A 138,211-nucleotide genomic window follows, 5' to 3' on the forward strand; every position below is an offset into this window, starting at 1 on the left:
CTTCCACCTGGATATCCATACCATCTGCTCACCATTCAAACACCCTAACCCCGCTTTGCAATTATCAATTTCGGCTTAGGCTAATTAAAGATTTTTCAATACTTAATTCTGTGTTTTGGTGTCTGAATGTGCCCTGGTGTGTAAACAAAGCTAAAATCAAATCGTAACAGTTCCCAAACACTACAGTAATCTTATGTCCAGCTCTCTAAACCCATGGACCTTACCTGTGATAACATCACTGTAGTCATGCCAGGGTTGGACACAAACTGTTTTATTTCATTTAAGGGAAGGGAGAATACAATTGTAATGCATTGTGGATTGTATATCTGTAACCTGATGTAAATGCAATATTAAGTCCATTTGATTTTTGTGTATCACCACAACTGACTGCATGTTTGAACCTATGCATTGATGCACTGTGTCATATAATCAAAGAAATTGGAAAAAAATGGGGACCTACAGTGCTCAGCATAAGTGAATGCACCCATGCTAAAGTTGACTAAAAAGAGGAATAATCTTTTGGAAATTGATCTTAATGCCTTAAGGACACCAATTTTCTTTGTGAATGAATAATGTATGTTTTTATTTCAATTGGCCTAATAGCTGGTTTGATTTGCATTGAGAGATGATCTTATGGAAAGTACCCCATGCCAATCTCTAGGTATGGTGAAGGGTATGTGATGATGTGGGGCTATTTTAATTCCAAAGGCCAAGGGAACTTTATCAGGATGCATAGTATCCTGAATCCATGAAATAACTGGCCTTTAAACATAAAAATCGGCCTGCCTCTATGGGCACTTACTTGCCCCCTGTATTTTAAGGAAGAACATTTATTTATTTACGATGCATTATTCATTCACAAAGAAAATTGGTGTCCTTAAAGGTTGGATTTTTCTTCTTTTTTTTTTTTTAATTAAGGCATTAAGATCAATTTCCTAAAGATGATTGTTTTATTCCTCTTTTTAGTCAACTTTAGCATGGGTGTATTCACTTATGCTGAGCACTGTAATTAGCAATTCAGTTGAAATCCTGCTCAGCATGTTGCATTGCCTTGAACGTGCTAATATGAAGTGAGGATATTCTGAGGACTGAGAATGTGATTCAGTGTTTTGAACTTTGTACGTAAGACTGCATTTTGTGTTCAAAGGCAAGAATTTAGTTCAGTCAGTTCTTTGCATCAGAGGTTTTGCATATTGAAACTTTGCTAATCGGAAAATGCAGCATGAGAAAGAATGTAATTTCTTTAAACAAAAGGAACAAGAAAGGAGAAGGCAAATATCTCCAATAATTCCCCACATTTATTTTTTGCATTTTAACCTGCATGTGCATGAGTGTACTGTCTTCAATTTGTAGCTGTTATAATATTTGCAAAACATCTCACATACAGAAACGAGGTGCTTGAAAAAAGTACAGCGACCATCTGTTAATGTCCTATGAAAACAGGTTACCCAATGAGCTTAATAATAATGGCAAAACTTTCCAAAGAAATCGAGATTTCAAAGAAGCCAGGCTTCCGTTGTGCCTCGCTGGCATTCTGTTAGTGGAGATGACCTTTGACAAGCTGTTTACACCTGTCAGAATGTCATCCAGCACGTTACTGGGCTTCCCCCCGCTTACTGCTCTTAATGTTTCCTCTTCAAAAATGTATTAGTCTACCATTTGAGGTTGTTGATACTGAACATGACTGAGTTGATGAGTTTACACAGAACAATCATTCTGACAGCAGGAAATAATATTTCTGCTGAGTTTCTGACAAAGAAAAGACATTCATTATTCTATTCATCATCTAGTCTAAAACAAATACTTTATAGAACGCTTCAAAACAGGTATTTCATTGAAGTTTCATTCAAGCCCCAAAAGCACTAATAACAAAAGACTGTTTTCAGTTTTTGAGTGAATCACAAACACTATAAAGAAATCGGAACCACTCAAGCAGTCAGATGATCAAGCTGGTTTTAAAGAAAACGATAGTTTACTCCAATCTTTTTAATAACTTCCAGTAGTCTTATTGAGGATCAATGGGGACCTGATTACAGCAGGAGAAATAAGAGATAAGACACATTAAACCACAGCCATATATATATATATATATATATATATATATATATATATATATATAAACTTCAGAAACAATCACACACATCTCTAAACATGTTCCAAATAATAAGTTTACATTCATCTAATGAGATGAGACTTTCGAGTTTTAATATCCTTATAATTCATTGCATTCATATGGTGCAATGTACTGTAAGGCTGTCCAATGTTAGTATTTACTGGTGGGGTATCAAGAGTCAGTCCTGTGAACTGTAGTTTAAAATGTGAGAAAGTAGTTCTCCTCTAGGTTATACTATGCTCTTATATAGTACACATTAATGTGTACGATATTTAGCCATTCTTCTGCAATATAACGCAGGGTTAAGGTTATTCTAATGTCTGGAACGCACTTGTATACAATGACATTCTGTGCCAGTTGTTCCAAATGAGATTTAATTGAAGCTATCTAGCATAATTTCAGGAGCCTCTTCCGGGATTCCTGTAAATACCCACTCTCCTCTCATTGGCTCCTGCATTCTGCACCAGACTGAGAGCACACAAACACCAGTTTGACCGCTTCAAGTAAAGAAAACGACTAGCAGTCCATCTTGTATCAGTACCAACTTATTCATCTAACGTTATCACCTCACCATCTCCCGAATTTCATTCCTCAGAACGGACGATAAAGCAAAACGCTTCAATGCTTTCGTGTCAAACTTGCAAACCGTACCCATTGCTCAGTTAACACAAGCTTTCTTAAAGATGACGTCATCACGCTCACTCCCGCAACACATCACCATGTCAGAGCCCCATTAAAGAGACAGTTCATTCACATTCTGCTGCTCAGTACAGTGGGCTTCAGCATGAACTCTCCTCAGACTTGGTAAAGGATATGAAGTGTATTCTATCCTTCATGTATAAATGGAGAATATAGTGCCTTGAAGATCTGTCAAGGGTTAATAAGTATTTTATAGTAGCAGTGTGAAACCCCCCCCCCAGAGTTGTTCTTCAAGCTAGCAAACTTTCCCAGAGTTTACAAGTTTAATAACGGTAATACCTCACTTGATTAGTTCCATTTTGTTGAATGTACACCCAATATTTTAAGGGAAATAGTGTATGATGTTTTACTCCACTACATTGATCTAGCAGCTCTAGTCACTTACACTGCAGATACATACCAAACAGAAGACTCATAAAATACCATGCTCATCATCACATGTTCTATAAGCGTGTCCTGAATGCACACCCCAAGGACGCCAGACAGCTCGCACATGCACAGCAAGAAGATGCAATTTCACTGGGAAAGTCCCATTATCAACTGCTGTGGGTACAGCGCGTACATTTCACTGGTATATTACAGTAAACACACAAAAAACCCATAAAGCTTTAAAGGTCTTTGTGAAAAATAAGATAAGACGCTGATTGGTTAATTATTGGACAATAAGGTTGCAAAGAAAAGCTTATCTTAAGTTTTACCGTACTTTTGGAGGTATGTTTTGGTTGTGAAGCAGCATTAGATCAGCAAGGTGTTACTTTGTCTATCCTCACTGATATAAAAGGGTGGACAAAATAATAGAAACTGTCAGAATAAGTCAGTATAGGTCAACAGCACCACAAACGGCTGCTTCCAAATGATCGTAGAGTTGAATCAAAACCTCTCTAAAACCATTTCAACACAAACTGTATGTCATAACCATCATAAAGGGAGGATTATTGCAGGATGGCTGTATTAGACTGCATTTGTTGTAGCTAGGTGGACCTAATACACTGGCTAATGAGTGTAAATGTAGAGTGGCACAGCGATGTCTTATAAATGCCAAACTCAGATAAGACACAGACAGAGTTGTCACGAGGGTTCTTAAAAGAAATTCTGCATTTGGAAAACGAGTGAGTTAGACTTTATATTCACACACTGTTTTTTTTACCATATTTAATCTATAGATGAATAAATATAAAGATAAGACTAACAAAAAGCCTGTTTCCTTCGAAAGTCTGATTTCAGGAGTTTCACTATAGGTCACAGAGGCATGAATCAGCTGAGTAAGCCCTCACATCCAAAACCTTTTTGTCAGGGAAGGAGTGAATCATTGGCATATCGACAATATGATTTTCACTCTGAATCACGCACGCTGAGAGGGTTACATTGGAACATCGTCAGCAAGACTCAAAACACAATCTTGTCATCATATGCTCAGGCATGTTGCACGATCAGAATGTATAGTCATCAAAGCTTTTTTCACACTGTTGATATTCACACGAGAACACAATTCACACGGTGAAATGCACTGTTGTGCTACTCGGAGCTGCACGCACAAAAATGAGGCACAGTTTCCAGCACACATCTGCATCACTTATGTTTGACAATTTAGCAGAACCTGAACCAAAACTAATGAAAAACCTACGTAGTTCAAACTGAATAAATGAATGAGCCCTTACATTGCCTTCTACAGTATATTTTATCTGTATCTTTCATGCTGGCTCACTGTCACACTGTCATGGCTTACTGCGACACCTAGCAGCCTAACACCTGGGCTTCTCTTGCAACAACACGTCCAAATGTTTGCTGGAGAAGGCCTTGGGCTGGTCTGATGCTTTCAGTTCTACTGTAGTTCAGTTGGTTCAGAGGAAGGGATCTGCTGACAACAACTGTGAAAGGACAACTGTTGGACACACTCACACCAATGCAAATATGAGAGAAGTCAACAAAGGAAGCACGGACAGTATGTCATGCATATTTAGACAACCTATACCATCCCAGGAGAGCAAACATATCTCCTAGAAACCACTTTGTTTCTTTAAAACATTAGTAAAGGACACAGCCATAACAACAGGGACATAACAACATCCAACTCTACACAACACAGGACCTAGTTTAAATGATTGACAGAATGTAAAGATAAGAACATGACATGATTCAATGATGGGAAGACCCATCTAAAACATACAGAAACAAACACCCTTAGTAAGTTAAATATTAGCACATGCAGAGAACTGCTCAGCTAGGAGATGTTTCTTGAAGTCATAATTTGAGTAGATTTTTGCTATTTTCTTGAATGATATAACTAGGCGTGATGCGCCATTTACTCATAGCTCTGAAGTATATACTACAGTACTTTTGCCTCCCGTGGCATGCCTGGTGCTATAGTCATAATCCTTGATCCTAAACCTTAGTACCTAGTACACCTGGTATGTGTACTATGTTATATGTATCTAGATCCACAGTAATTATCTAATCTGCATTTGAATCTAAATGCTAATTTTAAACTATAAATAACTACAACAAACTTGAAAAGCAGCAGAGGAGTCATTTTCCTTCATGTTTCAAAGAAATCCCATTTGACCAGAAAGAGTATAAAAAAATAATCAACCCGTTTACTGAACGCTCTGCATTGTTGCTGATTAAAGAACATTTGGACCGAAGCAGGTTCAAATGTGTGGAAAAAGCTGTTATTTTGCTCGCACAAAGACGGCTTCTTTGTTCTATTTTCTCAGGGTGAAAACAGCTTACTTTACAACAAACACATTCGTTGAGTTTGTCAGAGCGCCGTTTGGAAAGTGTCAAAGATTTCGTTGCGGTTTCTTGTGATTTTGCTGAGACACACGGCTTTAACTGCCCTCCTCCTGCTCTGAATATAAATGTTGAGTGGCTATGTCGCAGCGTTCTGTGCCCTCTGAGACTGTCCACAGGTGAGTCAAGATGATAACATATTTTGAAATTCAAATTTTAATAAGTGTTTCTTTCAAGCAGCAGACCGGCAATTTAAACTATAATTGCAAACTTTGTGACGAAAGTGATGTATTGGTTTAAATTTTATACAGCTCCTTTTTTGTTCTTTGTTGTTTTTTTGGGGGGGTTTTTTGTAGCTTTTTTTGTGATTCCAACCTATATCACTCAAGTGTGCAGCCCTGTTCACACCAAGGTATGTCTGTTTTACCCTTTCTTAAGGTTAGAGTTGCTGAAAACCATATTTCCTGTGGAATAACTCCCCCTCTGAATGGTTTCAAAGTATCTCCCTCGAAGAACCTGAGAAAAGGAAGACGGAGGCAAAGAGGAGGTTCTGCGCGGAGGTGATACGGTAAGCACAAATCTTACCGTTTTACACTAAAGCTTCAAATCATCTGAGTGGGATCATCACAAAGTGACAAAAGGGAAAATACTTTGACTATGTGTTTGATTAGAGCAGTGTTGAGTGAGAGCTTACCATGTGGATGTGGTCTAAGTGCAGTCGATACATGTCCAAAATATTGAAATCATGAATATACCAACAACACGCACAAACGTAGTGTCGTGCACAAAAGCTGCGCTTCACCAAATAGTGATAGAGGACTCTTGCTGAATAGTTTCACACACAAGGTAACAGTTTTTTTTTAAAAAAGAAGTGTTTTGTGGGGTTTTACACATCTTGATAAATATCACACATTTCCCCAAAATGATCACGTAACGCTCTTCTTAAACCAGTTGGCAATTAGGGAGTTGATCTATATTTTCAGTACAGTGAAATTAAAAAAATTGCATTGTTTTAAATTCACCTGCAAAATATCTTTTGAGACTCTCTGAATGAACATTAAACATTCAGAGAGGTGTACGTATATGAGTTCTTCAGCCGTACATTAACAGACAAGGAAACACGCAGGAAACAGTCAAAGGACGCCACTTTGTCAGATTATATGAGGACACTCAAAAAAGCTTGTTCATTTCAAATATATAATAAAAAAAAATATATTTTATAAATCACAAAATATGTTAATATGTTTAACATATTTCAATGCATGTACATTTGGATTGTCTGGATTGATTTAGACCATCTTCAGGCCTGTGTGAAAGAACACAAATGGAAAATGGAGAAGTTCGTGTCTCGGTGTACCTGCAGCGGGACCGTTTGAGTGGAACATGTGCTTCTGCTGCCTGAAACAAGTTTAAAAAAAATATATCTTAAGATTTATTTTGTCAAACTAACTCCTGCAATGCTCGGAACATCACGGAGGAAAATGGTATGAATAGTAGAGGGGAATCTAGTGAAGATGTTTTTTTTCTTTAAAAGATACAGGCCAGTCAGCATGCAAATACTACAGATGTTGATAACAGCTGCGGTTCTCACTGATTTAGCTCCATTACCTGAAGATCACTACATCTTTTGTATCCAGCTAACCAATGGCGTTGCTGCGGTGTTCTGTTTCTCTTTGTATGATCTCTAAAAAGGTGTTAGGGTGATTCTCCATTCTGTGTAGGCCTACTGCTTTTTCTTTGGGCTCTGATAGACATAACATACAATCAATCAATCAATCGATCACTTTGATTCCTAACCAAAAAAAGCCAGTGGAATGTAATCCCATCAGCTCCTTCAAGTTGTGCCTGGTTCACCACAAAGCAGAATGTGGCCATCAGTTCGGCACTCAAAAACCTGCTGTCCAGCAATTTGACCACGTTCGCTTTTCAAAATCAGGTGTTGACATAGAGCATATAAATACATATATGGAAATAAGATTAATTGGATTATATTTACAGGAAGTATCAAACATGTTACCAGTGTCCTGTATAAATTAAGAAATCCTAAGTTGTGAGGGGAATTACTTTATTCTTTGATTTCGGGTTGCAGGAAAACAAATCCTGACAATGATTGAATTACAATTTAGGACAACTCAGACATAAAGACTAAAATATCAAGCTTTTAGTTTTAATGGATCAATTTGGAGATGTGCCAAAGCTCCCACATTTGTGCACCTTGGAATAGCTACATTTTTTAGCTCCATCATTTCATTATTATTACAATAGCTGATATATTTGAGTTCAGGACATCTCTGACTATATACAGGCTCAAAATCAGGCATTTCTACAGTTTCAAAATTAAGCCCCCACATAATAAAGTCCCACGTGTACCTTGGAATAACTACATTTGTAAAAACCTGAGGCGCTGTAAACATTGGTAAGTTCAGTCTTTTTTTTTTTAGTAGCTGAGACTGCCTACTTGTCGATTTTGTGTTTTGACCACTGCGTTAAACTCCATCTAGTTTAGCATCCTTTATGTGTGTGACACCCCCCCCCCCAGCGCTGTATCCAGGTCTTACAGTATACAGTATTACATCCATGGGTCCACACGTGTTTTACAGGCCTGCAGGACTCTGATAAAACAAGTCTTCATGCTCTAGGTTCCTGAATAAACCGAAAAAGGAAAAAATAAGATGTAACACTGAATTCTTTTATGCCATTTCAATGCACTTTCTAACAATTTTATTTTGCGAGAACACTGTGAAAACATGAAAAAATTAAGGCAACATTTACAACAATTTCAGTGAAGTTTAGTATTCAGTATTAGTTTGGTATTTTGAGTAGGGAAAACTCAATAATGTACCGTAATTGTCAGAATAAAAATTGATTCGAGCCGACATGAAAAAGCCAATAAAATGAGTTCAACCAACTGCATTAAAATCAGCATATGAATTACCCCATTGAACTGAGTAAAATTCTAAAGAATTGTTGTAAATATTGAATTACGTCAACTGTAATAGACCATTTTTACCATGTACCAACTCTTTCATGTGTATTGCATCAATTCTAAGTGGCATTTCAACAAAGTATCTCTTGAATTGTAGTCCTTCCAGAAGCTTCGTAGTCCAGCTGGCACTGCAGTGTCTTTTTGGATCCTCAGAATGCAGTGTTGACCAATCAGAGGCTGTCTAACTGACGATAGATCTCAGAATGCACTAGCAGAAATGTCTATGTGGTATTTACATCATCATTTCCTGGCAGGTCTATGTCTACTATTATATACGGTAGCACCCGAAATGTGTTAGTTCAGTGCTACATACAGGCTACTAAATGTGGAACGAAGGAGCCGAAACAATGACATTAAATGTAAAATGAATGAGTAGATTGTCATTTGCTCATTGGGATAGTATTGTAAGACGTACGCCCAGGGCGCATTGAACATGGATGTATAGTTTCATTGGGTTCTTACATATTTCATGAACCCACCGCCACAAACAAATGGATTGGCACAGCGGACTCTTCAATATATACGTATGTTAGGGTTTATTTGGGAAAACGTGCAGATATTAACTGCCACTTGCATGACATAAGCCCTTGCGCGCCCACTCAACAACCGAGAGTTATACAGGCAGCTGCGAGAGAACAACAAAACACAGGGAAAAGGAAAGAATGTCACCTGCATGTCTTAAACTATTCAGCAAGCGCACAAAGCAGCCGCCACGCTCGACAGAGCATCTGCTTGGCGAGCGCTGGAGGACATACATAAGGCAAATATGATGTGACAACAATGTCTATTTTTATTTCAATAATTAACCCTTGAATCCTTGGGGTTATATTAGATCAAAGCTCTGAAAACATGAGTCTCCCACTCATTTATTTCAGAGTATCAATGAGATTGGGATGTGTGATTGTATGGGAGTATGTGAGTAATAAACCCACACATTCATAGTAGTAGCAGTATGAGGCATCTGCAACTTTCCACACTGTAATGTGGCTGATTGCAATATCCAAACAGGAAATACTTATACATAGAAATACAGACACAGATGTTGACTCACAGAAATACCAACCAAATATTAACCATCACATCAAATCACATAGTGTGTAGTGTTGTGACTAAAGCTCTCATCACTTTGACAAAACAGACAGAGAGGATTGTTCTTGGGGAGATAAAGTTGAGAAGGAAAGCCAGAATGAGAGATGACAGTGAGAAGCCACAAACATGTTGAGTGCTCTCACTTTCTACTGAATTCCTGTTTCTGTGGGTGTGCATTTGCATAACACAGATGCTGTCGGTTGTTTGGTTGATTGTAAAGATGCACGCTTTTCCACAGCCTTGAAGAAATCTCTGATGTCAGAAAAAGAAAGGACCCTGCAACACTTTACAACACATGGCAATAAGTATTGCTTGCTTTATAAAGAGATATGTCACGTCGTCAGCTTTCATATGAGCTTCTGAGGGCCTTCATGACTAAACAAGATGAAGCCTCATGGTTGCATGCTTTCAGATCAAGCCAAAGACATGTGAGTAGACATCATGAAGTATCCAGAGGCTGGTTGGAAACTAGGACATAGGTCATTGTCACTGGAGAGTGAAAATAGCTAATGCAGTCATCAAAGGTTAGCCAAGTGAAAATGTAGAATGATAAATGGAAGGTAAAGACTGCTGTAAGATGCTATATATTTATTTCATTGCTACACACATTGCTTAATTTTCCCAATGAGATGTCCATGTAGCCTAACTGTCAATGGTGGAAGAAGAATTCAGATCCTTCATTAGTTCAATAGTTGAGTATTCTTTCTTAGAGTGAGATGTTCAGATGGATATGAGTGTCATGCCTTAGATGTGAAACACAGAGCCGAAGTCAGGACGTGGCTAGCCTAGCTTAGCATAACGACTTGAAACAGGAAATAGCTAGCCTGGCTCCGTCCAGAGTTCCACCAAAACACCGCTAAAACTCACATGTTCTGTTTATCAAGTAGCGCCCCTAGCGGTGGCAAAGAATACGACCCACAGAAGCGTTTTCCTTCCTCATACCTAAATTACAACAATAATAATAATAATAATAATAATGTAAAACTTATGCCTCACTCTTGGGGAAATTCAATTTGTCCACTACGTTTTTTTTCTTCCATTACACACATTCAGGAAGTGCACACACATGCACATGCATTGGAGAGATGTCAGGGCCATGGACACGCCATGAGCAGTTGAGGGTTTGGTGCCTTGCTCAAGACTAAGCTGCTGTCGCCCCCTGAATGTTTAAAACGTTAACGTTGTGAAACGGCACAAAAACTACTTGGTTAAGTTTAGAAAAAAGATAGTGGTTTGGGTTAATATCAGTACATTATTTCACTTCCGTTCGTACGTAGATGATGTAATTATGTACGGGACGCAAAATGTGACATATGGAGGAAATCCAGGGACATGGAAATTAAAATCGAGCATTTCTTTATTTAATATGTAATTGTACATTAAAAACAGGAATTAATAAGGACTGTATTGATCCGCCATGCTCTTCTATAGTGGAGGTTACAGAAGAACTACAGCATCATTGCCGACGGTAATGTTATTAGTGTTATAAGTTAGCAGCAGCACATTAAACCAGCTGACCCAGGGTGAGTCTGAGTGAGACCGAGAGCTCTTTTTGCCCGTCAGCTCTGAGATGACGTTATCTTCTGTTTGTTTAGAAACTCAAAGCAACTTAATATCATATAGTGTCTGGCTTTTGTTTGATATCTAGTGTCAGCAAAAATGCCTTTTTAATGAAATGCTCTGAGTGAATTTAAGTTGGACTTTTATTGTGAAGGATCGACAAGGAATAAAAGTCCAACTTAAATTCACTCAGAGCATTTCGCTAAGATGTTATGGCAGCACGTTTGTTTCCTCAACCTTTATTGTGCGGTCATTTAGTTTTATTCACAGTTTATTAATATACAATATCCAATGCTGTCCAAACTGCTCCAAATCCCAAGTTCATTGGGTACCAGGAAAACAAGTGTGAAGCAGATTGGATGAACTGTTCACGAGATAATTGAAAGACAACGGACACACACACACACACACACACACACACACACACACACATATATACAGGTTCCTCGATTTATACATAAGATTTTACCGTACTGCGTTTATCCATCGATATCGATCACCCTTAATTCGAGAGGTGAATGAAGATGCTTGATGTTCAAAAGATGGAGCATCATATTTAGAATGAAGCTAAAAAAACAAAAACTGAGTATCACATAGCGAAGTACAAAGTAAGATCTGGAAATACCATTCAGGCATCTTTGACAAACACACGCCCCAGTGATTGCAGCTGACATCTTACTGTGCTGCACTAAAGTGGAGCAGCTTCATCGCTCACTCATTCTGTGGTGATGCTATCAGTGTGTGTGTGTGTGTGTGTGTGTGTGTGTGTGTGTGTGTGTGTGTCCCTGCACCTGTGAACAACCGCAGCCTCTCTATCAGAAGGTCTGCTACAGGAAATGTTTTGAACCACTAAAGACTTTAATCTGTAGATGGCTGCAGTGAATGCTGGATGCTGATTGGCTGGAGCATTATTTTCAGATAACCACCTAGTTTTATATACAGTCTATGTTTTTTACAAAATGTGCACACATTTCTGAATTGTACTTGACTTACCTAATTAATAATGAGTACATATGAATTCACAAAATTAATGAATATGTCTTTAATGAATAGTTGTAGCTAACTGCTGGGTGCTTTAACCTGAGTGACTGCTGCAGAATCCACACACACACACACACACACACACACACACACACACACACACATTGTTTAGACTGTCTAGAATCAAACCTAAATGAGGGACTAGGATTTAATACAGTTTTCATTTAATTTTGGACAATACAGATACACGTATTCAGTTGTAGCCTGTTAATCAACACTGTCTTAAACATTAGACTAGACATGTTAATATATTGTTTAATATAGTATTATATTATATAACATATAGCATTATCAAAATCAAACTTTTGCACCAAATGGCACACACTTCATTCACATTACCAGATTTTTGTCTAACCAACTACACACTGTTAATGTTTACGCATAATGAAAAGCATCATCATCATCATCATCATTAGTATGATTTGCCATAATACTAAAATAGTTCAAATTGTAGAAAATTCTTCAGATTGTTCACATGCACAGAAATATTTGCAGATACACAAACGTGCTGTTGAAACATTTATTTTTTTAATTTTTCACCAAACAAGTCAGTGCAACATATGCAAATGCAAAAAATACTAGGCAGCATCTTGCCGCATAGCTGGGTCTGGCCACAACGCCTCGTCTGGACTGGGGCTGCACGATGAAAGCTCACGTTGTCCCATGCTACAGCGTACCGGTTTCTTTGATGGTCTGCATCATTCACTCGCTCTGGTGGTATGAGAATGTTGTGGAGTCTGTCCAGAAATGTGAGCTTATGGGTTGTGTTGTATGGTCCAAGGTTGGCATGACGGTGGAGGACACCATGCGTATTGGAGATGGCAGCGCACATTGTGATGTTCCCACCACGTTGGCCAGGAACTTCTAAAATGGCTCTGTGGCCAATGACGTTTCTCCCCCCTTCTTCTGGTCTTTGCTAGGTTGAACCCAGCCTCATCTATAAAGATGAACTCGTGTGGGATTGCATGAGAATCGATTTCCAGTACTCTCCTGAAAACAAAGAACAAAAATCAGTCAACATGGTGTTATCCAGTACACTGGGAAACAATATTGTACTTACATCCACATATGCTCGTCTGAGCTCTTTGTTTCTCTCAAACGGCACCTTATAAAGTTGCTTCATTCTGATTTGGTTTCGCTTGAGAATGCAGATTTGAAATCCATGAACTCCACGAACTCCTCTACCAGCTCTACCCCTACCTTTCACTCTTCCTCCCCCTCTCATTCTCACCCTCCCTCTTCCTCTTCCTCTCTCTGCAACGTCTTCCATTGTTGTTGTAAAACAAAAAAGGGGCTCACCTGTAGTCTGTTCATAGTGCTTACTTCCTGATTGAAGTGGTAACAATTAACCATTGAGGTGGCACATATATTGGCCAATTAGCTCATGTAGTGTCATTTTGAATGGCAGTGTTTTGAAATGGCAAACATGTGACTTTGTGTCAGATTGTTGTCTTGTTCAGAGAACCATGTTCAGTGCATTTAAAAAGTGCAATTTTGAATTGCCAAATGTGTGTCAGTTTAAATAATTGTGCTATGCATGTCATTTTCGTGTGTTAGCAATTGGAAAAAAAAACAAAAAAAAACGGTATTATTAATTCAAGAGCACAAATGAAGTAATGCACATGAATTAGTCATATTTTCTCCATGACACCTGTGGGTTTCATATGTAAAATATGATTTAAAAAAAAAAACTCCCATTTGAGTGCGTGTGGGAGTTTGGTATTTACACACATGATTCTTTTTCCAATTCACCGTCACCCAAAACTTTGTCCTATGCAATGCTTTGAAGAATTACACTGTAGTTTGGACGATCGACTTAATAACATGATTCATTTTCTTTGTTGCTCTTGTTTTCACATGCATTGCTTCAGTACCTGTTATTGTGGCTGCTTCTATAGATCTTATACAGTCGTTTTGTTTGAACTATGAGGAGCAGTGAGAAGAATTCAAAGCAATGTTCTCTTCAAAAAAACCTTTGTATTTTTAGTTGTAAATGTGAATAACAACCTGCAGGTTTCAAAACTGTAGCTCTCTTAACGGTGCTTAATTTGTAAAGTGGGAGGTCCCGGAGCGCAGAGGGGGGGTGGATCTGGCGACTCAAAACGGGGGTTGGAGGTAACGGAACAAAGAGACACTGCCTACGTAGCTTCTCTGACTAAAACAACCTAAACAACGCTGTGTGTACATCAGGGCAATGTTTATTTTAATTTCAGAACATGCACTGCATCGGTGCGAAACGTAAAAAAAATAAAATATATATATATATATATATACACTGCAACAATCGTTTTCACAAGCAGCAATTATCCATCGGACTATTAAATTAACCAAAAAAAACACCGTGGTCTCCACATTCTTCATCGGCAGAAACTTTTTTTGCTTGTTTGGGATCCGACTGGCCAGCGTATTTGAAAAAGTTAAGCAAACATTGTTGTCTTTTTGACATTTTTTTTTTTTGACAACGAGGCTATAACAGCAATCTCAAGTGCAGTGCCGCGCTGTTGAAGTGCCTCCCCTCCGTCCGTCCCTCTCCCCCCTCCGTCTTACCCTGAAAATTCAAACCGCATTGAAAATGCAAACACAAGATTTTTCTGGAACTTCAATGGGGAATAACAAGACCGATAACAACATTGAACACTACACAAACAGTCATAATTTTTTTTCAATTAGGCGATTCATTTTTCACAGTGACACAGGAGGTGCTGGATCCAACAAAAAAGGTTCCGGATCCAACGTCGGAGGTGCCGGAACATGTTCCGGCGTGTTCCGGCGTGTTCCGGCTCAAATTAAGCCCTGCTCTCTGAAGCTTTACTATGAGGTGAGCCAGCTGCCTCCAAACTGCAGGGCTCCCTTGATAAAAGTGTAACGTGAGGGTTCCATATCTGGTGGTTGTATCACTCTAAATAAGAAGAGACAGCTGGATGGAGACTTGGGACTTTAGCTTATTCACCGTATCCCAGCAGAGTTAGATAAGTCCATACATGCCCTTCTCATCTCTGTGCGTGTCGTAACGCTATCTGACGCCCCCACCGCTAGCTTAGCACAGATCCTGGAGGTTCATCTGGCCTACTGCTCCCAATAAGTGACAAAATAACGCCAACATTTTACTATTTACATGTTTTGTATAGTCACAGCGTGTACAAATAACAAGGTCACATGAGACACAGCCATCTTCTAACCATATACTGTAGATACTGGGAACTATATTCTCAGAAAGGTGAAGCACTGCTACTTCTGCTACTTGGGCCCCCGTGGTGAAGAGCAGAGTGTTCGCTCAGAGTTGGAGTAATAATCACTCTGCCCAAGTAGCAGTGCTTTGCCTTCTGAAAATAGTTCCCAGCATGTAAACGGCAAATAGGAAAATATTGGCATTATTTTGTCACTTATTGGGAGCAGTAGGCTAGTTGGAGCCGGTTACCTCCAGGATCTGTGCTAAGCTAGGCTAGCGGTGGGTGCGTCAGACAGAGATGAGAAGGGTATGTATCTAACTCTGGGGGATACGGTGAATAAGCTAAAGTCCCAATAAGTTGGCGTGTTCCTTTAAGCAGCACTTTACTGTTCTTCACAATTTATCAGCTCCACAACAACACCACTTCCTCGTTTTACTCAATCACATGTGGCTGAACTAACCAATCAGACGCTAGCAGAACTTAGACTCAGGTAAATGTCAGGAAATCTACAGAGGTAGATTCTTAACTGCTGATAAGTAAATAATTAAACATGTAAATATGCAAGTACTGACTGTTTAAAGAAATATGTAAATAGTAAACTGTATAGACATTGTAAATACATTTTTGTAGATTAACTTAAATATATCTATAATTTGTAAATCGTACAAAGGCTTTATAAGTTACAACTAATGGCTTATCATTATTAGTGGTTAATAAATCATTAATTAATGCTTGATTTAGCAGTTACAAGCCATTATCAGAACAACCCTTGGGTTGCCTTTGGAGGTAGAGAATTAAAAAAAAAAAAATCTGGCTCTACGCAGCTGCATGAGAAGGCCAAATGCACTGACAACAAGTCCATCTGGATTGAACTGGCTTCACCCTCAGGGAGTATTGGCTTAATTAAAGGGGACATTTCAACCTTAAAGGATGCTGTAGAAGATATAAATCAAAGACTGTAGTAGACCACGAGGCAACTTTCCAGAGCGGACATAGAGAAAAGGGGCCGGCGATGCAACATTTGCATTATTGGCTTGAAAGAGGGGGCCGAGGGCTTGAACACTGTACAGTACTTAACACGAGCACTCCCTGAGGGGCTCCCGTCCCTCCAGACCCAGCAGCTGGAGATCATGCGGGCTCACTGGATTTACAGTGGCCGTTCAACCTGGGACAGACCCTGTACTCTCATTTGGACTCGTCAGGCTGTTCTCCGAGCAAAGACTTCACTGGTTTGTGTTTGATGGTTGCGGGTAATTCACTCAAATGTTATTTGACGCTCAGGTTTGGGACCAACAGTCTAACTTATGTCAGAAGTTAACATTGTGAGTTGGAACTCGGCGGGGGAGGGGCTAGAAGAGGGGCATGGGGTGGCACCGGCCCCCCTGAAAGATTATTGCGATTTGTTTAAAATGAAAACAAGTGAAGCCAATAATGAATGTGATCAGAATTACATTGTGTTGGTCTATCCTATCCGATATTCTCTATATTTCTAAGCAGATTTTCTATGCTGTATTCTGATAAAATGTTTTTGATTCCTTAAATTGATTTTATAAGCAGTGGCGAAGCATTGATGTCTCTCGTGTCCTACTGCAGAGATGCCAGAGACGTGCGGTGAGAGTGTGAGACGTGGACAGGCTCAACCCCAACGGGATAGGATGAAAGCACAGGAGGAGCCACGCCCTAACCCTCCTGCTCAGACTGGGGACGCGGCAGGAACTCAGGTATGCAACGTGACAAACGACAAAATAGAACCCTGCAACAAACTTCAGCCCTTTCTAATCACACAATACATACATAAGTGTTTTCCTGGGTTGAAGGCAATGGGTTCATATTATATATTAAAAAGGACTACATTGTTTCTAGCTTTGTTGTTCTAGCTGGTCTCTGTAGAGCTACAGTCATTCTAACGCTAATGCTTTATACACTGTAACCATGTATCATATTTTATCACATAAAATGAAATATTTGACTTACTAATTATCCTATACAAGTTATCAAATATCCAAGATCCACACAAATCATTTGTTTACGGACGCTGTCGAAGCTAGAATTCTCTTTGTTTTTTTTAAAGATTATTTTTGGGGCATTGATTGCCTTTATTTGATAGGACAGCTGAAGACAGGAAAGGATGGGGGGTGATATCATGCAGCAAAGGGCCATGGGTTGGACTCGAACCCGGACCGCTGCGGTAAGGACTGCGCCTTGGTACATGGGGTGCTTGCTCAACCAGGTGAGCTACTAGGGCACCCCCTAGAATTCTAAATAATGAAAGGAAGAATAAGGAGGTACTAGCATAAGGACACTTTTTAGACACATTGTTGTATTGGAACCAAACGATATTGACGAATGGTTCAGACCTGTTGCACGGGTCAAGCACAGATAGTCTGCCTCCGTCTCTCCAGGGGGGGAGACACATTCGTTTGATATAAAATCATAATGCCTTATTCTGAATGATTTGGGTCTAAGTATGATAGTAAAATGAACTAAAACAAAATATATAACTAAGAAACACCTCACTTCATTACTTTTCAACCTGGACCCTATTATCCTATGTTTTTGTGTCTAAGTGACTGATGGGAACAACAATCTTTGACATTGGTCCACGCAAACCTCCTCTCCCCACCACTCAGGACCAAGCACCATACCTGGGGTGACAGAGCTTTCACCATTGCAGCCCCCCTCCCTCTGGAACTCCCTACCCATATACATCCGTGACTGTACTGACCTGGACACATTCCAAACACTCATCAAAACACGCCTCTTCAGATTAGCTTTCCACATACAATTGTCTTACATTTCTCACTTGATAGTTACTGGTTTTATTGTTTTCAATGCTTTTAATATGCTTGTTTTATGTGTTGGTTGTATTGCTTATCTGTTTTTAATGTGCTGGTTTTACTGTAAAATGTCTTTGAGTACCATGTAAAGCGTTATATAAATAAAATGTATTATTATGATTATTATTATTATTATTATTAAGTGAGATCGCTGCAGTCAGCAGCGGTGAAACAAGCTGTAATGTAACCCTACAGGACAGATGTTTAGCGTCAGTTAGCGTCCACTAAAAGTTCAGTCTTTGCCGCTGACAGGCTTCGATTATTATGTTATATATTATTAAGTGTCTGACAACATTATGGAAAGGATCCCTACAGAGATGGACCTTTTTGTTAAAGAGTAAGATCCTTTTAGTTTAACATGAAATAGCCCCGAAATCACCATCACCAAACCCACTCAAAGAAACACAAAACTAATGTGGCCACATCACATAACCCTAACCCATGGACTGCTTTGCTTTAGAAATACGTTCATGTCAAATCATACCCCCTTTATTTCTGCCACAGTACAGCTGTGTGAAACTGGTGGAACAGGCAGCCTTATGGCACTTTTAGGGGCGTTGATTAGCCAATGCTGAAACCTCCTCATGACCATCAGGTGGTGTTCATTAGGCTGAAATTAGCCACTCATGACAAGTTGGTCAAGTTTAGAGAGCTTGTTAACAATAAAAAGAAAAATATGTTCTTGCATCAGGCCCAAATAATTATTTCTTTTGTCACATAATCCACATGTTGCCATTGGTGTTTTCTCCTTGCAGTGTGTGAGCAGTATGGCAGACGTCAGGCAGAAGCAGCAGAGAGCATCAGTGCTGCGGCAGGTTCCCCACACAGCTTCCATACAACAGCACGGTACCAAACCAGCCTCTGCATCGTTGTACATGACAAGCAATTTTATGTGTGCTAATATTTTTAGCTATCCTCTCCAGTCTGCACAAACAGTGTCAGCCTTGATATAAAGTATGGCGCTGGACTTTAGAGACAAAGTCACTCTTGTATCCGTGCTTGATGTTCTTTCTGTTTTCTTAACTGAATAAATCAACTGAAGAAGGAGTTTCACAGCATTCTTAGCATCGGCAGTGGCAGTATTGATGACAGATCAATGCTGTCTTCCCCAGTGCATCCAGGCAAGAGTGCTGCTGTCTCCATGTGCAAGGAAGAGGTGGATGCCGGCTGTCTTCTCCAGGCGTCTTCGCCACCCAGCCGAAGTGATCACTTCCTCCCCTCGAGGAGAGCCGGTCCAAAGCAGAGCTCCATCGAGGCCAGGCTTCATCATGATGGGTGACTTTCTCACATTAACATTGAATCCCAAATTATGCAAATGACTCAAAGCATCATAATTAATGGGTTGGAGAAAAATACGCTTATATAATTGAAGTTCCCTTATTTGGCAAGGTTAAAGGAATGCGGATTCCGTGGAGCAGCTGAAGTGGTCATGGGAGTTGTGGACTTGGAAAAAGCATACGATCATGTCCGCTAGGGTATCTGGCAAGGGAGTGGGTATGGTGGGAGAATGAGAACAGGGTAGCCAATAACGTGGCGTGTTGGACGTGGTGCAGTTTGGACAGGCGACGGGTTCCATGTTGATAAACTGTGAATAACAGCGGGGGCTGGGCTTCAGGGCTCTGCGGACTGACTTCAGCACGTCTTCACCTTGCCATCTTCTGCGGTTTTAACTTTGCTGCATGGGAGCAGGCGGTCAAAAAGTAAGAATAAACTGATGGAGTTAACAAATGAAGTTGATAAGAAGGTAAGAGAAGGTCATGAACCACTCGCTCACTGTATAGTCTATACCTCTATATATCTCTATATCAGCAGAACTCCGTTCACAAAAACAGAGACACATCTAGAAGGAAAATAACAGTTCAGCTCTTATTAGTGACCAGATGTACCGAACCAAAATCCGGATTTCCTGTAATTCAGCAAAGACATACATGTAGGTATTCACCCCTCTTCTCAGCAGACGCACCTGATCCTCTTCCTGATGTTAGCAGCGTCTACCATCAACTTTTCAAATAACTTGATCTCGATAGATAGATAGATAGATAGATAGATAGATAGATACATACATACATACATACATACATACATACATACATACATAGATAGATAGATTACGGTAATTACGGTGTTGCAGCAACAAAATATCAGCCACAGCACACATACAGAATATACATTAAATAATAGGATACAATATACATGAAATAATAATAGAATACAAAAACAAATATAAAAAATGTTGGGAATAAAAAATGTACAACTGTTTCACTAGTATTGATAAAGATATAGATAAACCTATTGTGCAAGGTGCATTTAGTGAGTCATCAGTGATGAAGTGTTAAAAAGTTGAATTGCCTGTGGTAGGAATGATTTCCTGTAGCGGTCCGTGCGACATCGAAGCTGTCGGAGCCTCTTAGAGAAGGTGCTCCTCTGTTGGACCAGTGTGGGGTGGAGATGGGTGGTCGGGATTATCCATGATAGATAACCGTTTGTTCAGTGACCTCCTCTCCACCACAGCTTCAAAAGTGTCTACAGGTTGTCTCATTGGAACTACGGTCCCGTGAGCTGTAGTTCCAATGAGACAACCTGTAGGGGGCCCGAAGAGGGAAAAGTTACATAGTATGCCTTTAAACAGAAAGCGGACAGAAGCCTGGGCCAAGTTCACAAGTATTACCACAAGTTTACATACGTCTCTGCTGATATATCATATGGATATCATATGTGACACACCCACCAAACTACCCGGAAACCGGCGCCAACCGTTTTGAGATTGAACGTGCCCCTGAGTACTGAGTACACTACTACTACTGTATCTACATCACTGACAATTTACTGATCAATAGAATGTATTTCAAAAGAGAAATATCACACTTCATAACATTTTGTATTAATGACACTATTGTATTACTGTACAAATTACCTACAACAGTAATAGCAGTTAACTTATGTAAGTCATTCCTAATTTTTTTAATTTAGGAGCATGTTACCGTTAAGCCCTGTTCATATTATTAAACCAACTGAACTTTGGGGTCAAGTGTAGTCGGGTCCTGGCCCAGGTCCGTGGTGGTGGGTGATCGCTGTCCCTGGTTCTGAAGTGTGTGTTGCTGATGACATGTTGTTGGTTTTGTGTGGTAGGAGGGGGTCGCTGTGTCATGTGTGTAGCACCGCAGCCGGTTGTCACCATATTCTGCTGAAGTGCACACGCACAGCCTGTGTGATGACGTTCTTATTTGTAAGGTGGATTTGCATTTCACTTTAGAAATCAGCTGGTTTTTGTTTTGGTGATAATACTCACTCTCTCCGTTTGCTTGTTGCATTGTTAAGGCTGGACTAGCTTCTTCATTTTTGTTTCAAAGCATGACTTTTCATACATAATGTTTGCAGTACTATAAGAGAGGACAAAATAAGCTAGGCTGGTAGTTGCTAGGCTGCTTTTTTCCAGACAAGGGAAGGGGGGAGGGGGGTGGTCAGAGGGCCAAGGGTTAAGAGTCACGGTTTACTACTGTTCTGTGGTGACGAAGATTAGTGCCAGCAACTGTACTCTGCTGGAAAATGTTTTGTCAATGCTCCAAATAAAGCAGTTCCAGTATCTTGGGTTCACACCAGTTCTCTATTTTCTGGACTCGTGACTTGACTTGGACTCGCGGACTGATGACTTATACTTGGACTCGGACTCGAGGATATATAAAATCGGACTTGATCATTCAGACGTTGGATGAAGTTTCTGACTAAATAGGTTATAAAAATTTGATATAAGATGTTCCACTTTTCCTGTTTCGGGCACCAAGACCGGCCGGGAAGCAGCTGGGGAGACGTTCCATCCAGGGCTGATGTTCTTTTGGGGGTAACACCCTTTAATTCACCGACAGTATTAACAAAAGATGAAGCCACCGTGCCTTGAGCAGCTTCTTATTTATTGTTAACTCACTTTACATCATCTTTGGGATCTCTTTTTCCCACAGCCACACATAGACTTCTCAGTCAGACACCGCTACCGCTCGCTCTCCTTGCTTGACAACACACTCACTGACATCACACACTTAACACTGCATTCTCGCTTTTACTTTAACTACTCTCGTAACAAAGGAATTGATATTGATATATGCAACTGTAGTGCATGATTCGCGGGCTCCCTACTACATGTTCACATTTGGAAAATGCAGAGAGATGCGCCCCGGATCGTGATTCGCCTACACGGATTTTACATCCAATCCTGGAAAGAGCTAGCCTCGTGAGACCGTCCTGATTTCGCGAGCTCCAGTTTTCCACTTGCAGATCAGTCTGGCATCTTGAGATAGAGAACATTTGGAGGCGTTCGCCAAACGACCGACCGATCAGTGTTTGTTTTGAGGCGGGTTTAGGTGTGACGCAACAGTTGTTTAGACTGAGATGAGCGTAGCTATCGCACAAGATTTATCCAAATTAGACAGTATTCCTTCATTGAAAGAAGAGCAAAAAATGGCACTGGAGGCTTTTCTCGGAGGAAAAGATTTTTTTGCTCTTCTTCAGAAGTGCACCGTGAAAACCTGGTGGGGATTGTCGTTGATGAGGTTGTATGTTAAATGACGGCATTAGAAGAACCGCAAGGTCCTTGAAGCCAAACTAACGCTAGTTACACTAACTTAGCTAGCTTCGTTGATCTGATTGGTTGATTTGGCCCGTCTATCACCAACATAGGTGGTGATAGACTGATGGTTTATCAAATCAGCTAACCAGTATTTTCCCCCCTTCCCAAAGGTTCTCCAAGGGAAAGTTCCCAGATGGATATGCCGAGCAAATGCGAAGCAATCCATCTGGCGGAGTCAGGTTAGGAAAGAGCAGCGCTAAATGTTGTTTAGAAAAAAGTAAAAGGGTAAATAAACTCCCTTTGCAATCATGACAGTGGTGTCATTTTTATTTATTGTAGACCCTCTTTTATTAGTATATAAGCTATTTAAATGTACCAGAGTGGAGAAATGTAAGCAGTCTTGGAATTCAACACAGACTCAACCTTGACAACTTGACTTGGACTCGAACACTGGGGACTCAAGACTCGACTCGGACTCGAACTCAGGTAATGGTGACTCGACTCAGACTCGACTCAGACTCTTCTTTGGTGACTCTGACTTGGAATTGGACTCGAACACTGGGGACTCGAGACTGGACTCGGACTCAAACTCAGGTAATGGTGACTCGACTCAGACTCGACTCAGACTCTTCTTTGGTGACTCTGACTTGGAATTGGACTCGAACACTGGGGACTCGAGACTGGACTCGGACTCAAACTCAGGTAATGGTGACTCGGACTCGACTCGGACTCTTCTTTGGTGACTCGGACTTGGAATTGGACTCGACAGTTGGTGACTCGACTACAACACTATGGTTTATTACAACTTGTGTCATATTTCTGTAAGTCTGGCCATTGGTACGTTCAGTTATGATAACACTGTACTCACAAAAGTAATGGCTGAATTCTAGGAATGTGGAGACATCACTAAAAATAGGTCTAATGTGGGAAACAAGAGTTTGGTCCTGAGACAGAAACAGGTCTGGAACAAAGTAAATTTACTCCCGATGTGTCCGTTTGAAAAATGCCATTTTAGTGTCAGAATGTTCTGGAGATATGTGGCCTGTGAAAAATGACTCCAATATTTACTTTGGTGACTATGGGGTGAAAGAATCGCTTATAATCTGTGTTCACTTCCGTTTCAGTTCAGTTTCAGTTTATTCACACGTCATCATCGTATCATTAAAACACAATTTCAGACTGTACAATGATCATATGTAGGACGCGTGAAATAGGATACCCTAAATTAGCTACTAAAAGCTTTTCGGAGGGGGCCCAATAACATTAAATATACAACACAATATATAAAGACACTAAAAAACTCAATTCACAATGACACAACACAGACAAATACCACAGAAATATAGACAATCCCAGTACAAATATAACACTTTATAAATAATCAGCAATCATATGTTATAAGCAATTTTTCCTTCAGATTTTTTGAAGATGGAGACAGAATGTGACAATTTCAAGCTTTCATCAAGCTCGTTCCAAATCTGCGGTCTGCTACACTATCCACTACATTCAGCCTTCGTTTTTTCCCAGTGATCAGATGTTTTTCCCTTATGTCATAAGTGTGCTGGGGACGACAGATTGGAACAAGCTCATACAATCTGTAATTTAACCTGTGAATGACCTGAAATATGCAGGCATTTTGAAAGACATTATATTTGCCTTAGCGTAACGTAACAAAGGATGAGTGGGAGTGCTGGGTTCAGACCACGTTAATGCCTGTATGATTTTTATTCTGTAAGGTCTGTAGTTTTTTTCAAAAGGATGGGGAAAGTGCTACATATAGTAATAATAGTTTAAATGGGGCTTAGACTAAGTTATATAAGGTGAGAAGTGCTGAGTGTGGGAGAAAATGTTTTAATTTAGAAAATAGTCCAACGTATTTAGATAACCTTTTTGTTAAGTGATCAATATGGCATTTGAGATTTAAACATTCATCAACATGGACCCCCTAGGAATTTAGTGGTATTTACCCTTTCAATATTTTTTTCATTTATTTGTCAATAAGACAAAGACAAACATGCTTGTTTTGAGTTTTGTTGAAATGAAACACACTGTAGTTTGTCTTGTTGATGTTGAGAGATAGTTCGTTACATCAAAACTGTTTACTATTTATTACTTCTTTCAGTGCAATTGGACTCTTATGTGACATAAATAAGTTTGTGTCATCAGCAAATACAACTTTGTGTAAGACCATGGAGGAAGTCATTAATATATAATATAAAGAGGAGAGCCCCTAAAATGGAGCATTGGGGGACTCCAAATTTGATGGGTTGCTTGTGGAAATTTGTTCATTTATTACATATTGCTGTCTGCCAAATAAATAACTTGTGAACCAGCTAAGCGGTAGTCCTCTGATTCCATAATGATGCAATTTATTCAATAAGATGTCAAAATCAATAGCGTCAAATGCCTTGTATTTCCTGAAGCCATACAGGGATGAAGCAATACTATTTAGATTATCAAGGTAGCCATTCAGCCTATTGTACACTACTCTCTCTAATACCTTAGAGATTGTAGGCAAGATTGATACGTGGCGATAATGGCTCATATCATGTTTATCCCCAGATTTAAATACTGGTATAGTTCTCGCAATTTTTGCCCTTTCCGGCACAATTCCAGAGAGCAGAGAGAGATTGATACAATAAGTGGCTCCATGATTACAAGTGCAATGGCTTTCAGAATATTTAATATTTTCAGAACATGAGGATTTTATAGACTTCATTGCAGTTGGTTGGCTTTATAAAAAAGGAGTTGACATAGTTATCTGGTAAATAATGGTTAAAAGAGACACCCTGGGGTTGGTTTATTTTGTTAGAGAGATTTCCCCCGATGGAGACAAAGTAATTATTTGCTAGATCAATGTCATTACTGACATTACTACTTAAATGTAAATGTATACCTACGGTATCAGGGAGCACGGTGTTCTTATGGCTGTTGTTTAGGACTTCATTTAGCACTTTCCAAGATAGAAAATTAAAATTAAAAAAGTTTTTTTTTTAGCAATGGTTAGGTTTATCTCAATAAAAAGGGAGTCAGAATGATCATCATCTAGGACAATATCATCGCAAACACTCATATGATGTCTGGAGTGCACACATAAACACCCCCGCCAGTGCGGCCGGGCCTATTTTTGATAAATAGCTTATAGCCATCAAGTTTAAGAATATCAGTTAAGGTCCTATCATTAAGCCAGGTTTCACTGCAACCAATAACATCAAAGCTACAGTCAGAGTTGGAAAGTAAAGTAACTAAATCATCATGATGATAACACAAGCTTCTAATGTTTAGGTGCAAAAATGAGTAGTTTTCTTTAGGGCTGTCAGCATTAACGCGTTCATTTTTTTTAAAAATCGCATTAAACGCATGCCGCCATTTATTAATTTATTTTACACTTCACTCGGCTAACAGCGCCCCTTAGCTGTTCTAAAATCACTAGAATCTAGCTAGGCTACTATTTTGACCCTTTGTTGCACCTTTATTTATCATCAAGCTGCCATACTTCGTCGTAACACATCCTGCTGCTGCAGGCATGATGGAGAAAGACAGCTGCAACACAATTCTGAATGGCGCTTTTTATTTTCCAAAACTCCCGGACGGCTCAGTAGACAAGTCGAAAGCCATATGCACATTGTGTAAAGCTGAATTAAAATATCACAGAAGCACGTCAAGCTTGAGCTACCACCTACGAGTTAAGCATAGTAGTACATTTAAAGTGACTCAGGTTGATGCTAGCGGGCTCAGGCAAAGCACTATTTCGGAGAGTGCTACTTGCCGACCTGTGGATGAAACCAAATCCCAAAAAATTACTAGGCTACAGCTCTTGCACAATGGTTGGCAACAAACTGCAGACCTGTCAGCATCGTAGAAGACTCGGGTCTTAAAGACGTACTTTGGTTGGCATGTTCTGAATTGTGCAATAATGACAGATTCACACATTTTTCTTTTGTAAATAAATAATAAACAAATACAAATCTTAAAGTCAAGTTCATAAAGCAACTTTATTTGCATTCATTTGATTCCCAATCAAGATAAACTGGTAAGAATTGCTTTCCATTGTTAATATTTACTTAAAAACAGTTCTGAAATAAAAAAGAATAACATTTTAATCATGTGATAAAACATGGGATTAATTGCGATTAACTATAGAAATTCAGCAAAGAGTTTGCTGGGATCATACAACAACAACATATACATACAGAACACATACATACATACATATATACATACATACATACATACATACAACCACGCAAATGCCTACACAGATAGTCTGCTACTATTGTCAGCAGAAACTAGCTCCCTGTTTAATTTGCTCTCTACCCACAACATTATGTTGAGAGCTTTATAAGGAAAATAAATTTAAAAAAACCCAATCATTTTAAAATTTGAGAAATTTAACTTTAGATGCTATACTTCAGATGAAAAACAGAACATTCTCCCCTTTTTTCATAAAAAAAAAATTAAGTGAATAAATAAAGATAACAGAGACGTATAATGAGGGCAGAGTGAGTCAAGTGAACTCAGCAAATACATGCCTCTGTAGTAGAAAGTCCCTAGTTTTAGAAAATCATAATTCATGCCCATAGTTATCAGTTCAACTTGTTCCGTTAAACAGCATTTTAAATAAATAGGGGGGAGAGCTTTTCGAAATTGTTCACACACTCCGCAAGCAGCAGAAGAAAGAAAAAAAGGCTTACCAAGGCAGCCTGTTATCCTAGTTAGTAAGCTAACCGTTAGGCAGCCGTACACGATGTTTGGTGAGTAACGTTAATCTAACGTATAGACCCTAGATTTTTACCTCACGGTACTGTGTGTAATGTTGATGCTCCAAAACCTCCAGTGCGCAGTCCTCGTAGATGGAGATCAGCACTTCTCCATCGTCAGGGCTAGTAGCTCCCTGATCAGTTTTGCTTTTTGCAACTTTAGTTTCATTATTTCTTTTTATTGAGCTAATTTACAGACAGTGAATTAGTCAAGTCAGTGCTCATTAATTTTCCTTTTTTTTTTTAGAACGGTGAAACTAAAATTACAACTATTAATCTGTATACATAAAACATTGGTTAGAGAAAAACACAATTAAAGCATACAATGTAAAACCGGAGCAGAACTACTAAAGAAAGAAGGTAGAGATAAAATGCATAGTGCATATAAGAGAGTTTCATTCCTCTGTACCTAATCCCAGTCTGTCATTTCTATTCATCTAACTCACTCGGAAGGTATAGTAAAACAGTGCGTATATGTATTTTATAACTTTCATTGTGACAGGTAAGAAACCAAGGGTTGCCAGGTCTTAATGTATTGTGCTAAGTTGTCCTTCATTACATATCTTATCCTTTCCAGATGTAGTGTATTAGACAGATCTTGGAGCCACATCTTATGCGTAGGGACTACTGTCCCTTTCCATGACATCAAAATCAATTTTTTTTCGCTGTGATGAGACAGTAGGAGAGGAATTGCTGTTGGAACTTGGTACATTTTCTCAATGTTTCAGATGTTCCAAGGACAATCAGTAGAGGCTCTGGTTCTAATGGAGTGTTGATGATTTCTGAGAAGGTTTTAAAGATATGAGTCCAGAAGGGAATTATTTTGGGACATGATACAAAACTGTAAAACAGGGTTGCTTCTGAGGTCAGACATTTATCGCACATGTTAAACTGTATAAGGCAATGTCTGGCATTATTTGAACATTTATGTATATGTTTAAGACTCTCTTCCCAAATATTGTCTGGAATTTGAATACCCATTTCATTTTCCCATTTAAGTTTGAAGCTTTCAGAGGACGGAAGGGTTATCGATAGTAAAGAGTTACATATACAGGACATAAAATTATCGTTAAATGGTGACGTAGACAGGCACCTGTCTAGGGATGAAAGCTCCTGTGTCTCAAATCTTGGAAGAGATTTCCGTACAGTCTTTGATTTGTAAGTATCTGAAAAAGTTGTTGTTTGGGAGGTTAAACTTATGTTGTAATTGTGCAAAAGTGGCAAACGTACCCTTAATGTATACATCGTGGATAGTATGAATTCCCAAACTGTTCCAGGTGGCGAAGGTCTTGTCTAGACTGGGTGGGATAATTGTGGGGTTTTTGTCAATCGGCAAGTTAAGTGATAAAGGTTTAAGACCAAAATGAGACTTAATTTGTTTCCACGTACGTATTAAGTCAAATATGACAGGGTTGTGGTTGTACACCGGTCTAGGGATTATAGTGGGGGCTAGGAGTACAGCACCTATAGAGTAGGGGTGGCAATCTTCCTGTTGAAACTTTAACCAGTCGGGTGGAGAGATTGAGGTATCTAACCAAAAGGTAAAGGATTGAATGGCAGAAGCCCAGTGATATAGCACAAAATTAGGGAGAGCTTGGCCCGCATAATGTTTTGGTTTGGAAAGATGTTTCCTATTTATCCTATGAGCTTTATAATTCCATAGAAAGGGTAATATTATTGAGTCCAATCTTCTAAAAAAAGCTTTCTGCAGAAAAATTGGAATACTTTGTATTAGGTAAAGCAATTGAGGGAGGGAGATCATCTTAATGATTTTTTCTGAGGATATCTTAAATGGAAAGGCGATGTGGGAGCTGAATGGATGGGCATTATCATACTTTTACTCCAGTTAATCCTGTATCCAGCAAATGTACCGAATAGTTCAATTTTTCCTAAGATTGTTGGGATGGTTATTTGTGGGTTTGTTATATATAGAAGAATATCATCTGCATATAGCGAAATTTTATTTATTGTGTTGTGTTGTAGCCATGGATTTGGGGGTCTAGTCTTATACTTTGGTCAAGTGATTCTATGGCCATTGCAAATATTAATGCAGACAGAGGGCAACCTTGCCTTGTACCTCTGAGTAACTTGAAAGAGGGGGATAATGTTTGGTTGGTAAGGATTTGCGCTGTGGGGTATTTATAAAGAAGCTTAATCCAAGTTAGGAATCTGCCTCCAATATTAAACCCTCGTAGGACCTCAAAGAGATATGGCCATTCAATCTGGTCGAATGCTTTTTCAGCATCGAGGGAGAGTATAACCAGATCTTCATTTCCTCGTCTTTTGGTGTAAATAATATTGAAGAGTCGTTTCAGATTAAAAGTTGAGTTTCTATTTGGTATGAAGCCTGTTCGATCTACGTGAATTAGTTTGGTTATTAATGGATTGAGCCTATTAGCTAAGATTTTGGCAAATAATTTTCCATCTAAATTTAAAAGGGAGATTGGGCGATATGAACCTACTTCTTGTGAATCTTTTCCTTTCTTGTAGATTACTGTGATTATCGCTTCTGTTAGGGTTGGGGGTAGAGTACCGTCGAGTTGGGCCTGTGTGTACATTCTGTGTATATATGGGGAAAGAATATCATTGAATTTCTTGTAAAGTTCAGCTGGTAGGCCGTCTGGGCCTGGAGTTTTCCCGCTTTTAAGAGATTTAATCGCCTTCTGAATTTCTACAACACTGATTTCCGAATTTAGATTGTTACATTCTGCTTCGCTAATCTTCGGAAGGTTGCATTTTACGAGAAAATCTTCCATGATCAACGTTTCCGCGGTGTATTTAGAAGTGTATAGTTCAGAGTAAAATTGTAGGAACGTGTCGTTGATATCTTTGGGTTTTGTTAATTCTTCTCCATTGTTTGTCTTAAGTGTATGTATTGTTCGGTAGCTCTCCATTTTTCGAAGTTGACGTGCTAGGAGTGTGTGCGGTTTGTCCCAGAATTCAAAATATTTTTGTTTGGTGTATAAAAATGCTGTACTTATTTTTGATGACAGTATTTGATTGTATTCATATTTCAAGTTCATTATTTTCCTATGTAGGATAACGGAGGGAGATAGGGCATTTTCCCTTTCGAGTTGTTTGATGTGTTTCTCTAAGTCTTCTGTTCTTTTTTTTCTTTGCCGTTTCGAAAAATATTACACAGCCTCTTAGGAAGGCTTTGAAGGCCTCCCATAATATGTTGGATGAGGTTTCCGGGACGTCATTCACTTCAAAATATAGGTCAATCTGAGACTTCAGATATTCACAGAAGTCTTTTTCAGTCAACAATTGTGGGTTTAGTCTCCATGTCTTAAATGGTTTGTCGATGTCATCCAGATAAAGCGAAAAGGTCAAGGGGCTATGATCTGAGATCCCAATGCAATGATATTTGACGTTGGTGATAAAGGGTGTACATTTTGCATCCACTAGGAAATAGTCAATTCTACTGTACGAGTTATGCACAGAAGAATAGAGTGAGTAGTATCTGCCAGAGTTGAGTGGTGTGGGTCTGAGCGGAGAAAAAAATATAGCACGTCAGCAAGAGCAAGAGATAATAGCAAGAAGACAAAAACCGAGTAAGCTAACTGCAACTTGGGAGCCTAGTTACTGCACTGATAGGTGCAACGATCTGGCGCCGATGGAGAGCCATGCCCAGGAATAAATACTGCCAGGTTGATGGTGGAATTAGAGGCAGATGCGCAGGTAAGAATCAGTGGAAGCGCCCGCAGCTGTACGGAGAGGTAGATCTTCCAGCCACGCCCCTTGACCTAAACACGCCTACACACAGGCAGACACCACAAACACAGTGGGGACACACACACATACAGACACCACCAACAAAGTGGGGACAAAACAGGAAAGGGACACAGAATGGGGAGAGAACAGCTGCCCACGTAACAGGAGGTGTTCTGTATATCTCCAATTACAATTAAATTTTTTTATGAACGAAAGGTACTCCTTTTCTTATTAAAATTGCTGCACCTCTTGCTCTCGTGTTAAAGGTTGAGTGATATACAGTATGTCCTGTATCCACCTTGTTCTAAGTCTGTTGTGGGAGTCATTTTTCAGATGTGTTTCTTGGAGGAACATTACATCTGAGTTTAATGATTTCAAGTGGGTAAAGATTTTTCCTTGCTTAATTGGATTATTCATTCCCCTAACGTTCCAAGTTGTGAATATCAGACCTTTCCTGTCATCTCTAGTTTGATTAATTATGGTCATCGTCTGGAGTATGTGCTGAGTGTCCCGTGGGTTCTTACACCGTTCTGGGTCCTGTCAGTGAATTTCTGAGTGAGTAGTCCCCCATCTCTTGAAAGTAACCCTCCCTCCCCCAGCTTACCTCTTCTTAAGGAACTCTCTACACCTTGCATTACTATTAACAACAAAGAAAAACAGCAAAATATCTCTAGCCAATACCACTAGAACACGTACCGCACAAGTCAAAAAAGAACAAATGGAGGGATTAGTTTCTCTTCAGAGTAGCTGTTAACCTCGTAGAACTGTTACTTCTGTCTTCAAAGTAGCTCCAGTGTATGGATATGAACCAGATATATCCTTACAACATTAAACTATACCAGCCAAAGCCATTTTAAACATTTAGAGAACAAGGTAAAGATAGTAAGGTAAACGTAAGGCTAGTTCTTACCATATTTTACTCGATCTATGCTACCAGCTCGTAGTGGAATGAGGGAGAGGAACGTAATGGGTGGAGTATACAGTGCGCTACATTTAATTTGTGGAGAGATGGATATAATATTAGTAGAGAGGAGAACTAAATAGTAGTGAGTAGATACTCAGGTTGTAATATTAAAAATAAATAATTTAAGTTACTCCACTTTGGGTAGTAAATGTGAACGGTCATTCTAGATCTCAAGTATCAATATTACTCCATTATAAAAGTGCAAATATTCCACTCCGGGCCGGTAGGTGGTGATAGTGCGTTCGAGGGCCGATTGTCATCGTTTAATGCAGCATAGATAGATAGGTTGTAGCCTTCAGTGAGTCCGGCAGTCTGTTTTGAGACTTAGCATGAGTAACACAAGCACCCACATATCATCTTTGCGTCTTTAAGTTATTCAGAATGGATCGAGTGGACAGTGGTAGATGTGCATCCAGTCTGTAACATTGTAGGCAACGTTCACATTGTCCGTGGCTTAAGTTAGCCAGCGCTGCTAATGAAGTTAGCTTCGTGTTGACCTTCCCGAGATTTTTAAAGTGTAGTGTTAATGCCTTACCGCACTGTATAGCCACTATTTGGTAGGCATTGGTGAGTGATCCGACCGTGTCCCGAAGAGTTGTTCCGCGTATGTCTGGGCTTTCTGTGGGTCAGGGAATGAAGTCTGAACTCCTTTATAGGTCACCAAGAGCCTCGCAGGATAGAGAAGTCTGTATTTGACACCGGGTTGGTTTCGTAAAAATTTCCCTGGTTCTGGTGAAGAGGGCTCTCTTGGTTGGTGGGTAGTCTGGAAAGATGTGGATTTTCTTTCCTTGGTACTCAAGGTTTTTGCCATCTCTGGTTGTTGTCGCAGCTTTGTTTAGAATGTATTCTGTGGTGTGGTAGTAGTGTAGCCTTATGACGAAGGGACCAGGTCCCGGCCGTTGTTGCAGGGTCCTATGGGCTCTGTCGATAAGTGGCGGTTCGTCTAGCGACAGTACATCCTTTAGAAGTTTGGCAATAAAGTTTCTTGATTTGGGCCCTTCTTCCCCTTCGGCTATTCCCACTATCCACACGTTATTCCGCCGTGAGCGGGCTTCTATGTCCTCACATTTTTGAGCGCACTTCTCCATTTCTGATTTGAGATAGGTCACCTGCCGTTGAAGTGTAGTAACGCTATCTGAATGATCTGTGGTGGATCTTTCTATCTCCTGTTCTTCAAGTTTCATAATGGACGTTTGTAGACTCGATGTGGCCGATATTATTTCTTCTTTTAATACATTGTACGTGTCTTTAATATGAGTGTCTATTATGGCACATACATCAGTCTTAATTTGGGCTACCTCGTCTCGTAGTGTCATGATAGCGTCTATACCGCTCTGTTGGGTGGGTCTTTTTCTTCGGTCGCTTTGGCAGGGTGTCCGTGTTCAGACGAGGCCGAGGGTTTTCCGAGGCCTTGTCCGTCGTTGCTTTTCTTATCGTTTCTTGCCTACGCCTGCCTCGATGCCATAGTTACTCTTTTGGAGTCGGATTGATTGATTTCAAAATGCAATGCAGATGTACTTTGGCGGGGAGTTTTGATAGATTTTTGAGTATTTATTGTATAAATTTGTCAGAGTTACTCCTCCATTGCTCAACAGCGCCCCCCTTTTTGCAACTTTAAGAGGCATGATTTAGCTGGATGTCAATAGAAGTTGCAGTTTCCTCTGTTTTGAGTGAAGTTATGGTAGAATTACTTGGTTAAGTTAAGACAACATAAGTTGTTCAACTGGGAACAGCCAGTGCTGCCACCCTTTGTCCCTGAATTGATGGACCAGTTCCTGTTACTTGGTGGCTTTCCTCTCCGAGGCCTCTTCGCACCGTTCTTTTCACGGGACCTTTAGTTCAATCAAATGACCATGTCAGGCCTCAGGGATGCTATGCCCTGCTACGCCCTGAACTGCTAGAAACTATTATATCTAGTCATAGTTCCATTATCTTTATTATTACTTTAGTTGCCACTGTTCATCAGAACCAACTGCTATAATTATTATGAAGCATATTTCTCTATATCTGTATCAGTGTCTCCGTGTCCCAACTGCAATTTTTTTTCTACAATGGCCACACCAAGACCCGCCCTTCAATCGCATTCACACACTACTATTGGCCAGGCGTCCATGCTTATGCAAGGTAAAGTAACCCGATTTGTACGATCGGCTATCCTAACCCCAACCAATCGAGCTGCTATTGAAGGGCGGGTCTTGGCGTGGCCTTAGTAGGAAAAACAATCTGGCGTCTCTACTCTATCTGTAAATTGCCTTGAGATAATACTACAAACAAAATGTAATTGAATTTGTTTGGCAGTTGGCTTACTGTACCTTAAGTCTGAAAATACTTTGTTACATCCCTGGTACATGACTGAGCTCTTTGTATTCACGCAGCCCCCCTGAGGAGACCAGTGCTTTGTTTGTGAGGGGCCTCTGCCGCTGGCCTGGCTGTGATGTGCTGTCTGAGGATTTCCCTAGTTTCTTGAAGTAAGTCAACTTCTGAGTACTACAGTCATGGAATCACATGTCTTTGAAGTGGTGTGGCATTTTTGGGAATGGTTATTTTTAACCTTTAGGAGGTACAGATTACCGAAGAATCATTTTTAAAGGGGCTGTACTCAATATTCAGAAAGAAAGTGGGCTGGGATTGCCTCCACATGGCTCTCACAGACCGTTCCCCAATTCGTCAAAATACTGATGCTTTGTCACAGCCCGCGGGCGTCTGATAATGACGCTGATAAACCCGTAGAAACCCTGCGGCCACACCGCTGTGAAAGTGCCCTGAACGCCATTTATCAGAGTCTGGTTGTGCACTCTCTCCGCAGCAGTGTGTTCCGCTTGAGGCAATCTGTATTTGGAGTTACCTGGAGCTAACCGCTAACCGGAGCTAATCGTTGCTAACCGAGTCTTCAGTTCTCGGTCTCTCCGTGCCCGTACCCATTAACTGTATGCGTTTATTTATGCACTTGAGCCCGAATAAAAAACAGCATTTTATTGTTTGCTGTAAAAGTTTTAAACTACAATCCAGAGTTCTTTGAATGACAGAAATCTGCTCAGATGAGATCTTGTGTGCAACACGGACATGTATAGTACAAAACAACGTGTTACAGGGTGTCTTGTTTAACGTTATTAGGATCCTCAAAACAGGGATTAAAACACTTTAAAAAATGAACATTGATCTATAACAAACAAAATGAACAGAATTAACTTTGGATAGCCTTAAGTGTAATATGATTTAATTAGGAGTTAGGAGGAGACCTGATGTGCACATAGTGTTGAGATTTATAATAACATGTAACTTTCTGTACGAATCATAGTATGGTTGTAAGGTTTACTGAACCATGAAATGTATTTGACAAACCAACCAGATTTAATTGACAAGGCACAGCTACATTTCATTTGTATCATCTTCTAGTCTGGGTTGTCTAATAGGCTATGTAAATAGTTCTTTCTTTCTAAATTATATTGTTATGTAGTCATTGTTTTCAATAAATAGTTCATAAAACTTTGTTTGGATAGTTTATTACTGAACCCAGCCATCACACGCCACCGCCACAAGTTAATTATCAACCTGTTGGAAACACTGCTATCTGAGTAAATAATGGAGCTAGGCCAGCACTTCCCCCAGCTCCAGGTGTTTGTGCTAAGCTTGCCTTCATTGAAAATGTCTGGAATGATGTAATTGAGTCGATGTGAGGGCCCAGTCACTGCACAAAGCATCTCAGAAGTCCTGTCTTCATCGTGAGGTTGCCAAGTTTGAGCTCTGTCATACTCTACGATGAATAAGACCAAAGTGATTCTTGCAGTACAGACATCAAATATAACCACACAAAAAGAAATATATATCATTCAATCAAAATGTATTTATATAGCACTTTACAGAACCAGCAGGTATCCAAAGTGCAACATTAGAAACCAAGAGTAAAACCACATATCATACAATAGAAAGAATGAACATAGAAAACAGTAAAATCAGAAAAGGTTACAAAGAAACAGAAGAATGAAATTGTCACACCACTGCTACGTATTACAGTTTTTGCCCGTTACTTGAACACGTTTTACAAAACTTGGCTCACTGTGTCAAAACAACGCAAACAAAACTACTGGGAAATAAACCATTCACATCTATGTCAAATTGAAACTCTGCTATCAAACTCTGCTATCAAAACCTAACAATCCTTTGTCAAAATGTCACTCTGACTAACTAACGTTATCCCAAACAACAAACCTGGGCTGCTCTGGTCCAGCATCTAGTGCATCTAGAAATGAGATTATGTGTTGCGCATTATAGGGACCCAGTTTGGCATGATGGTGCAGTAGCCCTCGAAGACTTATGGCAGCACACGATGTGATATTTCCCCCCGCGCTGCCCCGAGACGTGCACAATTGCCCTTTGGCCAATTATATTACGTCCCCGTCGTCTGTTTTGCTAAGGTTGAATCCACACTCGTCAATGTAAATACATTCATGCGGCTGGGCAGCTCCATCCATGTCCAAGATTCTCTGTAACAAAAAATACATATTGTGGATGGCTTTACTCAAAGCACACACCTACACTGCTACACATACAGAACCGACCCACGCCACCACACAGTACTCAGTACTACTTGTGTAGCTTTCTGAATGTATCTATGTGGTACTAATCCAGTGGTACATATTCATCTGTTACTGGACTGCACCCATTCTTTATTGTAAATGTAAAGGACTGAAACACTTACCGGTACATATTCATGTTGAAGTTCTTTGACCCTGACACTGTTCCTCTCAAATGGGACCCTGTACAATTGCTTCATGGTCATGTTGTGCTTTACCAAGATGCGTCTGATAGTTGTAATGCTTACTCAATTTATGTTGTTGAATACTTGCCTAGCTGCAAGTATTTGTTGCTGTAGCTGGTGGAGACGGATTGCATTGTTTGCTTTGACTAGGTTCACTATGGCAAGTTCCGGCTGTTGGGTGAACAGGCGATGGCGTCCACCCACAGTAGGTCTTCTAGCCATTCTGTAGAAAAATGCAACCACAAATTGTTCTCGTTTGCTTCTTTTTTACAGTACTGTGTATACTGAACTTTACTGTATTTACCATATACAGTACTGAAACATTTCAACGCGTTATCACAGTATGTTTCACAAAACTACCACTTTTGTTGGAAAAGGAGCATTAGCCACCCTGGAATACAATACATGTGATACAGTAACGTCATATGGTACAGTACTGTAAATACTCTAGATACAGTCTGATTAGAGCAGAGAGTTGACGACATACCTGTTTTCCAGTCGGAATGTCCTTATTATGGATGAAACTGTGAAACGGCTTAGATTAGGATGGACTCTCTGCCCAGCTTCCCTCATAGTCAGGCCATGGTTTATGACATGGTCCACCAAAGTTGCTCTTATATAATCCGAAATAATGGTCCTTGCGTGGCCTCTTCGACCACGTCCTCCTCTCTCTCTCTGTCTGTCTGTCTTCCTCTTCCTCTGCCTCTAGCTCTCCCTGCCTCCATGCAAGTTCTCAAAATGGCTTAACTGAGGCCTTTTTGTAGCTGGCTGATTGGTGTTCAGTTTTGTAAGTAAGTATTTTCAGGTGTGTGTCTACGTCTTTTCAATTAACCAATGTGTGTTGTATTTTGAATAGATGTGTTTTCCCAATGGTACCCTGAGATTTCATTTTTGAACTAAGCGTCTTATGTATGAAATAGTGTGTAGTGTCCAACATAAAGAGCATTACAGTAATCCAACCTTATAAAAGCATGAATCGCTGTACTGCGAATGCGTGAGTCTCACGCATGCGCTGTATAGCAGCGGGGGCGGGGAGTCGCTACATCCCTAGACAGCTGATTGGTTTACGGCCCTGCTACTAGAGTTTAGATTCTCTGCCCGAGCCCGAGCCCGGCCAATATTTTCCGCCGCTATCCTCGGGCCAGGCCGGGCCGGGCCGGGCCCTTGATCAAGCATTTGTGGTTTTTTAATCATTACTTTATTAGCCTTATTCGGTGGGGAGAAAGCTCTGCCTCGCCAGCTTCTCCCGTAGATCTGGGTGTATGTCCTGACCTGACTTGAGTGTGAGGTAAACTGTGCTACATTGTGTCTCCCCCATCTGCAGCACCGTTGTCGGCCAGTGCGTCGGCATGCAGACCCTGGCGAAGGACAGTATGAATTAGGTGATCGAGACAAGAAAGTCTCCTGTATGGTTCCAGGGCTTTGATTATGTTGCTGCCTTGATCTGTTACCCTCACTATTCGGCTGAGGGAGCAGCTATAGGGTCGAGTTTAGGTTAGAGGTTGTTTTTTTTGTTTTTTTTACGTTTCTTCATTCGGATCCATTTGTGATCCATTCCAGTCTGAATAAACAAACAGCGCAGTTTACATGCTTCGTCCTTGTTGCATTACCTGTATTTATTAAGATAATTCTAAACAGATGTCCTGTAGTTCAAACAACTCGGAATTGTAGTTGAGGACGTCAGTTATAACGGCACACGTATTAAAAAAAACTTTGGGTTTAGATCGGGCTCGGGCTCATAATTACAGTTAATGTGCCGGGCCGGGCTCGGACACAACGTGCACGGGCTCGGGTTGGGTCAGGCTTGATTTTTTGGGCCCGATCTAAGCTCTACCTGCTACCAATAGAGAGCCTACGAGCCTCTGTACAGAAGCGGGGGGTGGGTTCGAAAAAGCACCAAGAGACAAATCTAGATCTTTCTCTCTGTGTGATATTTTTATGAGCGATTACAGCCGAACTCACAGCACAGCGGTTGTCTTTAACTTTGTTTGGTGACGTCACGGTTATGAAATCATGATTTCAGCAGTGTAAAAGTGCTGCCTTTTGTGGTGAGTTATTGTCCTCAAGGGGGTAATTGTGTTTCACAGTGTGTGAATTACGTGTGCCTCCAAAACATAGATACATTGAAGAGTCCATGACTCACATATGTATATAAATCCAGTTCTATAACTACAGACATAAATGCAGATAAGAGTTAAGCATTCTGAGCCTCAATTGCAGAGAGGACTAAACTTTTGCACCAAGTGTGTTGTATCTGCAACCCGATGGGAGTATAGGGGAAAAGGTTATGACTTTAGAATTTAAGTTGACATCAGGTTAGGTTTAGGCATGGCAGGGATGACTATATTTGGCTGGGCTACGCTTGGCTTCTGGTAGGGGAAGTAGACACATATCTGTAGGGGAAAGGACTTGAACAGAACATCAGGACTGTCTCTGTACTGGACACAAAGAGATCAGGGCTTCTCATCCGATTTAGGGTGTCATGGCAAACGAGTGTATTTCCTAAATACACCGGACCATTAACCATGTTCTATTTGGTGTTCTAGGCATCTCCATTCTGAACACAGTCGTGGTGACAGAAGCATTGCTCAGTGGAAGGTCCAGCAAGACATTGTGCAGTGCATGGAGAGTCAGGTAAGAACTAAAGAAACCTGAAATTGTCAAAAACACGTACTAGACTATCTTCCCCCACACTACCTATTTTTCTGTGACTAATCCAAGAAGATGACGAGACAGCCGACGTCATTGAACGCTAACTGTGATGATAAACATGCAATGCAATGCAAACATCGCTGATGATATTGCAGGTCGGTTTCGGGTGTTTGATTAACGCATTTTTTTGCATGTTAAGCATTGCGGATTGGCTCTCATAACGGGCCGGGTGGGTGCCACTAATGAGCACAGTCGGGAGGACTAAAAGTAACTTTGAGTTTGCCTATAATAATGGCCATAAAAAATAGAATGTTTCATTTCATTATGAATGTAGTTTATATTGTTTTAAACAGAACATGCTAAGATTCTGTCCACACACAATGATGTGTTACGCGATGTGCTGTTCTGTGTAATGTGGTCACGACGCTGTGAAATGTTGATGTAATATATTAGTATACAATGTATTTGCTGCATGATTGTGTAACTCACAATATGTAGTTCTTTTTAAAAATTATATTTGGATTATTTTTCTAGAAAGGCTTGACCAGGGACTGGGGTTGCAAATTAGCCAATTAGGCTAGAAACCTTTTATGCAACACATTTACACATATTGTTATGGCTTTGACTATGATAATTATGTATGTAATAATGTGCGCTGCATTGTCCCTGACAAATAAACTACTAATGTAGGCATTTTAGGCCTTTATTTATATAAAAAAGAGGGCGAAAGACATGCAACAAAGGGTCAGAGTCTGACCCGCGGCTGGAAACAAAGTAAGTTGAGTAAAATATCAATATTTATATAAATTGTTAATCTGAGGCTAGTACAACAGACACTACTGCTAACTTTCGCTAAAGACTAACAAAGTCTGCAGGTCTCGCGTCTTGAAATCACTTATTTAATCACAGTTCGATGTGAATTTAACTATGGGCATTGTCTGTTTTCAGCTCATCCTGGAAAAACAGAAACTCCTTGCGATGCAACTTCATCTGCGCCTCTCTGAACACAAATACACTGATCTGGTATGTTGGTTCTAATGGCTCTTAGCTTCACTGTTACTTTCTTCTTTATTCAATTCAATTCAGTTTATTTAAGAAGGGGACAGTGCAAATTAATAAAACACATGATTTTACATGGGTTAAAAATGCCAGAATTAGCCAAAAGGCTTATTTCTCATCCGTAGTCCCCTGGCCTCGATGTCAAAAAAGATGTGCTGACGTGATTAAAAGATTTTAAAGGATTTGAATATTTAGCTACAATTCTTGAATGATTTTCTGTCTGTTCATGTCCACCATTGCCTGCTGAAGGCAGCGTCTGAGTGGCCGTACAGCCTTCCTGTGTTCCTGGCCCAGCCCCAGCCTCAGGTAACGGATGGAGACAGAGTGCAACAATGGGACATTAAACACCTGCAGGAGTTGTCCCAGCATGGCTACAGAGCTGCTGGTTCCGCCCACCTTCTGCCAGGTAACCGTCTGTGGAAGGTTATTAATGACAAAACGGTAGAGCAAGAAGAAAATCAATACCTGCTCTCAAAGACTTTGTATGTCACATTCAGCTGTGGCATGTGTGATGGGGCCGACTCACTGGTGTTCCCTAACAATTCCACAGACACAGATTCATGTTTATTACTCCTTCACCATTGTAGTCTTTTAGATGGAGGAAAAATTAGATTAGATTAGATTGGAGTTTGCATAGTCAGATCTATGTCATAATTCTATATTTATATGTAATACTGGAGTTCTTTCTACCAAACTCCCCGCAGTCACAGGAGATCATTTTTCTATCTTGTGCACACAATAATAACAATAGATGTGCGCAAATTCATATATTGTGCAGACGAGATAAAACTATGGGATTAGATATGTCGCATTGAATGTGCGTGAACAGATTGATAATTTGTGGAAACGTGTAATGAAATATAAAACACATTCCACAAATACAAAAAAAAAACTCATTTGCAAATATAAAACGGATTTGCAAATACACAAACAAGTCCATTACACTCATGTATTAATAAATGAAAAGCATGTGTGTACATCTTAACATCTGCAACTGTCAAATGGACATTTGTGAATCCAGTTTGTATCTGTGAATCTCAAAGGCAATTGTGGATCTCTGTTGTACGCGTGTGGATCAGCATTTTACACACACAGAGATTTCAGACAAACATTCTGCCAGTCTGAACGAAAATCGACTCGTGTCACTCGGCTATTTTCGGAAAGCTTGCAATTGTCTGATGATGACGTCATTTCCGGTTTTCTAAGTAAGAGCACGGTCTTTCTATGAGCTGATTTTTTTATAAACAGCAATAAGTTTTGTTTTTATGTTAATGACAGTGAGTATTCGTGTGTGTATTTGTTCTATGTATATTTCCTACCACACACTTTCATATACATTTCTGTTTGAGTACGAAAGGCACTTAGATGCTTGTGAATGACCCAACTGGGATGTGTTGGCAGGTTAATGCACTCTGGGTTACCGTCCTTCATCTAAGCCAGTACAAGTGACTGGACTTTTTTATGTTTTAGGTTTTTGTAAACTTGTGACACTGTTTTTTGAACTCTTTTAGATTACTTCATCATATTAGGCAATCGTATTAATTGCCAAACCTTTCAGCTTTTCATTTAAATAAGGTCACACTCCCCACTGTGTCCGTACATGCTCTCAGAATGTATGGCTAAAAGATCATGTGTGTTTGATGTTGTACAGATTTGGTCCCCAGTATCGAATGTTACAAATACAACAACATCAGGCCTCCATACACCTACGCCTACTTGATCAGATGGGTGAGTTTCTAATAGAAGATGTTCTAGTATTTGTGCAGCTGGTCTTTTTTATGATTGATGTGCTTTGACGGTTACTGATTTCACCAGAGAGTACACTTCTGTACACTGTGTGCATGTGTGTGTCTGTGTGTGTCGTGTGTGTGTCTGTCTCTGTGTGTGTGTGTGTGTGTGTGTGTGTTGTGTGTCTGTGCGTGTGTGTGTGTGTGTGTGTGTGTGTGTGTGTGGGCTTGTTTAACTATTTTCGTGGGGTCCAAATACCGAGAGTCCAGTTTACTTGTGGGGTCCCGACAGCTTTGTGGGGCCAAAATGCTGGACCCCACAAGTTTAAAGGGCTGTTTGAGGGTTAAGACTTGGTTTTAGGATTAGGGTTAGAATTAGGTTATGGTTAGGGTGAGGGTAAGGGTTAAGGTTAGGCATTTAGTTGTGATGGTTAAGGTTAGGGTAAGGAGCTAGGGAATGCATTATGTCAATGGCGGGTCCCCACAAAGATAGTGCCAGAAACCTGTGTGTGTGTGTGTGTGTGTGCGCGCTGCAGACTGTTCTAGCGGCGGCTGGATGTCCCTGTGTGTCTCACTGTGTCTGACTGTTTGCAGGCGATCCTGGAGTCCTCCGACAAACAGCGCACTCTGAATGAGATTTACAACTGGTTCACCACCATGTTCTTCTACTTCAGACACAACACTGCCACCTGGAAGGTTTGAACGTTCACTCTGACGCCTGCCGAAAGCAAATTGCTCACGCTGATGGAGCGTTACAGCTACCGTCACTCGCTTAATCATCCATGTACATTACAATGCAACTGCAGTGGTTTCTCTTGTAGGGCCCCACCCTAGCCATCTCACAAGCCCACTCCTGATTGACGGCACCCCTTCATTTTCCTCCATCTTCTTGAAATAATCTATCGGGCTATCATTAAACTAGTCTGGACCCAGCTTCTTATGTGTTTATCTGTTCCATTTAGGACCGTAGGACATGAAGTAATTGGCCATCCTCTGATTCTCAGTCATAATTAAGACTTTGCTGTTTAAAGGACCAAGCTGGTACTCCTATAAAGACATGAACACTGCATTATGGGTAACCTGGCAGGAAGCAATGGGGTTTACAGGAAATGTGCTCTTAACTTTGCTACACGGTTAAAAGCCATAGTTGTTCTGCCTTGTGCTTTAGTAATGTGTTTCAGGAATATGTTACATCTATTAAGAACACGTTTTACGGTTTCTATGACAACACAATGTTCCTGTTCCAACCAGAATGCCGTGCGGCACAACCTCAGCCTACACAAGTGTTTTGTGCGAGTGGAGGGAGGAAAAGGAGCGGTGTGGACAGTGGATGAGAGCGAGTACCAGCGGAGGAAGGGGCCGAAGTATCACAGGTACAAACTCCCCCTCAGAACTAATGCACCTGTTCTCCATCCAGGATCCCGTATGGTCACCTGCTGCTGATGGGCTGCTCCTCAGCCACAGCAAGAGGAAGGCACTCTAATGAAAGAACAGGACGAGGTAGGGAAGGCAAGGAAGGGGTGGGAAGGAGAAGAGGAAGAACAGGAAAGGAGGGAATGGATGAGGAAATGAGGACGTAGGGAAGGAATGGTGGAGGTAAAGAAGACATGGGAAATTAAATTCCATTTCAGATTCAGCCGATTCTCATTCACAATCAAATGTCAGCCCATAACTGATAGAGATAAAAAAAAGTGTGTCTCTGTGTGTGTGTCTGTGTGTGTGTGTGTGTGTGTGTGTGTTGTGTGTGTCTGTCGTGTGTGTGTCTGTCTCTGTGTGTGTGTGTGTGTGTGTGTGTGTTGTGTGTGTCTGTGCGTGTGTGTGTGTCTGTGTGTGTGTGTCGTATGTGTGTGTGTGGTGTGTGTGTCTGTCTCTGTGTGTGTGTGTGTGTGTGTGTGTTGTGTGTGTCTGTGCGTGTGTGTGTGTCTGTCTGTGTGTGTGTCGTGTGTGTGTGTGTGTGTGTGTGTGTGTGTTTCCAGGGACTGTCCTGTGAAGTGGCTCACGTCCTACCCCCATTACTGTCCAGAGGAGGCCTGACTGCCAGCAGATGGCAGCACTGAGCTGGAGATGGACATCCATGTGTAGTGCTATACAGAACTGCATGAAGAAGTGAAGAATCTATTGAAAATGCCTCTCCGTATTTTGTATTATTTTCAAATGACTTGTTAAACATGGCTGTATTTGTTATATCAAGATGTTACATACCTGAGATCTATGGTGGCCCTGAGAGCTCAAAACACTGCAAATTAAGAAACCATGTGCAAATAAAGAAACATCTGACAACATTTAGAAAAAGCACCGCAAATAGAGAACTACTCACAACACAATGGAAACTGTTAAACTGTTTCCATAGGACAATAAAAAAGTGATGGACACGGCTGGGACACACTTATTGTTGCCATGGTTTGTGGCTTATGCTTTCCGTCATTGTGATACGGAAGATGATTAGGGCCACGTGAAAAAAATTATTTGAGTTCTGACTTTTTTTTAAGTCTAAATTTTTGTTACCGTTTTTTTCAACCTGGACCCTATTTTCCTGTGTTTTTGTGTCTAAGTGACTGATGGGAACAACAATCTTTGACATTGGTCCAGTATTAAGCAAGATCGCTGCAGTTGGCAGCGGCGAAACAAGCTCCAATGTAAGTTAATAGGGCAATTGTGCAGCTTGTATTTACCTTCACAAAAGTGCTTGTTTTGCCGCTGACAGGCTCAGATTAATATTCTAAGTGTCTGACAACATTATGGACATGATTTCTAAGGAGGTCGACTTTTCTGTTAAAGAGTAAGATCCTTTTTGTAAACATAAAAACATCCACAAAATTTCATTCGCTAAACCCATCAGACTCCATGTAAATAAACAGTAATTTTAGCATCGTAAAATACACTTCATTCAAAGTCGACAGAAACAAAACTATGACCCATCACAACTCTGACATAGTTTTACCAATGTACATGTGTAAATATGTTGGCTCTGTACACACTCTATACACACTCTATAAGTATTGTTTTTTTTAAATGGAGTCTGATGGGTATAGCGCTAGCAACTTCAGAGCTGTTTCTGGTTAAACAGAAAGGTCTTAAAGAGGTTTTAAAGGTCTATCTCTGAAGGGATCCTTTCCATAATGTTGTCAGACACTTAGAATAAGTGAGCACTTTTGTGAAGGTAAATACAAGCTGGACAATTGCTCTATAAACTTACATTGTACCTTGTTTCACTGCTGCCCACTGCAGCGATCTTGCTTAATACTAGACCAATGTCAAAGATTTTTGTTCTCATCAGTCACTTAGACACAAATACATAGGAAAATAGGGTTGAAAAAACAGTAGTTACCCTTTAAAGAACAAACAATAGGCCCTCCAAACTTATTTTTTTATTATTTATTTTTTATTTTTTATTTTGCAAAAACAGTGTAAAGATATTTCATACATAAATCTTGTTATTCATATTTCAGATCCTTCACATTAGGACAAAACAGACAACAAATGCCAGAAACATAAATAAAAATAAAACAAAATATATAAAGACACAAAACAAACAATTCAAACAACATAATAAATGCACTCAGGTAACACTTTTGTTATAATCCCTAACATTAATGAAAAAAATCATAAAATCAAATTCTCTATGAGACTGCCATATCTTCAAAAAGTCGGATGTTCTGTCTTTACTTCTTACTAATTAATGCTGTCCATAACAAAGTAGCTTCAGAGTTCCACCAGTGGACTATCGCTGGGGGTTTGAAAGCCTTCCATTTTAATGGTATGCATTTCCTAGCTGCCATCAAAGCAAGATCTACTGTATGTACATACTTTCATATTTATTCCACTTGTCAGACATATTATTTCCCAAAAGACGTAAACAAGGTGAAAGGGGAACAGATACATTTAAACACAGAGATATCCGCTTGGTAACATATTTCCAAAATAACGAAAGTTGTTCACATGACCAAAGCACATGAAAAAAAGTACCTTTATATTTCTTACAACGCCAACAGAGGAATTATATCTCACTGTTCATTTTATTTAATTTCTCTGGGGTACATTATCTTAACTAGAGCATTTATGTACTTTCCTGCAAATAAAAGACCAATCATTTTGCTGTATTTCCATATGAAGATCTTGTTCCCACTTTTGTCTTAAATAGTCTGTATTTACCATTGAGCTTGCAATAAGAGCACTATAAATCTTTGAGATGAGTTTATCCTTGTTCTTCTCCATATTGTTCATTATAAAAAATATTTTTGATGGTTTGAGTTGGGAAGAAGGAACTCCATGTTTCTGCTGAAGCTCAATAAATGAAAGAAAAATCCCCCTTTCAAACAAATGTGAAATTTCTCTTATACCTTTATCATACCAAAGTTTAAAAGTATCATCCCCACAACAAGAAATACCTGGATTTCTCCAAATTGGGGAAAAAACGGGAGAGAGTATTTTTGTATCCTAACAATTTATGAGACCATTTCCAACTATGGAGGGTATTCAGTATAACAGGATTTCTAGTGATTTTAACCACTTCTTTAAGATCAATGTATGGTAAATGTTCCAAGTTATATGGACCAATGTGCAAGGATTCTATTCTTTTCCACGAACATGTTGTTTTTAAAAACCATGATTTTATCTGTTTGAGCTGAGATAACAAAAAATAATAATAAAAATTGGGAAGCGTCAGGCCACCAGAGTCATATGTTAAGTGCAAAACAGACACCCGGACACGTGGGGATTTGTTATTCCAAATAAAGGAAGAGATAAGACTTTGTAATCTTTTAAAAAAAATGTTGTGGTGGAGTAATCGGGAGATTTTGAAATGAATATAAAAATTTAGGCAAAACAGACATTTCAACTATATTTACTCTCCCCATAAGTGAAATGGGTCATTGGCCAATTCTTTTTAACTCCTCTGATACTTTATTAATTACTGGAAGGTAATTCAAACTAAACGTATCTTCCATTCTTCTAGGGATGAACGAACCCAAGTATTTAATAAAATGTTTAGACCAATTCCAATTGAATTGATTCTTAAATAAAGTACAATCAAAATTGGAAATTGGCATTATCTCAGTTTTATCCCAGTTAACTTTGTAGCCTGACAACTTTCCAAAGTTTTAAGAGATAACAAAAATGGAATTGAATTCACTGGGTCGTGAATATATGAAAAATATAAAAATATCGTCTGCATACCATGATATGAGGTGCTCCTCCATCCCAATTTCCACACCATTGATATGATCATGAGCTCTAATTGATGCAAAAAGGTTTGATAACAATAGCGAACAATGCAGGTGACAGTGGGCAACCTTGTCTCGTGCCCCTTTTAGAGTAGTTGGCATTAGTTTTAACCACTGCCATAGGGTCACTGTAAATAATGTGTATCCAATAACAGAACTTAAAACCAAAATTAAATCTTCTGAGAACAGACTTAAGGTATTCCCATTCAACCCTGTTGAATGCTTTCTCCGCATCGACAGAGAGTATTACATTCGGAGAATTAATACCGTTAGTATGATAAAGAATATAAAAGTACCTGCGTAAATTATCAATAGAAGTGCGACCAAGAACAAAACCAGTTTGGTCTAAGTGAATAAGACTAGGTAAAACTTTTTCAAGGCGCAGTGCTAGTAATTTGGCAATCATTTTGTAATCAGCATTTAGAATTGAGATTGGCCTATAAGAAGAACATTGGAGAGGATCTTTTTTTTTGGAGTAAGATTATGGAGGCCAAGTATGAGGACTGCGGAAAGTGACCTTTACTAAATCAAGCATTAATCATAGCAAGAAACAGCGGCAATAGATAACTTGAAAACTGTCTATAAAACTTGATTGGCAGTCCATCCAAACCCAGAGCTTTACCACTTTTAAGTGTGGTCATGGCAGACTGCAACTCCTCCAAAGACACATCCCTATCTAATAAAAATCTATTTTCTCATGCTAAGGTAGGTAATAAAATGTTATCTAAAAAAGATGTATATAGTTCACTGTAGTATGATTTCAAAGCATCGATGATCTGAAGAATTGTTCTATCTTCCGACTCTTTGATCTGCCTAGCTAATAGTTTGCCTGCCATTTCACCCTGTTCTACATAGGATAATTTGGATTTCACAAATCAGAGCAGAGTGGTCTGAAAGAATCCTAGCATAGTAAGAGCAGTTTATTATTTTTGAAAGATAATTAGCTGGGATAAATAAAGAATCTAATTGTGAATATGAATCATGCACATGGGAGTAGAAAGAGAACGCTTTCTCCTCTTGGTGAAGCGTTCTCCATACTTCATAGAGTCCTAAATTTCGTGTATTATTTACCAAAGCTCTTGACGTATTAGATAATGCATATTTATTTTGGGATGATCTATCCAATTTTGCGTCCAGTACACAATTAAAATCTCCACCCCAAAACATTGGAATGTCATACTGGAGTAACATAAGATAAAGATCATTAATGAATTTGGGATCATCATAATTAGGACTATATGAATTCAATAGAATAACCTCTTCATGGGCTAAAAAGCCTCTAACAAATATGTATCTACCACATGGGTCCGATTTAACTTCTTCTAGGGAGAAAGGTACATTTTTACAGATAAGAATAGCCACCCCTCTTGAATTAGATGTAAAGGATGAATGGTACACTTTCCCAAACAACCTGGAATTAAGATGATCATGAGCAGATGATATGAGGTGAGTCTCTTGTAAATAATCTGTCTATTTTATTTTCTTCTTGGTGCAACACGACTTTACCTTTTTTTAGCAGAACTCCCCAACCCTTTTACATTCCAACTCAGACATGTATATTCTGGCATTGCATAGAAACAACATGATATGAATACTAAAACCGAGATGCATTACAAAAAACACACAAAAAGGAAAAGAAACACATGCTTTACAAACAACACCCCCTATACCTAACTCCCACCCCCCTAACGTTATATACTCCCTGTACATGTCCCCCTCTATATAATGAAAGAGGTGCTGCATAGTATACAGTCAGCTAACCCTAACCCCCTAACCCTAACCCTCAATTACATGAAACTTAAATATCCATATTGAAGTTTGAACGTATGCTTTAACTATTGTCCATTAAGAGTCAAAACTAAACAAAAACACTGTCCATACTCCATAGAAGTTACTCGTTTAAATCCTTTACGCCATCTGGCCAAAAATTTGGATGATGAGAAAAAAGAAAGAGCAGGCATAGAAATGGTAATGATAATAGAGAATCAAACTACCATAAAGACTACCTGGAACGCTTATCTAACAAAACATTAGTATACTCAATATCAGAAGGTGAGCCCAAAAAAACATCCAGCAAAAATTTAAATAAAAAAAAGAAGAAGAAAGAAAGCTGGCGGTGCTTACAGTAATCTGAACACGAGAAAGAGATCCATATACGGACATTTCACACTTGTGGATCCCAGAGGGATGGTTTGATTACCTGCTCAGAATAAGTCATTGCCTCTTTAGCGTCAGTAAATGGCACTGTGGTCTATTGATGAGTAATTATCAGCTTGCATGGATGCAGGGGGCCGTATTTCACTCTCTCAATCGAACTTTTATGCCCTTGAATGCGGCTCTCCTCTTCAACAGGTCAGGGGAAAGATCGGGGAAGATATGTATTTTTTTCCCCTGAAACTTCAGATTTCCAGCTGCTTCCCCGGCAAGTTTCATAATGATACTTTTAGTTTCCCAGTTAAACAGCCGGGCAATCATTGTGTGCGCCTGCAATATTCACACATGGCTGCGGCCCAAGTTTGTCCGCACCAAACATTTCCCTCAGAAAGTTGTTCATGAAGGCAGTCGGTTGTCCTCCTTCTGCACCACAAGTACAACAACTTGAACACGAACATCGACGAACATTAAATTTACGGCTGTGATCTTCGACTTGTTGGATCTTTTCTCTCAATGAGATGTTTTCTACGTGTAGAATGGCATATTTCTTCTCCATTTCAGTCAGCCGATGGTCATTATCTGAAACTGCTTCCTCTACCTCGCGCAATTTGGAGGATGTATCCTTTATAACTTCTTGTAAAGAGTCTAGTGATTGCTTTAAATCACATACATGTACTCCATTAATGCAAAGGGGGGGGGGGGGGCGGTTCTGTGTCACACCAACACCACTTTGACAGCCTCTGTACCTCATCCCTATACGCAGACTCATCTCCCCTTGAGATAAGCCCGATGATGGTTGTGTCATCCACGTATTTAACGATGGTATTGGACGAGTGGGCTGGTGTGCCCTGAGGAATTCTTTAATCCAGGAGCAGATGGAGAGGGAGAGACCTAAGTCCAGCAGTTTACCAACCAGGATGTCCGGTATGATTGTATTAAAGGCTGAGCTGAAGTCAGTAAAGAGCGTCCTCACATAGCTCTTTTGGTGTTGCAGGTGACTCAGCGCTGTGTGGACAGCGATGGCTATAGTGTCCTCGATTGACCTGTTTGCTCTAAATGCGAACTGATGTGGGAGGGAGGGAGGCTGGTTTTGATGTGGTGGAGGACCAGTTTCTCAAAACTCTTCATTATAACAGGAGTAATAATCGGTCTACTGTATAGTCATTCAGGTCCTCCGAGGCTGCTTTTTTGGGGACCGGGATGATTGTTGCTGACCTCAAGCAGGATGGTATGACGGCTTGTGCTGGGGAGATGTTAAAGATCTTTGTAAAGACCCCAGCGAGCTGGTCAGCACATGCCTGGAGTACTTTGCTGGGTACTCCATCCGGTCCAGCAGCCTTCCTTGGATTGACCGAACTCAGCACACGCCTCACCTCCGGTTCCCTCAGTACTAGTTGGGGGGTGTCAGCGTTGGGTAGAGGCCAAAGTGGTGTGGTAGTTGTTATGTTGACCTCAAACCTGGCAAAGAAGCAGTTTAGCTCCTCAGCCAGTGCACCATTAGTGGATGCAGTGTTGTTATTCCTTCCTTTGTAGTTTATTTGCTGCGGGACCTTGCCATACCTTCTGTGGATCATTGTGTGTTAGGCGATCCTCAATTTTTTTCTTATAGGCCTCCTTTGATTCCTTGATGCCCCCTCTTTAGTTCAGCTCTAGCTGCATTTCATGTAAAACAACACAGTCTCTGTAAATTCCTCCAGATCTCCCTGATTAAACAGTTCCCATTCACGCCGGGGCGGCTGTGGCTCAGTGGTAGTGTATGAATGTGTGTGGTTCCTGTACTATGTAAAAGCGCTTTGAGTAGTCGTTAAGACTAGAAAATACAGTCCATTTACATTCAGTGTTTTCAAAACAATCCTGTAATTGGGATAGTGCACCCTCGGGCCAAGTTGGTATAGTTGTGGTGGTTGGCTTTGTTGGTCTTCTGAGGGGAGTGTATGCAGGAAGCAGGAGCAATGACAGGTGGGGATGACTGGCCCAGGTGGGGGAGAGAAACAGTCCTGTACGCATGCAGAATGTTATACACGGTCTAGGGTATTTTCCGTTTTTAGAAATGCTTGGTTTAAATCCCCTGCTATATATAATGTGTGCACCGTCGGGATGGGCTCTCTTCTGTTTGTTTATGATGGCTATTAAGTGGCTGAGGGCGATGCTAACATTAGCATCGGGAGCGATGTAAACTGCAGTGACGGTTACAACACTCAACTCCCGTGGTAAATAGAAGGTTCTGCATGCTATCAAGAGGGATTCAAGATGAGGGCAGCAGTGTCGGGCCACAGTCCTGCTGTCAGAACACCAATCATTGTGAATATAGATACAGAGCCCCCCCTCCTTTGCTATTACCCGACTCGCTGCCTCTGTCCTGTCGGAAGGTAGTGCGGCCCTCTAGCTGTACGTCAGCGTCGGGGATGAACGGATGACTCAGCTTTCCGTTATGATCATCACGCAGCAGGTCTGAATGAAGCAGTTGGAAGCGATGTTCCATTTCATCCATTTTGTTGATAATGGATCTGGCGTTTGCGAGGAAGATACTTGGGATCGAAGGTCTGAATGGTTGCTTCCTTAGCCTAGCCTGTAGGCATCCTCGCTTCTGCCTCCGCTCCCTTCTTCGCCTCCGTTGCTTGCTAGGCCAGCTGATAATCCACGGTGAATTCGGTGGTCTAGCGATGTTGAGCAGTATGCTGTTAGTCCTCTGATAATCTGTTGATATGCACATATTGTAACGAGACCCAATGTTGATCAACTCTCGTCATTGGACTCATTTCTAGTGAGGATGATTCCGCCTACAGGTGGGAGATTGACCACCTGAGATGGTTTCTTCTAAGTGTGAGAAAATAATAAAAGTATGTGTGGCTGGATCTGACTGGGGGGCTGATAGAGATTCAATGATGATGATGTACAGAGGTATTATAAGATCAGCTACTGATTATGGATGGATGGTCTATGGATCAGCAGCCCCTTCAGTGATCATAACCCCGACCACCCATCTCCACCCCACACTGGTCCAACAGAGGAGCACCTTCTCGATGTCGCACGGACCGCTACAGGAAATCATTCCTACCACAGGCAATTCAACTTTTTAACACTTCATCACTGAGTGTGAGATAAGACTCATATACATCACAACTGCACTGAATGCACCTTGCACAGTAGGCTTATCTACATCCTATCATTACTAGTCAAACAGTTGTACATTTTTACTCCCCAACTTGCACATTAAGTTTATCTATCTATTGAAACAGTTGTACATTTTATTTCCAAATTGTATATATTTTAAATATTGCTCGTGTTGTATTCTATTATTATTTCATGTATATTGTTTCGTATTATTTAATGTTTACTCTGTATGTGTGCTGTGTGTCTGATATTTTGCTGCTGCAACACCGTTATTTCCCATTTTTTGGGATCAATAAAAATCTATCTATCTATCTATCTAAACACTATCCTCATCCAATGTAAGAACTATTCTGTACAGAGGAGGAAGCTTTCAAGAGACCTGAAGCAGCTGGGCTCTGTTCTTTACAATCTCTTCTCAACTTGGATGACTGGACTAAGATGAAAAAGCTAATGCAATTTCTACGCAGAATTGGACTGTATTAAAATATAAATAACTGTTGAAGACTGCTAGTAACGAACAGTAGATGGCAGCAATGCGCCATTGCAGCGTCTAGTCTGCCTCATTCTAGGAACAAGAACAAGAACAAGAAGGAAGCGGTGCAGCAGAAACATAGACAGTAGAGGAACAGAAACCGTCTGTTAAGTTTCTGTCCACGGGTGTGTCTGTGTCCGCGGTCAGTGTGAACGGAATGGTGTCGGTCCCGGTGTAGTGATCGCGGAACCAGCTGATAGACCGGACCGCAGTCTGGAGAGAGAACAACATGGCCGACGAAGCTGCTTTCCAGTTTTTACATAACGAAGTGATACAGTACATTTACAAGTCAGCTGAGAGCGGAGAGACGGTAAGAGTTCTCCTCGTCATCGCCATGACTCGGATAGATGGTGGTCGGTTACAGTATTTAGTAACGTAAAGTTGTCGTCTGTCTTTGATTCAGGAGAATGGGAGACATATCGCCAAACTGGAGAATATGGGATTCAGGGTCGGCCAGGGGCTAATAGAGAGGTAACAAGCTAACTGCTGCTAACTGGCTCTGTCGTTAAACTCCGACAGCTATCTGTCTGTATATATAAATGTATACATATAGGCTCATATGTATATGTAGGCTACCGTTGTGTGTGTGTGTGTGTGTGTGTGTGTGTGTGTGTGTGTGTGTGTGTGTGTGTGTGTGTGTGTGTGTGTGTGTGTGTGTGTGTCCGTCCGTCCGTCCCAGCCTGATATCTGTTCTTCCTCTGTGCCATAGAGCACCATTGTTGTTAACAAATAACATTGTTGTTGTTAGCTGACATGTTTCCTCCATGTGTCCTAAATGTAAAATCGTGATTAATTGCACATTTTACCTCGATAACGATAAATGAACGATAATTAATTGTTTTATATATTTTGTGATTCGGCGACAGACGAATCACAAAAAAAAAGGTAAAAAAAGGTATTTTTGCATGATAAAAACGTAAATAGGCTATACAATCTATTTCTTAAAGCTTTAGTGCGTAACTTTTTGATATTAATGAATGTCCGTTACATTCAAGCCATTGCCAAATAAGTTGCGACAAAGCTAATTACCTCTTCTGAAGAGTCCATGTTTTTTGTAATCCTCCATGTCCTCCTTAGCTGCTAGCAAAGTGCATCACGGAGGGGTGGGGGTGCGTGCGCGATCACGGAAGGCTTGTATCATGTAGACGCGCCGACAGTTTTTTTGTCATTACTTCGAATTCCGACAGAAACGACGCACTTATAGCTTAAACTGCTAATTAACTTGTTAGTCCTAACTTTGAACCAGCAAGTTGCGTTTTAAGCTCCACTTTTTCTTTTTTTTACCTGCTTGTGGAGAGCTACGTGACACATGAAACTATATCGATAAGGACCGGCGAGTTAAATCGGCCGTCCGAGAGTACACCAGGCAGACACGCAGTTGACAACCTGCAGGTGGAGGCGCTGGACACAGGCTCGGACATACACGCCGCGGGCCGCTGTGGACTCCGTTTTTTTTTCTGCTTGTTGGTCAACGGTTAATGATCGGTTAACATTTCATTTCATTGTCCTTTCTTTTGGAAGGCTGGCTGCCAAAAATGTCCACTCACTAGACAATTAATTTGAGTTTAACGCCAGCCATCAGCAAACAGAAGGTGGTCGTCATCGGTGTCTGGTGTGTGCGCCAGAGTTTGTGTTTGTGTGTGTGCGTGTCGGCCCGCCCCCTCGATATGGCGACTGGCGAGTGTTAATTTCGGACCCTGCACACGCGGTGGAATGTTTTTAAGGAGAAAGTAGGCCTATCAACAGAAGTAAATTATCCAAATTATCGTCGTGGGAAAAATAAGTCGATAACGGCTTCAGAATTTCGATGTCGATACATTTTCAAATTAATCGTCCAGCCCTAAAGACACTGTAGATCTGAGTTTCCGTTGTCCGGTAATTACAGGTCATCTCCGGTCAGAATGGCCGGTGGGAAATAATTCCCTCTGCACAATTTGAATTGTGTTAACAATGAACAATCACATTTGTATGCGATAAAGGAAAAACTATATGTCGCCTTCTAACTCTTGATTGAATGCAAAAGACTACCGCAGATTTACAACAAACGGCGACAAGCAAGCAGGAAAGTCAAAGCCCGAGCCCTGGCGAAACAGGGAAATATTGTGAATTACTTTATAAAACCAAAGCCAAAGTAACCAAAGTAAATCAAGCCAAGACATTGCCAGCGAGGACGAGTCGGCACCAGCTACAGCCCCTCTCATTAATGTCCCCGACGCAAATTGAGATGCCATGTGTGGTTACAGCCGTCCGTGGTTACGGAGGCTTGACTTTGTCAAAAGCCTGTGAGGTTCTTATCAGGGATGCATTGTGTGCGCCTGGGATTGAGGTGCGCAATATGGATTCGGTGTTCGATTTCGGAATCTTAACCAGTGGATTCGGTATCCAGCTGAACCCCAAAAATCTGGATTCGGTGCATCCCTTGTTCTTATTGGGATTACGGTGAAATCTATCCGGAGGGGGTCAGACTGGCCAAGGTAGCCTGCGTGAAGCCCGTCGCCAGTGTGCCAGCAGAGAGAGGCTTCTCCCTGCAGAGCTGCATCAAAACAGCGCAGAGCTTTATGCAAAGAGACACTTGTTTACAATTATTTTGATTCTAGTCGGCACTTGATGCTTCCATGAACCAGTTTTTTTTTTTGGTACTGTAGTTTGTATTGTTTTATTTCCTTAGCCTAGCGAATGGAAAAGAGGGCTATTTTAATTCAGATTGGCACAATTGTGTGCATTGATTTAGTTCTTTTGCCCTCTCTGCTTGTTGCAAGTAGCCTCCATTTCCATAAAATGTGTATAACTCTACATCCCTTGATGATATTATTCTTCATATATAGCCTGCCTATCAAGTGTTTTTAAGGGCAATGAACACAGAAACTATTTGAGTGAGCAGTGGGACTAAACACGTTGGGTCGCATTCAAGATGCATTTTTTACAAACCGTGTCAAGCTTCTGGACTTCGTTTTAAGCCGCTTTTCTTTTTCCTCTTCTCTAGACTAACAAAAGACACAGCACGGTTCAAAGATGAGCTGGACATCATGAAGTTTGTCTGTAAAGACTTCTGGACCTGTGTGTTCAAGAAGCAGATCGACAACCTTCGGACCAATCACCAGGTAACTGTCTCCTGTCCATCATCCAGCAGGTTAGCATTGGTCCGTCTTGCTGGATGGGTGTAACGCCGACATGTCACACGTTCTCCTCCCCCCTCACCTATCCTGCTATGTGCTAGCTGATGCAAACAAGCCCTCCCGTCCCAGAATGTGAACTTGTGCAGTCAGGCCATACCGCAGCGCTGCATACCGCACAGTGCACTGTGAGCCCGAGTATAAATGTCAGCGTTAGTATTTTTTTTGCCTAGTCTTCTTTGCTGATGCGTGTTGTCATGTTTTTCAGGGCATCTATGTTCTCCAGGACAACAAGTTCCGCCTGCTGAGTCAGCTGTCAGCCGGGAAACAGTATCTGGAACACGCTCCAAAGGTGCTCGGCCCCCTCGCCTCATCAGACTATTTCACTCCGTTACTGTGTTCTGTTAAGGATGTCTCTCTCCTTTCTGCGAGCCAGCTGCAGACTCCCACTCAAACCCCATCGAGCTCTCGTGTCGCGTAAATGGCCTCCTTGACTCCTCCACTCTCCTCGCGTCTTAGTCCCCCCACCGAGGAGGCACGGGAGAGGAAATCATCGGAGGAGAGAGGAAACGAGCAAACGTGCTTTTCGTATTCACGCGAATTGGTCAGCTGTTTGGGCGGAGGTAGCAGCTCTTTCAGCTGCAGGGTATCCTGGTCACAGCTCCCTAAACCACCTCTTTTAATATTGTGCATCTCCTGTCAAATCACTCTTTATCTTTCATGTAGGGCTGTCAAACGATTAATTTTTTTTAATCGCGATTAATCGCATATTTTATCACATGATTAAAATACTGTTATTTTGCATTTCAGAACAGTTGTTAAGTACATATTAACAATCGAAAGCCATTTTTACCAGTGGATCTTGATTGGGAATCAAATATATGCAAAGAAAGTTACTTTATGAACTTGACTTTAAGATTTGTAATTATTTATTTACTGTAAACAAAAGAAAAATGTGTGAATCTGTCGTTATTGCACAATTCCTCCAAGTACCTAACTAAAAAAACTAAAAATCCCTATCCTTACTAGAGTCAATATAGTGTTTAGCACTTTGCAGCTGTTCCAGTGTGGCTGCTTTCTCCGTGTCGTACAGGCTGTGTATCCGTGAAAACTACTGTCCCCCTCAACGGCAACGAGACAGGTCAGACAGCCCAGTCACATGGCAGTTTGTGAAAGACAACGCAGGACTTTCACCCGGGAGAGCAGGGATCGCGTCCCGCGTGTGGCGTTTTGTTTCCCGTAGCCTTCCTAATCACAACCGTCCCGTTATTGTGGCACCGTCCCCAGCAGCCGTCTCCCGGCGTGTGAGGCGTCCTTTCCCCGTAGTCGCGTCCCCAGGGGCCTTTTCCACCAATCAGGACACTGCATACTGCAACAACCATGTTTCCGTAATCACAGACTTTAACCATCATTTTCTAGTTAAGGAGCCAGTTTTTCATTATGGAGTTTCCATGTTTTTTTTTTTAGGAGTAAAATGCATGTGAAAATATAGCATTAATTCAGTAAGATAGTGAAACTACAAACATACTACTGGTCAGGATGTATACAGCTGAGAGCAGAGTGTCTGATGTCTTAAGTCTCTGTCTGACGCCTCTGTCTGTCTAATGTCTCTGTCCGTCTGATGTCTCTGCAGTATCTGTCCTTCTCCTGTGGTCTGGTGAGAGGAGCGCTGTCCAGCCTGGGGGTGAAGAGTATTGTGACTGCTGAGGTGTCCATCATGCCTGCGTGTAAGACACGCATCACTTGTCCATCATCCAGCCAGAGACAAGAAAAGTCCTAACTCTACTACTTGTCTGTCTAAATTTAGTGTTTGTTAATCGAGACAAACTCCTTTTTAACTAATGAATGCCATGAGGCGCTGCTGAAAGTTCCCGGGAAAAAAAAGTTATTAAGTGGACCTTGAGTTTTTTTTTTGTCGAACATTTTTTTCAGTGTTTTGTGCGAAGCCAGGGAGGTGTTAATAAAAAAAAAAAAACCTGGACCCTATATTCCATGTTTCTGTGTCTAAGTGACTGATGGGAACAACAATCTCTGAAACCGGTCCGGTATTAAGCGAGACGGAACAAGGAAACAAGCTGTAATGTAACGTTAATGGAATATTGCGCAGCGTCAATTTCCGTCCTCTAAAAGTACTGTTTATTTACATGGAGTCTAGTGGGTTTGTTGATTTCGGGGCTGTTTTCACATCAACAAAACTTTGGCCTACTTTAGCATATAAACATTAGCTCACTAAGAACCTGTGAACCACGATCCCAAACTGGCAGTTTGATTTTCTGTGTACTGAATTGTTTACCTAAAGTAAACTTCTTTGACTTTTATGCACATCATGTCTTTTTTCAAATATTAGTTTTTCTAAAATGATACTTTAAAAAAATCCCAATATATCGCCTTACGCAGAGTATCGAAATATATTGAATCGTGACCCATGTATCGTGATACGTATCGTATCGCCAGATTGTTGCCAATACACAGCCCTAATATATATATATATATGTGTTAAGTTTATATTGACGTGATTACACAAGTGTTAACTGTATCTATTGGATGGAATCGTATCTCATCGAAGGAGATTGATCATTGGGAGCCGAAATTGAAATAGTGATTAAAAAAATGTGATTGATCGCACAGCCCTATGGTGTACATCAGTTCCCAGGTAGAGCTGCTGCTCTGACCCCAGAGCGTTTACTGTCTGAAGACGACAGAATATTTACGAGTAAATAGTCTGAGCCTGTCAGAGAGCTTTACTGATGCTCTTTATTCACGCCGCAGTTCGTATTTGACTACTGCAACAACAAAAAAAAAAAAACAGTAGGAACACATTTACGCGGAAGGAAATACGTGTCTTTTGTTTGTGAATAAAAAATAAAGTGAGGACTAACGCATGCTTTCTCTCTCTGTTCTTTATGTCTCTGCAGGTAAATTCCAGATCATGATCCAGAAAATGTAGCGGGCTAGCTTAGCCACACTAACTCTGCACTCTTCTATGTTTATATGTTCTTGCATTTTTGTCATTAAAGGGAAATGCCTCCATTTTTCATCACTACAATGTTCTCCTATTACCTTTTAAATTGCAGTTACAATTTAATTTGTGATTGGCAAAAATTAGATTAGACTTCCAGTCTTTGGAGGAGGAGATTTACACACTGTCATTAATAACACTTTCAATGCCATGATGATTATTGCTGAGAATGATTTTATGTTATGTCTTTTATATGAAGTCTGAGTCATTAAATGAATGTCTAAGTATTCTCATTATGGAAGGACTATGGCACATTCTGCTGGGAGAGGTAAAATGTCACTTTGAAATGATACTGAGTAAAGTGTGAATCCGTTTTAATAAATGATCAAATGTATTGAATTATCAATAAGTTTGTTTGGATTCATTGTTTACAAATAGGATTGGTATTGTACCTGTCCTAGTTATTTCGAATTAGAGTTATAGTGCTTTTCAGAAACACATTTTATGTTTAAGCAATTTATTTGAAGAAAAAAAGGGTTCAGGGTTCTTCTTCATCTGAGGAGGAGTTAACAATATTTCCAAGCCCTGTTTTTAGGAGGCGGATCTGGGGTCCGTTTCAGAAAGCAGGTTTAGTGAAAACTCTGAGTTTGTTAACCCTGAGATGAGGGTAACTCTGGGTTTTCCGTTTTCAGAAAGAGAGGAAACTTAACCTCAGAGTCAGTTACTATGATAACTGAGTCTGTGAACCTAACCTGGTCGGGAGCAGGTTTTCTTCAAGAAACCCATAGTTTCTCTCAGTCTCCTCCCTCTGAGAGGAACTCTAGGTTTCTTCTCTCTCATTTTGTCATTCATTCATTCATTCAGCCTGTATCAGGCGCATTTTAATGCAGTTTGTTATCTGCATGAATAAAAACGTAATAAATAAAACTTGTTAGGCAGATTATAAAACGTTTTTGTCTTAAACATGTCATGTCCTTTTGTCGACGATCCCGTTGATGAAAAAGCTGTATTACTTCACAGAGCGTTTACGTCGGGAGATGATATTGAGTCCCGACTAGATGTATTTTCATTTCCACATAACCGATTTGAGAGGTATTTTTTTATCACAGTCCATCAGATATGTAGATACGTTATCCGTCCTCATATCACCAACATCCACCATCGTGGACATGCTTTAACATCCCAGCAGATTCTTTGTGTCGCATTACGTTTTTACTTTCACTTTGGTTTGCTGCAGTTTGGTCAGCTTGATTTGTTCCTCTGCCAGGAGTATCTGTGCTTCTGCTCTTTCAGTTTCTTGTTTAAGAAGTGAGTCATAGGCATCATCATTATTCTTCGGCAAAGGACGCTTCAAGCCTCTTTTCTGAGCTCCTGTGACTGCTGCCTCTACCAGTGAGGATCCAGGTTGTTCTTCAATAATAGGGTTGAGATCCAGAATGAATGTTTCCTCTGCATTAGGAGGAACTGGCTCACTTTTCTCTCCAATCGTAGGCTCACCATCCCCTACAACACCTTAAATCCCACGCAGAGCTTTAGAGTTCTCACCTCCAATAATGTCCAGAACCACATCTGTGTATTCACCTTTCTTAAAGGGTTTGTTGCCTGTTTGGGTGTTTTTTGCTTCAGCAAGGTCCTTTGTTGCTCTGGCCCTCAGAGTCTTCCATCTAAATTTCACTTGCTCCGAGGTCCTCTTCTGGCCAGACCCCATTGCATTCACATTCTGGGTGATTTCAACCCAAATGTCCTTCTTCCTTTTGTTAGTCACCATTCCACCTGCAACAGAGCTTCCTACTATTGAGGCATAATGGCACTTAACACCCTCCAGCAGTGCATGGGTTTGAAATGAAGTGAAATTAGGTCCTTTTGAGTCCATGGTTCCACCTCATCTGTTGTAGTGAATATAGTATAGTTTAGTATAGTTTATAGGCCTTGGGCATGATTGACTTAATTGAATACAAGCCACAGCACGTCAGCCAATTGGTGTGTGGGTATTTGACAGCCATCTTATATTCAGCCTTTCTCAGTGGACTTAGAGAGAGGCACTGACATGGCAGGTATTGTCCATTGCTACCACCGTTTTGGTGGAAAAGGATACCGTCAAAGGGTGTATGTTGAGCGTGCACAACCACTGGAGCAATACACCACTGAAGAACTGTATGCTCGCTTTCGCTTTGGGAATGCTGATATTAAGTACATTGCAGACCTTGTCAGGCCAAAACTTCAACAGAGAATCCGAAGGAGTCACAGTCTGTCTGTGGAAGAACAGGTCCCCATTGGTCTGCGCTTCTATGCATCTGGGACTTTCTACCAAGTTGTTGGTGACAATACAGGAGTGGACAAATCAACTGTGAGTGATGTAGTGAAAGCTGTGTCAATTGCATTGGCCAGCCTGGTCAGTCAGTTTGTTTCACTTCCAAAGGATGTCCAGATTGCCCAGACAAAGCACAATTTTTTTTCTTTTGGGGAACATGCCCAATACTATTGGGGTTATTGACTGCACTCATGTGCATATCCAAGCACCTCATGATAGGGAGTTGGAGTACATCAACCGAAAGGGGAGGCGCAGCATCAACATCCAACTTGTGGGCGATGCTGACCTCATCATCACAAACTGTCGTGAAGTGGCCTGGGTCTGTTCATGATGCACGTATCCTGAGAGAGAGTGCTTTATACAGAGAGCTCCATACCAACCGACTGGATGGCATAATATTAGGAGACAGTGCCTATCCACTCCTACCATGGCTGATGACTCCTTTTCTTGCAGCAACCACACCTGCGCAGGCACGCTTCAACACTGCTCATTGCAAAATAAGATGTGCAATTGAGCGTTTAAATGGAGTTCTGAAGAGACACTTTGCATGCCTTAACTACTTGCGAGTGGAACCACAGGGAGCATGCAACATAATACTTGCGTGTATCGTCCTGCACAACATCGCTACCAGGCGCAATGTCCCTCTCTGTGATGATGTTTATGATGCACCTGAGCCTGTTGAAGAACCAGACCAACCTCTGGCGTTCTGTCAGAATGAGGGACCGACTGGACGTATAGTAAGGGATGCAATTGTTAGAAATTATTTTTGACAGGCTCATCTCTGATGATTGTTTCTTTGAAATTAATATACGGTGATGAATGACAGAAAAATGGAATATATTATTTTTGTTTGTTATTGAAATCTGTTTGGGGGATTATTTCATATATATCATTTTTATTTTATTTTTACTTTACTATACTGAATAGCTTAATTGGTAGCCTAAGTCTACTTTACCTACTTTATCACTGTTACAACGGTTACATAAGTCAAGTGCAAAATATAAATAAAAGTATATACACTAAATGATACAAATGTATTATTTGACCAATTTTAAAGTTTTACTACATTTTCTTCCTGGAATCCACCTTGAAATCCTGCCCCCTGTTGGGATCAGGATAATCCTGTTTTTTTGGATCAAAGTTATCCAAATCCTACTGACAAGGTTTGAACAACACAAACTGAAGGTTTGATTCAGATTAAAATTAGGACTGGATTCCGTGATCTGATCTGATTTCTGATTCCTTCTTTCCCTTTTGAACAATCCATTTTCAAGATTTGATCCAATCTGATAACCAAAATCCGATCAGTTTACCTTTGAACAACTGGCCCCAAATGTTATGCATCAACTGAGTCATGAACATTGGCCTTGCCAACCAAATTAGAAATAATCCATGCAGCCAATTACCAGATATAAACTTTTTGCATTTGTGAAGTTCCTAGAAATGAAGCAAAATGTGATTTAATACTTGTTAAAAAGTTGCTTATTTTAATCCAGCTCTGTGTCATCTTGATATGGGCAGCGTGTTTGGCTTCCCTCTGTTGCGCCGCTGTACGGAGCTCGGAGTAGCCCAGATCTGCTGGAAGAGAAACGTTTGGATTGATCCAGCAGACCTCAGCAGATCGCCGCTGCTCTGCTCAGCTGAGAGCTCGGTGCACACACTGCCCACACTGTCAAGACACAGAGCTGGATTTAAATCAGCAAAGTATCTGTTTAAGCTTAGTGAAAACTACTGTGTCATGTATCTCCAATTTCAGGTTGATATCTCAATTCCTTCATGTGTCTATACTCCCATTTTATTTATATTTTATACACTTAACTATACAATGTTGAAGTGTGATCTGGCTGTGTCTGATCTCCTCTGAATGTGCATCTATTCACTCTCACAGAGATAAATTAGAAGAGTGTCTCTGGAGGAAGGAGGGAAAAAAGACAGCCAGGTGAAATTTTTAATGAGCACTGTTAACAGTTTTTATTTTGACTGTAACTTTATTTCCACAATCGTACGAGTAATACAACTCGGAAAGATAACTGCTTTCTTTGAATTCACTTCATTACAGAAAATGTCCACAACATTTAGCACATTATTTTGTAACTATGTATTGCTCATAGCATGTTGATATGCTACCCCGGGGGATTTAAATCTTGGAAAACTTGACCACTTCACATTTTAATCAACTGTATGTTCCTCTTCCTAGGTCACAGTGTAGGCACTTAAAGGCTGAAGAGGAATACTGCCACATTGTCCATTATTACACCAAACACATCTGAGGAAACATGTTTACTGTACTGTCATCAGTGTTGCTTTGCTTGTGGTAGTTCAAAGATTCATTTGGAGATTTGGACAAGTGATATAATTGGTATTTTAAGCAGCTGAAATTAAATAAATAGTACACGTTTAGATAAATCACATTGAACTCAGGCAAAAGAGAATTTTATGACCACTGACCAGTTGATTGAATAGTTGAAAACTGCCATGTGTTTCCTACTGCATTTGTCCTCGACACAACCCCCAGTTACAGTGCCAAACGAGTTAGATTCCTGTCTTTATGAAGTGTGGTCTGCCAGCTATCCTGGTTACCTTGTAAGTGTTGAGTCCTGGGGAATCAAACCCTGGCGACATACCTTTGTTGTTGAAAAGGTAAAAGTTGAAGAGCTGTCTGTCCTGTGCCTCCAGGGAGACAGAGGCGCTGTTTGCCTTAAGCTTGCAAGGGTACGGGCTGTCAAACACCACCCTGAACACCCTGTCCTGCAGGTAATCCAGCCGAAGAGTTCGGTACTTGGACGGCACAGTTGTGTCCACCTGTGGTCCAAATTGCTGCATGACCAGCACCCCGTCTGAGTCCACCTTGATCTCATAGAAAGTCATATTCCTGTAAGTGAAAAAGCCCAAATATGGAGCTGGGTTGGGCGGTGGTCTGAGAGTTTGTCGAGCATCCCTGAAAGCCCTCTCCACTGCAGGGATGAGATAGCTGTAGGCCTGTCTCACAAGGTCCTGGTTTGCAGGCCGAACCCCAGCCATCAAGACCACCAGTCCCAGTTTAAGCCGCGGCACCAGGGAGAGGGTGGCCGCATAACCGTCCAGGTCGCCGTCCTTCCTTACCACATCATAGCCAAACTGCTCGTTGATCTCCCATGGTGTGCCAGTGGAGTTGGCGAAGTAGCCATGGTGGCATTGGAAGACCGGAGTCAGCATGGTGTTCAGGGTGTCTTGGCGGAGCAGGATCCCGCGATTTGCGCCCAGAAGAGCCATCACCAGCTTGGCCATGTCCGCTGTTGTGGAATACATCTGGCCTGCAGGTCGGTACCAGCCGAGGTTGTAGAGGGGAGCTGGCTGGCCATTGCTGTACACACCCACAGCCATCTGCCTCTGAATGGCTGGAGTTAGGTTGAAACCAGTGTTCTTCATGCTGAGCCGCTCCAGAACGTTGTCTGACACCCAGCTCTCAAAGTCTGAGCCAGTCACCTTCTGGCCCAAGATGTTGGCCAATAAGGAAAAAGCAACATTGCTGTAGTGGCATCTGAGGGAAAAGAGACCGTAATGTCACTGATGTTTGTTAAGTTACCATAGATAAAATACCATAGATACTAATACATCAATGTCCTACCTCCAATTTCCTTTCAGATCACAGAAATGCACAGAAGTTCCGAAGTCACGGCAGTCAAAAATAGAGCAAAACAGGAAGGAAACAGAGTCTTACTTGGTGCCTGGATCTGCCACGAGGACATCATCCTGCAACAAATGAAGGGCTGCCTCTGTGTCTCCACTCCAAAGGAGATTAGTTGACCGTAATCTTCTGGGTAACCCTGTGAAAATATTGGAAACACCTAGTGAGTGAATCCGTGGACTATTTAGTCCACGGATTCATGAATGTATTGGCTGCTTTAATGAAGGGATTTCTGGAAGTAGCCATACATGAAAATATGTCACAGATATCTGTGTAAGATTCCACCCCACCACTTAACATGACCATTATTCCAGAGGGGCGGGAAGATATTTTCGGCAGGGGGTACCGGGGTGCTGGGGGGGTCCACGGTCCACGTAGAGTCTAAAGATACTATGTTACACAGGCTCTGTATTCTGCAGCCCCCTCTACCTCTGTCTCCTTTTAAAAACTCCCTTGCCCCTCCCCTCCATGAAGTACAGCTGAGCTGATGGTGTGTACAAACTATATCCCAACATAGGGCCTACTGCACAGCAAACTCCAAAAACCAGCGCTAAAAAATTTAGGCCTATCTAAATATCTGTGTGAATGCGTGCATATAAACTAAAATGTTATTTATATAGTGCAACCAATGTAAATTATATATTATTAGCAATACATGCATAATCAAAATATCTGTTAAAACAAGCAGCACAATGCACCAGGATCGGTTTTCTAGATGACAATGTATGTTTATTTTAAAACAACCACAAGTAGATCAAGTGTTCATAAACCGCATAACTGCCAAAAAAAGGCCTAATTGCCACAAAGTAACAGACTATGCAACAATCTTCTTCATACTGTCTTTTCTGACAGTATGTGACAAATTCTAAAAAGTTACAGACTATTTGTTTCTTTATTTGTCTTTACAACAACCAGAGATATTTATAAGCTATCATTTTATTGTCATTGCAGTTTTAAAGCTGCTTCACTCCCTGGTGGTTAAGTTTTAAAACTGCGCCTATGCATTATTCAGTTACTATGTATTAGAACAGTGCATGCAATTAAACAAAGCAGAAATACTTTTAGGCTTTCAATAAACGCAGTGATGAAGAGCCTATGCTAATTGTCAGGTTTATATTACAGAACTATGGATACATCCTGGAGAATCCCACTGTGTATGCACTGTGCTAGAGATGCTGTTCTGTCAGTACTTTAATGCAGTAAATAGCTCACCAGCAGGTTGTATGGTTCTATAGGCCAAATACTTTTTTTGTTCTATAGGTATGAATTTAAATCTGCTGAGTCAACGTTGTTTTAAAGAAACCCGTTTGGGGTAAATCTACTAAAAGCTTTCATGGCTGGGATGGCGATCAGTCGGATAGTTGATCTCTTTGGTCAAGACTAAAATGCTAAAAAAGAGACTTTTAAGGGCCACACATGCAAGATGTATCCTAATCATTTTATTACTCTGACTTTTAATTTGTCAGCACAATGGTAAATGGACTGCATTTATTTAGCGTTTTTCTAATCTTAGCTACCACTCAAAGCGTTTTGAAGCACTCACACACCGATGAAACGGCCAATTTTGGGTTCAGTAACTTGCCCAAGGATACTTAGACATGTGAACTGCAGGGGCCAGGGATCAGACCACAGACCTGCTGTTTGGCAGACAACCGCTTTTTTTGTACAGACATTCATGGTTCCTAGACAACGATCCCCTGAAATTTCCTCTAGCGCCATCATGAGGGTAATTTTCTTTTGTTTCGGAATGAAATGTCTTAACACCTATGGGACGGACTGCCATGAATTTTGGTGAATACATTCATGTTTCTCTCAGGATGAATTGTAATAAGTGAGCCAGAAAGATTTGTACCCTCAGCAGGGCCGTCACCTCTGCTAATCCTTTCTTGTCATTCTGATCTGATTAGCTCTATGTCTGGACACAGCTCATTGTAAATATAGCTCCTCTCTCTGTTCTTGTGAGCCCAGGTTAGCTAAGGTGCCCAGTGGGTGGTAGAGACATGTCGTTAACATAAATCACGTAATACAGTCTGCTCTGTTGTGGATGGAAATTGTTTTCGAGCATGCTGTAATGAAATTGCATTCGACCAGATGCATGTAATCAGGTTAAACTTTCTCGTTGTTTAATCATGTCGATTTCTTTACAATGTAACCTTTGACTGAATGAATCTTGGCCTGATTGCATATGCTAAGGTGTGGTTACTCACCTGGATGTCATCAGACAGTTCTCACCTCTGGCTGGTTAGACCCTTTGTCTTAAGAACAAAGTCATGCAATACACCAAATGAAAGAAACTACCCTGACAGAGGGACAGAGAGCTGCTTCACATTGGTGTGCATATTACAAACTAATCTTTGTCTTGTGTACCATGCTCTGAGCAGACAATAATGTAAGAGATTTTGTCTTGTTCCTCGTTGTCAGAGTGGGATTACAAAACGCGCCATCTGTTATCCCCATTTGTTCATTTATTCACATCAAGACTGGGGTGGCAATAGCTATGGGATGGCAGTAGCTCAGTCCGTAGGGAGTTGGGTTGGGAACTGGAGGGTCACTGGTTCAAGTACCCATACACGAGTGTGGACTGGTAGCTAGAGAGATGTCAGTTCACCTCCTGGGCACTGCCAAGGTGCTCTTGAGCAAGGCCCCCAACCGCTCAAGGGAGCCTGTTCAGCAGTCACAGCCCACTCACTCTGACATCTCTCCATTATAGGGTGTGTACACATATAGGATGTGTAGTGTAACAGCAGAGTGTAAATAGTAATTTCCCCACTGGGGATAAAAAAAAAAAGAGTATACATTAAAGACTCCAAAGACAGAGAGATGGGAGCCACAGTGGCGTGAAGTCAGTGACATACTGCATGTGTCCTGCCAATGTCATTTGAATGGCTACAGAAAACTAGTAGACTAAGACTTAATGTTTTTATGACTATTGAAGAAAGATATAACGTTTTTTTCAGAAGTGGACTTCAACAACCTGTACAGTACAGCTCTGTGTCCATTTTTCTATTGCTATTTTTCATGAATGTAGTAGGGTTGCTTGGTAACTATATTGCAAATGACATTGCCATTCTGATAAGCCCGCCTGCCAAGCTCTCATTGGTCGACGATTGGTTCTCCACTGGGGGAACACCAGACCTATTGTAATCACTGAACAAATCCGAGCTGGTGCTGTTGATTCAGAGGTCTGGAACTAGGTCTTTGATGTGTGTTCCTTTTAATGTAGATAAATCAAAGATGGTTGCTATATCATTTAAAAACGTAAAACCAAATGTGTTTACCAGAGAGCTGGCTGGCCATCCTGCGCAGGGTGAGTCCAGGAAAGCGGTGGCCAAAGGTCCTGACTGACAAGGACGCTGGTCCCCTACTCTTCCACAGCGGGTCCTTAATGGTGAAGTTGTCTGCGTACTTCTCCAGAGGGTCGTCCAGAGAGTCCACCAGGCCGTCCTCCCACAGCTTGTACAGCATCAGTGTGGGGAAGATCTTAGACAGGCTCGCGATTCTGCCATCACAGTGATTAAAGTGAGCGCACACATGCATATTCCAATCGATTAAATAAATGTATCCTGGTTTAATAATACATGGCATCCCCACTACTGCCCATCTGCACAGATCAGATTTAAGCACTTCATTTATTGAGTGGTTCAGTCTCATTGATCATACGATGAAGGTCTAATCCTACTCTAAGCCTCAGATCAGAAAACAATCCAGCAGAAGAATTAGACAGCAGGTTACATCACGTGCTAATGATTATTGTTCAGATGGAGGTGCAATAATAATGGAGCGGCTGCGCAGCTTTTAGGACTGATAATAATTACTATGTGTTTGGCATTACGGCAAAGCACCCTTTAGTCGTATCTTGGTCATATTTTCCTCTCTTCCACACGTGTTGCCTGTAAATCTCACCTGTAGACTGTGTACTCCGTGGGTGTAGATGAGGAGGGGTCGCTTGTGTTTTTCTTGCCAAAGTTTCCATTCCACAGAATCGAGTCATTTAAAACCACGATGGCTGACATGGCTGGCAGCTTGGTGCTGTGAATGCTCGACCTCAGGAGTACATCTAGCTGTTAGGAGAAACTTCAGTGAGACTAACTATAACTATGTCAAGAATGTCCACATGATAAAACGTTTGAATAAGAAAAAGAAGTTCAAAGAGATTCACCTTTTCTAAAGCCACCCTCAGCGATGTGATGGGATGTTTGAGGGGCACAGGCTCAGGGTAGTGAGGGCACATCTCCTCTGCTCTCTTTTCTTTTACAACCACTTCTGTAGAAACATGTTGACAGCACTTATCTAGCTGTCACTGTTGTGGATATAAGCAGAGATGCACAGTAAGAGTGTTCTGGCAGGTCCCAGGTGGGACTGGAGAACAGTTTGAACTTGATGTTGTAGGGCATTGAAGAAAAGATCAAATGTGTCCTAATTAAACATGTACAAAGATATTGTCCATTTAAAAAAAAAACTCAGCTGTTTGTTGTCAATCCTACAGTCAGATATAGCCTGTTCCAGGACCGTTAAGCCAAGCTTAGCACAAAGACAGGAAGCAGGGGGGAACAGCCAGTCTAGCTCAGTCAAAAGTGACAAACCATACCTTCCAACAACTCCAATGCTGTCTATTGCTGTATCTTGTGTGATTGCAGAAAACATTGTGGTTTAGCATTAAAGGTCCCATGACATGCTGCTTTTTGGATGCTTTTATATAGGCCTTAGTGGTCCCCTAATACTGTATTTGAAGTCTCTTTTATATAGGCCTTAGTGGTCCCCTAATACTGTATCTGAAGTCTCTTTTATATAGGCCTTAGTGGTCCCCTAATACTGTATTTGAAGTCTCTTTTATATAGGCCTTAGTGGTCCCCTAATACTGTATCTGAAGTCTCTTTTATATAGACCTTAGTGGTCCCCTAATACTGTATCTGAAGTCTCTTTCCCAAAATTCAGCCTTGGTGCGGAATTACAGCCACTAGAGCCAGTCCCACAATGAGCTTTCCTTTGGATGTGCCATGTCTTGTGTCTGTAGCTTTAAATGCTATTTTAGGAAGAGAGGAGGGGGGGGCAAGTGGAGGGTGGGGGTGTGGCCTTGACCAACTGCCACTTTGCTTTTTTGCAAGCCATGATGTCTCTCTCTTTCTCATGGGTGGGCCAAATTCTCTGGGCAAAGTAGAGAAAGGGGAGGTAACCTTTCCCCTTATGACGTCATAAAGGGAAGATTCCAGATCAGCCCATCTGAGCTTTCATTTTCTCAAAGGCAGAGCAGGATACCCAGGGCTCGGTTTACACCTATCACCATTTCTAGCCACTTGGGGACCATAGGCAGGCTGGGGGAACTCACATTAATGTTAAAAAAACCTCATAAATTGAATTTATTTTAAACCTTAGCATTAAATCTGGCTAACCTAAATCTTGATATTCTTGCTAGCAAAAGAGCACTCTTGTTTGGTTATCCTTTCTTCATGAATCAATTACATTCCCCTGGAAATGCTCTGGGGTCTCATTTATAAACGTGGCGTACGCACAAAACGGGGCTGAAAATGTGCGTGCGCCACTTCCCACACAAAGGTTGTGATTCATAAAAAACAAACCTGACGGGAGAATGTGCGGTCCTCCACGCAAACTCTGACCCATGCGTACGCATATTTTGGAGACAAAATAGGAATTGGCGACGCAGATGGTGAGGTGGTGAACTGAAGTCAGACTGCAGAAAGTAAATGGGAATAACGATTACTCGTAATATTTTCAAGTATTGATGCCTCACTGACATTTGTTCACTCCATATCATCCATGTTACCATGAAGATTAAATCCAGCAGTGTTATTTGCGCTTGTACTGAGTGATAACTGTTCTATAAACACCTCCAACTCAAGTCTTAAATAAAAATTTGTTCTTAATGTTTAATCGGCGCTGTCTCACCATCACATTGTCCGCTACGGAGCGCAGGAGCAGGAGACGGCCCGACTCCATGGAATACAGGATAGCATCAAATACCCTAGCATTAGACAACAGCAGAACACAGTGTAAATAACTAAATATATGTCTTTAAAACTGTGCATATATCATCAAATGTCAAAGTCTGAAAATACAGCCGTTAAGCTCTCGCGCAATCGTTACCCTTAAAGTCCTCGTCCTACAGGTCCTCGCCACTCTAGGGTAAACCGGCTGTTTCCAGAGGGAAATGTCGGACAGCTAAGTGTTTTTTTTTTGTTTTTTTTAAAATAAATAGTATATATAATCTTCAACTTTATCAGTAAGGCTTGTTTGGATATAATATATAGTTCTGTTAAATCTTATTATATACATCTGGTATATCAAAGCTGCCCCCGAGTGCCGTAGCCTAATGCCTGCTGTTTTGGATGTATTATTAATACATGTAGTTATAGATCAGGTTTCCCTACACTGTGCAAGAACAGCAGCAATTCCTGAACGTCTGAGAAGTTTTTTGCTTTTTCTCCGCCAGTCATCATGATTCGGTGTAACAACTGCCAGTGTCATTCATATACTGATCAGCATTCACGAGGTGCTTTGCATTGACTATTTATGGTTAAAAATGGGCGTGTACAGGGCGGGATAAGAGGCTGATTCACATACGCACACTTGTGGGTAATCTCTGATTTATGAAGGGAACATTGCTTACAGGGTTGCGTACACACATTTTTTTGGGGCTTTTGGGCGTACGTACACTTATAGTAAGGATCCTACGCACAGTTTTATAAAAGAGACCCCTGCTCATTTCTCCCTCATGTGAGCGGTCAATGCAATAGTTCGATCTAAAAAAAAATGGCAAGGTTAAGACATAGGCGGACACGCAACGAGCAAGTGCATGACACATCTTCACTTAATATAGATGCATGTTAAAGGGATGGTTCACTGGAATTATGCAAGAAAAAAAGTATTGGTAGTGTGTCTCTCTGTGCAGAGTACTGTACTGCTCCTTTAAGGAACAGTAAATGACGAGCATGATTCTAAGAGTCAGCTGAACAGCTGTCCAGTTTGACAAGTGGCTAACTCTGCTAGACCTCTTACTGGTATTTAATACATTATTACATTATTACTTATACAGGACATTATACAATACAGTCTTATATTAGGACAGTATTCTGCAGTCTGTAAAATATCTGTACGAACAGACATATTACAATGAAGGTGCTAAAACCATAATCCAGCAGTAAACACTAGCCGTAAACCAATCATGTCGTGTAGTTCACTAATACACATAAGTGAAGCCCCTGACTGAAAGCCTTAGCACTGCTGCGCTCCCCCTGTGCCCCTCGTCCTGTCTCTAGAGTCTGCTGTAACGCCAGTGCTAATCCTGCTATTTGCAGCTCTGTGTAATCCTGCTGCAGCTCCCGCAAATGAGCAATTACACCAACGAGGCTGAAGGCCAGGTCCAAAAGTAGTTCCAGGTTGGAAAATTCAATGTGTGTGTGTGTGTGTGTGTATGTGTGTTCTGAGGATGTAAATCTATGTTGGCTTGATAAACCTCACCTGTCTTCAGCTTTGGTATCCTATACTGCCATATGAAGCAGAAGGTCATGACCAAGGAGAGCAGAAAGAAGACAACCATGCCCAGCATGGTCCATTTCATCTTGGCTACTGGTTGCAATGGGCAGCAGACGCAGTCTAGAAATTGTATGTCAACGTTAGTAAAACGCATCGAAGAACAAAACATGTTTTTCATTTGACAAAGACTTTCTTTTTCTGCGGGCAAGTTTAGTTTGCCAGAAAAATGTAAGACATTTCATTAAAATGCTTTCACAAACAGCAGCAGCAGGACAGATCATTTAGCTTACCAAAGGAGGGAAAACAAGCCTCAGATATCTCTTATTATCTTTGTGTCATTCTTCATCTTCTGCAAATATCCACAGTTTCATTTCCAGCGAGGTCCACAGGGGAGAAGCCAGTAGGACTGCATGGACTCACTTCTACTGCTTCTGAGCAGTCACTGGCTACAGACCATTACCTACATGCACTTAATCCTCACTGTGATCCCAGGCTCTGTCATGACATCATAATCTGCTGGGAGATTCCGCCACAATGCCAAATGTAAGGAGGAAACCTGCTAAGCACTCAGTCTCAACAATCAAATCATCTCACATCACGCATCACTCATCCACTGCTGGATGCAATTCATCTCCGTATGAGAAGGACAGGGGAGATCATGAGGTCATGTGGAAAGCAAGTATACCAGATATGATGGAGCACAGGTCTGATGGGAGTGTGCAGAGAAAAATAACCTTCATTCCACTCTTTAAATCTCCAAGAACATTTGAATAAAAAGGTGCTATGTAGAGCCAGGGTGGTTTCTGGGAACACCATTGGATCAGAGTACTGTCACTTGGCTGCCTGTTCTTACAATCTTCCCAGAACTTGTTGAATTACCAATTAATGTTTCCATTATCACTATCCAAAATTTGAATAGCATGGAACCAGCATTGAAATAGTTTTTAAAAAAAGACGGAATAATATTGTGTGTTGTATTTATCCTATCTAATATTTCCTATATTTCTAAGCTGTATTCTAATAATGTCCCCCCTTAAAAATCCTGGAATCTCCCCTGATTCAGAGACAAACTGAAACCTACTCTGTACATTTACTACCACTTAAAGGACAAATCCAGCGCAAAATGAACCTAGGGGTTAATAACATATGTGTACCGAGTCGACCGTTCTTTGGGATATGTTTTCATGCTAATCGAATGTGACCAGTTTTAGCGCAAACCGCTAATTAGCTTATAACGCTAGTCGTCGGGGCACGGGTAATGCTATTTCTGCACCACTAACAAGGCTCAAAATAGCACCACACTTCCACGGTAGCATAATGAGGGTCCCTACATGTAAACCGAAGCATTGAGAACTTTGTAAGTGTACAGACAGTTTATTAAAAAGATAGTTTAGAAAGACTGTACCGTTCACGTATACAGACACCCAAGAGACGCAGTGTTTTGTACAGTCTGAAGATTTCCCCTCTCTGATAAACAGGGCTGTACTTGAAACTTTTTTCCATGTCCCGAAAATAAATTGGAGGCGGCGACCCATACCGGAGGGACCAGATGGACAGTTATCCACTGAGGAAGTACACTAGACAAGTTATGTTTAACATCGGTGTGATTATTTCTGATATATTGAGCAAATTGCGTTTGATTTTAGTTTGCATCGCCAGCTGTAAGTCTTGATCATTTATCTGAATGAATGACCGAAAAACCTCTTGCCCTCCCACTCCCCCAGCCAGTGCAGACTTGTGGCTTACCGGGTGGTTCTGGAGTGGGGACTGAAAGGAGAGCGTCTTGGACGCAGACAAAGAAGAGTTCTGCCAAGCTGTGTTGTTACAGCTATAAGAAATAAGTACCCCTCCCCCAGTGGAATTTTTCGGAAGGTTTCCAGGAAGCAGAAGAAGTTTCAAGGATTCTATAGCTAATATTTTAACTAAACAGTCTGATTGTTTCATACAGTGCAGATAATGTACATAATGTTCATGCCAACTATTTAAAATAAAAACAATATACAATCACCACAGTTTATGTCCTTCTCTTTATTCACTGCAAAAACTATCTACAAAAATATGTTTAGAATGTGATAAGTTACACAAATTTAGGATTGCTTGAAGAGTGATAGTCTTCGTGACAGCATCTCCTATTTGTCTGGCCTTGGTACTGGGGCTATATTCTCCAATAAACGCCTTTGGCGTGGTGGAGGACGGGGCCTAGGCTCAAGAGTCCGTTTTTGCCTCATCCTCAAAACATCTTCCATGAGGTCTTTTCTGTGTGATGCCTCACTCTGTAGCTAAAACAGAGAGCTCAACACACAGGGTGAAAAGAGGAGCTGCAGCAATATGTAGTACAGCAAAAACATTGTTTAAACATTGTTTTTTGAAAATGAAACCATGTAAAACTATTCTGATATAACCTCTAAATACTATTATGAAACTGAAAATGGGCATAATATGAGCACTTTAAATAATTTCTATTTTACAATAATAAAAAAAATAATGAATGTTACTTAACAGCAGTCACACTCAGGTGTGCTGATGGTGGGAGAAACCATAAACCACAAATGTGGTACTAGCACACACAGTCCTGATAAACAAAATAGAGTAGACTGTGTTTTACCATTTTTTTTTTTTTTTTTTTTAAATAATACCCTAATTGTTTTAGTATGACACAATGTCTTCGGCCAAACAAAATGTGTTTTCGGACATATACAATACACAATACACAATATTTCCAAAAGTATGTCATGTCAACCAGTACACAATGTCATTGTTACCTCCTCATCACCATGGCTTGAGCTGCAAGACCAATACAGGTGATTGCTGATTGATCTGCAGCACTCTGTTTTCGGCTTTATTTGAAACTTCCACAAGCTTCTTCTTCAGACCTAGGTTCACCAACAACAAAATGAAGAAGAGAGGAGGTGAGGGGGGCATTTTTCCATGTCATCAACCACAAACATTGAAAAGTGTTTGTGTGGTTATGTGTTCATATTGTAGATGCAATACTTACTCTTATTGACATGCCATAGGTCAAAGTCATGCCTTATGTTGGTGTAGCATGTCCTTCATTATTTTCCCAATGGATGGAGATCTGTCTGTTGACATGACTCCAACATCCACTCCCTTGGAGAGGAGATGATCCAGGCCTCTCTGAAACCCCATTGCCTCCATTGCTACAGAACTGGATGCTTCTGTAACCTATAGAATAACATCTTATTTGTCAGAACATGTACATGTGCATAGTCCCAAGCAACCAATTGCTTTGTCATAGCCATGCTAATGTCATTTCACACAAGAATCATGCATTCCTATTTACCTACCATTTATTTCGAGCCGTCATCTTGGAAAGAATAGGTTGAATATTTACTGCTGAAACCTGTTGGAAAATAAATACATTTACATTCATAAATATAAATGTTTATAAGCATGTTTAATAGTCCAACCAAAGTTCAATTAGTGATCCTGCTTACCTGGACTGTCACACCTTGCATCGTCACATAAGTCAATCTTCTCTCCTGAGGCAGACAGCTGAGTGAGTCGCTCTATGATTTTTTGCTGTTGGACTTTGTAGGCATATTTTATGACAGGAATTAGATATTTCGACTGAATGTTGTAGTACTGTGTTTTTCCAGGAATCGGAATGTTCATAACATCCGCCCAGTCCTTTATGTCAGTGTATGTGGCTCCTGTAAACAGTGTTGCCGCACAGGTCAGGAGATTGTTTCGTCCCATGTTTCTTTGGTCAGGACATGATGCCCACTCCCCTGAATGTCCACGCAGGCATGTCCAGTAGATTTCAAGTTGGCTGGCTCGTGTCACCATCCTTTTCTCTTCAATTGCTGTACCACATGTGTGGCAGGTCTTGAAGAGTTCCAGCAAGTTGGACTCATCCACTATCCACTTTTTTCCTGCCCATCCAGTGTTTGTCCCTTGGTCAGAAGCAGAGCCCGAACCTGATCCTGGGCTGGAAGGACTAGTGTCACTCAATGGCTGAAAGCTTACATCAGCAGGATTTTCCATCTCCATCTCCCCAAAGCTAACACTCAGATCATGAACAGATGCTCCTGAACGTTCTTCCATGTCTTCCTGTTTGTGTGACATGACATAGTTAGGTAATTTCAGAAAATAATTAAGCTTTTACTTCGGAATGTAATAACATTATCACCAAAGCCAAGAGTACTTGAAAAATATACGGAAAGCCATTCAACTCACTTGTGACATAGTTCCACTGCCTGCATGGGTAGGATTCCAATGTGATACTGATGCTGCACCCATATCCTGGTAATTAAAAAAAACAGTGTTAGGGACTGTTTATTATTTATTTCAGGGGCCACCAGAGGAGTTTTGGGACCTTTAGTCAAATTACACCTGACCCTCCCTTCACCAGCAATATATTTTGGATGACCCTCCAAAATGATTGGGAGAAAAGGGATGACTCTCCCCAACAATTTATTGTACTGGTTTGCGCTGGGCAAAGACGTACAGATGGACATAGTTTTTTTACAGCCGGGATGTACGTGACTAAACCTCTGCATTCTGATCTGACGCATCACACTCCTCTGTTATGGTGTGGTGGCCATTTCAGTAGATTTACTCATTAACATTGTTGTGGAAACACAATAAGCATGGAAACTAAATGCACACTTCCTGTATTACTTCAAATACTAAGTAACTTATCTAGTGAACTAGTATAGAAATAAAACAAAACATTGAGACCATTTAGCAAAGCACACTGGGTAATTCAACACTGGTTGCTATGGACTTGTCACTAGGCTTCCTCAGTCACATATTTCTTCCTTTGCTATATTTTAGCACAGGTAAAGCTGGCAAAGCTGAACATTATCCAAAACTCCATTTCTCAGACAAGAGTCAATTTGGGGGCTTGCATGCTCCCACTCCTTCCTTCTCAAATGCCTTGAAATGGCTGTCGTTTGCACATTTTCACAAATAATCACCGGGACCAAAAGGATATACCTCCCGTCTCATGCCTTCCCGGCTGTCCGCGGCACGAGGTTCAGCTTTTCAGAATAAAAGCTTGCATCTGGTCAGCTATGTATTCAAGTACAATGTACATTCAGGGAAAGTGTCTGGTCTGGAGCTGCAGAAAGAGGAAGCTTTGACAAAGGTGATGGAGAACCAGAAGGAGCTCAGGGTGTCTCAGGAGAAGATCAGACAGCTACAAGATAAGCTCAGCATGACGATTCAAAAGGCAGAGCTGGAGGGCAGACCAAGCAATGGGAGTGATGCAGAGATTACCCTCCAAAATCAGTTGCTCAGTGAAGTGAACACAACCATCTCAGCACTCAAAGAGCAGTTGAGCAGTTTGGATCAGAGCACCAGAGTCAAGGAGACTCCACTGGTGCTTCAGGAGTCCTTCAGAAAACTCCAGCAATTTATAAACACTTGTTTCAAGTCAATGTTCACAGACCTGGTAGAAATAAAGTCTGTCATGGAGCACTCTTATCTGACCTCTCTACCAGAACCCACCAAGAAAGCCTACCTAGATCTGTGGCAGCAGGCAGGGAAGGGGGGGATAAACATTTGCTGGTGCCTATTGTTCCAATTCAATTCAATTTTATTTATAGTATCAAATTATAACAAGAGTTATCTCGAGACACTTTACAGATAGAGTAGGTCTAGACCACACTATAATTTACAAAGCCCCAACAATTCCAGTAATTCCCCCAAGAGCAATGACAGTGGTGTGGAAAAACTCCCTTTTAGGAAGAAACCTCGGCAGACCCAGGCTCTTGGTAGGCGGTGTCTGACGGTGCCGGTTGGGGATGTGATAAACAGTGGCAATAATAGTCACAAAGATAATGGAACAATGACTACAAATGGTAGTCGTAGTAGTTCATGTCATAACAGGGCACTGAAGGGCGTTACAGGATGTAGCGTGGCACAGCATAGCATGGGTAGACGTAGCAGGACGCAGTAGGACGCAGCAGGACGCAGCCGGACACTGCAGGGCATCGCAGACTGACCACAGTGACAGCTCCAACCAAAATCTTGGTGCCACCCTAATCCAAGGGAATATTCTGGGCGAGAAAACAAACATAAGGACTCCGGGGAGTAAACTCCCCAGAGCTAGGTTAGTAACAAGAGTTTCTGGGACATGGATGCACACAAATGGAAACAAATGGAAAGAGAGAGGAGAGAACAGCTCAGTGTGTCACAGGAAGGAAGGAACTTCCCCGACAGTCTAGAACTATAACAGCTTAACTAAGAGAGACAGGTTAAGGAGAGGAGCCTGGTCAGGCTAGAACTCTCCCCAACCGGATCGGGATGTACTGGCCTGCCTCCCTCTACTTTTATTAAATTATTGAGTATATGGTAGACGAATCTGACGACTATGAAGAGAAGCAGAGAAGAGAAGGGGTGCTGTTTCTACAGCTATACACATATCTAGGCATACGCTGCAACTCCTCACTCCCTAACTATAAGCTTCATCAAAGAGGAGGGTTTTCAGTTTATTCTTAAATATGGTGACGGTGTCTGCCCCCCGAACCCAGACTGGGAGCTGGTTCCACAGGAGAGGAGCCTGATAGCTGAAGGCTCTGGCTCCCATTCTACTTTTAGAGACTCTAGGAACCACAAGTAGCTCTGAGTTCTGGGAGCGTAGTGCTCTAGTGGGACAATAAGGTACTATGAGCTCTTCAAGATATGAAGGTGCTTGACCGTTTAGAGCAGGGCTATTCAATTGGCGGCCCCTGAGGGATTTTGTACCGGCCCTAGGAGTGAAGTGTAGTTATTACATATGGGTGTCTCATACAGTGCATGACTATGGTTAATTGTACATTCTTTCGTGCAGTAGGAGGCGGTATGCACCCCTTTTAGCCATGGTGGCAAAACAGGTAGAATATCTACCTGTTTCGGCCGGACATATATTTTGGGGGACCACACATGACCAATCAAAGTCGCCCATTCACGCTCTAGTGCCGCGCTCTGAAGCACAAAATTTGGCTAACAAGAAAAAATGTCTCTCTCTACCTTAAAAAAAAGAAATGTTGACTCAGAGAACAGGCAGTTCAACAATGGACAGAGAAATACGCGTTTATTGCCGTTGATGCGAATCCTGTGTAATCTGCAACGAGTGCCTTGCCGTGTGCAAAGAGTATAATTTGAGAAGGCATTTCAAGACAACGCATGCTAACTTTGATGCTATTTTCCCACCGGGCTCTGCTGCTCGGAGGCAGAAGATAACAGGGCTTACATCTTGTTATGAGCAAAGACGTCGCATTTTGTTTTCGGGCCTGTGCAGACCAAGAAAGAGCAACTGCGGCATCGTTACGAGTGGCATGGATATTGGGCTCAGAGACGGTCAAGGAGTGTATAGGGGCACACTAACGGTGAGATTCTCTTCACCAAAATTGCGTCATTCTTTGAGGAGAAACGCGTTAAAATGTTGGTGACGGATGGTGCGCCCTCGATGGCGGGCAGGGATCAGGGAGGATGGCAGCTGCGGCTCCGCAAGTGAGATCTCTGCATTGCCTCATCCACCAAAGCCTCCTGTGTGCCAAGCTCAGTGGTGAGTTAAAAGAGACCATGGACTCTGTTATGGCAATTATAAACTTCATCCGTTGTACCTCCAGTTTACAGCACCGCCTTTTCCGCAAGCTGTTGACTGACACGTCTGCTGAATATAAAGATTTGCTCATTCACAATGACATTAGATGGCTTAGTAAAGGAAACGCTTTGAAACGTTTTTGTGAACTAAGAGAGGAGATTCTGGTGTTTCTCCCGTCTTCAAAATTGAAAAAAGCTGGCAAGTTTCTGTCTCTGATGGAAAATGAGTTTAATGCCGCTGTTTGCTTTTTGAGTGATGTTTTCCATCATTTGAACCAACTGAACATGGAGTTGCAGGGCAGAGATAAAACAGTCGCAGAACTTGTGGAGAAACTTTCATGCTTTTCAAAGAAAGCTCTCACTCTTCTCTGCTGATCTTTGTCCTAGCAAGATGCTCCACTTCCCCACATTGGGGAAATCTGGCCTGCAAATTACTGAGATGATGTGAGGGTTTATTGAATCATTGAAAAACAACTTTGCCACTAGGTTTGAGGATTTCAGCATCTCCAGTGAAGTGATGAGATTTGTGAAGGACCCTTTCTGTGTGAATGTTGAGGCAGACTTTGCATTGAAAGTGAAGGAGCTGGTATCGTCAATGGATGAGGGGTCTTTACAACTGGAACTCATTGAGATTCAGTCGTCAGATGACTTGCAACAGTCATTGCAGCAGGCAGGTTTTGAAACATTCTGGACCCATGAAGTCAGCCGAGAGAAATTTCCACATTCAAGGGGTCTTGCACTTTTTCTTCTGACAATGTTTGGCACAACATACACTTGCGAGTCGTCATTCTCACTCATGAATGCCATTAAAACTCACAATCTTATATCCCTCACTGACCAGCATCTGCGACACTGCTTGCGCATTGCCCTGACAACATATACACCTGACTTCACTGCTCTTGCCAAGTCAATAAAATGCCATTTCTCTCATTAGATGGCAAATGTTGGCAAACTACATGCAAGGTAACAGGCATAACTAGTCAAGCAAGAAACGAGGATTGATTTTTGAATAGTATGATGCAATTAACATGTTATTCACCCCATATTATGCACTTAATGTTTTTCTTGATGTGGTATTATTGTTGAATGCAGTTTGAAATGTTTTGCCTTGATAAAGTGCCATGCACTGTTATGTTGTTTTAATTATATTCTGTACCACACTATGCACTTTTTGTTGGTGGAGATACATTGATGTTGCCTGTCACTCAAATGAGTGCAATCTTAAATATCTATGATATGGCTGACCTAGACTGATTGTTAAGGTGTCTGATTCATGTTCAAACTGGACAAAAGTGAGTACAGTAGTAGTCCATGTGAAGATTTATGGGGCAGTCCATTTTATTTTTTTAGAAGGAAAAAAGTGTGAGTTGTATTCAGTTACCATTTAGCTGCATTTCTGTTTTTAGCCAGTGGAAAAAAGTAATTCTGAGAATTACTTCCCTCTTTACTTGTAACACTGAAGTGTATCTCCTCATTGTCAATTGAGGATAACGAGCTGTAAAGTTGGTACAGCTATGTGCAATAAGTGGATGTTTTCTGTTACACAATCACTTCAGTTTTGTTTGAGTTTAACATCAGAAAATTGTAGGTCATCCAGGTTTTTATATCGTTAATGCACACTTGAAGTTCAGCTAACTGACTGGTTTCGTCTGGCTTGATTGACAAGTATAATTGGGTGTCATCTGCATAGCAGTGAAAGTTAATTGAGTGTTTCCTAATAATATTGCCTAGAGGAAGCATATATAAGGAGAATAGAATTGGTCCAAGCACTGAGCTTTGTGGCTAACTTAAGCATACTTGGAGGATTTATCGTTATCGTAGCAATTAGAAGGTCATTAGTAATTTTCACCAGTGCCGTCTCTGTGCTACGATGCTTTCTGAATCCTGACTGAAAGTCCTCAAATAGACTATTCCTGTGTAAAAAGTCACATATCTGATTAGCGACTACTTTCTCAAGGATCTTGGAGAGAAAGGAAAGGTTAGATATAGCTCTATAGTTGGCTAAGACCTCAGGATCGAGGGTGGGTTTTTTCAGGAGAGGTTTTATCACAGCTACTTTGAATGACTACGGTACATAACCTGTTAACAAAGACATATTGATCATATCTAGTAATGAAGTGTTAACCACGGGTAACGCTTCTTTAAGTAGCCTCGTTGGGATGGGGTATAACAGACAGGTAGATGGCTTAGCTGAAGAGACCTTTAAAATTAATTGTTGAAGGAAAAAAGCAGTCTAAGTATATGTCAAGTCTTGTCGTTCTTTCAAGCACTCCTGCGTTTAAAGGTGAACCGTTTGAAGGTGAGGGCAAAAGGTGATGAATTCTATCTCTAATTGTTATAATTTTATCATTAAAGAAGCTCATGAAGTCGTCACTACTAAGAGCTAGAGGAATAGATGGCTCAATAGAGCTGTGGCTATCGTAGCCTGGCTACAGTGCTGAAAAGAAACCTTGGGTTGTTCTTATTTTCTTCTATTAGTGATGAGTAATAGTCTGATGTGGCATTTCTGAGGGCCTTCCTATATGTTTTCTGTTGTCTTGCCAATCTAAACGAGATTCTTCCAATTTGGTGGAACGCCATTTACTTTCAAGTTTTGGTGAGATTTGTTTTAATTTGCGAGTTTGGGAGTTATACCAAGGTGCTAGTTTCCTTTGCTTCATGATCTTCTTTTTGATAGGAGCAACAGAGTCTAAAGTTGTCCGTAGGCAGGCCGTAGAACCGTCTACAAAATTATCAATTTGGGAGGGACTAAAGTTAACATAAAGGTCCTCTGTTATATTAAAGCACGACATTGAGTTAAATGCTGTTGGAATCTCTTCCTTAAATTTAGCTATAGCACTGTCAGATAGGCATCTAGTGTAGAAGGTTTTATTTAATTTCATGCAGTCAGGTAGTAAGAATTCGAAAGTTATTAAAAAATGGTCTGATAATAAAGAATTCTGTGGAAATACTACTAAATATAATATACCCATATTTTGAAGCCATATGCCAGCACAAGGTTGAGGGTGTGGTTAAAACAGTGCGTGGCCTTATGCACACTGACTGAAGCCAGTTAAATCTAGTAGTGAGTTGAAAGCAGTACTAAGGCTATTGCTGTCAATGTCCACATGGATATTAAAATCACCTACAATAAGTATTTTATGTGATTTTAGGACTACACATGATAAAAACTCTGAGAATTCAGATACAAATTCAAAATACGGGCCTGGAGCTCGGTAAACAACAACAAATATAATTGGCTGTGATGTTTTCCATGTTGGATAGTGAAGATTAAGAACAAGGCTTTCAAACGAGTCATAATTTAGTTTAGGTTTAGGATTAATTAACAGGCTTGAGTCAAATATGGCTGCAACTCCCCCTCCTCGGCCTGAGTCTCTAGGAATTTGAGTATTAATATGACTGGGAGGAGTGGCTTCATTTAGACTTACATATTCTTCATGGCACAGCCATGTTTCGGTAAGACAGAATAGATCAATTTGATTATTTGATATCAAATCGTTTACCAATATTGCTTTAGAAGACAGAGATCTAATATTTAATAGTCCACATTTGATTCTTCTATTCTGTTCTATCGATGCAGTGGTTGTTTTAATTCCAATTAGGTTGTCCGGGGGACAAACACTGTGGTTATGGGATTATGAATGGGTGGCTGCTCCAAAGGAAGCACAGAGAAGCGTGTAGCGCTGCACCTCTGATTACTGATATTACTGATTATAACTGGAATGATATAGCTGGTCTGTGGGTTAACAGAGTTATTTGTAAAGGAGTGAGAGCTTATGGGAGTGTGTGACTGGGAAATATGCTTGTGCGTGTGTTTACGAAATGCAAACAGTCCAAGCAGTGGTCAACAAGAAATGGTTTGAGGAGACGGTGGAGAAAGATTTGGCTGTGTTTAAGGAGAGGCGTTATAAAGACGAGGACCTCCACACATTGTCGGACCACAGACTGACTGAGCTGCTGGACAAGAGGCAGCTCTACCTGCAGAAAATGACCACCTTTTTGGAAAAGCTCTGCACCAACGTTACGAATTGCTCCCTTGAGCTGTCAGAGGATATACGAGACAGGATGAATTTCAAAGAGATGCTGCAGGCAGTGCTTACTAACCAGCCAAGTAACTTCAGCAGGTTGGACAACATCCTGAGGTGTGAGGTGGACCGCATATCTGCAGTGGAACACGACTGGAGATTGACTCTGCAGCACATCATATATGAAGATAATGGCCTGCAGGAAGAGCTGAAGCTGCTGGACGATCAGGCTAATAGAGAAGTTAGAGTTCCACTGTGCTGCAGGCGCTGGAGGGAGCACCTCTGAAAACAGAGTGGTCTCTGCTGAAGGACAACCAGCAACATGTGCTTCAGCTACAGCAAACTAAAGAAAAAGTCAAAGGCTGCACGATATGAGGGACAGCTAAATCTGCAACTGGGTGTTTGCAGACCACAACGAGGATCTGTGGCGTAAAACTTTTGGAGGAAATGTGTAAAACACTTCTTCTTCTTCTTCTTCTTCATCCGCTTATCCGGGGTCGGGTCGCGGGGGTAGCAGCTCCAGCAGGGGACCCCAAACTTCCCTTTCCCGGGCCACATTAACCAGCTCCGACTGGGGGATCCCGAGGCGTTCCCAGGCCAGGTTAGAGATATAATCCCTCCACCTAGTCCTGGGTCTCCCCCGAGGCCTCCTCCCAGCTGGACGTGCCTGGAACACCTCCCTAGGGAGGCGCCCAGGGGGCATCCTTACCAGATGCCCGAACCACCTCAACTGGCTGGTGTAAAACACGTGTTCAAAAATTGGATGTTGGATGTTTGGATGTACGATTGAGCTAGCAAAGCAGTTTTGTGTTCATATGTGCGAGCGGGATTTATTCAGTTTGTCTCCACGCTACAGTTCAGCTGACTAAACAGGGAGGGACCCATCTGCTAGCGATAGGGGCCGAGACTGAGAGAGCTACATGGAGCTAAATGGATAAATAAGCACCAAACAAGTCACTTTGAAATTTTGCTCTGCTCATGAATACTAAAGTTGGGTGACCCTCCCCCTTAGACTAAAATAAATTGGATGACCCTCCCATCAACAAAGAATAAAAACACATGACCCTCCCGGTGGTCCATTCCATAAATACCGAACGGTCCCTTACTTCATTGTTGTCCCTTACTCCCTGCCTCCTTTGACCGCACGTCGCTGCTATGCTGTGGTTAATAGGTAGCTAACTTTCCTAGATAGTTAACGTTAGCTCACCCGCTCGCTCGCCACATTAAGAGGGTTTTCCGCGATAGCTGATATTTAAAATACGGGCTTTTGTTTCAGGTGTCCACACCACAGGGCACTTCCAGCTTTGCCAACACATCACTAAGATCAGTAAGTAAAGTTGTGATAACATAAATGCTGTCCTAGCAAGGATGTGCAGAGACATTTTTGGTGGCAGGGACTCAAGGAAAACAAATTCCTAATAGTTAACTAGAAAATGCATTTCCTGCAGAAAATGCGTGGGAATGCTGAAAAGCTGAATTGCTAAAGCTAAACTGGATGAATAGCTTAAATCCGTAAGAAGAAGTTGAAGTAGCAGGGGTAGCGGAAAGTATTAATTTCATTAAAAAGTTAAAAATTGACGCTAAACTGAATTATCGGCTTTAAAAGTTGAAAAATGACAAAATATGTAGAACATTGTGAGGTCTGAGTATATTTTCTAACTGATAATGACTCACATATGCAGAAATATGAAAGAAATTGTATGAAAAATCTTAAAGCCCAAATGCATTGCACCGCACTGCTGAAAAATCTGGAAAATTGTCAGAGATGGAAGCTAAACTGCATTACCTAAATAAGTGAAGAGCTAAAATACATTGTTAGAAAAGCTGGAAGATGAACCGTAATACTGTCAAAGATGAAGGTTGAAATGAATTACCTGAAATGTTCTTAATATTTAAAAAAGTATAAATAGTAGAAAAATGTTGAAGAAGTCCTATCATTAGCTAAAAGAGCTGAACATTTTAAAAGTTGGATGGTTTTAATAGCTGAACGTATGCAGAAGTTACGGAGAGCCAAAAAAAGTACGGAGGGAATAAAAACAAGAAACAGAAACAGACAGAGACAGACAAACAAACAGAGACAGACAGACCAAGACAGAGAGAAACAAACACGACAAACAGACAGAGACAGAGACAGAGACGGAGAAACAGAAACAGACAGAGACAGACAGACAGACAGAGACAGTGAGAAACAGACAGACAGAGAGAGACAGAGACAGACAGAGACAGACAGAGAGAGACAGAGAGAGACAGAGAAAGAGACAGACAGACAGAGACAGTGAGAAACAGACAGACAGAGAGAGACAGAGACAGACAGAGACAGACAGAGAGAGACAGAGAGAGATTGATTTTTATAAAACCTTTATTTTAAAAAACTATATATTTTTTTACATCACAATAAATACTGTCCCAGAAAATATTGCACATAAACAAACAGGTAATTTACACGACAAACAATCCCATCCCTACCTAAATACTCCGTCAAACATTAAATCATCTCCTACTACAGAACATAATGCATCGTTATAGCACCACTGTTTCAGAAACTCATCAATGTTATTCATTTCTTTATAAAACCTAAAATCCACCCAGACTCTGGCTTTCACTAGCGAGATGAAAACAGGAAGTGCTTCCTGTCCTGTCTTCTACTTTATTCTTTCTACTACTGTAGATGGCCATTTTTGCCTCTCCTACAATCAGGTTAAGTAATTGCCATTTAGAGGCATCAACTTTTCTATAGCCAGCTCCAAAAATGAAAACAACTTTAGACCACTTCTCTCCAAACCGTGTAAAAACCCTCTCCAGCACATCAAACAGCGCCCAGAGTCTCTGGCATTCATAAAAACAGTGAAAAACTGTCTCTACTTCACAACAGAATGGACAACCACTTACAACTGTTGGGTTAATCACAGAAATAAAAGCATTTACAGCAATGGCTCCATGTAAAATCGTCCACTGTAAATCCCCAGTCCTTTTCCTCAGAGGAGATTTATAAAGAACCCTCCATGCTGGTTTCACACCAATGTCCACCCCCAGTCTCTGTCTCCACACTGTGTCCACTCTTCCGTTCAGTTTATCTCTGTTCAGGAATTTTACACAACATTTGTACACAACCTTTCCTTTGACAGTATAAAAGTCCACATACTTAGAGTCCATCACATTTAGACAATCCCCAGTAAATCCATCCAGTTTAGGAGCAAATCCCAACTCTGGAAAAGGATCACTCCCATCAGGCGTTTCCACGCCGACACAGTAGTCCTGGAGCATGTTACGTTCCCCCTTCGTCAGTCTCTCAGTCCACTTCTGTAAAACATTCCTGCGCTGTCGAATAGACCTCTGCCCCAGAAGGGAAGCCACAGCTGATGTATCAGTCAGCCCAGGCCCTGCCACATCCACGATTCTCCTCAGGGTGACAGCTCCAGCGGTGCACAGCATGTTGGTGAGGCCTGGCGTCGTGCTGTCCTGAACGTCCATCCTAGCCTCATTTATGAGGGGCTCCTCTAATAGCCAGTGCAGAGAGCACGTATGCTCAAGTCTCTTCCACTTAAAAAAGTTCCATACTTTAAAAAGTGCTTGATAAAAAAGAGGTTTGCAGATTTACAAACTTAAAATCCATCAAAAACAGTGCAGTGTCCAAACCCAGACTAGCTGTCTCCCTTAACAAGCTACTTGCCACATCCCTGAGTTCGTGAAAAGCGCTATATAAATTCAATTTATTATTATTATCTGTTGGACCTGTGAGATATTTCTGTACAAACTGTACTCTGAAAGTTGCCACTCTACTTTCTATGTGTACTAAACCTTGGCCACCCTCCTCCTTTGGTAAATATAAAACACTCTGAGATACCCAATGTAACAAAAAAAATCCACTAAAACAGCTTGTACCTTTTGAATGAGCCCTTTTGGGGGCTCCATACAGGCCAACCGATGCCACAGAGCAGATGCTACCAGATTATTAATAATTAGTGCTCCGCCTCTAAATGACAGATGTGTTTTCAGCCATTTCCACTTATTGAGTGTTCTTTCTACTTTCTCTATCACTCCCTCCCAGTTCTTTTTAACAATAGTCTCATTACCAACGTACACACCAAGATATTTAAGACCATCTCTTTTCCACACTGATCCTCCTGGAAGACTGGGCAGACCCCACCTCCAACTCCCAACTGCCAATGCTTCACTTTTTGCCCAATTTACCTTTGCAGCTGATATTATTCCAAAATCTTTGACAATACGTTCTATTTTTTTTTTTTATATCTTCCTGATTTTTTACAAACACAATGACATCGTTCGCATACACAGATAAGACATGTTTTTTGTTAAAACCCTTTACAGACAACCCCTCAATACTAGCCCTGATCTTACATAACATGGGCTCTACAACATGCCTGAGAGAGGACAGCCCTGCCTCACCCCCCTATGCACCTTAAAAGGGGCACTCAGACCACCATTGATTTTCAACACACTCTCAATGTCATGGTACAAAACCTTGATCATGGCTATAAGACACGGGCTGAGGCCAAAAACCTCCAGAACTTTCCAGAGATAAAGGTGCTCAACCTGGTCAAAAGCCTTTTCCTGGTCCAAAGAAATAAGACCAGTCTCAATACCCTGGACTAGAGACGTCCAAAATATCTCTAATTAAGGACACATTGTCCAGGATGGACCTACCAGGCACACAGTAGGTCTGGTCTTCATGGATCACCATCTCCAGCACATCTCTCAGTCTGTTGGCCAACGCTTTGGACAGGATTTTATAGTCTGTAAAGAGAAGAGACACAGGACACCAGTTTCTGACCTCTTGTAGATCCCCTTTCTTCGGTAAGAGAGTTATTACTGCTCTCCTGCAACTTATCGGCAGCAACATGTCTTTAAAACTCTCATTAAAAACCGTTAAAAGATCTTCACCCAAAATCCCTCCAGAACTCCTTATAAAACTCCACTGGAAAGCCATCAATGCCCGGGGCCTTCCCCCCCTCCATACTCTGCAGTTCCTGCAATGCCAGTGGTTCTTCAAACGTTCATGTCGTCTGGGACTTTGGGCAACCCTTCACAGAAGGATTCAAACAGTGCTTCTTCTTCTTTGTACTCACTGCTGTAAAGCGTTGGCTTTACAGCAGTGAGTACAAAGAAGAAGAAGCACTCTCTGCTGAGTAGAAGCCCACTGCATGCCTCCTTATCTCATTTGAATCTCTGAGTTCTCGTCCAGTAGCAGAGCGCAGAGCATGAAGAAATCTGCTCTGCCCATTTTTCTTCTCAAGGCCAAAGAAAAACTTAGACGGTGCATCCATCAATGCCACACTCTGGAAACGTGACCGGACCAATGCCCACTGAACCTTGGTGCCTAGTAGGTCTCTAAGGGCAGACTTTTTCGATTTCAGATCTTCAATATGACCCCGATTTCCAGTGGAATCTACATTTTCATTTTCATCTATTCCACAATTTCAATTTCCAGATCCCTCATTGACCTGGTGATGTCCTGTGTGACATTGAGAGTATATTGTTGACAGAGTTGTTTTACCTCTGCCTTCCCACAATCCCACCACTGCCTCAGAGAGTTAAAATCTTGTTTTCTGGTTCTAAAAATACCCCCAAAAACCTGAAAACACCCTTAAAATTATCATCACTCAACAGTGTTGTGTTAAAATGCCAAAAAGCACTTTTAGGTTTCATATTTGTAATCAACACATTGCACATGACCAGGGAATGATCAGTAAAACCCACAGGAACCATACTGCACTTTTGAAAAATGGTAAAATGATGTTTAAAACAATAGAAATGATCCAACCTAGCCAGGGATATTACATTCCCTCTAGTGTGAGCCCAAGTATACTGCCTTTCATCACCATTCATCCTTCTCCAAACATCTATTAAGTCATGGGTTCCCAGCGTTTGCCTCAGTTCTCTCTGCGATGCACTGTGAGGTTCTGAGTGATTCCTGTCTAAAAGATCATTTTCAGTACAATTAAAATCTGTTCCTAAAAATAAAAAATCTTCAATCTTAACTGCACTTAAAGTAGTATTTAAAACCTGTAAAAAACACACTATCAGGTCCTGTAGTAGGAGCATACACATTCAAAAGAACAACATTAAACTGCTCAAATACTGCCTTCACCACCACCACCAATCTACCCTCCAGCACATTCTCTACCTCAATAGAGACTGGGGAAAAAATCTTTGAAAAGAGGATGCCCACCCCCCCACTGGTTGAGCTCTTGTGACTCAGCACCACCTCCCCCTCCCACTCCCTCCTCCAGTCAGCCTCATTGCTGCTGTCAGTGTGGGTCTCTTGTAAAAATAAAACATCAATGTTTTTCATCCTCATAGATTCATAAATACTTGCTCTTTTTTGTACATCTCTGGCTCCATTTACATTTAAGCTCCCTACCTTAAAAACATCCATATTAAATGAGATGTTAAAAGCAAGAATTGTAAACAATAAGTTAATTAAAATGCACATTGGAGCATATTCCATCATCAATATTTATTTGTTTCTTTACTTTAAGCACAAGTTTCTTCAGTATTGTGGAATCTGACTGAGGAGCAGAACAGAGCCAAATCGGGAAAGAAATCCTCTATTTTTACACCCTGCTGGTTATATGTTTGTTTTAGGAAACTTTTAATTTTTTCAACAGTATATAACTTTCTTTGTTGACTACTGCTGAAGTTGGGGACTTCACATTCATCCGACACACATTCATCACTCCCACTGTCATCCGTACAGACCTTCCTCACCATCTCCTCACTCACTCTGCTTGTCTTAGCTTCACTGGACGTATTGCTTGTCTTCCTTCTGCGTTTAGCAGCCGTTTTAGATTTAACTGCTGCCTCTTCCCCCTCCATCGCTACCTCCTCCACCTGTTCACTTTGTTCATCCGTTTCATTTACCATTTCATTAACCTCATCAGTCTGCACCTCACGTCTCCTCTGACTGTCCCTCCTGCGTGTCCCTGATCTCACCTGTCTGTTCCCCAGACACACCTTCACCTGTTTTTTTTCTTTTTTCTTTTTCCTCACTGGCTACACTTCTCTCAACTACACTCACAGCTTCATTCTCATTCTCTCTCGCATCATTCACACTAACACCCAGTACTCACCCGGTGCGTCTGGTCAGACACGGCATTGCCACGCCGCCGTGCAGCGCGCGGAGTGGGCATCGGCCGCTCAGAGGCGGGAGGTGGCCCCGCCTCAGCACCAGCAGCCCCTCCCGGACCGGGAGGATTCGGATCACCTCGTCTCGGGCAGGCCCTCACCGTGTGTCCCACATCTCCAAAACCAAAACATTTCATCCCCGATGAAGTTGCAAAAATCACGTATTCATAATCATCTACCTTGACATGGAAGCGGAGGTTTAGCTCCTCATTCCGATGGGTCAGTATCATATACAGCTGTCTGCGGTGAGACACTACGTGTTTCAACAATGGAGATTTACATCCAGACAGGATCTTTTTAACGTGTCTGGACAAGTCTCTGCTGAGAAAGCCATCAGAGATGAAAGGTGGGACGTTTGACAGGACTACCTTTGTAGCTGGTTGTGTGAGCGGTAGCACCTGTACAAACATTTCATTCACGGTGATGCCCGCCTTGATGACTTGATTCACCTTGTCCTCCCGATCCAGGAAGATGACCACGGTGCCGTTCATCCGAGCGGCCGACTTAATACTACCGTGCCCGACCTTTTCCCCCACAGCTAACCCAATGTCCTCCACGCTACATGAAAAACTAGGACAGATCTTTACTCCATGTTTTCTAGTGAGCGTGGAGAACCCCTCTCCATTCACCATGGCGGCTGCACACGCCGACCGGCGAGACGCCGGCAGGAGACAAAACCAAATGAAATTATCAACAAAAGAAAAAGAAAAGTAAGAAAAACTACAAAACGCTGCAGCTCACTCACACACTCAGCTCAGACTCAGAGAGAGAGACAGAGACAGACAGAAGTGGAACAAAACACACACGCAAAACATGCAAAAGATATAGACTAATGTTCATATTACTGCCAGTAGTATTCAATTCAACTGTCTGTGAAAGTGTTGTCATGGTAACGTATGACCAGTGAAAACATCCTTTGAAGTCTGTGATGAGATCTCTTTCATCTTAACGTATAATAATAATAATAATAATAACGTTAATGACCGTGTCACCTGCTGAAACTGTCAGCTGTGCCCCACTGGAGCTATCCAAACACACAGAGCAAGCTCTCAAATAAAGGCTCAGACTGCTAAAACAATAAGGGGTATCAGTGAAATGATGTAATCGTGACCACGACAAGGCCTTTATGAACACATCCATAGAAAATTTATGTTGATAAACTTAAAAATGTGGGCATATCAGCTATTTAAAAAAGGGTTCGCTCTGCGTTTCGCTCAGAAATGTGGAGAATGTTAAACAGGGCAGCGAATGGAGGAAGATGTGGAACGCTTGTCATTTGGAAGCTCACCGACCCAAAAGTATAAGTCATATCACATGGGCTGAGCTGAGCCAACTGAGCACATTGGCGGAAACTAGACAAAAATACCTACGTTTTGATGTATAAATTGTGTACGACAAGTAAAAATTGTGGGTGTGAGAGCAGTTTATAGAGCAAGGACAAAGAATTTTTTCGAAGCTCCACACTCTAATCTGTGACATCACTCACTCTAAGAAGCTACATACACACTCTGTTTAATTGATACAATTTCCTGAAATGTACATTAAACTTAAACAGCTTTTTCACAAAAACTATAAAAAATATCAAACTAAAAAGCCAAAGCCTAATACCTGAATATTTTGTAAACAGTTTAAAGTTTGAATCACATCTGTAGGTGAAAGAATGTAGGAGGAGATACATTTTGAAAAAAGTTGAAGAAGTCCCATCATTAGCTGAAAGAGCTGAACATTTTAAAAGTTGAATGGTTTTAATAGCTGAAAATATGTAGAAGTTACGGAGAGCCAAAAAACGTACGGAAGAGGGATTAATAATAAAGAACAGAATAACAATAGTTGGAATGCTGTTGAACAGCATTCCAACTAATAAATAATTATTTATATGAAATTCAAACAAAACACTAAATATATTAACACAACTCTGACAACCTGACCAATTTATCTTATTTCCCTAACCCAATTGTTTAATAGATTAAATAAATACTCAATAAAATGATCAGTTCACACTGAGACTTTTTAGTATTCACAAGGTTAATCACAAACAGCAAAGGAAACTTTGCCACAATGCTTTCTATGCTACTAGTTTCAAGTATATATTTAGAATAACCAAGGAGACGGACAAAGTTTCATTCAGATGCCCGCTCACTAACCCTGACTGGCGCATTAGTGCTTCCATGCCCTGCTTCCCCGTTTATCCCCATTTTTGTTCTCCTTTGTTCCTTTTTTGTAAATAAACTGATTAAACCTGCTTAGACTTAAACTTAGACCTCTTCCCAGGACTGTGTGGCCATTAAGGAGAGGAAGGACATGGTTTTGTGCAATGTGTTTGAGAAGGTGGAGCCTCTGTTCACAGATCCTTGTGATTCAAGAATCACCGGGTGCTTCAGGGTGAAAAAGAGAGACTGTTTTGTGAAGCTGGAGCATGTGAACTCACAAGACAGGCTATTATGATTGAGGAGCCACAGACCAACATTTTCTTGACAGTCCTGCATGATTTTTAGGAGACATGCAAACAACTTCAACCCCATATCTCTCTAAAGCCCAACCATGAACTCTAGCTCTGCATCCTGGTGACAACCAACCATCCATAATTATTCTGTTTTTCTTAATATATTACTGTTAACTTAAATCAAATTTTTTCAATTCTTTTTTTTTCTTCATTGTGTGTATTTGCTGTGTACACTTGCAATTAATCTGTACTCGGCTGATATTTGATATCTGTATTTGAGCCATGTCTCACTTTATCCTTTTTCAAAACTAAATAAACAATGCATTGCAAAAACAACCAGAGGACTTTGTCTGTGACTGTTCTTAATGCAATCTATGTTGCTCTATTTGCCATGCCAATAATGCCGTTGTCTCTTAACAGATGAAGAACTTCACGAATGTTGAGTTTTCAGACAGTGCTATGGAGGTTGTGCAATCTTCATGGGTGGACAGATCTACAGGGGTATGCAGTTGTATAGATTTCTTTTTCTTCACAATTTCTTTTACCATTCTAAATGTTCTCCTCGCCAAATTGTAAGAAATTATCTGAAATGAAGTACCTTTTGTACAGGTGACCTATTGCTGCTATACTATATATAAATACATAATAATAGTTTTCTCTCTATGGAAATACTGCTTTGTTCTGCTACTGGCTCACAAAAACGTTGTTCTCTTAACATAGAGTCCTACACCAAAGTCATGAAAAAATGTCAGCAGCTGATGGACACTTTCAGCATGGAGACAGAAGACGATGTGAGCATCCACAAAAGGCAGTGTAGACGCCCAAGGAGGTTCATGACGGATTGTTCAAGTGATGGTAAGACCTTAAGTACAGACTACATTATTTACACAATTCAAATATTCTTTTTGCAATCAGTGCAAATTGTATGGTCTTTTATTTCAGATGAATCCGTTCCACAAGCAAGAAAGCATTCCAGGATGGAGCGTGTGTCTGGAAGCCCTGTCTGGAAGTTAACATCTTTGCATGCATTTAAGAAACCAGAGTCATTTTTCCTACCATGTACTGTAACTACTGACATTCAACTTGGTGCATATCATGTGACTGTTCTGATGTGTTTTTTTTTTTTTTAGCGATTGTCTAATGTAACAGCATAGGTTCATCTTTTGCAATGGCATGTGCAAGAAACCTAAGATAAATGAACTGACCAATATTCATATCTACTTTCTTTTTAGATGAGTCAGCACCACACAGGAAAAGAGCCGGTCGTCCAGAGCTGGATGGGTCTATTGTAGTGCAAGCTCGGCCTTCCGCTTCATCTTGGGACCCAGTTGAAGGTACAGTGGCTTTGAATTTTCCATTTCCAATTAAATACAATTTCATGACAAGGTACTTGAGAGTAACATAACTTTTTGTTGTTGTTGTGAACAGCAGAACTCATTACACAGGGGGAGGTGGCTCAGCCATGGAGACGGACATGAGAGGTAGGAAGACTCACTTAAGTTGTTCACATATGCAAGTTAATGATGTATAACAACTAAAACTAACACCATTAATTTTTCCATAGCTATGAGGATGTCCTCATGGCACAGTGGATGGACGCATTTGAGCAGCAGCGTGGAGGACTTGATTGGGCAAGGGCTGAAGTTTGCCCCACTCAGACAGTAAATTGAATTTTTTCTATGTGATGTTCATAATAATCAAAGGAATGGAAAAACTATCAATATTTGTGATCAGAAAAAAACAGGGTTGTTAGTAAGGCAATTTGTCTTGCTTTTGTCAACATGTTCATTCTTAGAATGACATATCAAACTTTTGTTTCTTTCTTTTTAGGCCAGCTGAGAAGGACTGAGCCTTTAAAACCAACATCAACGCCATCCTTAAAAAGGCTCAGCAGAGGATGTACTGCCTACGGCAACTGCGGAAGCATGGCCTACCACAACAGCTGTTGGTCATCTTCTACACTGCTGCCATCCTCCTGCCTCCTCCCCTCTGGCAGGCGCTACAGATCCCTGCACACATAAACAACCAGACAGAAGAACAGCTTCTTTCCCACTGCTATCACTCTCCTGAAATGCTGATCAGTGGGGTCATCCCCACTTTGGCCATTCAACTACACGTTACATACTTTATCATTCCAATATGCATCTTGCACACTACATTTGCACTATTACTTTGCACTCTACATCCTCCGTGTGTACTTGTGTTGATATTGTGTCTTATTTGTATAGTTGTATTTTTTTATTCTGATTCTTATATATGTGTGTGTGTGTATATATATATATGTGTATGTATGTATGTATGTATATATATGTGTATGTATGTATGTATATATATGTGTATGTATGTATGTATGTATGTATATATATATATATATATATATATATATATATATATATATATATAGTAGGCCTTTTATATTTTTTTGAAATGGTAACGTTCGAAAATCGGGACCTGTACATGAATCAATAATAATTCTTTTCCAGAGTGAAGGTGGAAGGTAAGGAAGCTTTTAGGTGAAAAGAACATAGCGAGGCGACTGGTGTTGTTTTTGGTACCACGTAATATATCATCAATTTGGCAAACGACATTTGAAAGTTTGCCACTGCCTTGATACCCCAAGGAGCAACACTGCTGCATTCTGTATTAGCCTACTGCTCTAATTTATCTAAACCTGTGTTGCTACGTGTCTAGGTTACTCAGCAATCATTGTTGCTAAAGAACTTTTCGAAGTTTCTAAGTCAAATTTTAAACTAATTTATTTTGCATAATAAAAACTCTTCATTATGCCACGACAGCAGGAACTGAACCTGTGTCATTGGATTGATAGTCCTTAGCGTTACCTCTTCTCTACATCTCCTTGCCTATACTTAGAGTGTTTTTGAACAATGTTTTCTAAGAACAGCCTGATCTAAAACATAAACCTGCTTGACTCCAAATGCCTCTTGGTTATGAGTAGCATAGGCTATGGCAGGTTATTGGTCATACACTTTACTTATTCAAAGGAAATTGATAGCCAGTTGCCACGTAGCAGTAGAAGGCTGCATTTCCTGCTGCAGTTTGTTCAAACCAATTGAACACACATAAATTCAAACATATACTATATAGCCTAGTTCTAATTCATTTATTTAATTTTCAGTCATGTCATGCAATATGCATGTGTCCATTCTGGCTCTGTTGTCCTATAATAATTGTTGTAAGCTTTGTTCGGCTGTGTGAAGTTCATAGCCGCTGTCATTTCTGAAAACCCTGAATTCCTTGCTGGATGGGTTTGAAGAGCTCGGTGTGGAAAGCAGGGCAGACCTTGTTTTGGTAAAAGAGAAGGACCTGGAGAAATTCCTCAGACCAATCCAGTGTCGAAAATTGCTAAGTGTTTTTATGAATGAAGGTAAATCCATATTTTGATGCCATGGGTTGAACAAACACAAAACACTAAGTCTTTGTAGAATTTGTATCTTCACCTAAGCATTAGAGGTGCTAATGGACAGTTGACAATTTCTTGTCCTCTCACTTGTTCCTTGACTTCCGGTGCTTGAAATAGAATGTGGTTCTGTAGCCTCTCCACACCTCCCAAGTAGTCCATGTCGGCCGTCATTGGGTTCCCAAAGCTCTCTGAACTCTTTATCTTCACCCAAACTACCTGGCAGGTCATGGTACACAGACTTCCATGTCAAGTGGGACCAGATGTTAGCACCAATTCGAATGGCAGTGGACAATCAAACAAGACCATTACCAGGGGACAGACAAGCTATGTTGAAGGCAGTGGTGGACCAGATGCTTGAGCATGATCAGAACCCAACCAGAGCAACATGTCACAGCATTGTCCGGGGTATTGTAAGGGATTATCCCAAAAGTTTTGCTGATGTTGGTAGAAAGTGAGACATTCTTGGAGATGGCTGTCACTCTCTTCTTCAGCAGATTCAAACAAGAGTGGAATATAAAAATAGAAACAATACTCTTGCACAGCGACGCAGAAAGAAAAGGCCCAGCACCGGGGTGGCAGAGGAAGCTGGAGTGATGGCAAGAGGCCCTGCGGATCGGTACAGATGCATGAGGTGGTGTCCTGCAGAACTTCCTGCTGGAGAGACCGAGGCAACCTTAGATGAAATGAAAAGGCAGCTGTGTAACATCTACTCAGAGGAAGGGATGGGCGGGGCAGGGAGAGCTGAACCTTTGATGGAGAAGAAATACCTCATCCAGCAGCGGTACCTTAACAGCTTGCCTGCACTTGCCATTTCAGAGATTAAGGAAGTTTGGCCTTTTCTTTTCTCACAGAGAGACTTTAGTCTGCTGACAGATATCTCCATCCTCATTAAGTTGCAAGAGGCCCTAAACAACAGAGGCAGTACACTTATTCGGTTCTGCCAGGAACTCAAACATCATCCACAGATTGAAGACGTCCGGACTTTAAAGAGCCAAAGAATGGCTCTTTAAAGAAAGAATTGAGACTGATGTAAGTTGTATATAAAATATTTTTAAAAAGCAGTTAGTGATTACACTAGATAGATAGTATACATAACATTCTCTCTGATTACCGTCTGTCAGGAGACCAGTGGACTGTCTTTTATGTATTTGAATCTGCTACCATAAATATATGTTACAGTTAAGGTTTATTTTACAGCCGTGTGCCACAGCCGCTGATGTTCAGAGAACAGTGAGGCCGGTTACACATTGGATGCGTCGCGCGAGCGTGTCAGCTGCGTGGCGTGTCCGTTTATATTTCGGCTCCCATGTTAACAGGTTAGAGCTTACACACTGCCTGGGCGTCGAAAACACTATTTTGCCATCAATACTGCCGACGTTGTCTTTGCTGTAATCAAATCAGGTTATATTTATGTTTAACATGGTATTTCATTTTATCAATGGGAAACGTACATGTATACAGACAAGGCTAGCAGCAGCATCACCGAGTCAGACACTTTTCTGGTGTGTAAAGACAGAAAAATCCACGCAGCCGCCACGCAGCTGACACGCAACAGAAACGCCACGCGTTGTCTTGTCTTAACATTTTTCTCAATAATGGATGCCTTTTTATAATTCTGATCTTTTAACAAATAGTGGTAGTAGTTGTATACAGTCAGTGGCTGCAGAGATTTCAGAGCTCTATGTCCAAGCACATTAACAGAGAGGCGAAGGGAAGGAAAAGATGTGGTAGAAAAAAGTGTACAAGCAAAAGGGATAACCGCACCCTGGAGTGGATTGTGAAACAAAACCCATTCAAAAATGTGGGGGAGATTCACAAAGAGTGGACTGCAGCTGGAGTCGGTGCTTCAAGAACCACCACGCACAGACGTAAGCAAGACCTGGGTTTCAGCTGTCGCATTCCTTGTGTCAAGCCACTCCTGAACAAGACACAGCGTCAGAAGCGTCTCGCCTGGGCTAAAGACAAAAAGGACTGGACTGCATTGTAAATTTTGCATTTCCTTTGGAAATCAAGGTCCCAGAGTCTGGAGGAAGAGAGGAGAGGCACAGAATCCACGTTGCTTGAACCAGTGTAAAGTTTTCACAGTCAGTTTGGGGTGCCTTGTCATCTGCTGGTGTTGGTCCACTGTGTTTTCTGAGGTCCAGGGTCAACGCAGCCGTCTACCAGGAAGTTTTATTTATATTTTAAAATATATATATATATATATAAAATGCCTTTAATGCATCTGTCACAAAGTATAAGAATAAGATAAAAACAACTTCAACGCAACACAACTTCAGCATCCAGCCTTCTTCAGGAAGTTAAACAGTGTTTTTTTTTTTTTTTTTTTAATATGGAGGACTTGTTGGGTTTTTGATAGCCAGTTGGGAGTTTTTCTGGCCTTATCCAGTGTTTACAGCCAAGCAGAATGGTCCACCAGTGATTATGGAGACACTGCTCTGCTCAGCAGAGGTGGAAAGTAACTTAGTACATTTACTCAAGTAGTGTACTTGAGTATTATTTTGAGGTCCTTGTACTTTACTTGACTATTTCTAATTTCTGCTACTTTATACTTCTTCTCCACTACATCAAATATGACAAATATTGTACTTTTTACTGCAATCCATAATGTAACATATACAATATAATGTTACATAATTCAAATGAACCCTGCCTCTACCTACAACATTAAAGTGATGAACACATTAATGCATGAATAATGTGAAAACCAATATATATAATTCTGAAATGGGCCATTCTGCATTATGAGTATTTTTGCTTTTGGCACTTAAGGTATACTTTGATCTTTTACTTTTAATTAAGTCACATTTTGAATGTAGAACTTTGACTTGTAACAGAGTATATCTACAGTGTGGTATTGTTACTTTTGCTAGTAAAAATCGGAGTACTTCTTCCAGCACTTTTGCTTTGTTAGTTCAGACTGGAACCCCGACAGTGAGAGCAGCGACAGAAAGGCACCAGCTTTACTGCTCAATCTATGACCCACAAGTCAAGACAGATTATGTCTGATTAGATCGCTGATGGTGTGTCTGACCTACAATATTCTGTATTCCCACTGCCATCTCCCTTGGCAAAGGTTTCCATGGAAACAAGCCCTGGGCTTCTCTAATTTGCTGTTTTGCAACCCTCACTCATCTGGAGGCAGGCTGGATTCCTTTTTTTCAGGCCCATATCCTTCTGCTCTATTTCCTCACGGAGCCCTGTCTGTCTGTCTCTCTCTCTCTCTCTCTCTCTCTCTCTCTCTCTCTCTCTCTCTCTCTCTTTCCCCCTCGCTCACTGCCAGTATTACCTACTCTCCCTCATTTTCTTCATCCACTCCAGTCTGAGCTATTTAGAAATCTCTGTGGACATGTCAGATAACATGACGTATACAGAAGGAAAATTGCAATGAGAATGAGGTCCTCTTAGCAGTATTGTGTTTGTTAACAACAAAATCTAGTCAGAACCAGTTTCCACAAGCATATCTCAAGAAATCCACACAGATCTTGCAAGGCGCCTACTTTAGTTATTCAACAGATGATTCTGCAATTTTACATATACATTTGAGTGAACCTTGTCTGTATTCTGTATCGTATGATCGGGTCCCCCCCTTAATAGAAAAACTACATGTGACCACATGTTCAAAAACACGTGATCACATGTGCAAACCACATGTGGTGACGTGTGAAAACATTAAAATTGTGTTAAATAAGCGGAACATGTGGAAACGTGGTTTTGGAACACTTTCATGGTTTAATGTGTGAAGCCCATGTAAATTCCCATATGAAACCCATGGGATAACATGTGAAACCCGTGTACATTCCAGCCCAGTCTCATGGCAGTTCGTGAAATGGTCACGTTATTGAATCTATTGATTTGAATTTTAAGGTAATGTATTTCAATGGGAAGCATATTTCGTGATCACAGAACGATTACGGTAGCGAGTAGTATTGATAAGGCGAAAATCCGCGTACTGAGGTTGGTCGGAGTGATGGATGGGTCAAACAACACAGGACACATTCACAATTTTTAAAAGCACATTTGTATCCTTGATGGAGAGGTTTCCATACCAGCAGATGATAGAAAATGTCAGGACAGACTCAATCAAAGCTCTGTAGAACAAAGTCATTAATGTTTTGTCCACCTGGAATTTAGCAAGTTTCCTGAGTGCAAAGAGTTTTGATTTGGCAATTATTTCACCAAGTGACAGTTAACCTCGCACTGCAACTGCATTACGCCTTGCATCATGGCAGGAAAATCAAAGAGAAACGAGAAAATATCAAGTATAACTTCAGCTAGCATCCCAGTTATACCTGCTGCTGCTGCTAACCGTGCGACGGGATCTCCAGCTAACGTTAGCAACACGGAGCTGCCCAGTGATTTGAAGAATCTCCACTCTGTAGTACTCATCGATATGAAGGCAGTGGTTGACGCCACTCTGGCACCTGTCAATAACTCCCTGTGTGCAATACAATCCACCTGGGAAACCCACAGTCAACGGATCACCTCTGTCGAGACCGACTACGGTGACAGAGTTGTGGAATTGGAGGGCACCTGTGCTAAACTGAAAAAGGAGAACGCTCAGCAGGCTGACAAAGTGGATGACCTGGAGAATCGCTTTCGTAGAGCTAACTTGAGAGTGATCGGCATCCCAGAGTTGGAAGGCTCAGATCCCATAAAATTCACGACCAACGTTTTTCTCGATCTTTTCTGTGCCGACTTCTTTCCCTCACCATTCACTGGACCGCACTCGCAAGCTGGGGAGAGGAAATGTCATGGGTGGAAACAATGCTAGACCCAGGGCTTTTATTGTGCTTTTTCACAACTACCAGGACAAGGAGCGTGTTTTCAGGAAAAGAGGGGCGGACCTGCGTTTTTTTGCAATTTTGATGGACAAACTTTGTATTTTGACTCTCCCTCTGCCGTTTTTTTAATCCCCTGCTGGCTAACAGGGGACTTGCTCGTTATGTAAGTAAAATGGACCACTTTCTCCCTTGTGGGGGGAGGGGCTGGAGACCGTTTGGGCTTTAGCAGAAAGGGGGGGGAGGGACTGAGAAGTTGTTGATGTTGAAATTCTTTGGCCTAAGTACTGGATCTTCACAATCCTACCTACAGCACCTTTAAGAGGCCACGTTCTTAGTGTTCAGAGTAGCCTATAGTTCTGACATAGGTTAATGTTAGTGATAAGGTGAATGCACCGGTGGTATGTCAGTAAATACCTGCGTCTCTCTTTGTTTGGGAAAGAGAACCTAGGATGGGAATGGGGTTATTTTGGTGACTGTTTTGGGTTTTATTTGTATTTATTCATATTTGTTTCACTTTTGTCATTGTTTTGTTGTATTTCTCTTCTGGTCACTCGGTGCATGCGCTAAGTTCACAATTCCACTGTACAAGGGACCTTGCTTTTGGAACACATACTATCAGCCCACTCAATCTTAACCCAAAACATGGCTTCTATTCTTAATAAATCTGGTAGTAGGAGGGACAAGTTAGTTAGACTGATCTCATGGAATGTTAAATCAATGAATGATATGGATCAGTCAGGTGTTTCATTCTAACTTTAATGCAAAGGCGAGAGGTGCTGCGACCCAAATGGCAGTTATGTAATTGTTACAGTGTCACGATCTGTCAAGCGTGTGGCGAGGCTTGGATCCAAATGCAGTTTAGAAGTAATTTATTAAAACAAAAACAGTCTTACACAAAATGTCCTCCGGAAGGTAGCCAGGCAGGAAACAAACGAAACACGGAATCTGACATACAGAAACAGCACGCAACAAAATACAATGATCCGACAAGAGACAAGGACAGAACAGGAACTAAATACACCAGGTAACGAGGAGTAACACTGGACAGGTGACACAACAGGTGAAACAAATCAGGGTCGGGCAGAACAATCAAAAAGGCGGGAAGAAAGCTAGACAAGACAAGGGTGACAAGACAGACTACAAAATAAAACAGGAAACAGAACATAACAGAAAAACAAGACAACCACAATAAGACAGAAAAATACCAAACATCTGACATACAGGCACTTTATTCCAAACCCCAAGGCTCCTCATCAACGTTTACGCTCCTAACTGGGACAATGTTGATTTCATGAACAGGATCTTATCCTCTCTAACAAACCTGAATACACTTCATCTTATGTTTGGCGGAGATCTCAATTGTGTTGTAGACCTAGTTTTGGACCGCTTTGCCCCAAGACCCTCACCGCTCTCCAAGACGTCCAGGTCTTTAACAAACTTTATGGAAGAAAACGGGTGTGTGAACCCATTCTCTTTCTTTTTACATGTGCATCACTCTTTCTCCAAAATAGATTTTTTTGTTTGTTGATAGAACCCTTTTACACTCTGTCCAATTAGTTGACTATTTGGCCATTGTGATCTCAGATCATGCACCATTACAGATGGATATTTCCTTTACTTTGAACGGAAAGGACCGCCCTCTCTGGAAATTTGACACTTTGCTACTTTCCGACAACAGTTTCTGTGAAAAAAATCTATACCTTCATGAAATACCTTCATACGTACTAACAAATCTGATTCAATATCTCATTCTCTGCTCTGGGAGATTTTAAAGGTTGTTCTGTGTGGTGAAATGATCTCCCACGTATCCCATGCAAACAGAATTCGGAAAAAAAACGGTTACAAGACCTTACAGATTATATTCTTCAACTTGACACTAATTATGCTACAGGCCCTTCTCCTGAGCTGTATAGGAGACTAGATTTACAGTCCGGAATTCAATCTATTATCCACAAAGGAAGCAGAAGGCTAATTGCTGCACTCCCGTGGCCTGTTATGAGTACGGGGACAACAATAGTCGCTACTTGCACACCAGCTTAAGCAAGCAACCTCTCGGCTGATTCCTCAGATACGGGATGGCACTAACAATATTGTCTCCAAGCCTCAGGACGTTAATAAGGTCTTTGAGTCTTTTTACACATATCTCTACAAATCTGAGCCTCCTTCCAATTGAAGGTGTATGGAAATCTTTTTTAAATGGCTTGGAATTCCCATCTATTGACCCGGAGTTGGCTAATGAGACAGGCCACTAGATGTTAGCGAGATCACAGAGGCTATCACATCTATGCAAAGTGGCAAGGCGCCAGGTCCATATGGCTATAGGGCAGTGTTTTATAGAAACTTTTTGACATACTTCCAAATCAGAAGGGACTTATATCTGGCATTTATCAAATGACTATGTGTCTGATTAAAGACAATGTTGCTAAGACAATATCTACGATGATGTAATTACAGGATTATTAAACTGGATAAGCAAACCGAATACAGACGAGTGAGGTCAGAGGAATCTAATAACACACAAAAAAATGACCTGCTGGCACAGAATTGGGAAACAATATATAAAGAAAAAGATTAACAATGCAAATGAAACATTCTTAAAAAAATGTTAGTCCATATGACAAAAAATTGTCCAATAAAAGAATATAGTGGGAAATTAAGGTAACACAAAGGGGATACAGAATGCATGCAAAGACAAAAATACATTCTATAGAGATTTCATTAGACAGAGAACTAAAGAGGCAGAAATTAAATATATATAAATATAAAAATAGGTTAACTCATTATTAGGACATGTAAGAGAGTATTATGAGAAAATATTAAATGATAACAAAAACGATGCCAAATAAATATGGAATATAGTGAACAGAATTATAAGAAATAGTCCTAAACAAATAGGTTTTCCTGCATAAGTATTTTATTGATAAGGATAATGGAAATTATAATAGGGAGGATGTGGCTAACAGCTTTAATAAATTCTTTGTGAATGTTGGACCTGACCTAGCAGGAAAAATCCCTGGTACTTCTGTTGGAAGTACTAGGAAATTTGGACACATTGATAGAAAGAAATCCCAGCTCAATATTTCTCAAGTCAGTGGATGAGAAAGAAATGCTGGATATTGTGAAAAATTTAAGAAGAAAAAGTTATTTCAATGACATTGATAGTGAAAAAAGGTTATTGAGGGGATATCAAAGCCATTAATATACATATATAACTCATCATTCCCAAATAAAAATTAAAATAGCTAAAGTCATACATTTGTATAAAAATGGGAGCAAACACCACTTCACAAACTACAGACCTGTCTCTTTACTTCCACAATTCTCCAAAATTCTAGAAAAAAACTGTTCAACAACAGAAAAACTCAAATTACTCACAGACAGTCAGTATGGATTCAGAGCAAACAGATTTAAATCAATGGCAATTATAATTTACTTGAAGAAATCACACCCACCATAGATTTAAAAAGATATGCAATAGGGGTATTCGTTGATCTCAAAAAAGCTTTTGATACGATCAACCATTACATATTAAAAAACAACTAGAAATGTATGGTATCAGGGGGATAGTTTTAAACTGGGTTAAGAGTTATCTTAATAAGAGACAGCAGTTTGTGAAGATGGGCAACTGCAGCTGAGTATGTTTAGACATTGCTTGTGGCATCCCCCAGGGGTCAGTGTTAGGCCCAAAACGGTTTATTTTGTATATCAATGATATATGCAATGTTTCCAAGTTGTTGAAGTTGGTGTTGTTTGCAGACTTTACAAATATATTCTATTCAGGTGAAAATGTACAGCAACTAATAGAGGCTATCACTAAGTTAATGAACAAATTAAAAATATGGTTTGATAGCAATAAATTATTAAACTTGAAAACAAAAATAATACTATTTGGTAACTGTAATATAAATATACAGGCGAATTTACAAATGGATGGGGTTGAAATTGAAAGAGTTCATGATAATAAATTTCGTGGGGTAATCATAGATGACAAAATCAGTTGGAAACCACACACTAAACACATACAAACCAAACTGTCAAGATCAATTTCTGTTACGATGTGTTCCTAGTCTGGACCCCAGAAGCAGATTCAGACACAATGGATTGTAGTAAGAAGTTTTATTTTATCTCAGTACTTGCAAGTAAGAGAGTTAAACAAGGTGGTGAGGTGATAATCCTGGTGAAAGCAGATGGTGTCTGGTGGTGGGAAATTTGTGGCAGGCAATGGCAGAGGATCAGCAGGAAGGTAGGCTCAGTTTGGGCAGGCGCTGGAGACGGAAAAGCCACAGGTGAGGTTATTTTCAACATTGGGTCAAAGTAAATTGTTCACTGGAGTTTTTAGACCTGTAGCGTTACCACATGGAGAGCAGAAAATAATCTGGCAATGAGTGAGTGGAAGGCCGGGTTTCTTGTACTGAGCTTGATTGGAAATGGAAGTCAGGTGTGCCTGGTAATGCCTGTAGAGCCACGCCCCTGCTGATGAGCACGCACACACACACACGAACACACACACACACACACAACACCACACCACACCACACACACGGGAGGAGACACAGGTAAAGACAGACAGGGAAACAAACAGGAAAACACAGGGGAATCCAGAGTTCACAGACCAGGCTGTGACAATTTCAGTATTAAACAACGTAAAGCAGGTTCTGGAGGGGTGGTGGTGTTCCATGTCAGACCGGGGGGGTCAAAATAATTCCTTCGTTAATAATTTGTTACACAGAACTTTAGTATATTAAATATTAATCACAAAATGATTCACACCTTCACAAAATCCACACGCACAACCCAAAATCGTGTGTCCTTCACTTCCTGTAAATGTCATATGCAATAATGATTAGTTATGAATAGACAGACGATAACTATTAGTATCAGAATAATATTACCTTTAGCTTTAAGTCACTGACACCCAGGGTGGTGGATGCAGCCTTAAAGGACAATTCCGGCGCAACACAAACCTAGGGGTTATTAACAGATGTGTACCCACTCTGTCGCTCTCTGGGACATGTTTTCATGCTAATTGAATGTGTTTGTAGCTTGAAAGACGCTAGCGCGGACCGCTGATTAGCTTAGTAGCTTAGTAACGCTAGTATTCGGGGCACAGGGAAAGTAAAAACAAATCGCTATTTATACCACTAAAACGGCTCAAAATATCACCAAACTTCAATGGTAGCATAATGAGGGTCCCTAAATGTTAACCGAAGCATTGAGAACATTGTAAGTGTACAGTCAGTTTATTGAAAAAATACATTATAAAGACACTTGCGTTCATGTTTACATGCCGCTGCCATCTTGAAAACCATGCGTGGCCAAGCTTCCATGTTTCCTGGGATGATCTTGTTTTCATGGAGACAGACGCGGTGTGCACAGAGGGGAGGGGCTGTGTGTGTGTGTGTGTGTGTGTGTGTGTGTGTGCATAGACAGAATATAGAGTAGACGACACATCGACTTCCTACAGGCGCTGACGAGCTGTGGGGCCGCCATCTTGGACCGGTCACCCGCTCCACTCAGTATAATCCGTTTGGCAGGTGCAATGAGCTGTCAGCGCATTTAATTAATCATACCTCACTGAATACCAAACAGATTTTCATGTGGGTTTTTTTGCTGCAAAGGTCATATAATCCTGGACCTGGCCTGTAGACCCGTTCGCAATTTGGTGTTGGGGGAATTTCTCACTTGAACTGAGTTAGTGGGTCCCTAGATATGAAAAATCACTGAGGTGCTCGTCCACCATAGTGCCACGAATTACGCAATGGTCAAATCAAATATGGCCGCCATCGGATGATGATGAAAATCCAACTTCTTTGTTTCTGAATGTTTATACACATGTAATACCCCTATTTAGACTAATTATGGTATGTGGAATTCATTTCTGCCATTGATATGATCATATTGGGTGATTTTGACCTTGAAAGGTCATGGTCAAGGTCGTTTTCCTAATAAAAAATTCTAATTTACAGTCTGCCCTTATACTGTGTATTTGTACAACACTAGACAGAGTTCACAGAAAATAAGAGGACAAGGTTTAACATTTCTTGTATTTTACCAGGAGTATCAAAAGATTTCCAAGGTTTCTAAAGTTTTCATCTCACTATTTAGCATCACACCACTTGAGCTTTACACATATACATGAGAACTAACTTAATTTTACAGTCTGCCCTTATACTGTGTACTGTATTTGTACAGCATTGGACAGAGTTCACAGAAAAAAGAAGACAAGGTTTGACTGTTCTTGTATTTTACCAGAAGTAGTCAAATTTACAGGATTTCCAAAGTTTCTAAAGTTTTCGTCTCACTATTGAGTATCAAACATATTGATCAACATGGCGCATTCTAAAATACCTGGCCCCAAAAGCTTGAATTTGTTTGCTTCAATGGCAGATCAAGACAATCTTAATCAAAGGTTATGCATCATCTGTCAAGAAGATAATAAATTGCCTGTAACAAGTGAAAAGACAGGACGTGAGCGAATCAAACAAGCTGCTAAAATCCGTAATGATGTGGTTACAAATCGTATCAAAACTCTGATGGGGGATGATGATGAGGATAATGATATCAGCATGTTTGTTTACCATAATACCAACAAATGCTACAAGTTATACACTCATTCTCGCAAACTGACATCTATTGAGAAGAAAAGAATTGAAGAATCTAAGGTGTGTGATACAGAAGACGAGGCTTCTACAAGTGTTAAATTCATGACAACCTTACGGAGAAGTGTTACACCTTGTGTGACAAGTACAGAATGTGTGAGTATGATAGTGCGAAGAAACTCATTGCTGCAGCAAAGCATAACCAAGATGTAGTTTTCACACAAATTGCAGATCAGCTGAAGGATGACGAAGATAGCTCTATTAAATCAGTCATATCAGCTGATTTATTTTGCCACAATCTCTGTCGCCAGAACTACATGCGGAAATATGAACGTGGCATCAAAGCCAAAGCACTAGAGAAACCGGCCTTTACCAACATCAAGCAAGTGCAGTTTGCTCGTGCTCTTTCATATATTGACAAGCTTTTGGTGAAGGGAGAGTGTTGCACTGTGAGTGATATTGTGGAGTTTGCATTGAGCCTGTTGGAAGAGGCGAGGTGCTTACAAGTACCTTCTAGACCCTGATATGAAACAGCTGATCCTTAATCACTACGGAGAATTGGTCACATTCGCTCCCAACAGTAGGATGAATGAATCTGACATGTTTTTCTCATCTGGCATTAACGCTACTGACTTGGCCATCAAGCTGAAGAATCAGGACATAATGAGAGAGGCAGGCACCAAGTTGAGAGAAGTGCTCTTGGATGTTGATTTTGGTCTGCAAGACATCTTCTGTGACAATACTGACTTGAAAGCATCATGGGAGACAACAATGATGCCAGCACCTCTTCTTACGTTCTTAGCAGCTCTGTTCAAGGTCCCCGAGCACACATTATTTAGAAGCAGTGCTAGAGACCTAGAGGAGCTTCTCCAGCCTCTACAGGATGAGGACAATCAGCCAGCAGCAGAGGAACTGCTATCACAGCAGCAATATTCCACAAAGGGAGAGGATAATGGACAGTCCACACGGGGGGGGGGGGGGGATAAGGGCAGCCAGCTGGCAGAGGATCAGCCACAGCAGCAACAGCCCACACATGGAGAAGAGCCTCTAGTGAGAGAACAGTCTCTACTAGAAGAAGAGGGGAAATGGGTGAGAGATCACAAGAGTACACAACTGCACTGTCTCTTCCAAATACTTGTGTATAGCATTCACAGTGGAGTAAAGCGAACACTGTTGCATATTATGCTTGGCCATGCCATTTATGCAAGAGATCGCAGCAAGAGCCTTCTCACAACTTTCAACAGGATTGGTTCATGTTCGAGCTACCAGACAATCAGATCTGCCCGCAATCTTCTCGCTAGCTATACTGTGAAATGCTCAGAAGATGGAGAGACACCCATACCAAGTACTTTTACAAGGGAGGATTATACTATGGCAGGCATAGACAACTCTGATTACGCTGATAAATCATCACTGTCTGGTACCAAGGGTTCACACTATGTAATACTGTTCTAAGACGCTACAGTGAACAGACCCCTTCATAAGCCTCCAGTATCAAGCACAGGATTAAGCCATGCTAATCCAATCCTGCGGACAAAGTTGCCATGCCAAGAGGTACCTCACCATGCCAAGCCAGTGGTTCGACCTGCCCTGCCACCAGACATGCTGCTGCATCCTGAAAACAAGAAAGCAACATTACTTGATGTTGCAACTGCCCAAAGTGTATCTGGAAAACGAGAATTCTTGATCAGTCTGATCTGCTGCGGTGCACCAGCAGGAGCTTGTCTCATCTGCTGTGGTGCCGATGATATGTGTTGGCTTCCTCCCTGTCATACCAAGACCCATTACTGAGCGTGCCACCATCAGACATTGCCTCACCATCTTCCAGAGTGTTCGCAGACAACTGAATCAGGCGTCAATGGCGATTTGGTGTGATGAAAGTGTGTTTGCCCTGGCTGTAGATATTTACCTGCATGAGACAGTTCAAGGATCTGTTCCTCTGCATGGGCCCTTTCCATTGGACCCGTGTTCTACTCAGATGCCAGGGAAAACTGCTTCGAGGTTCTGGCCTGGATGATGCATTGGTGGAGTGTGAAGTGTTTGGACCTGGTGTGATAGAGTCTGTGTTAAATGGTAGTCATTATGTCTGGGCTCTCACTGGGATGCTGATTGTGGAGGATGTGATCAGGTCACTACAGTGGGAGATGTTCTGGCAACACAAGGACAAAGCAGAATATCCAGTGCTAGCACAGGTAGAGGCACTACACACTACACTGGCTGCAAATCAACGTTGCCCAGAGCAGTTTGAGGCCTTCAGTGAACAAGTGCAAAAGTTGAATCAGGACTTTCTGGAGTTTGAGGAGTGTGAAGCGAAGTCAGAGCTCTGCCAATTCTTTGGAGTTTGGCTGGAATTGGTGGCCATCATCAAAAATGCTGTAGTCTCTGAAAGAGAAGGAAACTGGAACCTACACGTGGCTACTATAGAGGATTCTATGGCAATCTTTGCAGAATGTGACTGCATAAACTACCTTTGTCATGGCTCATGGTATCTTGAACAAATCAAGGTGCTAGAGTTCACACATCTTGAGCTCTACCGGCGCTTCTCTATAGGCCAGTGGGTTGTGCAGGATCGCCCTGGCTGGTTCTGTGCTGTGGGAGGTGACATGAAGGTCGAGCAGACCATTCAGCGAGTGTCAAAGGGTCCTGGAGGTCACTATGTAGTAGGAGCCACACACAATGCAAATGCTGTAGCAGAGTTTGAGCTCTTGTTCCATGAGATTGGGATGATCACTGATATCCTCAACTTTCTCACCAACAACCACACTTTGAAACAGACAGAATGCCATCTCCAGCATGCACTGAGCACCACTCACCGCCTTACATTCAACCAAAATGTTTGCTGGACTTTGTGCTAGAGCGGCAGAATCCATACTCAGTGACAGTCAATGTGCCTGTTCCACTGCACAATCTGCTCACCAAGCAGGTTGACTGAGGTGTCATTCCTCGCTTGCTCAACTGTTTCCAAAATGGTAAGCATGTCTACTGCTCGTACAGGCAGGAGAGGTTAGTTGAGAAGACCAAGAAAATCAGCACAACTGTATCAAAGAGAAAACTACCTCAGTTCAACGAACAACCACAGAAGACACCGATAATCAGTATGAAGGAGCAGAAGTTAGTCTCATCCAAAGACATGGCCGAGGCACATAGGAGAATGGACATTGCTAAGGAGCGGGGCATGAGTATCCGGCAGATACTTTCTCATGATGTGCTTTCAGCATCTCCCCTGTTTGATGGTGACCTTCCAGCTCATGTCAACAAGTCAAAACTTATCAGTGAGTTTGAGCCTCGACTTGATCTGACCCAATGGAGTCCTGAGTCAATTTATGCCACTCATGTTGTGGTAGACTTCATGTTGAAGATGCGACAGATGCCTCTAGCACAATTCCCTACTTTAGGTGCTGTCATCAATGCCATCATCAGCTCAACATCATCCCTCTGCTAAGTTCATCCATCTTGTACTAGATTCCTACATCGAGATGTCCCTGAAAGAAGGGGTGCGCATGCGCCATACAGACTCAACAACAGTCATCAACATCGTTGGCATGAACAGACACACAAGCATCCCTCAGCAACTTGACAAGTTCTTGGCGTCTGAGGAGAACAAGCGGGATCTCCAACTGTTAGCTCGGGATATGGTGTGCAATCGAGCCAGTGCCACTGCTACTGTCATTGTCAGCTTTGTTGTCATTGATGATGAGGTGCTACCAGCAAAGGCAGCTGGTGGCGAAGAGATCCCAGACGTCTTGAACTGGATTGAGGAGGCTGATGCCAGGTTGCTGGTGCATGTTGAGTGGGCTGTTCGTGTGAAGCAGTGCAAGAGAGCTGTCATAGTCTCCAATGACACAGACACCTTTGCATTGCTTCTCCACTACAGCCCATACTTCCAAGAACTCGGGATGAAGGAGATCTTGCAGCAGTATGGCACTGGTGAGAGGCGGCGAATGCTTCCACTCCATCAAGCAGTCTCTCGTCTTGGAGCGTCACTGTCAAAGATAGCGATTAAAGCACATATCCTGACTGGAGACGACTATATGAGCAAGGTGGGGACTAAACATGTTGCTATGGCTTTTGACCCAGTCCAATTCTTAGCCAACTTTGGAGAGGCAGACACCTTGAGAAGTACTTGGTGCGTGTCTGGGCTGGGGCCAGGTCAACTACAACAGCTAAGACATTTGATGACTTCAGGGTTGAAATCTACACCAGTGGAAGTGCTGGAATTGATGCTCTCCCTCCCACAAGTAGTGGGATCAGAGGCCACATCCAACAACGAGGGGCTTTTCTGGTACATACTGCATGCCACTTGCTTGCAACAGCCAAGGACCCCAAAGCAAGACTACAGCCAACGGAACATGGATGGAAGGAGCACTTTGGCAAACTCCTGCCATCAAAATGTCTGAAGCCCTTACCACCAAGTCTGCTCACAGTATGTAAATAGTGCAGGCAAGTGTGACAATCGCCGATGTGGCTGTCGTGCTGCTGGAGTTTCATGCATCATATTCTGCAATGGAAAAATGGAAAAATCATCCTGTAAAAACCCATCCCACTAACATGCACACATACAGTACACTTTGAGAGAAATCAGACAATATGGTGCACTTTTAGTTAATTTGGTATGATTTAATTTGTATCACTTTTATTTCTACAGTTTTATTTGCACCCAATTGTTTTATTTGATATCATTGTATTAACACCCAATTAAAATAAAAGTTCAAAGGGGATGCTTATAATTGTTACATTCCTTCTCTTCATGTCTTGTTATAATTAAAACAAATCATTGTGGAAAAAAATACAATAAAAAGTGACATTAAAGAAAAAAATCTTTATCGAGTTATTGAAAAATTATGTTGACATTGACATTTCAATGACAAGATGATCCTTAATGTTAAAAACAATATCAGCAATGAATGTTAAATGTCATATTTAGTAGAATTAGACTTACTGCATCTGGTTTTTATTCCTAATAATGGCCACTTTATGGCCAGGGTCTTCAGAATAGGAAAATTACCTTAACCATGACCTGTTAAGGTCAAAAATCACCCAATATGGTCATAACAATATCAGAAATGAATTCCACATACCATAATAAGTCTAAAAGGAGGTATTACATGTGTATACACATTCAGAAACAAAGAAGTTGGATTTTCATCATCATCAGATGGTGGCCATATTTGATTTGACCATTACGTAATTCGTGGCACTATGGCGGACGAGCACCTCTGTGATTTTTCATGTCTAGGGACCCATTAACTCAGTTCAAGTGAGAAATTCCCCCAACACCAAATTGCAAACGGGTCTACAGGCCAGGTACTGGATTAATACATGTAGCTATGATACAGGACACATGGTTCGGCGTATTTAATTTTAATATTCATAGTGGGCTTATATAGATTTATGATATAAAGTGAACAGACGTCCGAGATCAAAACTGGTAACATAATCCCCGAAAAGGGGGAAAAGACATTTCCAGTTTGACTATCAATCTGATTGAAAAACCTAATGTGTCTTCAAAAACAAAACGGGGACAGAGGTACTTTTTTTCTGTATTAAGCCAGGTACAGGCAACCAAAAACGGGGAATGTTACCTAAATCTGCAAATCACACACTATCAATATGATAGAGAAGCAGAAACAGATAGTGGCAGTGAAGTCAGATTTTTTAATACGTTGAAGAAACAATATATGATTATTGTGGAAAACTCCCTGCTGGACTGATGAGCCTACGTCACTCCTTGGACTCACGCATTTGCGCACATGCGCACCTTCGCCATTTCCTGTTGTAGTTCGCTGCGGACATGAGTACAGCTGCTCTTAAAGTTGCACGTTACTTGTATAAAGCTTCTGTTGTGTTACCGTGTGCGTTATTGAGCGGCGCTTGGCCAGCAGCCCAGATCTAGCCGGGGTCTACAAGGAGGAGATACACAAGCTAGTGAAGGCTGGGTACGTTGTGAAGATTAGTAGTGATGAGGCAAGTCAATCTAACGAATCATGGTATATTCCTCACCACCTTGTTCACCACAATGGAAAGGCCAGAGTGGTGTTTAACTGCTCCTTCAAATACCAACAATTTGCCCTCAATGACACCCTGCTTCCTGGACCTAACCTTGGTTCAACACTACTGGGTGTACTTCTCAGGTTCAGGGAGTATCCAGTTGCCATAAGCGGGGACATCCGTGGGATGTTCCACCAGATCAGGCTCCTTCCTGAAGATCAACCACTTCTCCGCTTCCTCTGGCGGGATATGGAGAGAGACCGTAACCCTGATATCTACGAATGGCGCGTCCTACCCTTCAGCACTGCCTGCAGTCCATGCTGTGCTATATACGCATTGCAACGGCATGCCAAGGACAACAGCTCTGGTAACCAAGAGGTACTGGACTCCGTCATCAACGCCTTTTATGTAGATAACTGCCTGCAGTCTCTTCATTCTACATCACAGGCAAAACAGCTTATCGACAAGATGAGAGTCCTGCTCGCTGATGGTGGATTCGATATGAGACAATGGGCGAGCAATCAACCAGAGATGATCGATCATCTCCCCCCAGAGGCAAGGTCAGAGGGCTGCGAGCTGTGGCTAACTGCCGACAGAGCTGATCCCCAGGAGTCAAGACTAGGTCTCCGGTGGCATTGCCCATCTGACACCATCGGTTACAAGCACCGCCAAGCTGTAGCCACGAAGCCTACACTGAGGAATTTATACAGAGTGTTGGCATCACAATATGATCCACTCGGATACATTATTCCCTACACCATGCGGGCTAAGGTCTTGATCCAGGCTCTCTGGAGGAATGAGCAAGGCTGGGATGAACCTATCACCGGTGAACTCCTCTCTGTATGGCAATCATGGGAGAACGAGCTATCTCATCTCCATCACATTAACATGCCTCAGTGCTACATGCCAGTCAGCCTCGATCCTGATCACTCTCCTGTGGACCTGCATGTCTTCTGTGAAGCCTCAGAGAACACGCATGGATCTGTCGCCTATCTGCGTGCTGAAGGCAATGAAGGTCATGTGCATGTGTCACTCGTTATGTCCAGATCTCGTGTTGCTCCACGAAGACAGCTCTCCATGCCTCGCTTGGAGCTCAGTGCCGCACTGACTGGAGCTCAACCGGCCAAACTGCTACATACTGAACTCACCATACCTATTAGGCAGACAACAATGTGGTCAGACTGTACGACTGTACTCAGCTGGATTCAGTCCGACTCGTCTCACTATAAAGTGTTCGTTGGGACGCGTATAGGCGAAATACAGGAGCTCACGGATGCTACAAGCTGGAGGTACGTCTCGTCGGAGCAGAACCCGGCAGATGACATCACACGAGGAGAGTCATTACATCAGCTGACTCAACCTACCCGCTAGAAGGTTGGACAAGATTTCCTGTATGATCACCCTGCTCAATGGCCAGCTATCCATACTGTGAAATCAGAAGACGCAGGTGAGCTCAGGAAATTCACATTCTGTGGTCAGCTCACTGTCCTTGATGCATCTGCTCCTGACCCAATACAGTACAACACCTGGTCTGACCTACTGCAGGCTACTCACCAGTCCCTTCATGGGGCGGCAGCACTCCCTATGTCTGCTTCAGACCGACTGGACACAGAAGTAGTCCTTCTTAGGTAAGTGCAGAGTGAGAGCTTCCCACAGGAAATCAACGCTCTGCAGCATTCTCACCCTGTCCGGCCTACCAGTCGTCTCAGTCCACTTTCCCCGGAGTATGACCAGACTCTAGGCCTTATCCGAGTTGGGGGTCGTCTCCGTAAAGCCGAGGATTTGCCTATAGACGCCGTTCATCCTATTGTTCTTGCGCCTGATCACCCCATTACACAGCTGTTGGTGCAAGATTATGATGATCGTTTACTCCATGCAGGCCCTGAGCGAATCTTCGCAGAGATCAGAAGGATCTATTGGATCCTCAGAGGCCGCCAAGCCATCAAGAAACACCAGCGGCAATGTGTGGAGTGTCGCAAGTGGCGCAGTAAGCCGGTGATCCCTAAAATGGCAGACCTCCCAGCTGCTCGACTCCGACTCAACAAGCCCCCCTTCTGGTCGACTGGTGTGGACTGCTTCGGCCCATATATGGTCAAGATAGGACGGCAACAGGAGAAACGATGGGGCATTGTGTTCAAGTGTCTCACTACCAGGTGTGTTCACCTTGATCTACTGCCTAGTATGGACACTAACTCATTTCTCTTGTCTCTCTGCCGCTTCATCGCAAGAAGAGGGAAACCCTTTGAGATTTATGCGACAGATGCACCAACTTCCGCAGTGGGGACAAGGAGCTTCAGGAGGCGTTTGAGGCACTCAAACCATCGCTCAAGGAACAGCTAGCAAAACAGTGCATCACCTTCAGATTTAACCCGCCTCTGGCTCCACATTTTGGTGGAACATGGGAGAAGGAAATTAAATCTGTAAAGGCATCTCTCCAAACCATCCTGAAGGACCAAGTCACCGCTGAGGAGGTACTACAGACTGTCCTCATTGAAATTGAGGGAATCCTCAATTCCAAGCCGTTAGGCTATGCTTCATCGGATCTTGCAGATCCTGATCCCGTAACCCCTAACCTTCTGCTCATGGGGATGCTTCGCTGCCTCAAGCTGTGTATGGCTCCAGTGATTTGTTAGGATGCCGCCGCTGGCAACACAGTCAGGTACTCGTTGACCATTTCGGGGGTCAGTTCACCCGCAAGTACCTCCCTGGTCTCCAACCACGTCAGAAGTGGCGGAACGCAACGACAGACCTAGCTGTGGATGCTGTCGTAATGGTGGTCGATCCACAGCTCCCAAGGGCGCTATGGCCTGTCGGACGCATCACACAGATCATCCACAGCGACGATGGCAAGGTACGCACTGCAGAGATTGACATCAAGGGTAAACTCTATACACGTCCTGTTACCAAACTGATAGAGCTCCCAAGGATGCCCGGCGACGGAGATACCAGCGCTCCCTAGCCCAGCAGCGACCTTCTTTTTACTGCGCATTCGTCCCACGAATCCGGGGGCAGCTGTGGCAAACTCCCTGCTGGACTGATGAGCCTACGTCACTCCTTGGACTCACGCATTTGAGCGCATGCGCACCTTCGCCATTTCCTGTTGTAGTTCGCTGCAGACATGAGTACAGCTGCTCTTAAAGTTGCACGTTACTTGGTAAAGCTCCTGTTGTTACCGTGTGCGTTATTGAGAACGTAAGTGCACAATTTTATGTTCATGCTGGCGTTGCATGTATCTTTCTTTGTGTAGTTAACATGACAGTATTTCTCTTAATTATAGTTCAGGATAGCATGCTCATGTCTACTGTAATGTTAGGACTTTCTGCAAATATATCATTCAGAAACAATAGTTGATACTTTGATTCATGGATGCATGTTAGCACAGTGTTGTATATTTGTTAATTACAACAATCCTGCTGAGGATTAGTTCAGCTGTTGCACTCGCAATGGTGTTGCTGGTTTAATTGTTGAAGCGCATTTCACCATGCCATTCACGCCGCTGGACTATCACGTGACTATTGTACCTGTATGTTGCCGTTATGTTCATTTGTGGTCTTAGAGTGCCATCTAGTGGCCAATAGAGGTGACTGCACAATAACTGGTATTCTTTACTACATTGGATTGTGTTCATTTCCATTACTATCCAGTATTGTTTGGTTGCTTGCATAGCACTATTTATTGCATGGCAATTATGTATATTGCAGAGTGATTGTTGCTTATTTCTCTTTAATCTATATATATGTGCATTCGTTATGTACAGGTTATATTTACATATTCTGTATTTCCTCATTTTACAGAAAACCACACCCACACACAAACACATACTATCACAAGCAATAAGCACTGTATTCACCTGCTGGAATTGGATGTCAATAAATCTGTTGAACTAAAACCAAAGGTTGCAGCGACTCTCTTACCGGAGTACATAGCCAGCTCGGGTAGCGCCAGCACGTACACGGATTTCACAATTATATTATATTAGAGTCTACTTGAAGCTTTTTATATTTGTCTCTCTCTGTCACACACACACACACACACACAATTTCAATTCAATTTTATTTATAGTGTCAAATCATAACAGGAATTATCTCAGGACACTTTACAGATAGAGTAGGTCTAGACCACTACTACAAGGACCCAACAATTCCAGTGATTCCCCAAAGAGCATGCATGAATGCGTAAGTGCAACAGTGGCAAGGAAAAACTCCCTTTTAGGAAGAAACCTCGGACAGACCCAGGCTCTTGGTAGGCGGTGTCTGATGGTGCCAGTTGGGGGTATGATGAACAATGGCAATAATAGTCACAATAAAGATATTGTAATAGTTATAATAGTTCATGGTGTCGTAGAGCACAGCAGGGCGTAACAGGCCTTGGCAGGGCGTTGGCCGGACATAACAAGTCGAAGCCGGGCATTGCAGTGCGTAGCAGGGTGTAATAGGGCACAGCAGGGCATAGGGCAGGACCACGGCAACAGCTGCCACCATATGTAGGTGCCATCATGATCCAAGATGGTGATGCTGGGCGGAAAAAGAACATAAGGACTCCGGGGAATAAGCTCCCCGCAGCTATGTTAGTAACAAGCATTTCTGTGACACAAATACACACGGATGGAAAGAGAGAGGAGAGAGAAGCTCAGTGTGTCCAAGGAGGTACCCCAGTAGTCTAGAACTATAACCGCATAACTAAGAGCTGCAGAGAAGGGGGGATAGGGAGGCTGTGTTCCGTGATTGTGGCTACACACCTTCCCCCGCCGGTCTAGGCTAACGCTGTGACTCATTACTCCCTAAGTATATGTAAGCTTTCTATGGGGAGAAGCAGAGATAGGGTGGGGGTGCGCCATGACTGTGGCTACATACCCACACCCGCCGGTCTAGGCGAACGCTGCAACTCCTCATACCCTAAATATAGTAAGCTTTCTATGAAGAGAAGCCTAGATAGGGAGGCGGTGCGTCATGGCTGTAGCGACACACCTTCCCCCACCGGTCTAGGCGAACGCTGAAACTTCTCACTCCCTAACTATAAGCTTCATCAAAGAGGAGAGTTTTAAGTTTACTCTTAAAGGTGGTGACGGTGTCTGCCTCCCGAACCCAGACTGGGAGCTAGTTCCACAGGAGAGGAGCCTGATAGCTAAATGCTCCCCATCTCCCATTCTACTTTTAGAGACTCTAGGAACCACAAGTAACCCTGCATTCTGCTCTAGTGGGACAATAAGGTACTATGAGCTCTTCAAGATATGATGGTGCTTGACCATTTAGAGCTTTGTAGGTCAGAAGGATTTTAAATTCAATCCTGGATTTTACAGGAAGCCAATGCAGAGAAGCTAATATAGGAGAAATATGATCTCTTTTCTTAGTTCTTGTCAGAACACGTGCTGCAGCATTCTGGATCAGCTGGAGAGTCCTAAGAGTTTTATTTGAGCATCCTGATAATTATTATAGTAGTATTATGAATTACAATAGTCCAGCCTGGAAGTAACAAATGCATGGACTAGTTTTTCAGCATCGTTTTGAGACAGGATGTTCCTAATTTTGGCAATGTTATGAAGGTGAAAAAAGGCTGTTCTAGAGGTTTGTTTTAGATGGGCGTTAAAGGATATATCCTGATCAAATATAACTCCTAGATTTATGATAGTAGTGCTGGAGGCCATGGCAATGCCATCTAGAGTAATTGTATCTTGGGATAATGATGTTTGGAGGTGTTTAGGGCCCAGCACAATAACTTCAGTTTTGTTTGAGTTTAACATATAGGAAATTGTAGGTCATCCATGATTTGATATCTCTAATGCATACTTGAAGTTTAGCTAACTGACTGGTTTTGTCTGGCCTGATTGATAAGTATAATTGGGTGTCATCTGCATAACAGTGAAAGTTAATTGAGTGTTTCCTAATAATATTGCCTATAGGAAGCATATACAAGGAGAAAAGAATTGGTCCAAGCACTGAGCCTTGAGGAACGCCATGGCTAACTTTAGCATGCTTGGAGGATTTATCGTTGATATTGACAAATTGAGATGGATCAGAGAAATAGGACTTAAACCAGCTTAGTGCGATTCCTCTAATGCCAACTAAATGTTCCAGTCTCTGCAAAAGGATGGTATGGTCAATAGTGTTGAATGCAGCACTAAGATCTAATAAGACAAGTATGGAGACAAGTCAGAGACATTTGTCAGCAGCAATTAGAAGGTCGTTAGTAATTTTCACCAGTGCCATCTCTGTGCTATGATGCTTTCTAAATCCTGACTGAAAGTCCTCAAATAGACTATTCCTATGTAAAAAGTCACATAACTGATTAGCGATTACTTTCTCAAGGATCTTGGAGAGAAAGGGAAGGTTAGATATAGGTCTATAGTTGGCTAAGACCTCAGGATCGAGGGTGGGGTTTTTCAGAAGAGGTTTTATCACAGCTACTTTAAATGACTGCGGTACATAACCTGTTAATAAAGACATATTGATCATATCTAGTAATGAAGTGTTAACCACAGATAACGCTTCTTTAAGTAGCCTCGTTGGGATGGGGTCTGATAGACAGGTAGATGGCTTTGCTGAAGAGACATTTAGCATTAATTGTTGAAGGTCTATAGGAAAAAAGCAGTCTAAGTATACGTCAGGTCCTGTCGTTCTTTCTAGCACTCCTGCATTCAAAGGTGAACCGGGACAGACACCGTAGTTATGGGATTATAAATGGGTGGCTGCTCCAAAGGAAGCACAGAGGAGCGTGTAGCGCTGTACCTGTGATTACTGATATTATTGATTCTTACTGGAATGATATAGCTGGTCTGTGGGTTAGTAGAGTTAATTGTAAAGGAGTGAGAGCTTATGGGAGAGTGAGACTGGGAAGTGCGCTTGTGCATGTGTTTATGGGGTGCAAACAGTCAATCAAAGGTCTTGTTCTGCACAGCGTGCCGCAGATTCTCACATAGCATCTGGCTGCCGTGTCTATTGGGATGAATCCCGTCCCTGCTGAACAGGGAGCCACGTTCCCAAAACAGATTAAAATTGTCAATAATAAAACATCATGTATGCTGGAGCCAGGTGTTGAGGATGAGTAGTCTGCTAAAAAGGCATACTCCGCGACCTCGAGATGGAAGTGGGCCCGAAATAAAAATCTTCATCCCAGTGCTTTTTAAAGCTTCAATGAGAGTACCAAAGTCTTTCTTTGTGTGCTCACTCTGCTGATAGGACATGTCGTTATGTCCACAATGGACCACAATGCGTTTAATAGAGGTCGGGAGTGAGGGTATCAGGTCAACAGCTTTAGCCAGGATGTCTGCAACTTTGGCTCCAGGAAAGCAGTGTGTGACAGCATTAAAAAACTGTATATCCCGGGTGATGGAGTCACCAATAATTATTGTGGTTGGGGGGAAGAGTGGACGAGGAGTGGGGGGGCGTGAATGGCCGGTGGCAGGAACAAAACAGCCAGTATCGGTTTCAGATGGACAAGGAAAAGAAGAGGAATATTGCTTACCATTCGGTGGGGGAGATTGTTTTTGAGGAACGTTGTCATTTGGCCGGTTCAGGCAAGGGAGGCCATCGGACCGTCTGACTACCACCTCCCAAGTTTTCGCCACGAGGCAGCGTTCCTCTCCCATGACGACAGCTGGTCAGTCGACTTTGGAGCGGGGCGAGCCCAGGTAACCACATCGGCCGTTACCGGGGAAACATTCGTCTTCGACAGGGCATCGAAGCGACTGGAGAGGCTGAGGGCAGGAGGCGATGGAGCCCTACCCGAGGCTCTCTTTCGGCCGCAAACCACTTTAGTCCAGGATGGCCTGATGGTCGGTGTCGAGCAAGAAGATGGATGTGGGCAGGCGGATGGGTCCCAAAGCGCAGTATCCTGGAAAGCTGCCGAGAGAGTTGTGATTTGGAGCGATTGATTTGGAGCAACGTCCAGGTAGGCTGTTAACAAGGCATCTTTGGTTTTTAAGTCCTCTGAGGAACCTCCGACGAACTTCTTCCCTAAGGTCAGAAATTTCTTTGTTTACATTTTCAAGCAATGAGGAAATCCTGTGGGGAAATGGGGACTCGCCAGGTGTGGAGGTAGCCATGGAGCTGGCGTTAGCCTGAAGCTAATGTTTACTACTCGTAGAAAATGTGCGGTCCTCCACGCACAGGTTCGTAGATTTGCGTAGATGCTGGCTCTATCTAGAGACTAAAGGCTACCAGGGGGCTAATAAGAAACAAAAAACTAAGCAACTAGTACAACATTTTTCTCGAAATAATACTGTTTTCCTCCGTCTATCTTCTCTCCCTCCACACTCTCACACTGCGTTACCTTCCGGTTCCGGTTCAAAGAGAGCACAACACTCGCACAACACACACACTGTACTACCACATTCTTCTGCATCCATCTCCTCCCAGCCCTTGACATTTAGCAGCACCCCTCCCAACACACACACACACATGCTTTGCATGAGCTAAAACCCCTGAAAGAGGACTGTTTTGCAGAGCTTCTTTCTCGTGCTCCCTTTCTGCAGTTCAAGAGAGGTGAGTTTGGCAATGTGGTGTAGCCTTATCTTGAGAAACACAGACACAACCAATGACAACAAGTCAGAATGATGGTTGTCGATGCCAAACTGTGTCTCCTCAATGTGTTCCCCAAGCAGAAAAACAACTCCGTTCCAATCTCCTCCCGGACAACGTGTGTGACTGTCGACATCTTAGGAGCTTGCATTGTTGAAGCTCAGTGGATCACCCTCTCTGCAGCTCTCAGCACCTTGTAATAATAAAACTGATGAAACACTTGCAGTGAATCCTTCTCTCCTCAAAGCCACTTCCCACTTCTTCCTCACATCTTTGTCCTTGGGTAACCTTCAAAATGAAAGATTTTGGGAGAGTCTACACAAAAAACATTTCACAAAGGATGTCAAGCTTATTTTCTTCCTTTACATTTCTTAGAACCTTTCTTCAACAAAACTATGTTGATGCATATCTGTTGATAATGAACCAAAGTTGCTTAATTTATGAATAAGCTTGTTTGCAAACCATTCTACAGTCAGATGTTCTGTTGCCTTTATTTTTAGTCTGTGTGGGAAATACTGTAGTTCAAGAAGTCATCAAAATCGATCAATCCGCAGCGGTTGGAACGCTAACATTAAATCTCGCAAAACCTAGGCTAAAGTAATAATATCATTTTAATACTTTCACCCTGGAAATGTATGTTCGTTCCCCAGGTGTGTTTTCATCCAAACCACGATCTTTTTCCTTAATTTAACTTTTCATTTTGGTGTCTGGACTTGCACACTAAAAACTCCTGGGTTATTTCTTCAACCCAGTTTCTGGGTTAATTGTGTTGGGTTAAAATTATGGGTTATTTTTTCAAAGAGTAACCATTTTCTGGGTTATAGGGCTAATATTTTGACCCAATTCCTGGGTTGTTTGGGTTTCTGGGTTATTTTTCAAAGAGTAACCCATGTTCTGGGTTATAGGGTTGTCTCTCTCTCTCTCTCTCTCTCTCTCTATATATATATATATATATATATATATATATATATATATATATAATGTATTTTTGCACACACACACACACACACACACACACACGAGTCATGACATGGTATGGAAAGAGTAAGAAACGTGACATAAAAGACGTATAAAATCTTCAGATTCAGATCTTATATGTGTATAAGTTTTAGTCTTACGATTTTATAATAGCCTGTTGATTTAGGTTCGTTTGATTCAAGTAACGTTATGAAATATAAATCCAACACGATATGCGTTGCAAATAGATACCAGCAAAGGACTATGGCGGGCGGAGACAGAAACACATTGAGGACTGCGCTCTATCTGGCACCCTGCCCGCTGGATCTTCACACAGGAATAAAAAACAAGTGCACCTCTTCAACTAGCGTAATCCAGTCACTAGCTAGCTAGCTATCTTATGAAGAGTAACTTACATTTAGCTAACTTAATTAACATTATTTCAAAGGAGTCGTTAATGGAGACATTTCAAGGCTGTATCGTTGTTATCTATCTATGTCTGTTTGAACATTCAAATTTACGTTATCTAATAAGTTATCGTTTTTTTTATTAAGATGTATCTGAGTCATTGTATACTACATTGGCTGGCTAGCTAGCTAGCTAGGTTAATGCTACGACAAATGTTAGCACGCTAAAACGTAGCTAACATTGATTTAGCTCGGGTAAAGGAGATGTTTATGAAGAACGATAGCTAATCCACCGACCGTTAGAAATGTACGGACAGTATTATTATTATTAGATATTTTAATTTAGAAGTGTAAAAATGGGCGGCAAAACTAACAAGTCATTTGGGGTGGCCCAAAGGTTCTTGGAGACTGATGAGTTTCGCTGACTGAGTTTTTTCACGGCTGGGAAGGGCCAATGCTAAAACTCCTTGCACAACCTGCAGGTAGCGTGGGCAGAGATGGGCCTTAAAAGGTCCCCCAACTTCACTGACCTGAGGACCGCTATGTCTGCTCATGTAAGTTCTCCTCAGTCACTTATCTGTTCATGCAGTACCAATCTTTTTTCTTCTACTGTTTTAAGGTCAAGAACAACCTTCTGTCGAGCAGCGGAAGATGGTGGCCACCCTTATGTGCCACAACATGGCCACCGCTGACAGCTTCTCTGCCCTCAGCCTGAATGTGGCCCAGTCAAAGAGGATGAGGACACATTTCCGCTAGGCTAGAATTTTGTGCGTTGATACATTTTGAAACCACTGCACCACTTCAATACATGATACATGATGTATGTTCTAATGTCTGTAAGTTTTACATAAATTTGGTTGAAATTGAGTGATGCTTGACATTGAAATTATATCAAAATATGTCAATTAATTTTGATGTAATTTTGACATCACTGTTTGATGTCACATTTATGTTGAATTGACGTTGAAGCTTGATATTAAATGATATCAAAATAGCATCAAAATGACATCAGCATCATGACATATTGACATCAAGTAAATGTTGAATTGACATCAAATGCCAACAAAGCATGACCTCAGCAGAGGTCAAAATCTTGACATCAAATTGATGTCAATATGACTTTCATTTTTGACGTTCGTGACGTAATTTTGATGTCAATATTTGATGTCATATTGATGTTAAATTGACATCAAATGCCCACTGGGAAGGGTGTGTGGTTTTTTTATATAGATTTTAATTTAATGCAATAAAAATGTAAAAGTGCTTAAAGTGTGTAATATAATGTAAAACAAAGTTTTAGTTTCTGAAATAAGGCATACTGGCATAGTAACCCAAGTTAGGTTATTTTTGACCCAGAAGTTGGATTTTATTAACTACAATGTTGGGTCAAGTATTTAACCCAGAAGTTGGGTTATATTAACTACACTGTTGGGTTATTTTAACCCAACATTTGGGTCAGGTATTTAACCCAGAAGTTGGGACAAAAAGAATAACCCAATTTTCTAGGTTGAAATAACCCAGAAATTAGTTAGTCCCTTTTTAACCCAGGAGTTGGGAGTTTTTAGAGTGTTTAGAGTGTGACGTTGCCGTAGCTGTATTCCTTCAAGCCTCAACCACCTGTAGCCATGCACACTTAAAAGTGTCCCCTGGAAACACTTGCGTTATGGGCTATTTATGTGTTTTCTTAATGTTGCGCGTTGTGGTCTATTTGCGCGCGTTTCTCTTAATGTTGTGTGTTGTGGTCTATTTGTGTGTATTTTCTTTTTGTTGCATTTTGTGGTCTATTGCATTCTTTGTCTTAATGTTGCATGTTGTGGTCTATTTGCGTGCATTTTCTTTTTGTTGCGTGTTGTGGTCTATTTGTGTGCATTTTCTTAACCCTTGTGTTGTCCTTCGGGTCACCGGGACCCGTCCAGTTTATTTTAAGTTTTGTATTGGCCTGGCGTTGAGCTTCGGGGTCCTCCGCCTCCCACCGGTGACCCTCGCATACTATGTGATGTCATTTCACATGAACCGGGGGGGGGGGGGGACCCCGAAGCTCAACGCCAGGCCAATAAAAACGTCAAATAAACGTATAGTTAACCCTCGTGTTGTCCTTTGGGTCCCGGTGACCTCAAGGACAACACAAGGGTTAAGTTGCAGTGCAGTGCCCTCTCAGGGTCACTGTACAATGCTGATATACCTAAAATGCAAATATTTGTGGACGCCCTTCAGCCAGCGATCATCCAGGGACAATTTCTGTCAGCCTCTCTCCCCCCACAAGGGAGAATGAATACATGTGCATGAGCAGTGACTGACACACAGTTAGACACCCCCCTGATTGGTGCATCACAGGGAGCGGTGGGTTTTTGCAAATCTCGCTGCAGGTGGTGCAGTTTTTTATATTACCTGCTTTGTGTAGTTCTACTCAAACATAGGGTCAGTTTCAGCAAATATGAGAAAAAGTTAGTTTTATAAGTCTTACCTACTACACCTTTTAATATACATGTTATTGAGCTTCTAGGTGTTATGTTGGTTTAATTTGTGTAACGAAATTAAATAAATGCCGATTATCGGGTTGGTGTGTCAGGGCCTTAAAAACTACGTCACTCACAGAGAAGTTATCTTCTTATTTAATGTGGGCAAAACACAAACGCGTTTCAGCTAGAAGCCATCATCAGTGTTCACCATTTCTTACTAAATAGGAAGGTTACTAGGTTACTTAAATAGTAACACAAGCATTAAACACGTTTTACTTAATGTTACCTCTGTGAGGGCCTGCACTCAAACACACTCCGCTCTCGCTGATGGCTGTAATGCCCTTTATGTTGGTGTAAACCAGGCCTCTCTCTCATGGTACCACGGCAGTTGGTCCAGAACTCGTCTTTTAACAGGAACACGCAGGCGAGATCACATCCCCCCCCGTACTGGCCTTCCTTCACTGGCTCCATGTACGTTTCAGAATTGATTTCAAGATACTATTGTTTACGTACAAAGCACTTACTGGGATAGCTCCAATCTTTCTCTCCGACCTATTGCAACCATATGTCCCCCCCCGCCCCCGAGGACACTTAGGTCAGCTGACCAGTCGCTCCTTGTGGTCCCAAGATCAAGGCTAAAGAACAGGGGAGACAGAGCCTTTGTAGTAGTGGCCCCTAAACTGTGGAATCAGTTGCCTCTACATATTATGCTGGCTCCTCTGGTCTGTTTATGTGTAAATCCCGTCTTAGAACATATTTTTGTTCTCAGGCTTTTAACACATTAGAATAGTTGCCTTTCTATATTCTTATCATTTTGCGGTTAAACTGTTGTCTTTTTGTTGTTTTTGTGTTCACTGTGTTCCATGTTTTAGTTTTTCTGATTGTACAGCACCTTGTTTAACTGTTGTTTTTAAATGTGCTTTATAAATAAATTTGGATTGGATTTGGAAAGACAATTGTGGTCAGACCTGCCAAGTGGTGGTAAAGCAGAGGCACTGTAAGCATCCTTAACATTTGCATAAAACAGATCCAGTGTCTTATTTTCCCTCGTGGGAAAGTCCACATACTGAACAAACCCAGTCAGGTGGGAGGAAAACATTCTTTTTTTTAATCCACTCATTTTTCTCAGATGTGTCCTTATCCATGCAGTATGAAAATGGGCATCCCAGCCAACATTTAAATACGGAATGCTGGTTGGAGACTTCATGTTGGCCACCAATATCCTGTTGTCAGGCAACAACTTTGCCAAAATCTCTCTACTATTCCAGTTTGTGAGAATGGGGATGGTGGACAGGTCACCATCCAACAGGATGCAGGACTCTGACTGTGTGACACTGGAAAGGAGTTCTGGAGTAAGAAGAGAGCCGCAATTATCACAGAGCTGCAATCAAAAGGGCTTGTTGTGGCACTGGGTGAGTTTGACACACACACACACACACACACACACACACACACACACACACACTTTACCTTATAACATAATTCTTTTATTCTTAGGAGATCACTTTAGTAGGGCTGGGTATCGTTTGGATTTTTACGATTCCGATGCTGAACCGGTAATTTTACAACGGTTACGATTAAAAACGGTAAACCGATTTTTGAAAAACTGAAAAATGACATCAAAGATGTAATATGTTTACTAGCGATCACGTACAGTGAATGATTTATATGCTTTTATGTCCGTTTTGGTGAGCACAGAGGGAAAATATGGCATTTTAAAAGTAGCCTACATTTCAGGTAGCTAGCTAACAGTAGAGAAAGTGTGATATTTTTGTGATAAACGTCCGTTTCGGAGCGACATAGGGAAAATATTGCAGTTGACACATTAAGCAGAACTGAAATGAGGAACCGAAATTTGCGTTCTAATCTGGTCCAATTCCTACCGGTTGCGTAGGAACCGGTAGGAATTGTGAATAGTGGAACCAAGTTTCGGTACCCAAGCCTACACATTAGTATGTTGTTAGTAGTTGAAAGCCCCCGTGCGATGTAGACGCCAAGTAGAACTTGTAGCCAAATAGTAATTGTGTTGTTGTATTTGTACGTTTTATGGATGTATGATGTTGAAACAAGGGGGCAGAAAATACAACTGAGGGGGCAAAGCCCTCTTTTGCCACCTCGTGGAGCCGGGTGCGCAGCAGTCCCTTCCAGCTCCTACCCCAGAAAGTTTTTCTTGGCTTGTGTGGAGGTGAGTGGTGATGAACAAAAGACTAAGCAGCCAGTGCCTCGAGTTTACGGCTAATTAGCCAAAAGACAAAACAAATAGTTATCTTCTGTCTAATAAGTTAGCTAAGGATTAGCTGAGGCACCATGGCCCTACAGGCTGATGTACTGTACTTAATAGAGACACTCCAGGTGAACAGCTACAGTAAAATCTGTGTCTTATAACGTCATCACAATCGCTACATTGATATGCAAATTAGGCGTTACCTAATTAAAATGCACTAATATGCATACATTTGACAAGGCCCAGTTAATGAGTTAAGAGTCCCCCTTAAATGTTAGGTTTAAATATGTAGATTCATTTAGAAGATATCTACAGATTCAGCCTAAAACAAATACCATCTAAATGTGTATTTTGGAAGTTTTATTTTCATTAGAGTAAAAGAAGACATGGAAGCAGAACAGACCAAAATCTCTAAATTGACCTGCATTAAACAGTAACTTCATCATTTGGAACGTAGGCTCCTCATCTAATAATAACAGTGTTTATTCATTTATTACAATTTTTGTTGAGATTTTTCAGTGTTATCTATTCCAATAGCACCAAAATAATTTAAATGATTTATTGCCATTTGCAAAATGACCAAATTTTTTGTGAAATGATGTCCGTCTCCTTGGTTATTCTAAATATATGTTTGAAACTCGTAGCATAGAAAACAATGTGGCAGAGTTTCCTTTGCTGTTTGTGATTAACCTGGTGAATACTAAAAAGTCTCTTTGTGAACTGATCATTTTGTCGAGTATTTATTAAATCTATTAAACAATTGCGTTAGGGAAATAAGTATTGGTAAGGTAGTCAGAGTTGTGTTAATATATTTAATATTTTCTTTCAATTTCAAATAAATAATTATTAACTATTAGGCCTTTTTTTCCCCTTGAGCCCATGCCGCCAAAATGTCTGTTTTTTGTGAAGATTGACATTTTTTGTGAGGTGTTTATTTTGAAGAATTATAGTGATTTTGTTTCTTCTTTTAGTTGGTTTAGCATGACATGACAGCATTTCACCCTTTTTGTAGTTTGTTATTATTCCTCTTCAAAGGAGATGCACGGATGGATAGTCCTGGATTCTGTGCACAGTATTGCACATATTCCGTAATGGACAATGAATCCAAACAGAGCATCTGCGTGGTCAACATAGACCAACGTCATGACTATGCGGAATTCCATTATCATGTAGAAGGAGGGCTTCATGCAAGCGTTTGAAACACTACGTCAAGACCTCAACATTGCAGAAATCTGCACAGATGCTGATTCACTAATATCAGCCCTCTCCATTATGTGAATCTATTTTCTTTTTCTTTTTCTTTACGGGGTTATTGTAGCAATCCTTATGTATGCATACAGTCCTGGACCACATCATCACTTCTGATTTTTATGACTGGACTTTATATTTGAATTTTATAGCCTATATGTTCTATGACTTTTTTTGTCCTGCAGACAAAAGAAAAGTGTAAAGACAGCGGAGTCAAACACACCCTGGACATGTGGCATGGGTCAAAAGCTTGGGCGAGAAAATGAATTCAGTAAGTTTACGATCCCTCTGTAGATAGATGGATAAAGCTTGATTTTTTATTTATTTATTTCTCTACATCCAATCTCCTTTCATAAACCAAGTTCACCCAGAATGTCTGTGTTCTATGTCAAGGCCGGGCAGCAGAGAGAGTGTTCCATTCTTCAGACCTGGAACAAGGACATTTGCACCCACTAATGGTATTGCTGCAAGACTACAGATATGTGATGGTTGGGGTCCGGCTGGCTATTTCTGTTATGCTCTCCTGTCAGTCTCTCTGTTGGCCCTGCCTCTCTGTGTCTCTGTTTTTCCCTCCTCCCCTCCTGCCCGCACCGGCCAGCTGACTACACACATCTGTTCGTCATCCCACCGTCACTTCTCCAGCCGTACACACCTGCCAGTCATCAGCTACAATCAAGCACAGTATTTAAACCCCGGATCCACTCACCATCTTTGCTTGATCGTTGCTTCTGCCACCTCGGTGATACAAACTCCAAGCTCTTCAGAAATTCTGTACATTTTCCTGTGTCTGTTTCCCTGCCTAACTCTTTGTTTTTTCCGTTCTCTGCAATTATTACATCCGTCACTGTCTCCAGTCAGCTGGCCTCACCAACCGGTCCCCTTCTCGCGGCGTCCTGCCCCACTCTGCCTCCACGCCTGCTTCCAGCCTTCCCCTCGTCTGCTCCTCGGCTCTCCCGCTTCCAGTGCCCCTTCCTCAGCCTCCTCAACCTCCCTGAGTCCCCTCTCATTTAGTTTTCAAATAAACATTTTTGTTGAACCTTAGTCCTGCGTTTGCGTCCGCTGTGTCACATGCTGTATCACATGCTGTATCAAGATAATTATGATGCCTTCTTTGTAAGCGTTAAAGCATATTCATCAACACCGCCCAAAGGATTTTCAGCTGCCCTCTCCCCACACAGGAAGAACTACACAGTTCCCGTTGTCTCAAAAAAGCCTAGAACATCATAAAGGACACCCACCATGCCGGTCACTCCCTGTTTGAGATGTTGCCTTCAGGCAGACGGTACAGATCAATTAACGCAAGGACAAATAGACTCAAACACAGTTTTTATCCTACTGCAATACAATTCCGTTGTACCTGTGACGATGACAATAAAGACCTATTCTATATTATCAACACTCATTAATCGCCTGCGCGTTGTGCGCCGCTCTAAGTGGCAGCAAGTCCAAGCAGCTCCTGCGTTTGTCATTTTGAGAGTTTGTCTTTAGTATTTTTATCATCATGAGTGCAATTTTGATTGCTCGATTGATCGAGAGAGGACCTTTTCGCTCTTAAAAGAACCAGATACGGGGTGAGACACAATATACCGCCCGAACTGAGAAAGCTGTTCAGAGGCTGCAGAGCAGGAGCTAAGCTGAAGGCTAGAAGGTGGAGGTACAAGCCATTCCTGCCAGCAGTCCTGATGGGGAATGTCAATTCGCTAACCAACAAGGCTGACTAGCTGGAGGCACTGGTGAGGAACAAGCGACTACACCGGGAGTGTAGTCTTGTGTGCTTTACTAAGACGTGGCTGACTAACAACACGCCTGACTCGTGTCTGGACTTACCCGGCTTTTCCACTGTGCAGGCTGACAGAGATGCGAAGGCGAGCGGCAAGAACAAAAGTGGGGGACAAATTCTTTTTGTGAACAACAGATGATGTCATCCCGGACATGTTACGGTGAGGTGATCTACTGTCAGGATATTTAACTTTTGACAGTAGGTCTTTGACCTTATTATGTTCAGAGGGAGTTTTCACGTCGTCGCCATTGTTGTTTACATTCCACCATGAGCCGTAGCATGTGATGTCATCCACGAGAGACATCACGAGAGTTCTGACCCAGCATCCTATTGCATTTTTTGCAATAACTGGGGATTTGAATAATATCACTCAGAAAACCAAAATTGCTAATCCATCCAAAAAAATAGTAATGCAAGAAGTAAGATGTCAAATAAACACTCCCCCATTCAACAACAGCAGCTGTTCCCCTGGACCTGATATTGATTTTGAATGGTCCAGGTGCCCAAGGGGGGGGGCATGCCACCCCGTGCCCCCCTTCTAGCCCTGCCCCTGCAGGTGCCCAACACTCTACCTTTGTGTTTGGGTCTTTAGGACACTCGATAGGTAGCAGGAGATATTCGGCAAGCTGCTTCAGGCTGTCATGATATACAATGGCTGCACAGTGGCCAATTATGTCATCCTCAGCCATGACTTTTAATGAGAGTGTAGGCATGCCTGTGCTACTTGGATCTGTGGTCTTGTCTGGACCATCATGGACAGTGTCCTCCATGCTGATTGTTGGCAGTGCTTCCAAGCAAATTGGACTCTTAAAAGCACCAGTGGGGACAAAATGTATCCACCCATCAAAATGATCAATGCTACTTCACCAATAGCCCATATATTATATACCTAAAATAGAAGAATTTTAAACTAAGTAAAGCGCTGTAACGTGAACCGTCTATAGTGCCATAGAAAGATAAAATCTGAGCAGCAGTTCCTGGTTGTATTTAGCCACTACAGAGCTCCGGGACACCGGTGTGCAAGAGTAAATAAATTTTATTAAAAAACTGACAATAGCTGTCCCATTTTTGAGCGGTGAATTTTATAGGGGGAAATATTTGTCACAAGTTTACATGAGAAACAGATAGGACATACATACATACATACATACATACACGTATCACAGATAAAGACGTATACACAAAAGGTATTCTCCGAAACTTATCAAGTGGTAAGTATCTAGAGGGATACTCCAGGAACGAAAAAACTAATTTTTTCGTCGGAAGGCCAACACTTTTGATGTGCAACGTAAGAAGACATTGTGATGCATTGGATATACGTTGTCAACCACCACGCATTTATTAATTTACAGATAGATCAGTTTATATTTGAATGTGTGATCAGCTCTAATGCAATAACAGATCATGTTAGTAATTAATACCACGCATTTATTCATTTACAGATAGATCAGTTCATATTTGAATGTGTAATCTGCTCTAATGCAATCTCAGATCATGTTAGTAATTAATTAAGAGAACGCCTGCCGAAATACGACGGCACCCCACAGGCAATGTTGGTCAGTCAGTCACTGAGTAATATTAGTTATGAAGTGCACCAGTATCACAGATTGTTTCATATTTTATAAAGCCAACTTTTATACAGATATTTATATAGAATAGCCACCACCAAATAAGTCTATGATCTCTTTATTATAGACCTATAGATTACTTTATTTTATAATCCAAACTAATACAGCCTACTATTTTTTTTATTTTTTTACTATAAGACGGAAAACTCTTGTACAAGAAGAAAAAACACACCATAGAGTTGGTGTGTGGACCTGCAGAGGCTGCCACAAGTTTTAAAGATTTTCATGACAGCAGCACAGGGGCACACTGTGGCCAAAGAAAACAGGGATGTCATCAGCAAACGGTTCTACTGGCCTGGAATGTCAGATGACATTTACACATGAGTAAATGTTTAAGGTGGCCTCTACAGCCATAATCACACTGTATGCTCTCACTACTACATGTAGGTCTACTGTAATTCATCAATGTTCGAAATCTCATATCAAAAATACTTGGCTGCTTTAACAAGCTATTATAAATGGATATATATACATATTTATCTTTTTTTTAAAATGTCATCTCTCTCATAACACACACACAAACACACACACACACACACACACACACACACATAAAATCTTCTTCATTCAGGTGGCCCAGTGTGTGCACTGCCAGGCCAATGGAGCTCAAATCAAGGAGAAGAATCACTGTAAGAAAAGAAATATCCTATTTTTCCTGATTAATTCACCTCGTGCCCTGTGTCTTGTGTCTTTTTGATATTTCCCCCTTTGGTCTGTCTCTTTGCCTGTCTTTCTCTCTTACGTTGTCTCAGTGCTTTTTCCTCTGTCTTTCCCTCTTGCTGTCTTTTATCCCACTTTCACTTACGTCAGCAGATGTTGTCCAGTCATGTCCAATTCCTTGTTCTTGATGTTCACCTGACAGTTACCTATATGTCTTTTAGGTAAACGCATCCATTTGAGCTTGTTGGCATGGACCTGATATGGAAGCTGACTGTGACTACAGAGGGATACAGTTACATCTGTGTAATGATCGATTAGCTGACCAAATGGGCACGAGCTTACCCTCTTAGAATAAAAACGACTAAAGAGGCCTTTTCATGTAATAGCGTAGCATGTTTACAAGCTTTGCAAACACCTGGATGAAAAGGGTGACAATGTCACGCTTGAAAACTGGAGAGGAGGGCTGTTAATGTGCACAATTTGTGTATTTATTAACAGAAACGACACCAAAACATACTCAAACCAAAATACAAACAAATAATAATAAACTGAGGCAAAACACAGCAAACAAACAAACCTCACAGCAAGCTGCCAAGTCTCTTCTTTCGTCTCCTGAAGCCCTTTTAACTCAGCCTCCCCTAATTGGCCTCTACCACATGCACAGGTGATTATAGGGTGAGATAACCTGAGCAAGCAACATTAACACTTCGTTTCTCAAAACATAACATTTGGATAGATCAGTTACTGCTGACATTACTATTTATACATATATGTGCACCCACAACAATAAGCAATAATAGGCCCAAATATTATAAAAAATGTCACTTACTGCAGTACTAACGTACCTATTGTTCTACACTTTAGGATTGCCAGGCCCCTCCCTACAGAAAGGACCTAATGAGGCAAACCTGCATATGCACTCTCCCTGATTAAGCTGGTGAGCAGCTGATCTACCCCCCCACATCACAGGCAGAACCATAGCAAAACACTATGAACCCACAAAACCTGCTGAACAGGCCTGTGTCAAATAATAAAGTAACAAATAAATTTAAACAATAACCTACAACATTACACTGAAATTAAGGATTAAGCAGACGCCAAACAGTATTCATTTTGGGAACAGGGCCCAGTGAAAAGGGAGAAAGGAAGCCTTTTCACAGACAACCTATTAATGAATGTGACTAAATAGCAAGGTGTACTCTTTCCCTTTCAACAATAGGTTATGCTTCCATCAGATAAGAGGTCGTTGTTCCTTGATGCTCTTGGGGAAAAGGCAAATGACATAAAACATTATCAAGGTGTGACAAGGTATCTTGTATTACACACACACACACATACACACAGACACACACAAAGGGGCATCAATGGCCCTCATTTATGAAACGTGCGTACGACCTAAAACAGGCGTAGGATGGACGTACGCCGATTCCTACGCAAAGCAAGGGATTTATCAATTTGAACGTGAGCGTAGGCCGCGATTAAAATCTCACGTCTGGTCTGAACTCGTGTACGCAAGTTTTCGAGTCAGTGTGGACTTGTGGTGCAGCATATAATCAGTTTAACAGGAGAAGGAGAAGTCATCAGTTGATCACTTATCAGCATTGGCAGATCTGGCTCTTTTAGAAGACCTCTATTCGCCGGTACAACAGTGTACACGTACGCGCACGGGCCACGGTGGAGCGCTCCATCGGATTGATTAAGGGCAGATGGCTCATAGTCTTGCATCAGCGGGGGGACTCTACTATACACGGCAGAAAAAAGTCTGCAACATTGTTTTAGCCTGTGGGGTTCTGGAGCCAGATGAGCCGATGCCCAGAGAGCAGTGTCCAGCACAGCACCAACTGGGGGCTATATGAAGGAGACAGGATATTATTCCTCGCTTTTAAAAGGTATAGTGTTATGTTTGGCAATGATAGCCTACTCAATACAGGAAACATGACGATGCACAACATTTTTATTTATTCTTCAGGTTTTCGTTTCTCTTTTAAAGTGTCGTTAATGGCCACAAGTGAACGATTTATTTCTGCCATTGACCGACATATTTCGGCTTGCTTTTCCAGCCCCTCTGTTGTCAGGAGACAGGGACGGGGGTGGTGGTCCAGCACGGGGGGGGGCAGAGGACACACGCTCTCCCTCACAGCTGTTGCCTAGTTCTGACTCATGAAAAAAACACGAGAAAAATAAAAGACACTGCATAAACTCCGCTACTGTGTGTTTATTTAAACATCGGTACACCATGTAGGCCTAAGAGATTGCAATATAAGCCTGTATATTACTATTAGCACTATAGCATACATATGCCAAGGATGTATAAATTAAATAAACTTCAGCTGGAGTCCGATTTACCACGGCAACACTGTTGACTGCATTAGTGATCTCTTTCCATTCCAAATTCTTTCTACAGCCTTTAATACTGAAACCATATGCGGAGTTTGCGGGGGGATGCTGGGCATGACCAGATATTTTATAAATATTTTAAATAACACAAAACAACTAAATGGTGGTAGGTAATACATCTGATTTCATATAGGCCTACTGCTTTAGTAAAAAAAAAAAAAGATTTTCAGGGCTCTGGCTCTCACCTGAGACCATTGTCGACGCATATGCAGGACGCAAAAAACGAAAATTAGCCGTGCCGCGATTGGATTTCATAAGGGCGAATTGTTAAATTGTTACAATGTAATTTAAAATCTTCTTCAAAAATAAACATATGTTTATTTAGCATGTTTGTTTTGTCCATATGTGCTTGTGCTGTGTTCCCCAAGTGGTAGGCCAGGTCTCAGCTTCTACAATTAGTTTTTTTTTTTTTTTGCCCCCTCTGGCTCAAATGTCAAACTCCGCTTATGGTTTTCAGGCTGCCAAATCTACAAACGTAAGTGCAAATGAACCTGAGATATCAGGGTTTCAATCTCCACCTCTGAAAAGTTCCGCTTCTCAGCCGGATTACGTCTCGCCATGTTGTAAATTGTAGGGGCGAGGCCTCAAAACCGAGAATATATTGGGGCGTGATATTTAAATTACGAGCGTTTCCAGCCGCTGCATTTATCAATGTACGACCATCCTTACGCTCCGACTGGTGTGATACGAACGTTTCATGAATCACACGTGAAGCCTGTCGTAAGATGATTTCTGCGCTCATATTTGCGCTGGTTTCTACGTTAGCTTGATAAATGAGGGCCAATATCTCTAAATGGTCATGCACCTCTCTCCGTCACCCTCTGCAAAAACCTGTGACATCTTGTGGAGTATTCGCATTAAAGGTTGGTACAGAGATTTAAAATTAAAATAGTTGCATATCAGCAACTTACAAAGTTCATCTGAACAAGTGTAAGTGTACTTGTTGTACATTGTTTTAAGTCATTGTTTCATTTCTCTTGAGATTTAAAAA

At 41.5% G+C, this 138,211-nt stretch overlaps 3 protein-coding genes and 1 pseudogene across 5 annotated transcripts; 3 read left to right on the forward strand and 1 right to left on the reverse strand.

Moving 5' to 3' along the window:
* Nucleotides 1-5,634: 5,634 nt before the first annotated feature.
* foxp3b (forkhead box P3b) lies at nucleotides 5,635-45,557 on the forward strand. Of its 2 annotated transcripts, XM_078255928.1 has the most exons (13): nucleotides 5,635-5,721; nucleotides 5,981-6,110; nucleotides 16,982-17,109; nucleotides 18,981-19,071; nucleotides 19,338-19,500; nucleotides 34,600-34,692; nucleotides 39,530-39,617; nucleotides 40,584-40,658; nucleotides 40,944-41,100; nucleotides 42,346-42,422; nucleotides 43,016-43,117; nucleotides 43,673-43,794; nucleotides 44,398-45,557. In XM_078255928.1, the coding sequence occupies exons 3-13, from the start codon at nucleotides 16,984-16,986 to the stop codon at nucleotides 44,453-44,455; spliced, it is 1,152 nt and encodes a 383-aa protein (XP_078112054.1). In that variant the 5' UTR covers nucleotides 5,635-5,721; nucleotides 5,981-6,110; nucleotides 16,982-16,983; the 3' UTR covers nucleotides 44,456-45,557. The 2 variants fall into 2 exon arrangements, with proteins under 2 accessions (XP_078112054.1, XP_078112055.1); XM_078255929.1 differs by lacking the exon at nucleotides 34,600-34,692.
* Nucleotides 45,558-53,471: 7,914 nt separating this feature from the next.
* On the forward strand, nucleotides 53,472-59,924 carry trappc6b (trafficking protein particle complex subunit 6B). 2 transcript variants are annotated; one of them, XM_078255934.1, is made up of 6 exons: nucleotides 53,475-53,753; nucleotides 53,847-53,914; nucleotides 56,427-56,544; nucleotides 56,825-56,908; nucleotides 58,190-58,283; nucleotides 59,472-59,924. In XM_078255934.1, exons 1-6 carry the CDS (start codon nucleotides 53,673-53,675, stop codon nucleotides 59,501-59,503), a joined length of 477 nt encoding a protein of 158 aa, XP_078112060.1. In that variant the 5' UTR covers nucleotides 53,475-53,672; the 3' UTR covers nucleotides 59,504-59,924. The 2 variants fall into 2 exon arrangements, with proteins under 2 accessions (XP_078112061.1, XP_078112060.1); XM_078255935.1 differs by lacking the exon at nucleotides 56,825-56,908 and having other exon boundaries at nucleotides 53,472-53,753.
* Nucleotides 59,925-64,358: 4,434 nt separating this feature from the next.
* Nucleotides 64,359-73,066, reverse strand: LOC144520401 (putative beta-lactamase-like 1). Its single transcript, XM_078254082.1, has 6 exons — nucleotides 72,970-73,066; nucleotides 69,653-69,756; nucleotides 69,397-69,554; nucleotides 68,772-68,992; nucleotides 65,527-65,632; nucleotides 64,359-65,346 (listed from the first exon to the last, which is right to left on the reverse strand). Exons 1-6 carry the CDS (start codon nucleotides 73,055-73,057, stop codon nucleotides 64,359-64,361), a joined length of 1,665 nt encoding a protein of 554 aa, XP_078110208.1. The 5' UTR covers nucleotides 73,058-73,066.
* A 21,565-nt stretch (nucleotides 73,067-94,631) lies between these two features.
* On the forward strand, nucleotides 94,632-98,583 carry LOC144520402 (uncharacterized; annotated as a pseudogene).
* The last annotated feature ends 39,628 nt before the right edge of the window (nucleotides 98,584-138,211 follow it).

The sequence above is a fragment of the Sander vitreus genome, chromosome 7, assembly GCF_031162955.1.
Source record: "Sander vitreus isolate 19-12246 chromosome 7, sanVit1, whole genome shotgun sequence".
In the NCBI taxonomy this organism is placed as follows: domain Eukaryota; kingdom Metazoa; phylum Chordata; class Actinopteri; order Perciformes; family Percidae; genus Sander; species Sander vitreus.

Coding starts and splice junctions, on each gene's coding strand:
- LOC144520401 (XM_078254082.1), bottom strand. CDS start 73,057: ATGCTGGGCATGGTTGTCTTCTTTCTGCTCTCCTTGGTCATGACCTTC. Junction 69,757..72,969: donor GATACCAAAGCTGAAGACAG/GTGAGGTTTATC, acceptor ATGTTTCTACAG/AAGTGGTTGTAAAAGAAAAG. Junction 65,633..68,771: donor GATGGCCAGCCAGCTCTCTG/GTAAACACATTT, acceptor ATATTTTCACAG/GGTTACCCAGAAGATTACGG.
- trappc6b (XM_078255934.1), top strand. CDS start 53,673: ATGGCCGACGAAGCTGCTTTCCAGTTTTTACATAACGAAGTGATACAG. Junction 53,915..56,426: donor GGCCAGGGGCTAATAGAGAG/GTAACAAGCTAA, acceptor CCTCTTCTCTAG/ACTAACAAAAGACACAGCAC. Junction 56,909..58,189: donor ATCTGGAACACGCTCCAAAG/GTGCTCGGCCCC, acceptor ATGTCTCTGCAG/TATCTGTCCTTCTCCTGTGG.
- foxp3b (XM_078255928.1), top strand. CDS start 16,984: ATGCCAGAGACGTGCGGTGAGAGTGTGAGACGTGGACAGGCTCAACCC. Junction 17,110..18,980: donor GGGACGCGGCAGGAACTCAG/GTATGCAACGTG, acceptor TTCTCCTTGCAG/TGTGTGAGCAGTATGGCAGA. Junction 40,659..40,943: donor AACACAAATACACTGATCTG/GTATGTTGGTTC, acceptor TGCCTGCTGAAG/GCAGCGTCTGAGTGGCCGTA.